General features: G+C 39.0%; 2 protein-coding genes and 1 pseudogene across 6 annotated transcripts; 1 reads left to right on the top strand and 2 right to left on the bottom strand.

The window, feature by feature from the left end:
• Positions 1-15,220: 15,220 nt before the first annotated feature.
• Positions 15,221-63,399, bottom strand: MTMR6 (myotubularin related protein 6). 3 transcript variants are annotated; one of them, XR_014794613.1, is made up of 15 exons: positions 63,175-63,399; positions 52,545-52,661; positions 44,446-44,608; positions 42,354-42,511; positions 42,063-42,191; positions 36,006-36,140; positions 32,921-33,053; positions 31,241-31,350; positions 29,940-30,065; positions 24,308-24,357; positions 23,680-23,880; positions 20,537-20,668; positions 20,327-20,453; positions 16,994-18,450; positions 15,221-15,329 (listed from the first exon to the last, which is right to left on the bottom strand). XR_014794613.1 is itself a non-coding variant. In XM_084878776.1 (15 exons), the coding sequence occupies exons 1-15, from the start codon at positions 63,196-63,198 to the stop codon at positions 18,190-18,192; spliced, it is 1,980 nt and encodes a 659-aa protein (XP_084734902.1). In that variant the 5' UTR covers positions 63,199-63,399; the 3' UTR covers positions 15,221-18,189. The 3 variants fall into 3 exon arrangements, 2 of the variants coding, with proteins under 2 accessions (XP_084734902.1, XP_084734901.1); XM_084878776.1 differs by adding an exon at positions 35,280-35,393 and having other exon boundaries at positions 15,221-18,450; XM_084878775.1 differs by having other exon boundaries at positions 15,221-18,450.
• Positions 63,400-65,243: 1,844 nt separating this feature from the next.
• On the bottom strand, positions 65,244-65,618 carry LOC311619624 (dolichyl-diphosphooligosaccharide--protein glycosyltransferase subunit TMEM258-like; annotated as a pseudogene). The gene has a single exon. The product of its transcript is annotated as a dolichyl-diphosphooligosaccharide--protein glycosyltransferase subunit TMEM258-like (transcript).
• Positions 65,619-67,893: 2,275 nt separating this feature from the next.
• Positions 67,894-115,975, top strand: NUP58 (nucleoporin 58). Of its 2 annotated transcripts, XM_084878781.1 has the most exons (15): positions 67,894-68,226; positions 74,391-74,533; positions 79,202-79,351; positions 79,973-80,110; positions 82,493-82,603; positions 88,672-88,696; positions 90,588-90,653; positions 90,968-91,142; positions 96,885-96,964; positions 100,529-100,647; positions 101,088-101,170; positions 104,772-104,973; positions 110,821-110,919; positions 112,628-112,723; positions 113,857-115,975. In XM_084878781.1, the coding sequence occupies exons 1-15, from the start codon at positions 68,120-68,122 to the stop codon at positions 114,024-114,026; spliced, it is 1,764 nt and encodes a 587-aa protein (XP_084734907.1). In that variant the 5' UTR covers positions 67,894-68,119; the 3' UTR covers positions 114,027-115,975. The 2 variants fall into 2 exon arrangements, with proteins under 2 accessions (XP_084734907.1, XP_084734908.1); XM_084878782.1 differs by lacking the exon at positions 110,821-110,919.
• The last annotated feature ends 28,204 nt before the right edge of the window (positions 115,976-144,179 follow it).

The raw sequence follows: 144,179 nt of genomic DNA, 5'->3' as shown, positions 1-144,179 counted from the left end.
GAAAATCTGACAACTTCATCTGTCAAGCTTTCAAAAATTAAATTGGGCAACAGGTCGGAACAAGCAAGATCCAATGGCTGCCCAATTAGTAGGCACATGTGGTCATTGAGCACATAAAAGGTAGCTAGTCCAAATTGATAAGTGCTGTAAGTGTAAAATGGACAAGATTTTGAAGATTTAACATGAAATGTTTTTCAAATAGTACATTAATAATTTTGTATCAATTACTTGTTTAAAATAATATTTTGAATTATTGGGTTAAATAAAATACATAATTTAAATTAATTTCACCTATTTCTTTTTTTTAAATATATTTTATTGGTTTTTTTACAGAGAGGAAGGGAGAGGGATAGAGAGTTAGAAACATCGATGAGAGAGAAGCATCCATCAGCTGCCTCCTGCAACCCCTCTTCCCCCTGGAGATGTGCCCACAACCTAGGTACATGCCCTTGACCGGAATCAAACCTGGGACCTTTCAGTCCACCAACCGACGCTTTATCCACTGAGCCAAACCAGCTTTGGCTTCACCTATTTCATTTTACTTTTTCAGTGTGACTTTGTCACTACTTTACCACAGGCTCAGCCTCTGATTATAACATCTGATTACCTGGTAATTTATTATTTTTTTTAAAATATATATTTTATTGATTTTGTACAGAGAGGAAGGGAGAGAGACAGAGAGCTAGAAACATCTATGAGAGAGTCATCGACCAGCTGCCTCTTGCACACTCCCTACCGGGGATATGCCCGCAACCAAGGTACATGCCCTTGACCGGAATCGAACCCGGGACCTTTCAGTCCCCAAGCCGACGCTCTATCCATTGAGCCAAACCGGTCTTGGCAGATTACCTGGTAATTTAAATAAGAGCTTCCATTTGCCCAATTTCACACTCATGTGTGCTATTCAACATATTTCCAACTTCATTTATTTTACGATATTTTGTGTTTGCTTTCAGATGGCTATAATGAGTCTAGAGTTTCTTTTATACTTTACATGAGCTTTCTAGCCATGTTTATTTTAATTTCCACATATTTGGCAATCATAACAAAAGAAAAATTTAAGATGAGTTGAAGGATGATGGGTCAGCTAATGAAGCTGATAAATGTTTTTTCTCCTCTCCCTGCTGAAGTGACAGTGTTGGGTGGTGGTCGTTCTTCCTCTGGTTTATTGATCTAATCATGCCAACAATAAAAAATAGCTGGGCCAAAACCAAAGGTACTCTAGGGGGAAAAAACTACAAACCAATATGTTTTGTGGACATTGATGGGGAAATTCTCAACAAAATAGTGGCAAACTGAGTTCAATAGCACATTAAAAAGATTATGGCCAAATGGGAGTGATTTCCAAAATTCAAAAATGATTAAACATGCAAAAATCAATCAATGTAATATGCTACAATAACAGAAAAAAAGGAAAAACCTACATGAGCACCTCAATTTATACAGAAAATTTGTTTGACAAAATTCAACACCAAAATGATGGAAAACTTGTATACTGAAAACTATAAAATGTTGCTTAAAGAATTTAAAAAGACACATGTAAATGAAAAGACATCCTTATATTCATAGATCAAAAGGCAATGTCATTAAGATGTCAACACTATCCAAAGCAATCTATAGATTCAATGCATTGCCTATCAAATTTCTACAGATGTGTGTGTGTGTGTGTGTGTGTTTTAAGAAATAGAAAAGCACATCTAAAAATTTATATGAAATCTCAAGGGATCATGAATAACCAAGACAGTCTTGAAAAAAGAAAATAAAGAAGAATCAAGTTAGAACATTCACATTTGCTAATTTCAAAACTTAACTACAGCACCTCAATAATCAAAACAGTGTGGTACTGGCATAAATACATAGATCAATGGAATAAGATAGTCCAGAAATAGAGAAATAAACCCTCACATATGTGGGCAATTAATTTTAAGTACTAGTGCCAAGACCATTCCATGGGGAAAGGACAGTTTTTTTAATAAATGATGCTGGAAAAACTGATTATCCACATATAGAAGAATAAAGTTGAACCCATATCTTACTATATACAAAAATTTAGTCAAAATTGATCAAAGATCTAAACATAAGAGCTAAAACTATAAAACTCTTTGAAGACACAGGAGGAAAGCTTCATACCAGATTTGGCAATAATTTCTTGAACTTGACAGCACATGCAAACAAGAAAAAAAAATTAGAACTTCATCAAAAGTAAATTTTTATGCATCAAAAAACACTATAAGCTGAAACTGATTTGGCTCAGTAGATAGAGTGTCGGTCTGCGGACTGAGGGGTCCCGGGTTCAATTCCGGTTGGAGGCATGTACATTGGTTGTGGGCACATCCCCAGTGGGGGGTGTGCAGGAGGCAGCTGATAGATGATTCTCATCGACGTTTCTAGCTCTCTATCCCTCACCCTTCCTCTCTGTGGAAAATCAGTGAAAATATATTAAAAAAAAAAAAGAACACTATAAGCAAAGTGAAGTGACAGCCTACAGAATGGGAGAAAATACTTGCAAATAATATATTTGAAAAGGGATTAAGATACAGAATATATAAAGTACTTCTGCAACTCAAAAAACAATCTGATTCATAAGTGAGTAGAGGAATTGAATAAACATTTCTCTAAAGAAGATATTCAGATGGCCAATTGGCACATAAAAAGATGATCAATGTTACTAATCATTAGGGAAATTGAATCAAAACCAATGAGATATTATTTTATACCCAGTAGGATGGCTATTATAAAAATAAAAAAAGAGTATAATAAGTGTTGCCAAGAATTTGGAGAATGGAACCCTCATGAATTCCCAGTGGGAATGTAAAATGGTGTGGCCACTGTGGAAATCAGTTTGGCTGTTTCTCAAAAAGTTAAACAGAGTTAACATGTGATTCAACAGTTCAACTTATGGATATTGATTCAAAAGAATTGAAAGCAGAGACTCAAACAGATAATTGTAGACCAATGTTCATAGCAGCACTATTCACAGTAGTCAGAGGATTAAAAACGACTCAAGTGTCCAGAGGCAGATGCATGGATAAACAAAATGTGGTATATACAACAATGGAATATTATTCAGCATAAAAAAGAATAAAAATTTGACATATGCTAAAATACGATGAACCTTGAAAACATGATAAATTAAATGTGACAGACACAAAAGGACATAAGCTGTATAGATTTGCTTATATGAGATAACTAGAATAGTCCAATTCATAGAGACTGAAAGTAGAAGGGTGTTGCCAGAGGCAGCCGGGCATTATTAATGGGACAGAGTTTCTGCTGGGATGATGAAAACGTGCTGCAAATGGATATGGGTGATGATTGTACAACACTGTAAATGTACTTAATACCACTGAATTTTATATTTTAAATGGTAAATTTTGCATTATGTACATTTTACCACAATAATAATAACATAAGAATAGCAACTAGGGTCTTTTGGGGTCCTACAGGATAATGTATTAGTACTAATTAAGGCTAATACCTGTATTAGTCAAAGTTCTATAGAGAAACAGAACCATATACAGAGATAAATTTATCATAAGGAATTGACTTGCATAATTACGGAAGCTGAGAAGTCCCATGATCTGCCATTGGCTGACTGGGGATCCAAGGAAAGCCAGAGGTACAATTCAGTCCAAGTTCAAAGGCCTGAGAACCAGTCTGAGGGCAGGAAAGACTTATGTCTCAGCTAAGAACTCAGACAAAAGAAAGGATGATTCTGTCTGTCTTCATTTTTTGTTCTGTTCAGACCCCAAATGGATTGGATGATGCCCTCCCTAATCTGCTTTACTGAGTCCACCAATCTCGGCTGAAAACATACTCAAAGACACATACAGAAATAATGCTTAGCCAAATATCTGGAAACCCATAACACAGTAAAATAGATATACAAAATTAAACACCACAAGTCTGCTCTTTGTCAACTTGGCATTCATACACACCTCCTAAACCATGTTTAATATCCAAATAAAGATAATTCTGTCTAACAAGATACAATTATCCTTCATACAACTAAAAAAGCACTAACCCTTTCCCCAAAAAAAGGAAATAAAATATTTAAGCGATGTTTACTTTTCTCCTTGATATCCCGTAACTTATGTTATGATGTGAAACTTAACAATACTTAAACATTATGATATAAAGTCAATACAGTGTATATACTACATGATAAGGATATAAGGGAGAAAAACACAAAAATATTTGTTTTGTATTAATAACAAAACATGGAGCAAGGACTCATGACAATTATAGTCATCATTCTATAACTAGTTATGTGGTCATTGCTGATATTTATAAATACTTTCTTTCATTATCCTGTACTCTTTTTGCTTTCAGGAAGTACCTCCACTGGTCATGGTTCTTTACCTGACGGAGTGACCCAAATCTATACCCTTGAAGGGTGAGGGCTATTAGCAATTTTGCCTGAATTAGATTGTTACAGTTTTTCATTGACCTTACTCACAGGGCATGGTAATGCTAAGAGATGCCCAAGGGGATCTCCTGTATTCCTTCCCTCCCATGTAGAATTGCAGTACAATTACCCCCTTGGTAGTCAGGATTAATCATGCCAGCCAGCACAGCAACTCCCTTCTTTGCCTATTGACCAAGAGGCATGAGGAGCGCAAAGTGGTCAGGTGGCACACTTAACTTCCAATTCAACTGAGTCATTGTTATATCTCCTGGTAAAAGCATTCCTCCCTCTGGAACTAAGACCTGTAGGCTAGCAGAGCATGACATTGTGGGAACAGGAAACAAAAATTTGCTAGTTGGCCACTAGGGGAAATAGTGGTGTTACTCCTGTTTCCAGCCCTTGATTCCTGGAGATGAATACTGATTCAGAGCATGCACAACCTTCCTGAGCACCCTGTCCCAGAAAGGTATTGTTACCTAACTAGCACTGTAACCGAGTCTTGTTCTTTCAAACCAGCCACTTCACAATGCTGCAGAAAATGGTAAGACCAATTACTTTTATGAGCATGGGCCCATTGCCACACTTCTATTGTGAAGTGAGTTCCTTGATCTGAAGCAATGGTGTGTGGAATACCATGATGGTGGATAAGATATTCTGTTAGTGCATAGGTGGTAATTTTAGTAGAAGTATTGCATGCAGGGAAAGCAAGCCCGCACCCAGAGTGTCTATTCCAGTAAGAACAAAATGCTTCCCCTACCATGATGGGTCAATGTAATCAGCCTTCTACCCGATAGCTGGCTGATTACCCTGCAGAATAGAGCCATATCAGGGATTGTGTTGATTTTTGCTGCTGACAGACTGGCCCTCAACAGTGGCTAAGGCCAGGCCAGCTTTAGTAAGTGGAAGTTCATATTGCTGAGTCCATGCATCACCTCCATTTCTACCACCATGTCACTTTGTTCATGAGCCCATTGGTGATGAAAGGGGTGTCTGGGGAAAGAGGCTGACTGGTATCCACAGAATGGGTCATCCTATCCTTTGCTGAGGTCACCCTTTGGTGGACATTCATATGGGATGCAAGTATCTTCACATTTTTTTGCCCACTCCTAGAGTTCTATTTACTTAGCTCTTCCCTAAATTTCCTTGCCACCAATTTTCCAATCATGTTCCTTCCAAGTTCCTGGCCATCCAGCCAAACCATTATCTATAGCCCATGAATTGGTATATAATTGCACATCTACTGGTAGTTATTTCTCCTTCCAAGCAAAGTGAACAACCAAAGTGCTGCTCAAAGTTCTGCCCACTGGGAAGACTTCCCTCCACCACTGCCCAGGGATGTCCCAGAGATGGGCTGTAGTGCTGTAGCTGTCTACTTTGCAGTGGTACCTGTGTATCATGCAGAAACATCTGTGAGCCAGACCTAAGTATGCTCCTTCTTTATCAGCTGGTGTAGGGAACTCTGAATAAAGCCATTCGTGCAGGCTGGAGGGAAGGGTGGGGATCGTGGGCATTGGGCCATTTCTTCATGTAACTTACCTGTGCCTCCAGGACTGCTCAGCACATACCTACCACTTGCATTTGATGATGGAGCGATGCTGTGCCCATCCAACTTTATGTCTTGCTGGGTCAGATAACCCCCGTTTAGATAGTCAACTCACGTTGCATGATGACTTGGTAGTCCATGGTTAAACATTCAGTCTCTACCAATGCCCACTAGCTACCCAAGAGTTATTTCTCAAAAGGAGAATACATATCTGCAAAGGATGGAAGGTCTTTTCTCAAAATTCCTAATGGCCTGTGTTGAGAATTGCCTTTTGAAGCCTAACAAAGACTCCAAGCAGCATCCCTAGCTGCTTCATCACATGGCCCAAATGGCAAAGCAGCTTGCATAGCAGTCTGGATCTGTTGCAGAGCCTTCTCTCACGATAGCCCCACTCAAAACCAGCATCTTTTTAAATCACTCAGTTAATGGACCAGTCTAACACACTCAAATGAGGAATATGTTGCTTCCAAAATCCAATGAGGACCACTAGGCATTGTGCCTGTTTGGCTATAGGAGGGGCCAAGATGCAACAACGTTTTCTTCACCTTTGAAGGGATATCTCTGCATGTGCCACTGGGCTCCTAGATATGTCACTGAGATGAAAGCCCCTGAATTTTTATCAAATTTATTTCCTGCCCTCTCATACCCAAATGCCCTACCATTAAGTCCAGAGTAGCTCCTACTCCTTGCTCAAATCAGCATAACATAGCAACTTCCATTCAGCATAATGTCATCAATGTAATGGACCAGCATGTCTTGTGAAAGGGAAAGGCAATCAAGATCCCAGTGAACAAACTATTAACATAGAGTTGGAGAGTTGATATACCGCTAGGGTAGGACAATGAAGATATGTTGCTGGCCTTGCCAGCTGAAAGCAAACTTCTGTGGTCCTTGCTAACAAGTATTGAGCGGGGGAAAGCATTTGACAGATACCAGCTGCATACCAGGTACCAGTCAATTAGCTCAAGCAGCATCCAGGCCCGGAGCATCCAGGCTCAGAGCAGCAGCAGCCAGGCCCAGAGCAGCCAGGCCTGGAGCAGCAGCAGCCAGGCCCAGAGCAGCCAGGCCCAGAGCAGCCAGGCCCGGAGCAGCAGCAGCCAGGCCCAGAGCAGCCAGGCCCGGAGCAGCAGCAGCCAGGCCCAGAGCAGCCAGGCCCGGAGCAGCAGCAGCCAGGCCCAGAGCAGCCAGGCCCGGAGCAGCAGCAGCCAGGCCCAGAGCAGCCAGGCCCGGAGCAGCAGCAGCCAGGCCCAGAGCAGCCAGGCCCGGAGCAGCAGCAGCCAGGCCCAGAGCAGCCAGGCCCCTAGCAACATCCAGACCCGAGGCAGCCAGGCCCGGAGTGTTGTGGGGTTGAACCCTGGGTTCAAAATGAAAGAAGGAGCAATGCAGCCAATTCGGGTACCAGAGTGTTATATCCGTCATTACAATGGACTCAGAGAAGCTCCTGTGTCCCTTCACCCAAAAGGACGGAGAGTTGCCCAGACGACAGCAAAGTGGGAGAAAACTGAAGGCTACACAAGGGACTTAGGTGCCAACATGGAGTCATCTGAAGAAATTAAAGACTGAAGTGGAAGCTACTTCTTTAATCATGTTCCTGCTCATGCTAGCATCTGTTAGCTTCCAGTCTTCTGCAAAGTCTTGTGCAGCAAGTCCAAGGACTTTGAGTAAATCTACACCAGCAACAAAAGAGACTCATTTAGTAGCTAAAAATATTAATATGTCCATAATTCTTATTTCTCATTTTGTTGTTTTGCATTGGCATTGTTGTTATTATTTAATAGCCAGAGTTTTGCTCTTGACATTAAAGTTTTGAAAATAATATGTATGTGGTTTAGTTTTTGCATTGGCATTGTTTGCAATTGTTTTTAATTTTAGAGCCCTATTATTGATGTTGAAATTTTATTTTATTTATTTATTTAAATATATTTTATTGATTTTTTACAGAGAGGAAGGGAGAGAGATAGAGTGCTAGAAACGTCGATGAGAGAGAAACATCGACCAGCTACCTCTTGCACACCCCCCACTGGGGATGTGCCCGCAACCAATGTACATGCCCTTGACCGGAATCGAACCTGGGACCTTTCAGTCCGCAGACCGACGCTCTACCACTGAGCCAAACCGGTTTCGGCTGAAATTTTATTTTAATTAGTAAAAAAGGGTGAGATATAGAGAGCCACCTGAGAAGGCACATGGACATTCTTTTAATTCTTATCAGCTGAGCCCGAGGGCATTGGCAGAATCCTCTTATCAGTACTGATTTCTTAATTCATGTGCTTGGAATGAGGAACAAATAGGACCTTGACTGACCCAGGTCTTGATATGCTAAATCTTATACCAAAAAATAAGGAGCTTGCCCAGATTTTGATGAATAGGATCTGGGCACACCCGAAACTCCTTTTGACCTTAAACTCTCCTTTGGAAGCCAATTAAACAAACAAACAAACAAACAAAAAACACAAAAAACAAACAAACAAAAACACCAAGGGAATTAAAAAACCTGATGAACAATATTAACTGTTGAATATAATAGAATCAGAAGTATGGAAGGGGAGTGAACTGATGATTCTCAGGGAAAAGAGGAGTGGGGGGTGTGGGAAGAGACTGAACATAAACTGTGCACCTATGGATGAGGACAATGGGGGGTGGGGAAAGGGCAGAGGGTGGGGTAGGAACCTGGTGGAGGGGAAAAAAATGAGGAACTTTTGTAATAATATGAACAATAAAGGTTTATTTTAAAAAAAATTAGCTCAAGCACTTAAATCACATTTGTTCCTAGCTGGTTTGGCTCAGTGGTAGAGCATTGGTCTGTGGATTGAAGTCTCAGGTTCCATCCCTGTTGAGAACACATACCTTGGTTACAGGCTCAATCCATGGCCTGATCCAGATGTGTGCAGGAGGCACTCAATTGATGTGTCTCTCTCACATCGATGTTTCTGTCTCTCTCCTTCCCTTATACTCTCTCTAAAAATCAATGACAAAATATCCTCTGGTGAGGGTTAACAAAAAATGAAAGGATAAAGAAAGGAAGAAATCACATCTGGTATTAACAGTTGTTATGATTGGATGGTGTTTTTCTTCCTTATATTTCAAATCTCTGATTTTACCCTCTGCTTCATTTACTCCACTGTTGATTCCCTGAAATGTATTTTTCATTTTCATTTAGTACATTTTTTTTTCATTTCTGATTGGTTCATTTTTGTTTCCTATTTCCATTTTTGTTTTCTATCTCTTTGTTGAAGTTTTCTCCAAGTTCATTGAGCATCCTTAAAACCAGTGTTTTGAACTCTGCATCTGGTAGATTGCTTGTCTCCATTTTGTTTAGTTTTTTCCTCTGGAGTTAGGGTGAGGGTTCTATTCTTTCCTTGGGGTGTGTTTGTTTCCTCATTTTGGCAGCCTCCCTATGTTTGTTTCTATGTATTAGGTAGAGCTGTATGTCTCCCATTCTTGTTGAGTGCCCTTATGTAGTAGGTGTCCTGTAGGGACCAGTGATAGCCTCCTGGTTCACCTAAGCTAGGCACTCCAAGTACAACATCCACCTACACACACACACACACACACACACGAACTGTGTACACCTTCCTGCTATAGTTGAGCCTTGATTGCTGTTGGGACCTCAATGGGAGGCATTTACTCCCAGGCCCGTTGGCTGTAAGGACTAGCTGTGACCACCAGCCACTGTGGAGGGTCAGCAGTGCCAGGGCCACCCCACAGAGCAGGACTTGCTTCAGCAGGATTCAGGTGCCCACTTGCTCCCCTTGAGTGTGTCACTTGTGGAAATGGTTGGGTGGTGTTTCAACATGGTCTGAAGCTGTCTACTACCCATGTTTCCCCGAAAATAAGACATCCTCCGAAAATAAGACCTAGCGCATGGAAAGATAAGACATCCCCTGAAAATAAGACCTAGCACAACTTTGGGAGAAAAAATTAATATAAGACACTGTCTTATTTTCAGGAAAACAGGGTAGGTGTGTTGGCTCTAGGGGGGCTCCTGGAATAGTGCAACACTGCCTGTGCTCTGCCAGAGTCACCCAGCATGAATTACAAAGCAATCTGAAAATGGCTGCTACTTGTGCTGAGTTTCAAGGTGCCCAGGACAGACGAAGTTGTGAACCAAGGTGGCCACTGCTGGTGCTAGGCCTGGGGCCACTTAGCAAGGTGTATGGGGCACACTGAAGCCAGATGCTGCTTGTTTGAGAGATTTTAGGAAAGTCTGAAGCATGTGCCAGGACAGGCCAGTTGTATGGAAAAGCCACTGGAAACAGCTTGAGTGGGTCCACTGTTTGGGTGGGGCGGGGTCTCCGGTGATCACCAGAGCAGGGCAAAGAGTTATGAGCCTATTTGATGGAAACTGAGATATGGTACCTACCTGTCAGCTCTGTGGAAGGGTGTCTTGGAAAAGGAGCAGTGGCATCTGCCAGCACTTTTGCCTGGCCGAAAGCTGCCCCCATCTCTTGCCCTGATGCCAGACTATTCAGTTCTTCCCAGTATGTCTCTGGTTCTCTTCAAGCTGCTGCCCGAGTGCTGGAACTCAGAGGGAGTGATCAGAAGAACTCTGAGCAGAGTCCCTTTAAAAGGAACTGCCTAGGATTCCAGTAGCCCTCCATCTCTCTCAGCACAATCTCTGCTGGTTTTTACAGACCAAAGTTATAGAAACTATTCTTCCTGGCACTGCAACCCTGGCCTAGAAGCAATAACACTCCAATAGCAATAAACACATTTAATGCCTAGAGATTAGTTTCTAAATATTATTTCTCCGTAACGGAAACAAAGGTTCCTCAGTAACAGAAGCAAAGGTTCCTTGAAGAAATGGCTAATTCTGAAAGTACAAGATGAGCCTATGGCATAAACTTGTGTCAGAGACCAAAACAGTTTGTTAAAAACTGAAAGGTATGTGTCAAAGAAAAGGAAAAAGAACTTAAAGCCTCCCCACCTCCCACTAGGTTAAGAACAGCTCAAGCAAAAGATCATTTACTGTAATTAATTATAAAAACTCCACATTTCTACAAAAAAGAGAGGTGACTATTTCACAACCCTTTGCTCTCAAAGTTAGCCATTAAGAGGGAAGAACTGAACATTTACCATGCCTTTTTTCCCCAGAAAAATTTTCCCAATTGATGAGTAAAAGCACTCTATAAAGAACACCAGCAAACAAATGTCAAAAGGAAGACAAAAAGAGAAATTCAGAACCACCAATGAAATAATTGATTCAGGCAAGTATCAGTGGATAGGTTGCCAGGGAATTGGATATTCATTTTGACACCAAAACATTATCCTGCAGATAATTTGCTAAGTGCAAAGGGGTGGGAAATATACCGTTAACTTGGAGAGATCAACCAAATGATCTAATCTGGCATCATAATACGGGAACAGCCTGACATGACACCCTCCTAAGTAATTCAACATTAAGTACTAGAACACATCTTTACCAAACTGCTTAATCTGAATCTCATGTAGTGCCTACTTTATAGGAGGTACAATAGAGCAGCGTTTTTCAACCGCTGTTCCGCGGCACACTAGTGTGCCGCGAGATGTTGCCTGGTGTGCCGTAGGTGCAGACAAGACAAGAATTTTATAATTTTTCACTATTTTGTTTACTTAATATTTCATAATAAAGTAATTATAAAATACTTTGTGTTTATTTGATTCCTATTCAAGAGAATTACTTTATATATAGTCAAGGCTTATTTCTCCCCTCACTTGTGTAACAATGTTTAAAAAGTATGCTCCCCAATCTATTGCTCTTAGTTGGAAAGTAATTGTTTCCTTTAAGAACAAGAGATATGCTTAATGATTAGAGTAGGTGGTTTACAGAAGGGTTTCTAAGTATGATTCCCCATTTTGCATCAAAACCTCCAAAAATATTGTTAAATGCAAACTTTATATCTGCAAATGCTTTTAACGCCAGTGTCCCAACCCATATGTGCTAAACCATGTATTAATTTCACATTCCACTATTTTATAGAAGTTGCTGTACAAAAGGATATTTTACTTGACTAGAAATAACAGCAAAAATGGTAGAAATTAGTGTGTTTGTTCTTACAAGATAGCAAGTACATATGATCTTTTTAAGATAATAAATCATTCTTGATTATAGGCTTTTTTTAATATATGGGTTCCTAAAGTTTAGTTATGTATTTTTATTTTACTTTTTAAATTAAATCTTTATTGTTGAAGAGACATATGAAAACATGCTCAAAGTCACTAATCATCTGAGAGATGGAAATCAAAAGAATGAGGTACCATTTCACACCTGTCAGAATGGTTATAATCAACAAACAAGTGTTGGCGAGGATGCAGAGAAAAAAAAAAAAAAAAAGGAACCCTCTTAAACTGCTGGTGGGAATGCAGACTGGTACAACCACTGTGGAAAATGTTGTGGGGTCGAACCCTGGGTTCAAAATAAGACCACCGGAGGCTGATGATTTATTTAAAAAAGCAGGCAAAGATTTATTGAAATATCTGGCCAGGACAGCTGCAAGAGCACCGCACGCAGGCGGACTCTACACGACTGCGCCCCTTTAGGGGCAGATAGTAATTTTTAAAGGTTCTGAGAAGGAAAACCCCTATTTTGCAACAAACTGTTGTTTGGAATTTTCTGCTGTTCTTCCTAGATAAAATGTTGCTTTCTAGTTTGCTTTAGCCCGTTTGAAGAATGATGAAGATAAACTTAGCTGTCTGACCTTGTAGGCCAGAGAACAGATATGCCCACAATCTCAATACCATGCCAGGTGCACTTTTTTTTTAATTGGATAGAACTGTATTCAAGGCCAGCATCGAGATAACCACTAAGTGCACATAGGGCTGGCTCTTTAATTAAAAAAAGGAAGTTCTGCCTGTTACCTTGCTTAGAATTTGAATTCATCCTCCCTAAGCCCATTGCGAGATGAACAAAGCAAGGAAGTGAAGGTCGAAGTCAGAATAGTAGGGTTAAAATTCAAACAGCAGTTTTACCCAAGTATGGTTGCTACTATATTTCAGAAAACAGTATGGCTTCCTCAAAATATTAAAAATGAAACTCCCATTTGAGCCAGTAATCCCACTTCAAGGACTATATCCCAAGAAACCAGAAGATCTTTATTTCATCATCTATTTTGGATAATAGCCTTTCTGGATATAGTAATCTTTGTTTCAAGTCCTTGATTTTCATTACCTTAAATATTTCATGCCATTCCCTTCTGGCCTGTAGTTTCAGATAAGAAATCAGATGACAGCCGAAACCGGTTTGGCTCAGTGGTAGAGCGTCGGTCTGTGGACTGAGGGGTCCGGGTTCGATTCGGTCAGGGGCATGTACATTGGTTGCGGGCACATCCCCGGTTAGGGGGTGTGCAAGAGGCAGGCAACTGGTCGATGTTTCTCTCTCATCAACGTTTCTAGCTCTCTCTCTCCCTTCCTCTCTGTAAAAAATCAATAAAACATATATTAAAAAAAAGAAGAAATCAGATGACAGATCTTATGGGAACTCCTTTTAGGTAACTTGCTTTTCTCCTGCTGCCTTTAAAATTCTTTATCTTTAATTTTCGGTATTTTAATTATGTGTCTGGGTGTGGGCCCGTATGGGTTCTTCTTGCGTGGGACTTTCTGTGCCTCCTGTACTTGTGTGTCTTTTTCTTTCACCAGGTTGATGTTTTCTGCCATTATTTCTTCATACATGTTCGCTATCCCTTGCTCACTTTCTTCTTGTTCTGGCACACCTATAATGCAAATATTAACTTTCCTGTTGTCCCACAGCTCCCTTAAGCTGTCCTCTTGCCTTAAAATATAAATAAATAAATAAATAAATAAATAAATAAATAAATAAATAAATAAAATAAAATAAAATAAAAATAAAAAAAAAATTATCCCTAGCCAGTTTGGCTCAGCAGGTAAGAGCACTGGTCTGTGGACTGAAGAATACTAGATTCAATTTCAGTCACAGAACATGCCCAGAGTACATCTTGATCCTTAGTATGGGGCATGCAGGCAGCAGCTGATCAATGATTCCCTCTCATCATTGCTGTTTCTATTGTTCTCTCCTACCCCCTCCCTTTCTGAAAGCAATTTTTGAAAGATGCTATTTGCCAGGAAGAGATGGCTGGGAATGTAGGAACTTTCTTAAAAGGGCCAAAGCAGATAGAAACATCTGCCCATTCAGCCCTTCCTTTCGGTCTCTATGTGTTCGTCACTTTCCATCCTTGGTTATCAGTGTTCTCTCTAGCTAGTCTTCAGTTGATTATTTAGGATGTTTTATTTCTAGTTAAGTATTTTTTAAAATAGGTTCTACATTTTATTTTAATCAATCGAGACATGATAATACCAACTGGGTTACTACACGGGAAAGCCAACAAAATAGCTATAACCTGGCTAATGAAAATGAATCAATGTCATTGATGAATCAATAGCTCTATATAATTTTGCAGATGATCAGCATTTCATCCAACTTAGAATGTTAAGTGGAAGTTTTTCAGTATTTTAAAGTAGGCCTGAAGAACAAAACTAAAAAATGGCCAGGCTAGCCAAAACCGGTTTGGCTCAGTGGATAGAGCCTCGGCTTGTGGACTGAGGGGTCTCAGGTTCGATTCCGGTCAAGGGCATGTACCTTGGTTGCAGGCACATCCCCAGTGGGGAGTGTGCAGGGGGCAACTGGTTGATGTTTCTCTCTCATGGATGTTTCTAACTCTTTTTCTTTTTAAAAAAAATATATTTTATTGATTTTTTACAGAGAGGAAGGGAGACAAATAGAAAGCTAGAAACGTTGATGAGAGAGAAACATCGACCAGCTGCCTCTTGCACACCCCCTACTGTGGATGTGCCCGCAACCAAGGTACATACCCTTGACCGGAATTGAACCCGGGACCTTTCAGTCCGCAGACCAACGCTCTACCACTGAGCCAAACTGGCTTTGGCTATTTCTAACTCTTTATCCCTCTCCCTTCCTCTCTGTAAAAAATCAATAAAATAAAAAAAATAAAAAAACTTAAAAAAAGCAGCAGCAGCAGCAAAGATAAACCTTAAAAAATAAATAAATAAATAAATGGCCAGGCTAGTTACACACCTATTAGACTGGTTAAAATCCATATCACTGACAATACCAAAAACTGGTGAGGATATGGAGCAATAGGAGCTCTATTCATTGCTAATAGTAATGCAAATTGTGCATGCAGCCACTTTGGAAGAAAATCAGGCAATTTCTTTCAAAATTGAACATACTATTACCATATAAATCAGCAATCATATTCCTTAGTATTTACCCAAAGGGGTTGAAAACTCTTGTCCAAACAAAACTTGCACATGGATATTTATAGAAGCTTTATTAAAAATTGCTAAAACTTGAAAACAACCAAGATGTCCTTTAGTGGATGGAGAAATAAACTCTGGTATATACAGACAATGGAGAATTCAGTGCTGAGAAAGGGGGAAAAAAAAAAAAAGAGCCATCAAGCCATGATAAAAAACATGAAGGAACCTTAAATGCATATTACTAGGTAAGAGAAACCAGTCTAAAAAACTACATACTGTATGATTCCAACTACATGACATTCTGCTAAAATTATGGAGACAGTAAAAAGATCAGTGGTTACCAGGAGTTGAGGGGAAGAAGAGGAATGAATAGGGAGAGCACGAAGGTTTTTTAGGGGAGTGAAAACACTCTGTATGGTACTATTAAAAGTCATTATACATTTTGTTCAAACCCACAGAATATATACTAAAAGAGAACTCTAAACTATGGACTTTGGGTGACTATGATGCATCAATGTAGGCTTATCAATTGTAACAAATGTACCACTCTGGTGGGGGATGCTCATAATGGAGAAAGCTATGAATGTGTGGGGCCAGGAGCACATGGGAAATATCTGGACTTTCCTCTCAATTTTGCTGGTAACTAAAACTACTCTAAATATCTGCTCTAAAACCTAATATTTTTTATTTTTAGTATCCTAATACTACTGCCCTGTCCTGCTATCCCACCAAATAAAGATAATTTGGTGGATAGGGAGGAAAGCTTCCCTTCATGTTGATTTAGTCAAGACTCGCTGAGCTATTTCTAGCCTAGCTAGCCTGTTCAAAACACCCACAAATAAAATGAATATTTTCCTCTGCCAATCATTTTTTTCCTCGTGTTTACATCCAGATCAGCCTTGGAAGAGACATTTAACCTTGAATGTACATACTCATTGGATATTGCCTTCCGTCAACAAGTTGGTAAGGGCAAGATAAAATCCTGATTATGACAACAAGAAGTGACAAAAGCACAAAAGGAAAATTTAATAACATTACCAGCTATATCTACTGGAAGTTTTAGCCCACTGTCAATATCTGTCTTTTGGAAAATGAAGTGCTCAAACCTGATACTGTTAGGATTAGTGTAAGGTGCAGGTCCATTTGCCCAGGAGAGGGAAAACAAACAACTATAACTTGATCCCACATTTTTTTTTTTTTTCCAAAAGCAAAACATTTAAAGTAAAACATGAACATTTAATTACCTTTAAATATATGAAGTAATTTACATACTATACATTCCCAATCACACTGAACATAAATCCAATGTTCTAAGACATACATATTCTGCCTTTTGCCAATATATTCCCTATATTGAATGTTAACTGATTTTTCAGTCCATGTGAGAACAGATAAATATATATATATATATCTATGCCTCAGGTTGAAGACTGTAAGATAATAAATCAGAGCTGACTATAGAAGACTTCCATGGAAGATTCTAAAACCACCATCAGTATTGAAACCAAACAAGGCATAAAAGCTTTCCCTTTGTCGTCACAAAGATTAAGTTTCCTGTCCTAGTGCTTAAATATCACAAATTATATTTTCTATACAGTGTTTCTGTTACTGCTTACAAAGGGATGTTTTTATTACATAACTTGATACAGAAAAGCATTGGAAAAATAAATGGGATTTGATAAGTTCTCATACAATAAAGCTTTGTTCCACTTGAAAAAGATATTTATGCTCAAAACTAATAATACAGGCATAATAAAGAGAAGCATGAAGGGCCCTTTGCAGATTTCTCAGAATCCTTGAATTACAGCTCGTGCCACCATGTTACTTACATTTTCTATTCTGAAGCCAGCTGCCTCCAGCAGTCCTGACCTCAGGCATCCAGGCCCTGTGCTTTTTTTAAAAACAAGGTAAAATAAAACTCTTCCTTATATATTAACAGAAAATATTATTCCATATAGAAATGACTGCTTTAAGATTCATATAACCAAGCAAAATATAATTATCTGTATTTCCCTTTTAATTTTATCCAAAATGTCTAGGTAAACGGAAAGTAAAATATTCTAGGAAGAGCAGTAACTCATTGAGAGGTAAAACAGTTTAAAAATACATATGTATTATTCATTGTTCTAAGAACAGTTTTAGAACTTTATATTTTTAAAATTACAAAGTTATCAAAAGAATAAAGCCAACCACAAAATAAGAATACAATGCAGTAATGCACATATGAAAGATCGTCAAATGTGCTTAGTACATATTTTAAAAAATCAACCTATGTTATAATTAATAAGTCATCACATGTAGTACTAAGCAAACTGCAAGTAGAATAAAAACTGTGGTTTCATTTTGACTATGGAAGTGGAATGAGCTACACATGAACTTAACAGAGTGCCTATACAACTTTCTATATAGGAGTACTGTAGCATGCAAGGCCTGCAGTAATGAGTATAGACTTCACAGATAAAACAAGGCTGGCAAAAAGAAAACCAAACACAAAATTCTGCTCTTGGCTATAAAACCTAAGAGTAAAGAAAAAACTGAGATTTTAAGGCTTTCTTAGAAATATTTTTCATGGCACAACATTAAACATCACTATAGGTAAAATATGTAAAAATTCAGTTACATGGTTGCATAATTGAAAGAACATGCCATGTCATTTATTAAGAGATTGCCTTGTCAAGCTGTTTTCTGGTAATTAAATTATAGTTAAGTAAGGTTATTCATGTTTGACTCTATCATATAAATCATACAGAAATGTCAATTTGCTAGTATACAATGCAAATTGTGTTTTGAATAAATGTCAATATCACTTGTTTCTTAAAGAAATAAAAGTCATTTACACTAATGTAACTAAAGCAGTTACACTAATTCCTCTCACAAGAGCAGTTATTTTCCTTCCTTAAACGATTAATCTACTATTAAACTCTAAGATCATTATTAGACAAATTCCATCTCGTCATGCACACAGATCATCCTCACAATAATCCATTTCTTGCACTACAGTCAGTCCAGAAAATACTCTAGGAACCTAACAAGTCATTCTTGCCACACCATACTCTAAGCTGACCACAGCAGGTTCGGATTTGGAAAACTCCTCTGCGTATTCACTGTAACGATTATCCGCTGGGCTGCTGCCCTCTATAGTTCGAAGAGTATCATTCACAGGTAATAGAGTCTGCTCCTTAAAACTTAGGGAGGTTTTGATGATAGGTGATTCAGGATGAACTGGATGTAACAATTCCTTGGTGAGAACTCCATCTATTTGCTCATTTTTGCGTTTATTAATTTTCTAGAACAAAAATAAATTTGAAAAAAATTACTAATTGCACATAGTATATGTTTAAAACAACTGTATATGAAACATATATATGAGACATTCACCCTGACATCACAATAATACAAAAATACACACTTATTTAGCTAAAGATTTTTTTAAAAATATATTTTATTGATTTTTTACAGAGAGGAAGAGAGAGGGATAGAGAGTTAGAAACATCGATGATGAAAGAGAATTATCGATCAGCTGCCTCCTGCACACCCCACACTGGGGATGTGCCCGCAACCAAGGTACATGCCCTTGACCGGAATCGAACCAGGGACCCTTCAGTCCGCAGGCTGACGCTCTATCCACTGAACCAAACCAGTTTCGGCATTTATTTAGCTAAAGATTTTATTGCCTAAAACCTCCATGTTTTTTCTATGTACAACATGCTTTAGAAACACAAAATTTTTTTAAAAAACTGAACATAAGATTTTAAAAGTAATTTTTAGCAAAGTATTGCACTCTCCAAATTGTTGGACTAGTCTGCAAACCGATCTTTCTGAATTACCTATATCTTGTGCCTGCCTCTTTTTAACACATCCTCTTACAGTTTACTCAAGCAGTCATTACTTGGATGACTAAGGAACACCCCCGTCTGAGAGACAGACAAGACCAATTTATAACAAATCCTGTCTAGGATTTTTAAAATATATACTTAGTAATAACTTTTGATTATATATGATGGCAAAGAAAAGATTATAGAAAAGTCTTAGGGTGGAGAGAAACTTCTTCATTGTTAATTTTTTTTCATTTTTTATTTTTAATATATTTTTATTGTTTTCAGAGCGAGAGAGAGATAGAAATGTCAATGATGACAGAGAATCATTGATCAGCTACTTCCTGCATACCCCATACTGGGGATTGAACCTGCAACCCAGGCATGTGCGCTTGACCGGAATTGAACCTGGGACTCTTCAGTCCACAGGCCGATGCTCTATCCACTGAGCAAACCAGCTAAGGTGAAATTTCTTAAGGTACAAAAAAAAAAAAGCAAAAACATAAAGATTGATAAACTTGACTACATTAAAATTCAAAGCATCTATACAAAATACACTGTAAATAAAATGGAAAGGACAAGCCATTTGTAATATATATAACTAAAAAAGAATCAGTGCCTGAGATATAAAAAACTCTTACAAATCAATAAGAAAAAGGCAGATAGGCAAACAGATAGAGTAATCACTAACAAAAGAAATGCATTCAAGCTACACATATCAACATGGATAAATTTCAAAGCAATATTGAGCAAAATGAAGTATGTCAGTCTCTATATATTTTTCAAACATGCAGCTTCTTAGCTGAGTGAAAGGTACATGGGCATTCATGTTGTTTGTTGCCCTTTATACTGCATACAAAAACTATATTCTTTTTTATTGTTTAATATATGATAAAAATAGTATTTAAAATCACCAAAACAGTAATATAAGTTGTGGATACAAACATACATAGAAGTATACAAATGTTCACAGGAATAATTAACACCAAGTTAACTGAAAGTACATGAGGGGAGCATGAAAAGGACTTTAAGGGTCTTCAAATATATCATGTTTCATTTCTTAAAACAAAAGAATGAAACAAATATGACAAACGTTACAATCTCACAAAGTTAGGTGGTACATACCCTGGTATTTATTACCTTATATCTCTACTTCTCTATATCTTAGGATATTTCAATTTATTTTAAAATTCAGGGAAAGTGATTCAAACTAACCTATTCAAAGCAGAGTTCTAACTTTGAAGCAACTATGTGCTCTGCTAAGGTTTCTATATATACTAATTTAAGAACACAAGTAATAATAGTAATACTCCAAATATATTATATTAGATAATTCAGAATACTTACAGATTCTAAGTCTTGAATGTCTTTCTCTAACTGTTTATTTTGTTCATTCATATTCATAATTATGTTACACACCGACTCCCTGGGATGCAATGTTCGATCAAACTGGTGGTACATGTTTCTCCAAAACCTTTATGACCAAAAAAGGAAAAATTTCAATAAATAAATGTATTTTTAAAAAAATATTTATAAATATTCAAAGTGCCAACTTACTTAAAATTGAAAGATGCTGTATTTGGCTCTAAAACAACACACTGCTGAGAGTTGGAACTGTAGAGTGGATTTAAGTACTTCTTTTGGTCATCCAGAAGAAATGGCCACAGGGAGTAAGTCTTCTCCTTTAACCTTATATAAAAAGAGAAACATAAAGGCCTTTCTCACAGATGCCAATACTCAGTTTTATAAAGCAGGCAATTTTTTCACAAGTAGATTTAAGTTTTAGTTTTTCCTTCTATTCACAGTCTAATGTCACCTTGTCTCTGAATTCTATACTCTTCTGCTTTTCTACTTATAATCATTTAATAAATGATTATGTTTATCAAACACAACACAGGTATATTGTTTTCTTTCAAACCACATACTTAAAGAGATTCCTCTCTTATTTCACAGAATTTCATAATCTTCGTCTGGTCTATGTTATACCTACTTCAAATCATCACACACATACAGCTGACCCTTGAATGACACAGGTTTGAACTGCACAGGTCCACTTATACATGGATTTTTTTTTTTAATAGAGAGAGTTGGCCCTGCGTATCCTTGGGTTTCACATCCACAGATTCAACCACTCATGATCAAAAATAGTACTTACACCCTAACCAGTTTGGCTCAGTGGATAGAGCGTTGGCCTGCAGACTCAAGGATCCCAAGTTTGATTCTGGTCAAGGGCATGTACCTTGGTTATGGGCACATCCCCAGTAGGGTGTGTGCAAGAGGCAGCTGATTGATGTTTCTCTCTCATCGATGTTTCTAACTCTCCCTCTCCTTTCCTCTCTGAAAAAAATCAATATATTACCACCAAGTTGTTCAAGGGTAAACAGTATACTATACAATAAAAGGCTAATATGCAAATTGTCCCCTCTGGAGTTCAACTGACTGGGAGTTCGATTGCTCACTACAACGTGCACTGACCACCAGGGGGCATCACAGAATGAAGGAAGGACCTGGCCAACAGGAAGAAGGAAGGCCCTGATCACCGGTCAGGCCTAAGGACCCTACCTGTGCATGAATTTTGTGCACTAGGCTTCTAGTATAGAGTAAGATGCGAATATATTTCTGTTTAGCCTCATTTGGACTGTAATGGCATGTATTAAAGGGCAAATGTAAGTGGATACAAAACAAAGAAATTAGGAAAATGCCGAGACCGGTTTGGCTCAATGGATAGAGCATCGGCTTGGGGACTGAAGGGTCCCAGGTTCGATTCTGGTCAAGGGCATGTACCTTGGTTGCGGGCATATCCCCAGTAGGGGGTGTGCAAGAGGCAGCTGATCGATGACTCTCTCTCATCGATGTTTCTAATTCTCTATCTCTCTCCCTTCCTCTCTGTACAAAATCAATAAAATATATTTTTTTAAAAATTAGGAAAAATCAGGACAGTATTCAAGAATTTAAAAATACCAATTATACTACAAATCTAAGAGTATGAAGGTGAAGTAGGTGAAAAAACGGTAGATTATTTTAGATAGTATATTTACCAAAGAAATATAAACCAGTGATACAGAGGAAACAGTGGAGAATCTGCTCATTTTTGCATAACCTCTAAGATAACTAATAGGTGTTCTTAAAGAAAGACTACTAAAAAAAAATGTAATTTTATTACCATTTTCCTATTTATAAGGATGTTTGCATATTCATATTCATAATTGACAATAGTTTTTCCTAAAATAGCTCTGTGCTCCAAGTCACCTCTCCTAATTATGAAAAAAAACACACAAAAAAACACTGTGAGATACTATAGCACAGAATTAAAGTCCTAATCGTCTGATTTGTTTATCTCCGTCATACTCTATTTCACTTATTTCCTTTACACATCTTTAGAATGTTCCACTTGCTCTCAATTCTGCCTTCAATTCTGTTGGGAGTGATAGTATGTGGCTGTCTTCAAACTACCACCATATTTAGCCTATCTAATATGTCACTCAGATCTTAAAAAAAATCTATAACTGCTCTTGATTGACTACTGTAAAAAATCTAATCTTAGAAATCCAACCTAACACACACACACACAGACACACACACTTCTAGCCAGAAGCCCCTAATCCCAAAGACCAGTTAGGGAAGAACAAGTGCAAGACCCAATCAGGGATAGACATACTGGAAGCCAACATAGGTAAACTTACTTCCCCAAAGAACAGCCTATTTAGAAATGTAAGGAGAGCTATAAGGCTTCATGTTACCTTAAATTATCCAACATTTTTACAATCTTTTACCACACTTTAAAACACAGTGACCAATACTTTATGGAAAATGAAATGTAAAGATTTTAAAATATGTATTTAAAATTACATATATACACACATACATATATACTAGAAGCCCAGCGCGTGAAACCGCGCGGCCCTGCCCACCCGCCCACCACCCCACCGCACTCACAGCCCCACCCACCCACGTGCACTGGTTGTTAAAGTGTTAGGGCCACAGGCCTTTTATAATATAGACTATAGGCCCGATGCACGAATTGATGCATGGGTGGGGTCCAGCCGGCCCTGCCCCCTGGTTGAACTCCTAGTTGAACTCCTGGTAGAGGGGAAAATTTGCATATTGGCCTTTTATTATATAGGATTCAGACTGGAAAGGAGCATAAGGTGTGTTTTGAGGGTGTTGGAAATATATATTTTTTTATAAATATATTTTATTGACTTTTTACAGAGAAGAAGGGAGAGAGAGAGAGAGCTAAAAATGTCGATGAAAGAGAAACATCGACCAGCTGCCTCTTGCACACCCCTTACTGGGGATGTGCCCACAACCAACGTCCATGCCCTTGACCGGAATCGAACCTGGGATCTTTCAGTCCGCAGACTGACGCTCTACCACTGAGCCAAACCGGTTTTAGCTGGAAATATTTCTTATTCTGAGTGCTGGTTACACAGGTGGATAAGTTTAACATTTATTTAGCTTCACACCTATAATACATGTGCTTTTCTGTATATATGCTACACTTTAAAACACACTTAAAAAATGCATTCTACTATTAACCAGAGGATATGAAAGATATTGAGAGTATACCTGGCTTCAGAACTAAAGACAATAAAATCTTAACAAAAAATTCAGTTCTATTTCATAATGTATTTTATTCAGTTCAACTAAAATTGATGGTAGTCCTCAGCTAAGAAGCCCATTTAATCAAACCATCTTACTTGAGTTCTTCTCTTTCCTTCTGACAATTTCCAAGGAAGTTTCCAAATTGGCATGAATGAATATGTTCATGAATCTGAAGAAGAAACGCTTCATTGAATTCAAAGTCTTGTGGAAACTGTTCAGTCAAATGCCACACACATTCCAAGAACTGAGTAAACACCGGTGAAACTTCCTTTGGGTCTCCATCCAAATGGCCACACCTAACCACCCCCAGAAAAGAAAAAGTTTTTAAAAATGCCCCTGAAAGAAATCAATTGTTCAGGTGTTGTTAAATTTAAACAAACATAAAGAAAAAAACCAAAAACCTTAAAATACTGTGCCATTGCAGAAAAATTTGTAATGTTTTTATTGAAACAATTTATACCTAAGTTTTTCAACCACAATTTTAAAGCATCTATTACCTTTTACCTACTACAATCAAGATAAACAGGAAGGTTAATAACTTGCCTGAAAATTAACAGAGATATGAGAATTGAAATAACAACAAAAATTAATCTTCATACAAAAAAAAAATCACACTCTCACCTCCTACTGGACATACAAGTTCATGAAAAACAGAAACATTTTGGCATTCTAAACTATTTTTTCTAATTTTAAAAAATATGTACATATATAACAGTGACTCACCTCTCTGAAAATTTATGTCCAAAGGAGATCCAATCCTTTTCTATTAAAACCTTAATGAAAAACAAAAACCTTAATGAAAAAAAGTAAAATCTACATTGTAACTACTTTCAAATATTTTTGTTTAGAATGAATTAAATCCTATTATCTTAAAAACTGCATTTACAGATTGCAAACAAAACAAATGTTTTAAGATTATAGGCAAAAGATAGCAAGAACCTAGATTAGAGGTTGATTTAACAGAGTGAAGATGATCCATAAAAAGAAACACAGGTGTCTTATAACAAATCATTTTTACTGTATTTATTACATTTCAAGTGAAAAATGTGTTATAAAGCACTGCTGCATTTACATTTTTGTATGCATAATGATTTTTGCCAAGAGAAAGGGCTAAGAAATGTAAATAAAAATGTTAACAGTGGTTAACTGTGGATAGTAGACTCCAGTTACGTTTTACTTCTACATTACTTGTACAAGTAACCGCTGGTTACCTGCCTGCCTGATTGCCCCTAACCACTCTACCTTTTCGTTTACTTGTACATTACTTATATAATAGTTAAAAAATGATAAAGAGCCCTGGCTGGTGTAGCTTAGTTGGTTGAGCATTGCCCCATGCACCAGAAGGTTGTTGGTCCTATTCCCTATTCGCACATGCCCAAATTGCGGATTCAGTCCTCAATGGGTGGCAACCGGTCAATGTTTCTCTTTCCCTCTCTCTCTAAAATAAATGAAAAAATCCATATATTTTAAAAAATGATAAAGAGAGCACCGAAAAATTTGTATTCAAGTTCAAATGTTAATATCTAACCTCTTGAATGGATTGTATCTGTTTTCTGTTTGAAATAACAGGACTATCTAACTAACCTAAACAACTTACCTTCTTAGTATTTAATATACCTCATAATTTAATTTATAATCACCAAGTATATTTTTTAAATTAAATTATTATCTGTGTACATATTTTAACTTTGCCCCCCCTTCCCATACATATCCTCCCCTCCCCAGAGTTTTGTGTCCATGGGTTGTACTTATATGCATGTATAAAAGTCCTTCGGTTGATCTATTATCCGCCCCCCCCCCCCCCCCCCCCCCGATCTCTCTACCCTACCTGCTGTAATTTGACAGTCTACTTGTTGCTTTACTGTCTCTATATCTATCTTTTGGTTCATCAGTTTATAATGTTCTTTATTATCCATAAATGAGTGAGGTCATGTGGTGTTTCTCTTTCATTGACTGGCTTATTTCACTCAGCATGATGTTCTACAATTTCATCCAGGTTGCTGCAAATGATGAAAATTCCTTCTTTTTTATGGCAGCATAGTATTCCATTATGTAGACGTACCAAAGTTTTTGGATCCAATCATCTGCTGATGGGCACCTAGGCTGTTTCCAAATTCTAGCTATTGTAGATTGTGCTGTTATGGACATAGGGGTGCATATATCCTTTCTGATTGGTGTTTCTAGTTTCTTGGGATATATTCCTAGGAGTGGGATTACTGGGTCAAATGGGAGTTCCATTTTCAGTTTTTTGAGGAAACTCCATACTGTTCTCCACAGTGGTTGCACCAGTCTGCACTCCCACCAGCAGTGCAAGAGGGTTCCTTTTTCTCCGCAACCTCGCCAACACTTGTCGTTTGTTGATTTGTTGATGTTGGCCATTCTGACAGGTGTGAGATGGTACCGCATTGTTGTTTTGATTTGCATCTCTCGGACAATTAGTGACTTTGAGCATGTTTTCATGTGCCTTTTGGCCTTCCTTCTGTCTTCCTTTGAAAATATTCTGTTTAGGTCCATTGCCCATTTTTTAATTGGATCATTCCTCTTCCTTTTATTTATCAATAGTTATATAAGCTGTTTGTAGATGTTAGAGATTAAACCTTTATCAGTGGTAACATTTGCAAATATGTTCTCCCACACAGTGGGCTTTCTTGTTTTGTTGATGGTTTCTTTTGCTGTAAAAAAGCTTTTTATTTTGATGTAGTCCCATTTGTTTATTTTCTCTTTAGCTTCCATTGCCCTAGGGGCAGTATCAGTGAAGAAGTTCTTTTGGCATGTCTGAGATTTTGCTGCCTGTGGATGCTTCTATTATAGTATTTTTATGGTTTCCCCTCTGATGTTTAAGTCCTGTATCCATTTTGAGTTTATTTTTGTGAATGGTGTAAGTTGGTGATCTAGTTTCATTCTTTTGCATGTATCTGTCCAATTTTCCCAACACCATTTATTGAAGAGACTGTCTTGACTCCATTGTATATTCGTGCCTCCTTTGTCAAATATTAATTGAGCATAGTGATTTGGGTTGATATACTAAGTATTTTCTTTTCAGTGTTTAAATTGCCACTTTTAACTTCTAATTTAATGTTAAATCTCTCAAAAGGCTATATAATGGGATGAGTGAAAATGCAGTTTCTGGGGTCAGAATGCATGCACTCAAGTGCTAACATCACCACTTTCTTACATGTGTGACCTCAGGTACATGACTTTCAGGCTATAACCTCAGATTTTACTATGAGCCTCCTGCCATTTTTCTACACACCAACATCTTAACACTTAAAATCTTTCTCACTAAACTTATTCCTCTGCTCTTCTCCTGGAAGGGTAGGAGAACAGCACCATCCATCCTAACAACTGAGTTCCTAGCCTGGAAATCATCCTAGAAGAGGACTCCTCTCATGTACCCCACATCTATCCATGAACAGCTTGAGTTATCACAATAGTTCCTACACTGGTCTCCTAGCCTCCATTCCCACTCCCCTCTTCCTTCAAGGCACCAAACCATTTTTTTAAAGCCCTCTACTGGTTCTCACTACCTACATTCTAGTTTTCTCTTCCTCAGGCACCCATCCCCCTATATTTTTCTGCACCCAAGTCCCTAGTCCCCAAAACTCATGCATGATTAATTCCATGCAGTCCCGGAGCTAATCTTTAACTCTCACTGCTCCTTTTGCCTGGGACACTCTCTCATTGTCCCTGGATCATGTATAATAATAAAAGCGTAATATGCTAATTAGACCCGCCAGCCGAACGACCTTCCAGACTTCATTCTGGAGGGCCTACTGGATGAAGCCACAGTGGCGGGGGCAAGGTAGAGGCTGTTAGGGGTGATCAGGCAGAGCGGTTAGGGGCCATCAGGTAGGCAGGCGAGTGGTTACGGATGATCAGGCAGGCAGGTGAGCAGTTAGGGGCAATCATGCAGGCAGAGGCAGAAGCAATTAGAGGTGACCAGGCACACAGGCAAGTGGTGAGGGGCGATCAGGCAGGCAGAGGTGTTTAGGGGCGATTAGGCACGCAGGCAGAAGAGGTTAGGGGTGATCAGGTAGGCAGTCAAGCGGTTAGGGGGAATCAGGTAGGCAGGCAAGTGGTTAGGTAGGGGTGATCAGGCAGGCGAGCAGTTAGGGGCCATCAGGCAGGCAAGTGAGTGGTTAGGGGTGATTAGGCAGGCAGGTAGAGTGGTTAGGGGCAATTAGGCAGGCAGGTAGAACAGCGATTAGGAGCCAGCAGTCCTGGATTGCAAAAGGGGGCAGGGCAGGCTGAGGGAGCCCCACCACCCCAGCCCCATGCACAAATTTCATGCACTGGGCCTCTAGTGTATTACATGATTTAATTTGAATGTGTAAGAAACACATTAAAAACAATCATGGCAAAGAAAATATTCCTTATCTTACACTCTCAAAGTAAGCAGAGCATTATTTTATTAACAGCACTTCCATTTACCCTATCCCAAATTCAATATGTTAGCACTGCCACATAATGTTACAGGGACCTAGTGATGTTAAATCTTCCCTTGCTTTAAGATGGCACTATATTTAATAATTCTAAACTAATGAAAACTTTCTCACATCTCTTTATTTACTTGCCATGAGTTAAGATATAAATTTTGAAAAGATGAGTTAATATTAAAAACAAACAAGCCCTGCCAAAACAGGTTTGGCTCAGTTGATAGAGCATCAGCCTGCAGACTGAAAGGTCCCAGGTTCGATTACGGTCAAGGGCGTGTACACTGGTTGCGGGCACATCCCCAGTAGGGGGTGTGCAGGAGGCAGCTGATCAATGTTTCTCTCTCATCGATGTTTCTAACTCTCTGTCCCTCTCCCTTCCTCTCTGTAAAAAATCAATAAAAAAAAATAAAAAATAAAATAAAAAAGCCCAGTCAGTGTTCCTCAGTGGATTATGTCCCATGCATCAAGAGGTTACTAGCTTCATTCCTGGTCGGGAAAATGCCTGGTTTGTACATTTTGTCCCCCAGTAGGGGAGTGTGCAGGAGACAGCTGATCAATGTGATGTTTCCCTCTTATCAATGTTTCTATCTCTCTTTCCCTTTCTCTCCTCTAAAAATCAATAAAAAACATTAAAAAAAAAACAAAAAAAAAAACAGAAGGCAGGGCTTTAGCTTCACAAAGCAAAAAATATGTTCAATTAGAAATTTAATCTTCAGATATAAAACATGCTTCGGAACATGTAACTACGGTTAACAAATGAAGCAGTATGAACAAAGTTTTTTCTAGAATATAATTTTTAAGTATCCCTATTTCCTTGTTTTACTATATTATTCAAATTTATTAGATAAATATAAGGGGGAAATACTGAATATTTCTATTGTAACATTTTAGAGAAAAAAAATTTAAATCTGAAACTTTTTGTCAAAAGGTGGCACAAATGAAAATCACTCTAACTCCAGATTTCTCAACATCAGCACATTGTGCTAGGTAACTTTGCCTTAGGGCTGTCCTGTACAATATGATATTTAGTAGCATCCTGGGGTCTACCAGCTAACCCTTTCTGTTGTAACAATCAAAATTGTCTCCTAACATTACCCAATGTCTCCTATGGGAGGACCACTGGTCTAGCCAAATACAGTAAAACATCAATTTAACAGGCTAATTCAAGTGAGGAAGTGTCTATTAAAACAGAAAGTCTGTTATATAATAAAAAAGGTTTTCTAAATGTATGTTAAAAAATTGACAAATTAGTTTACCTGTTTTTACTTATATAGACACATTTGTATAATTAAAATTAAGAAGATACGACAAGTTAAATTTCATAGAAAAGTCTCCTATGTGTATTACTATAATTTTAAGTTTATACTGAGCAGATTTAGTAAATGCATTCAGCAGTCACTGAGAGTAAACAAATGCACACGGCTGGGGTGTGGTTTAGCATACATGGGAACTTCAGCTGGCACATGTTAAAACTGCTGCAGAAAGTCATGTCACACAACAACAGAACCAAGTAACATGGGCAATGCTGTGAGATCACATGCTAATCATTTCCTGAACATTATTTATAAGCAGTGACTCTTGGAACTGAAATATGTAGACTATAGCTGTAGATATGTAATATTTACTAATGTTGACAAAATTACTACAGTGTTTTTTCCAACATATGGCATACTAAATTTGTTAAATTTTAGTAATAAATAACAGTGAATTAATAACAAAAAATTTTAGTAATAACAGTGAGTTAATAACAAAAAAATAACCTGTTAATTTGATTATAAGTAAATCTTGGTTAAAAGCATTTTTAAATTAGCAGGGTGTTAATTTTCACATATGACATTCAGACTGGAAATTTTGTCTGTTAAATCAGAAGTCCATTAAGTTGAGGTCAGCAAAATCCACGGTTTACTATAACTCCTTACCATGAATCCTTTGACTGTTCTGTAGTAGGAATCCAATAAAAGAGAGCCAAGAGAGCAAACCTGGGAAGTTCTATCCCAGCCATCAGAACAATGAACCAACACACTTGCATTTTCCACCATTATTGCCTGAAAAGAAAGATCACACACTTAGATTCTAACAGAATACATTTAAGTGAATCATTAAGTTCTACTTACTAAAAAACCATTAAGTATCTATACTAATAAAAGGGTAATATGCAAATTGGTCAGGATGCCCTCACAGTAACAACTAAACAGCAGGCTGCGTGGGGTGACCAGGCCAGAAGAGGGGGGCAGTAAGGAGTGACCAGGTCAGCAGGGGGGCAGTTAGTGGTGATAATGCAGGCAGCAGAGGGGGCCAGTGAGGGGCTATGAGGACAGCAGGGGAGGAAGTTGGGAATGACCAGGCCAGTGGGGGGGTCATAGTTGGGGGTAACTGGCTGGCGGGGGGGCGAGGGGAGAGGAGGGCAGTTGGGGGCAACCAGGCTGGCAGGGGGGGCAGTTGAAGGCAACCAGGCAGCCAGTTAGGGGTGATCAGGCAGACAGGTGAGCAGTTAGGAGCCAACAATCCCAGATTGTGAGAGGGATGTCTGACTGCTGATTCTAAACTGGCAGTTGAACATCCCCCTAAGGGGTCTCAGATTGGAGAGGGTGCAGGCTGGGCTGAGGGGATCTCCCCCATGCACAAATTTTGTGCACTGGGCCTCTAGTCCTATATAATAAAAGCCTAATATGCTAAGTGTCTGATCATTCATTTGACTGTTTCACTGGTTGCTATGTTGCGCACTGACCACCAGGAAGCAGATGCTCGACTGGTAGGTTAGCTTGCTGCTGGGGTTTGGCCAATCAGGACTGGGTGAGATGGGCCAGACACACCCTGGAGCCCTCCCTCGGTCCCTTCCCCAGCCTCCAAAATATTTCCTCCAATTAATTTCCTTTCAATGTGCACAAATCCATTCACCAGACCTCTAGTTGCATTATAAAGAAGAGCTAGTACTGTAATGATAATGCTATCTCAATACAATTTCTCAGAAATAAGATAAAACACAAAGCATATAAACAAAAATAAAAAGACAAACATGCTCTTTAAAGTGTTTGAAATGTTTTTAAGTCCATACATTTAGTGCTGGATGGTATTTTTAAAGCTCAAATTAAATGAACCTCATTAAAGAGGTAAAGCAAAATAAAAATTGTATGATTGGAAAAGGTACCAGCACTCAATAAATTCATTCCTTCCCAACCATTATAAACCCCAAGATCAAATATAAGCGACGAAGAGTTACTTTGGCTAAGAAGATTGCAGCATCCATGACAGCTTTGATATGGCGAAGCCATCCTGAGCTCTCCAAACCAGAGTAGAAATCATTGACAGAAAGCCCTTTGGTACCATTAACTAAAAAGAAGGGGAAAAAACATTTCAATTAGAATGGGCTAGCCTCCTTTCTCCTATTCAAGATTATCTCTAGATGAGTAAACTGGGGAAGAAGAAAACAAAATAAATAGGCAAGACTCTTTATAAATGAAAAGATGCTATTAGAAATTCAGTAACAGATTCTTTTGTTACATTTTGCTATCATTCCTTGTGGTTAAAAAAAGCACTCCTATTTCATTTTTTTAAAAAATTTGCAGTGTTTAATTAAAAAGTCTGATATTTTAATTTTTTAAATTCCATACCATGACTAGAAAAATATCTTAATATTTAAATGGAACATTATCATAAATTAGTCTAAATTGCATTGACACATCAAGAATATCTAACAATAGCCCTAACTGGTTTGGTTCAGTGGATAGAGCTTCGGCCTATGGACTGAAGGGTCCCAGTTTCAATTCCGGTCAAATGCATGTACCTCTCTTGCACGAACATCCCCAGTTGGGGTTGTGCAGGAGGCAGCTAATCATTGTTTCTCTCTCTTCGATGTTTCTGTCTATCCCTCTCCCTTCCTCTCTGTTAAAAAATCAATAAGATATATATATTTTTTAAAAGAGTAACAATAGTAATCTATACTAATAAAAGGGTAATATGCTAATTAGACCAGATGTCTTCTAGACCAAGACACAGTGGCAGGGGCCAAGGCAGAGGACATTAGGAGTTATCAGGCCAGCAGGGGGAGGCAATTAGGGGCAATCAGGTTGGCAGGGGAGAGCAGTGAGGGGAGATCAGGCTGGCAGAGGAGGGCAATTAGGGGTGATCAGGTAGGCAGGAGAGGGCAGTTAGGGGCAATCAGGCCAGCATGAAAGGGCAGTTAGGGGCAATCAGGCCAATAGGGGAGGGCAGTTAGGGGTTGATCAGGCCGGCAGGAAAGCAGTTAGGGGGCAATCAGACTGGCAGGGGAGCAGTTGCAGTTAGGGGGCAATCAGACTGGCAGGGGAGCAGTTAGAGGGCGATCAGGCCAGCAGGCAGAGGCAGTTTGAGGCAATCTGGCATGCAGGCAGGCTAGCGGTTAGGAGCCAGTGGTTCTGGATTGCACAGGGGATGTCCGACTGCTGATTTAGGCCTGATCCCAAACCGGCAGTCAGACATCCCCCAAGGGTTCCCAGATTGGAGAGGGTGCTGGCTGGGGTGAGGGACACTCTGTGCACGAATTTCGTGCATCAGGCCTCTAGTTTTTATAAAAACTATTAGCATTGTACTATCTAATACAGTAGCTACTACCCAAATATGGCTATTGAATACCTGAAATGTAGATAGTCCAAATTGAGATGTACTGAAAGTATAAATTGTCTAAGACTTAAAGGCAAAAATGTAAAGTAAATCATCACAATTTTTTTATACTGATTACATGTTTAACATGTTTTTAATATATTAGGTTAGATATATTATTAAAATTAATTTCAACTGTTTCTTATTACTTTTTTAAATGTGACTACTAGAAAATTTCAAAGTACATAATTTAATATTTTTAATGTTTGACTAGCATATTTCTATGGAATAAGGCTGACTAGAAGATAAGCAATAATCATACCTTCCAATAACTTCTGAAGGCTGGACCGCATGACATGAATATTTTCAATTCCAACAAATTGAAATCTAATATTAGAATAATTGTCTTCATTTTCATAACCTTTTCCAGCTGCTCTGTTGGCTATTGCATTCAGCTAAAAATTTAAATTTTAGAAATTTAGAGACAAATTGCTTTTATCCTATAACTTATCAAAATATCATGAAAACAATAAACTATATTTTAGCTAGCAGACAATTTAAAGGAATTTACCACAATTAAATATACTACCATTTTTTAATAAGCAAAAGTCTCGCCCTGGTCTGTGTGGCTCAGTTGGTTAAGCATCATCCTGTGCACCAAAAGGTTGCCGGTTCAATTCCCAGTCAAGGCACATGCCCATAATGAAGGTCTGATCCTGGGGCAGGCAATCAATCAATGTCTCTCTCACATTGATCTCTCTCTCTCTCCCTTCCTCTCTCCAATAAAAACATAAAAAATAAGTTAATAATAGCAATGAAGGATACTATAAAGAAACAATGTGACTGCTATATAATTGAAAGGTCAAACAAGAAGTTCCCCACAAATAATTCATGAAACTATTATATTAATTCACATAGGTCAATGGTCAGCAAGCTCATTAGTCAACAGAGCCAAATATCAACAGTACAACGATTAAAATTTCTTTTAAAAAAAATATATATTATTGATTTTTTACAGAGAGAAAGGGAGAAGGATAGAGAGCTAGAAACATCAATGAGAGAGAAACATCAACCAGCTGCCTCCTGCACACCCCCCACCGGGGATGTGCCTGCAACCAATGTCCATCCCCTTGACCAGAATCGAACCTGGGACCTTTCAGTCCTCAGACCGACACTCTATCCACTGAGCCAAACTGGTTTTGGCAAAATTTCTTTTGAGAGTCAAATTTTTTAAACTTAAACTTCTTCTAACGCTATTTCTTCAAAATAGACTTGCCTAGGCCATGGTATTTTGTGGGAGAACCACACTCAGGGGGCCAAAGAGCCGCATGTGGCTCGTGAGCCACAGTTTGCCAATCATGGTCTTTAGGTGTTCATAAATATTTCAAAATCTAAAACTAGAAAGATCTCCTATCTGAATCCTAAATGATTCAGAGAGAAGCAGAGCTGGGTAGTTTTTATTTTTCAGAATGAAACTATGAGATTCAATTCAGAATAAGCCTAGAGCACTTTATCATTCACAAAGCCACAGGGATCCTAAAATTCAGATCTGAAATATACATGAGATTATTTTAGGTCCTCCATATTAGAGACTGCTAGAGGCCCACACATTATATAAAATGCATATAATCCATTAACTTGATACAGCTCTAAGAAATGGTTCCAAAGAAATTGGAAAAACCACTTTATGGAAAAACAGACTGCCAGTAGCCCCATGACCTTTAATGTTTAGATCGATGCTATTAAGATTTGCCATGTTGCCGAAACTGGTTTGGCTCAGTGGATAGAGCGTCGGCCTACGGACTGAAAGGTCCCGGGTTCGATTCCGGTCAAGGGCATGTACCTTGGTTGCGGGCACATCCCCAGTGGGGGGTGTGCAAGAGGCAGCTGATCGATGACTCTCTCAACGATGTTTCTAACTCTCTATCCCTCTATCTTCCTCTCTGTAAAAAATTAATAAAATATATATATAAAAAAATTTTGCCATGTTTAATTCTTTGAAACTAGGATTTCATATAGCATATTATTACAATTTACTAAATATTCTTATGTACTTGGATAAAACAGAACCTAAATTTTAGGAAACAATAGTAGCTTATCATTCATTGGATTGAGGTTGGCAACAAGTACAGTTAAATTATATTTAATGACTCACTGGTTACTCAGCACCTATGATTACTAGGGTTAATGATTAAATATTTAAAATGTTCTACATTATTACTACTTGAGTTTAACTGGTAAAACAAAAAAATCAAAGAAAGATATATTTTTTCTGTAGAAGTCAGTTATACAATTAAGACATATTAGGTCCTAAGAAACAAATTGCCCTCAGATCTTATATTTAAAAAGTCTTTATTACAATCATCTTTTGTATCTAATAGCACCATAAAAATAGTTCTAACCAATTAATCATCCCAGATTATACAAGGAAGTAAAATTTTCCTTATAAGAGATAATACCAACACTCTTGAATTCTAAGAAAAGTCATTTCCTTTTAACAAATAAAATATTACCAAAGTATCAGCTTCTAATTTTTAATACTCCTTAATTTACTCAAATTAATCTTATCATATGTTTTCTCCATTATCTTTTGTAAAACTGAATGATGATGAGAATTACTTCTAAAACAACTATCATTCCTTTCAAAAAGGCTGTCTATAATTGTGATCTATATGGCTCACTCGCTTTTTCTCATCGCTTTCTCTTATTTTTTCATCATTCCAGATTTTTGAAGAAATCCTCACTATAATTCTGCCAATGTCCTTTTGTGTAGCCCACCAGCTCTGCTTGCGATGCTATAATAAAAATTAAGAGTAATGTTAGCTATGACCATTGCAGATTTTAATTATTGTAGTTTTAGGATCCTATATGAATTGGCTATTTAATTGTGTTTATAAAAAGAAAAAATGGATTGTGACATTTGATAAAAATTTAACCTTACACAATGGATGGCTAACAGAACAGTTATTTCCTGTTCATTGTTTATGATTCTTTAGTTCAATGTTTCCTAAATTAACTCACTATATATTTCACGTATTTTCTTGCATATTTCAAATTTAGGTCCATTAATACACAATGTATTGAAATTGAAATTATAATAGAATTGCTAACTTTTCACAATACACAAACTATTTAGTATTTTTTCACAGTAACATAATACTTTTATACCATCAATAGACATATATATATTTAGGAAAGCAGAAATAAGAAATCACCATCTGGGCTACTGGGAAATTAGTCTCCTAAGTTGGTATCCTTTAAAAAATTAATTTCCTTAGTATGATTACCCTGGGTTAATTTAAAACAAGGATTCAGTATGTTAAATGAGGACAAATTAATCAACTCTTATTAATTAAAGTAACAAAGATAATTGAAGTAACAAACTATACTGTATTCAAGGCACATACTTTAGGCCTGGTATCCACGACATACATATAGCGATTGGCTGGATTGGCTTTACTAATGGCTTGAAGCAAATGTTCATCTTCTAGACACCTGGCACTGAATCCTGACAGTGGTTGACTACATCGACAAATGGCAGCCTAATTTAAAAAAGACAGAAAACAGATTATGCAAAGATATCTAAAACATCCTACCTTATAAAATAATAATATGCAAATTAACCATCACTCTGCTCAAGCCACACCCACCAGTCAATCAGAACGTGTATATAAATTAACCCCAGCCAAGATGGCTGCAGCCACAGAGAGCAGTTGAGAGAGGCTTGGGTTTCCCCGGCAACAGAAGCCAAGCTTTCCACACACCCTGGCCGGCCTAGGCTTCCACTCAAGGCTACAAAGTTTCAATTATAGAAGATACATGAAACCAAACAGAAATGGCTAGGCCACAGAGTGAGCAGGGGGCTAGGCTCGCTCCAGGCTACAAAGTTTCAATTGTAGAAGGTAAATAAATTCCAGATACCAGGGCCTCTGCTTGGGTTGCCAGGGGGCGTGGCTGCCCTGCAAACTACCACAGGCCCCTTGCCCAGGCCGCCCCACACCCCAAGGGAACCCCCACCCTGATCTGGGAAACCCTTCAGGGCAAACCAACTGGCCCCCACCCATGCATCAGGCCTCTATCCTATCTAATAAAAGAGTAATATGCAGATTGACTATCACTCCAACACACAATATAGCTGCCCCCATGTGGTCAAAGAACCTGCCCCCATGTAGACACAAGATGGCCACCACAAGTTGGCCAGCAGGGGAGGGCAGTTGGGAGGCACCAGGCCTGCAAGGAAGGGCAGTTGAGAAGGATCAGGTATTCAAGGGAGGGCAGTTGGAGGTGATTAACCCTGCAGGGAAAGGCAGTTAGGGGTGACCAGGCCGGCAGAGGAGGGAAGTTGGGGGCAAACAGGCTGGTAGGGGAGCAGTTAGACATCAGTCAGGCTGGCATGGGAATGGTTAGAGGGTGATCAGGCTGGCAGGCAGAAGCAGTTAGGGGCAATCAGGAAGGCAGGCAGGCAGGCAAGCAGTCCTGGATTGTGAGAGGGATGTCCAACCACACTAGGATCGGGTCTAAACGGGCAGTTTAACATCCCTTGAGGTGTCCCAGATTGGAGATGGTGCAGGCTGGGCTGAAGGACACTCCCCTACCCGTTCACGAATTTCGTGCACCGGGCCTCTAGTGTCTTATAAAATGCTTAACAGAAAAAAAAAGTTAAAATCAAATGTATTATCTGTTTAAAAGTTGGCAGAACAATTACAAGGCATTAACACTGAAATCTTATTTGAACTAAATATTATTTCAATGTCTTGGTGTTACTTAATTTTTCCCAATATTCTAAGAAATCTAAATGCCTCCTTACCTAGTTGGGGGAAAAAATACCTTGGGTCCTTAGAAGCAACACCTGGTTGAATCTCTATCACCTATCTGAAGATAACTTGCTTTCTATGTGCTAGATCCAAGGTCGGCAAACTGCGGCTCACGAGCCATATTCGGCTCTTTGACCCCTTGAGTGTGGTTCTTCCACAAAATACCACAGCCTGGGAGAGTCTATTTTTAAGAAGTGGTGTTAGAAACAGTTTAAGTTTAAAAAAAATTTGGCTCTCCAAAAATTTCTATCATTGTACTGTTGATATTTGGCTCTGCTGACTAATGAGTTTGCCGACCACTGTCCTAGATTATAAGATACTTTCAACTCAATTTCAAGTAAGAGATCAGTCCGTAAGTTCAGAACAGGATTTTTTAAAATAGCAAGCAACATTCAAACTTTTACTTTCTAAAAGTTTGTGGGTCTTTAATTAGAAATCAGCAATCTACACTAATAAAATAAAATATGCAAATTAATCATACCTCTGCTAAGCCCACCAGCCAATCAGGAGTGAGTATTCAAATTAACCTAAGAAAGATGGCGGCAGTCCCAGCCCCCAGCTGCTCCAGGCCTGTAGGAGTTGGAGAAGTTGGGCCCCAGTGCCTAAGGCTGGCTGCGGCCAAGGAGATCAAGAAGCCACCTGCCCCATGATTCCAGGCTACAACCAGCAACAGAAGTCTCATGGCCACCCGTCCCACATCCTGGAGGAGACAGAGAAACCAGGCCCCAGCACCTGAGGCTGGCTGCAGCTCAGGAAACGAAGAAGCCACCTGCCCTGTGATCCCAGGCCGCAGCCAGCAGCAGAAGCCTCAAGCCTTCCCACCCCATGTCCTGGGGGAGACCCCATGTCCTGGGGGAGACCCCACTTTCTTGGGAAGATGGAAAAACTGGGTGCCAGCTCCTGAGGCTGGCTGCAGCCTGGGAGATGAAGAAACCGCCTGCCCTGTGATCCCAGGCCACAGCCAGCTGGAGAAGTGCCTGCTGTCCAGGCGCCAGCACCTGCGGCTGGCTGTGGCTGGGAGACGGAGAAGCCGCCCACCCTGCAGTCCCGAAACCAGTACCTGCGGCTGGCTGTGGCTCAGGAGACAAAGAAGCTGCCCACTCCGTGGTCCCAGGCACCAGCACTTGCGGCTGCAGCCCAGGCGAATCCACCTGCCCACCATCCCCTGAGGCTGCAGCCAACCTGGGGACCTATGGCTGACCAAAGGGAGAGAGGCCCAGATCCCAGGTGCCTGTGGTCAGCTAGAAGAGGGAATCCTGGGTTCCGGTGCGGGCTGAGGCAGAGGTAGTTAGGGGTAATCAAGCCAGCAGGAGAGCAAATAGGGACGATCGGGCTGGTAGGCAGAAGCAGTTAGGGACAATCAGGTAGGCAGGTGAGTGGCTAGGAGCCAGCAGTTCTGGATTGTGAGAGAGATGTCTGACTGCCAGTTATACCCCGAGGGGTCCCAGATTGGAGAGGGTGCAGGCTGGGCTGAGGGACACCCTTTCCTGCCCTCCCACCCCCATGCACGAATTTTATGCACCAGGCTTCTAGTCTCCATATAAAATGAGACATAAAATGAGTTTTAAATCAAATTTGGGTAAAAATACTCTCAATCTAAGAGGGCAAAAATATCTGTAAGAAATAGTGAATGTTGGATTAGGTATTTATTGTTGTTTAAAGTTAAAAAACACACACACACACAAAAAAAAAAAAACACAACCTCACAAAGGATTGTCTTATTTAATGTTTTCCAGACCTACTTCCTGATTTGTTAAGCTGGGCATTGAGTGTCTATTTTTAGCCCAGATTTCCAATTAAAAATGTATATACAAATATGGGTGTGTCAAACAAAAGCCATAACTAGTCCTAACTCCCTAATTTTGTTATGAAAAGTAAATTAGGAACTTTTGTGTAAAGTTTTACTTATTAAAAGAAAAAAAAAGAAAAGAAAAAAAAAGTTTTACTTATTATTATTGCTCCCTTCTAAAATCCACCTTGAATTTCTAATAAAGAAATTTAATATGTATAAAACCAAAAGGCCAAAGAAAATGGGAAAAGAAGCAAAGGTAGAGTAGAAATGTCAATAAAAATTGGGGAAATGAATGCAGATTGATTATAACTGATTTACCAGAGCAAAGAAATATGTTAAATCATTATGAGTCAATAAGAATCAGGTATTTTGAACAGCAAAATCCCAACAGGCTCAGGATTTGGTACCTCTGAAAGCCTGAGTACAGGAAAAATTGAAAACAACAGAACTGGCTAAACATCTATAGATGATCTAGTTAACACCAGATGTTCCCTCACCCTGAAGAAAAAGTTTGTTCTATGAAGAGGATTAACTGAAGACTCTGGGCTATAGGAACAGCTGTAGTTGGGGATGAAGTCCTGCATCCCCTAAAGACAGGAGGATTAAGTAAAGTCTACATAACAAAATGTGAGGTCTTCCCATCCCTCTTCCCATACTCTGATCCAGTCTAAACTACACACACATTGGGAAAAGCATGACAAGAGAAAGAAGAATCCAAAGATATCAATCAATACAAACTTCTAAATAGCTTTGTAGTACCTCACTCTTAAATATGAGAGGCAGGCCAAGAATCAGATATCTGAAAAATATGAAAAACAAACTAACAACAAAACACACAAAATAAACAGAAAGAAAAAAAAAAAAGAAACTAAACAAAAAGATAACTAATGTGAGGGCACAAGAATTCTTTTTTTTAAAAATCCTTAGCATCTTAAGAAAAGTAAGTTAATCACATCCACAAATAGAAAACCATCTAGAAAGTTCAGAAAACAAGAAACAGTTCTTGGATTTTTAAAACACAGCAACCGGGCCAGTGTGGCTCAGTTGCTGAGCATCGACCTATGAACCAGAAATCACAATTTGATTCCCAGTCAGGACACATGCCCAGGTTGAAGGCTCTATCCCCAGTGGGTGGGATGCAGGAGGCCAGCAGGTCAGTGATTCTCTCTCATCACTCATGTTTCTATCTCCCCCTCCCTCTTCCTCTCTGAAATCAATAAAAATATCTATATTTTAAAACACTATAGCAAAACAAAACAAAAAAAAAACAGACCTAAGCACTGAATTGGAGGTGAGTTTCAGGAAATCTTCCCCACTACCCTGAACCTTGTGGTGAGACTTACAGACATGTCCAAGCATAGAATATTGGAGAAAAAATGAAGAAAAATGAAGGTTTATGCTAGGAAACCCAATTGTCCAGTAATACTCCCAAAAGTATTAAGAAAATTAATAAAAGAGAAGTTACCAAAGAAATAAAGAAGCAACTTCCCAAAACTGAGACCTGAATTTCCAGGTAGAATTTAAAACAAGCCAAGGCACACTGTGAAATTTTAGAACACTGCAAAAAAAGAAGAGTTTAAAAGCTTCCTGAGGGGAAAAAATCAGGTCACAAAAAACTGAGAGTCAGAAATGGCTTCCAAATATTCAACTTACCAGCTGTGAGATTTAGGAAAAGTGATTATCTTTTCTGAACCAATTCCCCCATTTGAAAGTTATAGGTAATTAGCAGAACCTATTTTATCAAGTTACTAGGAGGATTTCATACATATAAAGTATTCAACATATAGTACCTCCTGGCTATTGTTACAGGATACAAAGGTTTTACTACATTGTCAATCCCTATCTCAGTATAAAGATGCCTCCTCCGCCTCTTCATATTGCAAAATCCTTCCAATTTGAAGAGCTTACTATTAAATGGGAGCCTGAAATATCCTTGATTCTCTCCCTTTTCTCAATAGTTGGCTTGTCAAAAATATTTGGTTTCCCCCAATACAAGCAGGATCAAAAGATAACCACAGGCAAGGAAGAGAATCTATCTAATCCCATTATTTTCAAGTCGCTACTAGAAGGAAGGAAAGAATAGAGATGGTGGAGGGGGAAGATAGATGACAAGTACAGAAGTTTCTGTGTTTCAGGATAATTTTGTTGTAAAATACAAAAAAAAAAAAATCATTGAGTGAAAAGCCAGCACTTCTCTATCAGCAATATTAAAATAATGACATCTTAATATGAAAATGAGCATTGTTTTGGATACTAAAACCTGAAAAGGATTATACTACATTAGAGACCCGGTGCACGAAAAGCCATGTACTGGGGGAGGGGGCGTCCCTCAGCCCGGCCTGCACCCTCTCGTATAAGGTCTCTAGTCCTGGCCTGAGATCAGGGCCTATTAGGGCTTTCCTTCCCTGGGCTGCAGGCAGCTGGCCCCACACCTGCCGCTGCCACTGCTTGCCATCTGTGCAGCGCTGCCCCACTCCCCTACCAATGGTGGCCTCCCTCTGTAGGCAACAGGCTGGGGTGCAATAGCTTGGTTGGCCTGGGCCTCCCTGTTTCTTTGCTAGGGGGTGAGTCCAGCCCCACTAGGGGCCGTCTGCCTACCTGATCTCCCCTAACCGCTGATCTGCCTACCTGATCACCCCTAACCACTCTGCCTGCTTGCCTGATTGCCCCTATCTGCTTGCTTGGGTGCGAGGGGCTGTCTGCCTACTTGATCACCCCTAAGCACTGGTCTGCCTACCTGATCACCCTTAACCCCTCTGCCTGTCTGCCTGGTTGGTCAGCCTCCGGTCATTACTGGTCATTACAACCCAGGGTTTTTATATATTAGGATTGATAAAATCAAAAGGAAAGCTGCCTACCTCCTTATTTTGATGATAGTAGGAAAGAACTGGAAATCTTCCCTTGCTCCGGAACTTAGAACTACCAACAATTATTGGTTTGCTTGCTATTCGGGGAACATAAAGTTCTCTTGGATAAGTTTCACAAATCTGTAAAAATCAAAACATAACCATGAGATTAAAAACCAACTTTATAAAACTTTAAAACTTAATAATGCAACAACAGCAATATAGAGACATTTTGCTATTACACTTTCTGGTACTAACTGTTATTAACATTTTCTGAATTTTCCCAGAGGGTTGCTAAGTTACCTTGTATTCTCGGTTGGCATCAGACAACTGCCAGTTTGAATTTGGCACACCCATTCTCTTATATTCCTCAGCAAGGTCAATAAGCTCCCAACCACGCAGTCGTTCAGAATCATTTTGTTTGGGGTTATAAGAGAACGCATAGAGATCTTCGTATTTTGCTAGAGTATACAAAATGAAAAATGTTAAAATGCAATTTATAGGACTTAATAAATGACAAATGAAAGTAATTTTCAGCTTTAACCCTCCATTTTTCTTTAAATTCTTCAAAAAGATGGCTAATTCCAGCCGAAACCGGTTTGGCTCAATGGATAGAGCGTCGGCTTGGGGACTGAAAGGTCCCGGGTTCGATTCCGGTCAAAGGCATATACCTTGGTTGCGGGCATATCCCCAGTAGGGGGTGTGCAAGAGGCAGCTGATCGATGACTCTCTCTCATCAATGTTTCTAACTCTCTCTCTCTCTCTCTCTTCCTCTCTGTACAAAATCAATAAAATATATATTAAAAAAAAAAAAAAAGATGGCTAATTCCAGAACATACTTGAAGTTAAATTTTCTTAGTTCTTTGATGCAAATGATTATATCTAAAGGCATAATTATATCAATCTGAGATTCAACTTATATCATCAGTAAAAGCTAGTAAATAATACAGTTAGACTTACACATTACTCTACTGCAAATGTTCCCTTTTCTTAAAAAGTAAAATTTTAAAGACACACATAAATTCCTATCCACCACTTTTCTCAAATGAGATATAAAGACTAATGTTATAATGAAAAATTAGAGATGCCACATAGAACATGAAATTGTCTATATATCCTATAGTATAGTTTGACCAAACATGGCAAAGGTTACACAGAGATCGAGAGAACACTTACTTCTAAACAATCATAAGCCCCTGAAGTCGTAAGATTTGACTTGGAACAACAGGATAAATGTTACAGGCTTTATGTGTCAGGATAAAAGAGTGAACAAAAATCTGCTCTTAGACCACTGCAAAGCAGGTGTCAAACAAAGTAACATCTAAAAATTAATGTGCTTTGTCTCCCTGGAGATTTCTATGTAATTCAAGTTATGCTGGGAAAGAAGCCTCCAGATCCCTAACACATAGTAGTGATAAGATTCCTCTTCAGGACCTAAATCTTCCTCATTCCTATCTCTATTAAAGTAGGATTTACCCTCTCTTTTCCTTTTGTTCATCTCCCTATATTCCACTCTAGTCAATTAGATATATTAGTCCATGCTATCAGAAGAGCATGACCTTCCTTAACTTTACCTTTAGTGATCAATTCCCAAGACACTCCCCTTGGCAATGGGATTCTTTAAGAAACAAATACAAAGACTATGCTACTGGCCATCAACAGACTTCTAAAACATTAATATAAATCTATAGTGTTTTAAGTATGTACTACAAATGCTTCATTTTGTCCTTACTATCATCCCTTCTTTGGAAACCATTATTACAACTCAGATCAGAAGTTTCTAATTGCCGAAACCGGTTTGGCTCAGTGGATAGAGCGTCAGCCTGCGGACTGAAAGGTCCTGGGTTCGATTCTGGTCAAGGGCATGTACCTTGATTGCGGGCACATCCCCAGTGGGGGCTGTGCAAGAGGCAGCTGATCGATGATTCTCTCATCGATGTTTCTAACTCTCTATCCCTCTCTCTTCCTCTCTGTAAAAAAAATCAATAAAATATATTTTTTAAAAAAGTTTCTAATTACTTTTAGGTCAAATATTTTAGAATAGAGTGCATAAGAATTCAACTCAAGAGCAACTTAGTAAGCCCAGCAGGTATAGCTCAGTGGTTGAGCATCAAACAAGGAGGTCATGGTTCAATTCCTGGTCATGACATAAGCCCAAGTTGCAGGCTCAATCCCCAGTAGGGGGCATATAGGAGGCAGCAGATTGATGATGTTTCTCTCTCATTGATATTTCCACTTCTCTATTCCTCTCCCTTCCTCTCAAAAAAATCAATAGCAAGATATTTTTAAAAAAAGAGTAACTTAAACTATAAAATGGCAATAATGAGATACTAAATAAAGTACCTTGGATAAACCATCTCAAAATTGAGCAAACTTTGGTCTCTAAGAACAGTACCTTGTTTTGACAGTTGTAGCAAAGAGTTGTAAATATCATGGCAATCTCTTTCTCTGGGAACAATGAAATGCACAATCCTGAAGTTCTTGCACTGAATGACAAGTGGGCATCCAGAAGTCGTCAAAGCCAGTTTCTCCACTGAGCCAATATGATGATGCAAAATCTACAGCATTAAAAAATAATTTGATCATCATTATAAAAAGCACTAAGTATCTTATTCTCTTCCACAGTGCAAAAATGTTAGAAATGTCCTGTCCAAAAAAGTCTCAAATGTTATAGTACACTACAAAGTCACACTTAAAAAAGTTTTAAGTGACAATGCCCAAGCCAGAAATGTGCCCTGATCACTCCACATATTCACACAGCATTAAATCCCAAGAATTGCATCCCCTAAATATCTCTATAACCTGTCTACTTCTCTCTATCTCTACTATAACTCTCCTAATTGCAATGTTTCCATTATTTCTCATCTAATTACTATAACTATTAACCTAAATGCTCTCTTCATATCCCACTCTTGAATCCCCCAATCCGTTTTTTACAAAGCAGACAATTAACCATTAAAAACTCAATTTAAAAAAAATGGCAAAGCTATCTAGTTATTTCTCACTTCTCCCACCCTGCTTAGCTTCTGAGATCAGACAAGAGTGGGCACATTCAGGGTGGTATGACTATAGACTTTACCACTGCTCTAGCCTCATTTCAAGTCCCTTCCCCAACATCGTTAAGTTCTAATGACAACAGCCTTCTTTGGCTCCTCAAATGAACCAAGGTCTTCTATATACACTCTTCAGTTGCTCCTACTAACTGCGAGATTGTAGCTCTCTACCTCTTCACCTACGAACTTCTAGTATTATTTCTGGTGTCCGCTTAAAACTCATCACCAAGCCCTAGCCAGTTTGACTCAGGAGTTACAGCATGGGCCATGGACTGAAGAGTCTGAGGTTCAATTCTGGTAAAAAAAACAAAACAAAACAAAACAAAACTTCACCACCGAGAAGTACGTATAGTCTCATAATCACCATGGCCCTTCCCTAGTAAGTTGGGTCCCCTCCATTTTCTTATCAAATATCAACCTAAGTTTTTCCTTTCATAGCACTTAGTACATTTGTAATTTGTTATGTAGTAATGTTTATTTCTCTACTTAAGATTTTAGAAACTTCACCTAAGAAGTAAAACTATAAGTTAAGCACCATTGTATTTCTAGCACCTAACACAGTACTTGGAACATTATAATGACCATCTTCAAACAAAAACAAAAAAAGCATTTCAAGTAATATATATTACACATTCATATTTAAATTTGACTGAGGTGGAAATATAGGTGTCATTGTTGGTAACTTCTCCATCACAAATACTCAATGAATGAATGAATGAATGAATGGAAAGTCCTACTAGAAAGTCAGAACTTGGTGGTATTTGAAACATAATTATTATATCTACCTATTACCTAACATATTCTGTGCTACTAAAAAAGATTTCCCTTTGCTCAATAGCATTCCTACTAATTTAAAATATATATAGAAAACTTTATGGAAAATAAAAGATCTTAAAATTGAAGCAGGTTTTTGGATGATAAAACTCAATCCTGGCAAGATATCAAATCATCCCAAATTAGTCTAAAAATGTAACAGAAATTCCAACCTGCTTTTTTGGGTAGTATGTATGTGGGAGGAAAGGTAGGGTGAGATATGGATGATTATATTATATATATGTATTATATAATTCACATGTGTCAAACACAAGGCCCGCGGGCCAAATCCAGCCCGCCAGGCCTTGCAATGTGGCCTGCACCGCGCTGTCATCACTGCACTCCGCTGTCAGTTTATGACATTGTCAGTTTATGACTGTTCAGTAAACCATTCGGCCCGCGATTTAGGCTGGATTTTAGATTTTGGCCCCTTCTCTGATTGAGTTCGACACCCCTAATATAATTAGTGCATGGAGGGGAGGGAGGTGTCCCTCTTCTCAGCTTGTACCCTCTCCAATCTGGGATCCTTCTCACAATCCGGGACTGCTGGCTCCTAACCACTAGCCTGCCTGCCTACCTGATTGACCCTAACTGATTCTGCCTACCAGCCTGATTGCCCCTAACTGCTCCCCTGTCAACCTGATTGACACCTAACTGCTCCCCTGCCGGCCTGATCACCCCAACTGCCCTCCCCTGCCAATCTGTTTGCCCCTAACTACCCTCCCCGGCTGGCCTGGTAGACCCCAACTGCCCTCTCAGCCTGCCTGATCACCCACAACTGTCCTCCCCTGCCGGCCATCTTGTGGCGGCCATTTTGTGACAATGTGGGGGCAGCCATCTTGTGATGACATGAGGGCGTCACACAAGGGTGCAAGGGCCACCTGGCTTTTATTAGTATAGATAATTTTATATGCTACTATTATTCATTTTTAAAACTTTAGATATTAAGTCTAAAGGTCACATGCAAGATTAAATGTATAAAATAAAATTTAAAAAAGCTTGAAGAAGAAGAAAAAAGAAAAGCTTCAAGGAGAACCAAGATTGTAGCATAGATAAACACAGTACTTACTGCCTCCCACAACCACATCAAAATTACAACTAAAATATAAAACAACCATCATTCAGAACTGCCTGAAATAATCCTGAATGGAAGTTCTACAACTAAGAAGTAAAGAAGAAAGCATATAAATACTGATAGGAGGGTGGAGGCACAGAACAAGTGGGCCCATGTTTGGCATTTTGTTTTGTGATTTTTAATTGGGATGGATATCTCAGTTGTGGAGGCCTGCTGTGAGATGTAAAGAGTTATAGCTCCATATCAGACATTTCAGCCCAGGCTTCCAGTGACAGGATGAGAAGTCCTCATAACTTTGGGCTATAAAACTAGCAGGGATTGTGGCTGGGTGACAAGGAGGCTGCAGGAGACCCAGGTCTGGCTGGCATATGGGCTTACTCAGACTCATTTCCTCTGAGCTCTAACGCTGGGGTGGCAGTTTGGAGAGATCCAGGGACATATGCAGAGGAACTGGAGTAAGTTCTCAGGGGTAGCTTTCTCCCAGACATAGTTGCTCAAAGGATTCATTATTCCTATGCTGAGACCTCCTTCACTGCAGAGCTGACTGGCAGCCATACCAGAGTCTGCATCAACCTGACTCACACTGTTTGATAGCCCTGGTAATTCCCTGAGACGCTGGCCCATCCAATTCGCAGTCCCACCCAAGCTGTTTGCAGCAGCTTTTCCATATGAATGGCCTGTCCTGGCTCAGGCTTCAGACTTTCCTAAAATCTCTCAAAGAAGCAGCAGCTGGTGTTAGCATGCCCCATACCAATCAGTAAGAGGCCCAAGACCTGGCACCAGCAGCTTGGTCTCATCTGAACACTTCCAAGCGCAACATGAGTAGCAGCACCTGAAGATCTCTCTGTAGCTCCTGCCAGGTGGCCTCAGGCAGTGGCTGACTTTGCATCTCCCAGGAGACCCCAGAGCCAGTTATACATGGTGGACAGCTTCAGACTATACCAGGTTTCAACTACACATCCATGAGCGACACACTCAAGGGACAGACTCAGTGAGCACCAGAGCCCCACTGAAGCAAGTCCTGCTCCATAGAGGTGTCTCCTGCACAGCAGCTCTCCCACCGCAGTTGCAGCTGGTCCTCACAGCCAACTGGCCTGGAGGTCACTTCCTCCCAGTGACATCAATAGCAATTAAGGCTCAACTACAACAAGACTGTGCACACAGGGGCACACTGAGAGTGCACTACTTAGGTGACTGGGAAGACTGAGCCACTGGGCCCTACAGGACACCTACTACACAAGGCCACTCTACCAATTCCAGAAGCCATAGCAGCTCTACCTAATACATAGAAACAAGTGCAGGGAAGCAGTCAAAATGCTGAGACAAAGAAACATATCACAAATGAAAGAACACACACACACACAAAAAAAAAAATCTCCAGAAAAAGGACTAAATGAAATGGAAGCAAACAAATGACTAGATACAGAGTTCAAAGCAATGTTAAAAGGATGCTCAAGATCTTAAGAAGAGCTTCAAGGAACGTAGTGAGAATTTCAAGGCTTTTAGTGAGATTCTCAAAGACCTGAAAAAAGACCAGTCAGAAAGTAAGCAAACATTAACTGAAATAAAGAATAATTTACAGGAATTTAACAGCAGAGTAGAGGATGCTGAGCATCAAAATCAGTAATTTGGAATATGAGTAAGCAAAAAAACACACCCAATCAGAAGTGCAAAAAGAAAATGAATCCAAAAAATATGAAGATAGTATACGGAGTCTCTGGGAAAACTTCAAGCATACCAACATTCACATTATGGGAGTGCCAGAATGAAAAAAGACAGAGCGAGATATTGAAAACCTACTTGAAGAAATAATGACAGAAAATTTTCCCTATCTGGATAAAAAAATAAATAAATAAATAAATAAAATAAAAAAAAATAGACTTATAAGTCCAGGAAGTGCAGGGAGTCCCAAACAAGAGAAATCCAAAGAGGCCCAGACCAAAATTAAAATGACATAGGTTAAAGACAAAGAGAGAATCTTAAAATTAGCAAGAGAAAAACAGCTAGTTACCTACAAGGAGTGCCCATAAGACTGTCAACTGACTTCTCAACAAAAACTTTGCAGGCCAGAAGGGAAAGACAAGAAATATTCAAAGAGATGAACAGCAAGGACCTACAACTAAGATTATTCTACCCAGCAAAGCTATCATTTAGAACCAAAGGTCAGATAAAGAGCTTCAGAGACAAGAAAAAGCTAAAGGAGTTCACCACCACCAAACCAGTATTACTTGAAATGTTGAAGAGTTTTCTTTAAGAAGAAGAAGAAGAAAAAAGATAAATAAATAGCCCTAACTGGTTTGGCTCAGTGGATAGAGCATCAGCCTGCGGTTCGATTCCGATCAAGGGCATGTACATTGGTTGCGGGCACATCCCCAATAGGGGGCATGCAGGAGGCAGTTGATCAATGTTTCTCTCTCATTGATGTTTCTAGCTCTCTAGCCCTGACCCTTCTTCCTCTTTGTAAAAAACAAACAAACAAACAGCCGGGACCAGTTTGGCTCAATGGATAGAGCGTCGGCTTGGGGACTGAAGGGTCCCGGGTTCGGTCAAGGGCATGTACCTTGGTTGCGGGCATATCACCAGTAGAGGGTGTGCAAGAGGCAGCTGGTCGATGACTCTCTCTCATCGATGTTTCTGGCTCTCTATCTCTCTCCCTTCCTCTCTGTACAAAATCAATAAAATGTATTTTTTTTTAAAAATCAGTAAAATATATTTTGGAAAATAAATAAATAAAAATAAAAAATAAAACAGCAATAAATATATATCAATAATTGAATCTAAAGATCAAAATAAACCAGTAATGTAATGAACAAAAACTGATGAATAAAATAGAATCAAATGCATGGAAACACGGAACAGACTGATGAATCTCAGAAGAAAGGAGGGAGGGGGGCAGGAAGAGATTAACTGAAGAACTTATATGCCTATATGCATTACCTACGGACACAGACAAAAGAGTGGTAATGGCCTGGGATGGAGTGGGAACTGGGTGAAGGGTGGCAGTGCAGGGGGAAAAAGGGAGACAGATATAATACTCTCAACAATAACGACTTTTTTTAAAAAAAGGGGAATAAATAAATGAGGGGGGAAAAACTTGAAAAAGAAGACTAATGTGAGCAAAAGTCCTATGGTAATTAAAAATTTATATAACAGATAACACATATAACAAATATGTAGCTCAAACTTGTTGCTGAGATTTAGCCCTATTAACATCTATATTATCATTTGGTCATATCGATCACTTAGGCTTTTATATTTACACTAATAAAAAAGTACCATGCTAATTGACCATACCTTTGCAACGCCCACCAGCCAATCAGGAATGAGCATGTAAATTAACCCAACAAAAATTAATTTGCATACACAGATGCTGAGCAGCTGGGGGCAGGGCGGGACACTTGCATTGTCGCTATGGTGATGACATAGGCTTTCCACACCACCCCAGCTACTCCGGGCCTCTCAGCAGTGTGGGAAGGCAGAAAAGCAGCTCCAGGCTGAAGCAAAAAGCCGGCTCCGGCCAGAGCAAAGGCGGTGCCAGCAGCCAGGGGAAGGAAGGCCCATTCTTGCATGAATCTTCATGAATCGGGCCTCTAGTATATGTATATAAGATTCCAATTAAGACCCAAAATTATGTGCAGCAAAAGAATGATGATGGGCCCTGGCTCTGCCACTAACTAGTTATGTGATCTTGAAAAACTAATCATCTGTAAAATGAAAATAAAATAAAAATTTAAAATAAGGCTCCTCCTAGATCTGTTCATTTCTATGGATCTGGTATACAAAATAGACTTCATTCAGGAGAGATTATGGAAATATACTGATAAGAAAGCATTTCAAAGACAACAACAGGAGCAAAGGGAACAATGTGGCTATCTTTTAGCTGCCCCAAAACTACATTCCCAACATTTGAAAGAAACTCTATGAGAAACTTCTATTTGTACTCTAGAAAATGAATAATATACAAAGAATATATTAAGGTAAGCACATAAATGAAGGGTAGACAGAATGGATGAGAATATGCCTAATGATTTTATAAGGCCTTGCTAGAGGAAACTCCTGGGCAAACACTGGATAGGCAAGAAATCCAGAGCCTCTAGGGCAGGGGTCTTCAAACTACGGCCCGCGGGCCACATGCAGCCCCCAGGGGAGTCTGATCCTGCCCGCCAGGTTTTTTGGGCAGTGAGCGCAGCCGAGGTGTTACAGTAGGAATTAGTAGTTCATATAGTTTGGCCCTCCAGCTCTCTGAGGGACCGTGATCTGGCCCCCACTTTAAAAAGTTTGAGGACCCCTGCTCTAGGGAATACAACTTCTCCAAGATCAACATCTCAGGTAAGTATCTTAACTTACTTATTGTAATCACTTATCAATTGAATAGCCTTCCTAGGGAAATCAAAAGAGTATAACCAAGGAGAGATATCAAGATATATTAAAAGCTACAGTCAATAAAGTGTGCTCTGGTTCAGTGTAATTAATATACCAAAAGAACAGAATAGACAGCTCAAAAGTAGGTCCTCTATTTATGACAGAGTTGATACTACACATTAATGGAATAAAACAATCAATAAATGATGCCAGCTATGTGTAAATAAAATAAAAATGAATCCCTATGTCATATCATCTAACAAAATATTTTTCAGATATATTAAAAAAATTATACTAAGAATACACAACATAAGGTTTTAGAAAATATAGGAGAATCTATAGAACCTTAACATAGGGAAGGATTACTTATCACAAAACAGCATAAACCATAAAATAAAAAATGAAAATTTATTGCACTAAAATTTTAAAGTTTAAAAGACATACAAATACATGCAAGACAAGCCAAACACTGGGAGAAGTTATCTGCAACATATATATGACAAAACATTAAAAACTGGAACTTTTGCAAAATAAATAACAAATAATCCAACAGAAAAAAATAAAAGGAAATCTAAAGACAAAATATCAGAAAGAGTAACTTCCTTGTAATCAACAAATTAAAATCACAATTGCACATCCACCAGTTAGGCAAAAATTTTAAATTTGACAGTATCAATTTTGCTGAGGATAGTGAACAATGAAACAACCATTTTGGAAAGGGGACATACTCAGGAAGGTTGAATATCCACTTATCTAAGTAATTTTACTCTCAGGCAATTTTCCAGAGAAACCCTGGCACAGTGTATACATTACCTCATTGTTTGTACTAGCAATAAATAAATAAATAAATAAATACCATAATTGCAATTTGTTATAAATATATTGTGGAACATGACATTTGATCTATTAACATGTACCTATATTATTTAGATTTTTTTAATTAAAGGGAATAGGTAGATCTTTTATATATTTATGTAGATAATAAGAGTCTTTCTGATATTCTACAAAAAAATTCCACATTCCATATTATATCAGTTTTATTAAGAGGGAGGGTAGAAGTGATTAGGTGACTGAAAATATTTTGGTTGAGATTGGTAACCAATGATTAGAATTTTTTGTACACATTCAAAATAAAGCACAGTAATAGACTAATACCATTATTACAATTATAGTAATTGAGGTCCTGCTTACCCAGGTTTCTTTCTGCTGAGAGTCTATAAATAATAGATGTGTGGCCGTAAGATACAGTGTTCCTGTTAATGACTTGTTGTTGGTACTGAATCTGTCAAGTAATTTCACTTGCTCAACCTAAAAAAGAAAAAAAAAATGTTACTTCTCATTTCAAAAGTAGTATAAATTCTTTTTCTGTTACCCCAGGATTTAAATGTACCATTTTCGAATTTTTCCCCCCCTTCTGTTAAAAAACATAAGTTTACTTAATATTGAATATTAAATTTCATATACCCCTAGAAATATATAAGCCACAAATAACATAGGTACTATTTACATTTATAAATATAACTGAAAGAAGAACCTTATGTAAAAGTATTAACACAGATATTAAGGAAAACAGAGAGGGGTGTTTTATAAATAAGCAAAACTGGTTTTTTTGTAGCCAAGAGTCAATATATTTTACTTAAAGTTAGCAGGTAAAGTAATAAATATAATAATGTTATTTTGTAGAATTATGGAAGTAAATTACCCCAGAAAAAATAAATTAGGAAACAATTAAATGGTTGCAAACTCCAACTTATTCTCCTCACCACTCACTGGGGACATTGTTTTGTGTTCAACTCAGTGCTTTTACTCATACTGTTCTCCCTGCCTACAATAGTCTCTTCTGCTTAACTAATAGTAAATACAAACAAAGCATTCTTCAAAGCTCACTGATGCTCTGTCTCCCAACAGGAATCCTTCTCAGAATGTTAATTACTTAATATCTTAGTTTTATATTTCTTTGTGGCTCTGAATTCCCTACCATAGATTATGTCACATTCTGCTTCTGTATCCTTTGGTAGCTGAGGCAGTGCAGTACACAGTACATCTTTATTAATAGTAGACACACATGCACAAGGTTGCCAGTGAAGAGTAGAATTAGAGTTGGCCAGGGATGTGCAGGAGACTACTGTTTTGAAAAAAACGTAGGTATTTCTTTCTATCTATTCCTATGTAGGTAACAAAGTTAAATAACCTTTACCAAGTTAAAAATTTTAATCCACAGCTTTCGCAGTAGGTTGAAGATAGTTTCTTAAATTGTTCAGGGCTTCAAAACCAGATAGCTAACCATTATCGCATTAATTCTATACTTTTTCCATATATATATACACACACACACACAGACACACACACATACACACACTCACACACACACACATATGTATAGTATTGTTAGTACATGAAACAGAGTTTATTCATTTTTTATTACTAGAGGCCCGGTGTACGGGGCCTGCACCCTCTCCAATCTGGGACACCTCAAGGGATGTTAAACTGTCCATTTAGACCTGATCCCACCGGGGCCCTCTCACAGTCCAGAACTGCTGGCTCCCAACTGCTCACCTGCCTGCCTTCCTCATTGCCCCTAACTGCTTCTGCCTGCCAGCCTGATCACCCCTAACCACTCCCATGCCAGCCTGATTGATGTCTAACTGTTCCCCTGCCAACCTGTTTGCCCCCAACTTCCCTCCTGCTGGCCTGGTCACCCCTAACTGCCTTCCCCTGCAGGGTTAATTGCTTCCAACTGCCCTCCCTTGCAGGCCTGGTCCCTCTCAACTGCCCCCCCTGCTGGCATCTTGTGGTGGCCATCTGTGTCCACAAAGGGGCAGGATCTTTGACCACATGGGGACAGCATATTGTGTTGGAGTGATGGTCAATCTGCATATTCCTCTTTTATTAAATAGGATAGAGGCCTGGTGCATGGGAGGGGGCCAGCTGGTTTGCCCTAAAGGGTGTCCTGGATCAGGGTGGGGGTTCCCTAGGGGCATGGGGCAGCCTGAGCGAGGGGCCTATGGTGTTTTGCAGGCCAGCCACACCCCCTGGCGACCCAAGAGGAGGCCCAGGTATCTGGAATTTATTTATCTTCTACAGTTGAAATTTTGTAGCCTGGAGCGGAGCCACGCCTCCTGCTTGCTCCATGGCTGGCAGCCATTTTTGTTGGATTCATGTATCTTTTATAATTAAAACTTTGTAGCCTGGAATGAAAGCCTGGGCCCACCAGGTTGTGCAGAAAGCTTTGTTTTTTCTATTGCCAGGGGCAACCCTAGCCTCCCGCTCTTTCCAGCTCCATGGCTGCCGACATTTCTGTTTGGATTTGTTTATCTTCTATAATTGAAGCTTTGTAGCCTTGAGTGGAGGCCTAGGCCAGCAAGGGCAGGCGGAAAGCTTGGCTTCCTCTATTGCCTAGGAAACCCAAGCCTCCCTCTTGATCTCTGTGGCTGTAGCCATCTTGGTTGGGTTTATTTGCATACTCGCTCTGGAGGGTGGGTGTGGCTTGTGGGTGTAGCAGAGTGATGGTTAATTTGCATGTTGCTCTTTTATTATGTAGGATTTATTAATTATTGTGCCATTTCCATACAAACAATTGTAAACTTACTTTTGACCCACCCTGTATTTTGATTCCCCTTACTAAAATTGAAGAAAAAAAAAGACTCCTCATTTTGAAATTATGATTTCTGAAATAATCAATAACTACCATTTAAAAGGCTATTAGTTCTCCCACAGGAAACTTAATTTCAGAGATTTTTAAAATATATATATTTTATTGATTTTTTACAGAGAGGAAGGGAGAGGGATAGAGAGTTAGAAACATCAATGAGAGAGAAACATTGATCAGCTGCCTCCTGCACACCCCGCAATGGGGCTGTGCCCACAACTAAGTTACATGCCCCTGACTGGAATCAAATCCGGGACCCTTGAGTCCACAGGCTGATGCAGTATCCACTGAGCCAAACCGGTTTCGGCCAGAGAAATATTTTTACTTAAAAAAGCACCTGTTCAAATAAATTTAAATTTAAATACTTATTTTTGTAGAAAAAGAGAGTCCATCCTGACCTTAATACCTTGTGTATTATTCATATCTTAGTAAATGCAAAATTATATTCAAATCAAGAAAACATAAAAAACCATTATATGACTGCTTCAATATGGAAATCTCTATATAGATGTGACATAATAAAATTAATCTGAAATTATCCCAAAACATTTAGTTAATATTTAAAGTTCTAGAGGGGGGAAAAAAAGATAATTTCTGAGAAAATATACTGATTATTTGGTTCTTTCCTGCAAATCCTAAAATACTTTTTTTAAATAAAAATAAAAAAATAGAATTTTTTTCTTTCTTAAGATCATCAGCATACAAATTTCATACTAAAGAGAGCCATTTTGTGAATATATACCTGCTGCTTCATGATACCTCTTCCACCCATGTCAAGGTGGCTCACTCCCTCACCACTTTCAGGTCTGTACTCAAGCATCACAATCTCTATAAGGATGTCTCTAACTACTATATTTACAACTGTCCTCCCCCACCCTATCTTGGCAGTCTCCACAGCATTTACCACCATTTTCCATATTACATGTATATTTGATTTATTAATTTTGTTTATTGTTCTATCTTCCCCAACTAGAAAATAAGGGCAGGGATTTTTGTCTGATTTATTCACCACCATTTCCCCAGTACCTAGAACAGTGCCTGCCCCAGGGAAGAGGAAAGAACCAGAGGAGGGAGCAGAAGAGAAGGGGGCAAGTAAGTGGAGAGCAGAGGAAGAAGCAAAGAAGGAAATTAGATAGGAAAGACTGTTCCCTGTTCTCTTCCCCTCGGTGATTCACCACTTCCCATTGTATCCCAAATACTCTGCCTGGTCCTTCTTTCAGTGATTACCCCATTTAAAGTATTCCCAGGGCTCTAGCCTTAACACTCATCACAATAGGAAATTTCATTGATTACCTAAACACTGACACCTTCCAAATCTTTTTATCTGGACCAGACCTTTTCCCTAACTCTAGACATTCATAATCAGCTACCTATTTAAAAAAAAAAAAAAAAAAATCCTACCATCCAAGTTGCTCTCATCTATCCTCTCCTTTCCCATTCTGACTCACACTGATCTACCTCACTATTCAAATCTCTTGAATACGGTAGATAATTACTCTCTGAGGCAGGAGAGTGTAATGTTTACAAAAACATGATTGGTATCATAAAGACCAAGACTTAAGTCCCCAGCTCCACCTTTTCTTTAATAGAGCTAGCTGTTGAATCAAGGGAAGTTATTTCATTTAATCTCTGCTAATTTATTTTCTCACCTGTACATTGGGATAATATTAGTAAGATTCAAAATGACACTATTTTATTTTAAAACACAATTATTATTTTGTGGGGAAAACATTCAGATGTTCCTCAAAATCTTTTGGCTCATATTTCAAAGACAAAACAATATAATGTTCTCCTTATTCTTCATACATTCTTAGTTTTACATTTCCTTCACTTTGTAACAGGTTATATATATTTGTGTACATACATGTATGATCTCATATTCTAATGACAAAAAGGGATAGCCATCTAAGACAAATCAGGCATAACTTTGGAATAACTTAATTTGACCCCTAATGGGGTCAGATTTTCATGGGGTATTCCATTCTTTAACAAACTCTAGGAAGTAATCTTACATACAGAAGTTAGGGGAAAAAAAAAAAAAAAAAAAAGAAGTTAGGAAAGCATTCTTCCTTTTCATTCTGTAAAGTTCCATTCACAAACAGCACAAATTTCAACATCAACACATGATGCTAGCCAAAGAACTGGAGCCTGGCAGGAAAAGAGGATTGCTTAAAAAATTGTGTCTGCATATTTGTCATTGTTTCTTGGCAAAACTATCTCATTATAGCAAAATTAGCACTCAAAGTGACAGGCAGTAGCTACAATGTTCATAAGTATAGACTGGAAATGCTCTTTTAGAATTTCAAATTTGGACTTGACATCTTTACTGATGCCATTCAGTTAAACCAAATGTGACCAAAACAGAATGATATATTTCTGAATTTCAGAACTAGAAAGCCATTTAATTAATAGTCACCTAAAACACTTTATCTGATAAATTTCTGGTTAGTATCGATAAGCAAAAACAAAACAAAATGATGACCATAAGCAATACAACAAACAGTACCATAAAAATATTATTTACTTAATAGAGGGCCGGTGCATGAATTTGTGCACGGGTGGGGTCCCTGGGCCTGGCTGGTGATCAGGGCCAATGGGGGGGCCAACTGGCAGGGAGGATGGACCGCGGGATATCAGTCAGCCGGCCAGGGGTAGGGGCCATGGGAGGTTGGCTGTGGGAGCGCACTGACCACCAGGGGGCAGCTCTATGTTGAGTGTCTGCCCCCTGGTGGTCAGTGCACATCATAGTGACTGGTCGACCAGTGGTTTGGTTGTTCAGTCGTTAATGGTTGCTTAGGCTTTTATATAGATGATAGATAGATAGATGTCAAGTAATCAATTCAGCTCTTATAATTATTCTTAGGATTTATTTCTGAATTAATATGAATACATTTTGCTTGTTTTTACCTTTAGGTAATCCAGCAATGACTGTTATAGTGCCTTAAATCCTAGCTAGGATTTGGAAGTTTATTCAAGAGATAATGTCAGCCAAAACCAATTTAGCTCAGTGGATAGAGCGTCAGTCTGCGGACGGAAGAGTCCCAGGTTCGATTCCGGTCAAGGGCATGTACATTGGTTGCAGGCACATCCCCAGTAGGTGGTGTGCAGGAGGCAGCTGGTCGATGTTTCTAACTCTCTATCTCTCTCCCTTCCTCTCTGTAAAAAAATCAATAAAATGTATTTAAAAAAAAAAAAAAAAAAAGAACTAGGTAAACAACTATATATCTGACACCTGAGCTCATGACCACCTTAATTTCATTTTTTGCTTAAACATGAAGTAAAACCCTCACAAATGACTTTTATACTTAATAGGAGGCCACACTCTTTATCATTCTGTTCATAAGAGAATAATAGTTTTTGATTGAAAAAAATCTATCAGATTTCTTTTGACAGAATAGAGGTATAAGTTAGGAAAGCTTCTTTATATCTTGCATAAAGGAGTGGGGAAAATGACTTAAAATTTTTGTTATGACTCCATTGCCTGTGTGTATTGAACTGTAACTTTCTCTACATTTTAAAGAGACACTAGAAAAACATTACAACAAAAACCAAATAAAATTTGGGTAGCAGTCATTGTATTTGTACATGACAGAACACTTTTCAAAACCAGTTTAACCATGGAATAGCTATTTTAAATAATGTATTGATAATATAAAAAAGTATTAATCCTTAAAGTAAAATGCTTTTACAGATTACTTGCTATTAGAAATGATCAAATTTTTATTAACCAGCTTAATATGCAATAAAAATTAAATAATAGTTCAAAAATATATTAATTCATTTTTACAACTAGATTAAGACTAGAGGCAATGGAAAAGACACTACATAGTCTTTGAAGTTAGACAAACCTTGGTTTAAATCTTCACTCTACACCTCCTGAGCTAATTGGGCAGATTATTTCCACTCTGTAAACCTATTTCGTCATTTGTATTGATAAATGGAAATAATGTACCAAATTGGTGGTGTTATTTTTAAGAGATTAGTAATTTTTTGTTTTGTTTTGTTGTTAATCCTCACCCAAGGATATTTCTCCATTGATTTTTAGGGGGAGTAAAAGAGAGAGAGAGAAAGACAGAGAGAACCAGGGTCCAGGCCAGAAAGAAACTTGGGACCCTTTGGCCCATAGGCCAACACTCTATCCAATAAGCCAAACTGATTAGGGCAAGATTAGTGATAATTTTGTATAGATTACCTTATTTGCGATATTGTACATATTGTGACATGATAGTGTATAATTGGCTATAACGGCATATAATTACTACTTTTTTAATACAGTTGCCTCTTCAACAACATGGGTTTGAACTGTGTGGGTCCACTTTTACATGGATTTTTAAAAATATTTTTTTATTGATTTCAGAGAGGAAGAGATAGAAATATCATTGATTGGCTACCTCCTGCATGCCCCACATGGGGGATCGAGTCTGCAACGCGGGCATGTGCTCTGACCTGGAATCAAACTGTGACCTCCTAGTTCATAGGTTGATGCTCAACCACTGAGCCACACCAGCTGGGAATGGATTTTATTTTTTTCTTTCAATAAACACATGCACTGTTTTCAATCCATGGTTTGGGAGGTCACATATGCAGAAAGCCAACTGTATGCACTGATTTATGCCATTTTATATTCACAGATTGTTATATCTTAGGGGTGCAATGTGGGAAGGTGCCTAGAATCAATTCCCCTTGGATACTGAGGATAGTTAAGTTTTGGAGGAGTCAAAAATTATAAACAGATTTTCAACTGCACAGGGGTCAGCACCCTTAACCCCTGCCTTGTTCAAGAGTCAGCTTAAAGCTGTCTGAATAACATAGAATCACTTGCCAAAACTGATTTGGCTCAGTGGTAGAGCATTGCCTGTGGACTGAAAGGTCCCAGGTTCAATTCCGGTCAAGGGCATGTACCTTGGTTGCAGGCATCCTCAGTAGGGGGTGTGCCAGAGGCAGCTGATCAATGATTCTCTCTCATCAATGTTTCTAACTCTATCCCTCTCTCTTTCTCTCTATAAAAAAAATCAATAATATATATATTTAAAAATCACTAGTTATATAGTAATATTCCATAGTCAATTCTTGATCATACTCATACTGATTAAACTTCATTGAGTTCAAAACAGCAAAATAAACCTAAAGCAATTCATTTTTAGCTTGAAATACAATTATTTCTGCAGCAAATTAACTATGTGAAGGCTATGCATAATAGAAACAAAAAGTTGGCTATGGTCAAATCTATCTTTATAACTTATAAAGTTATTCTTATAATTCTTATAATTATAATTTAAAAAACTATAATACTCCCTCCAACAATGATCAGAATGCATGATGAGGTCCATGTCTTTTCTGCTCACTCTTTTTTTTTTTTTTAAATATATTTTATTGATTTTTCACAGAGAAGAAGAGAGAGGGATAGAGAGTTAGAAACACCAATGAGAGAGAATCATCGATCAGCTGCCTCTTGCACACCCCCTACTGGTGATATGCCCGCAACCAAGGTACATGCCCTTGACCGGAATCGAACCCGAGACCTTTTAGTCCGCAGGCCGACGCTCTATCCATTGAGCCAAACCAGTCCCGGCTCTGCTCACTCTTGTATACCTAGTGTCTGTACAGTGCCTGGCACAAAACAAGTACCTAGCAAATATCTGTTTAATTGCAGCCCACATACAGCCACTTAAGATTACTAGATGGTACTTAGTACTTGCCCAATGCTAGAAAAATAACCCAAAGTAATAAAGGAGCACACTTGAGAAGTAATTTTAATAGAAAATTAGTCAGAAACCTTTCAGTCCTTAAAAAAGTCATAAAAGGACCTTAACTAAACCACCAGCATGGACCCATTGTGAAAATGTAAGACCAAATCAGAAAATTAAAGACCATCAACTGGTAAAGAGGAACACTACACCAAGTGAAAGTCACCAGCAATAAACAACAAAGTTACAACTATACAAATAAAAACTAAAATATACATTCATCATTAATTTAAAGCAGAAGGTCTTAAAATCAGCAATTTAATTTAAAGCAAATGTCTTAAAAGGGGTCTTAGATTTTCCAACTTTCTGATCACTCTTACAAATCACCTATTGTTGCCGAAACCAGTTTGGCTCAGTGGTAGAGCGTAGGTCTGCAGACTGAAGGGTCCCAGGTTTGATTCCGGTTAAGGGCATGTGCGTTGGTTGCGGGCACATCCCCAGTAGGGGGTGTGCAAGAGGCAGCTGGTGGGTGTTTCTCTCTCATCGACGTTTCTAGCTCTCTATCTCTTTCCCTTCCTCTCTGTAAAAAATCAATAAAAATATATTTAAAACAAAACAAATCACCTATTGTTTTGTTTTGTTTTTTTAAGTATATTTTATTGATTTTTTTTTAATTTTTTTTTTTTTACAGAGAGGAAGGAAGAGGGATAGAGAGTTAGAAACATCGACTAGCTGCCTCCTGCATACCCCCTACTGGGAATGTGCCCGCAATCAAGGTACATGCCCTTGACCAGAATCGAACCAGGGATCTTTCAGTCCGCAGGATGACACTATCCACTGAACCAAACCGGTTTTGGCACCTATTGTTTTGTTATTGTGTGCTGTAGCAAGCCTTATGAAAGATGCAAAGATGAGGTTCAACCTGGTACAGAAGGAAGTTATGTGCACACAGATACATCTAATAAATGTCTGGAACCCTGAAACCCGGGCAAGAACCTGATCTGATGCACCATCTCCTAGTTTGGTTATACTTACTCTTCTATTTTCAAATTTTAAGTGCCAGCCACTTGAATTCTAGTGCTTAGTTCGTTTAGTTCCTTTATCTTTGGTCTCTTAAAAAAATATATATTTAAAGGGAGTTAGTTTTTAGATTTTCAATTTTATTAGATACTAGAGGCCAGTGTATGAATTCGTGCACAGATGGGATCCAGCCAGCAGCTCCAAACAGGCCAGGGGATTTAGCAGGAGGTTGGCTGGCTGGCCCCGTTCCCCCCCGGAGTGGGGGGAGCCGCCGGGAGGGTGGGGCCACCAGTCCCTAATAGGGTGGAGGGGCTGCCGTCTGCCCCCTGATAAACTCAGTAGAGGGGACAATTTGCAGATTAGCGTTTTATTGTATAGGAGGATGGTATAGGCAATGTTAAAGTCAAGTTCTAATAAAAGTCCTTGTACACCTTTAAAAGGTTTGTCAAACATTTTAATGACATCTCAAATTCTCCAGTGAACAAAGGAAGAGGATGCATTTCTGCCAAAAGGATGCGCAGCAGTTAACTGGTTTCAGCAAAATGGGGACAGTTACGTTTCACAGTAAGTCGTCCTCTTCCCCGAGATCTTAAAATCAAGTTGTTCAGTTCTTCTGATCTCTATATTTTCTCCCTCCCAAAGTTAAGTCTAAGTAAGATAATTTGGTACTGTTTTTATGTCATTTCCTTCTGTTTTAACATTTGTAACGGAATCAGAAGAATACGTGTTTGTGAAAGGCCCCCAAAATGCCATTTACACACGAAAATTAAGCATGGGGTTTAACAAACTATGCTGCATAACAATTCCATCAGACACTTTAAAATATGGAGTAATATTTTCCCCTTCTCCGTAACTCCTCCGTGGAGCTATTGACTCTGAAGACACTGAAGTTGGGACAGAGACGGAAACACCAAGTTTAAATGACAGGACACGGAGACCAGAGAGCGGGGCGGGGCCCAGTGCTGACCTCAGCCGCTTCTCCAAAACTGGCATCGGGGATCTGGGAGACACGAGACCCTCGCCCGTGAACGAGGAAGAGCTCACACACCAAAATGTTCCTTTTAGACCCACCGGCTTCCGGGGCTCGGCGGCGAGAGCCTCGCCGCTAACACAGCCCCAATTTTGCCAAGAAAGTGCTGAGAGAGCGGCGACCAATTTCAGGGGACCGAACCCCAAATCATCGCACCTCAACTGGACTGACAAGCGAGACTGTGCCCCCGCGGGTGCAGGAGGCCTCCACCCAGGACCCCGGGCCCAGACTTCCCCCGCCCCTCCCCGACAGGCCGGCCGGGACCCAGGGGCGGGGGGCCAGGCCCACCCGGCCCCGCCCGCCCGGCCCTCAGCCCGCGTCAGGCCAACCGAGCTCCCCACCTCCTCCGCCTCCTCCCCTCCGCACGCCCCTCCGTCCTCCCGCGTCCCCCCGTCAGACCCGGCCGGTGGCCAACGGCCCTCCCGCGCCCACTACCTTGGTCGTACGGATGTGCTCCATGCCGGGGAGACGTGGGCCTGTGGGCCGCCTCACAGGCGCACCATGAGGCGAGAGAAGCTGGGCGGCGGCGGCGACCCAGACCCAGCGGGAACCAGTTCAGCTGGGGAGCGCCGAGGCCCGCAGCCCGCCCCCGCCGCGCCCGCCCGCCCGCCGCGCAGGCGCAGCCGGCCAGCCCGTCTCCTAGAAACACTTCCCCAAACCGCGGCCGGGGGCGTGGGCGGGGCTAACGGAGCGCCTGCGGAGGAGAGCGTCCTCCGGGCCGCCGCACGTGCCACAGCGCCCCCTGCCGGTGGAGGGCTCAGCCGCATGATGGAAGGCGGCCCTCTGCTGGGAAGCTGGCAGAGAAACCACAGAGCTGGCTGTGGAGGGGGTCCCGAGAGGACTCTGCTCTTAAGAAGGAATCCTTTATTTTTTTAAATAAAAGAAATAAAAAATAAGAAGAAATCCTGAGGACATGCTGTGAAAAGAGAATTCGGTGGGCTAGTAGGGCAGCTGTCCCTGAAGTCCATCACCCTACCAGCGGACAGCACCAAATGTCAATGCCTTCTCTTCACTTGGAGCTGTAATTCTACTCATAAGAATCTAATCTAAGGAAATAATAAGATATATTTAGTTTAGCCTTATTTGAAACATCAATCCCCGCCCCCCCCCCCCCATACTCTGAAATAACATAAATATAAACAGCCAAAGTGAGAGGCGACAAATATTTACTTGAGGTCTGAAAAGGAATAGCTATCCAGGAAGCACTGATTCAGGGAGAAACCTGAATTAGTGTAATAATTAGGAGACAAAGGCAAGGGATATTTATGAGAAAGATAAAGGAAACAATTATATTAATGGAAGGAAGGCACATCTATTAGTGCAATAAGCTAATACAATGTTTTCAATTTTCAGTCTGGTAGCCATCAGTCAGTAGACATAACATTTGCTTTCTTGTTTGAGATGCAATGTTGCATTATGCCCAGTCACAAAGTTAGTTTGCCCTGTTTTAACATTCCAAAGCTTTGAGGCATAAGATTTGCATTCATTTCTTCCTAATATTTAATATTTATTTTTACACTATTTAAAAAACCATGGGGAGAGGGCATGAGTGTGGCGAGGGCAATGGGGGATAAGGACACATACGAAATACTTTTATCAATAAAGAAAAAAAGCAATAGGGGTATTGAGAAATAAATACCTTTTCTCTTAAAAAAACAACAACACTTAGGCCCTGTCCCTGTAACTCAATTGGTTAGACTGCAGTGTTTCCCAACCTTCTCTCATGATGAGAATCACCTGGTGGAGTTGTTAAAACACAGATTCCTGAATCCCAACTAAGAAGTGCTAAACTAGAATTTTTGGGAACATATAGGTAAAATTGTATACTTAACTAGTGCTGTAAGACAGATTTTATATACAGAGCACTAAGTTAGGTATGCAATTTTACCTATATGTTCTCAAAAATTCTAGTTTAGCACTTCTTAGTTGGGATTCAGGAATCTGTGTTTTAACAACTCCACCAGGTGATTCTCATCATGAGAGAAGGTTGGGAAACACTGGAGAGCATTGTCCCCATGTGCCATGGTTGCGGGTTCTATCTCCAGTCAAGGCACATAAAGGAAGCAACCAATGAATACATAAATAAATGAAACAACAAATAGATGTTTCTCTTTCTCAATCAATACAAAAAAAATTTTAAATCTACTTAATTTCCCTACAAAATGCACGAGATGTTTAATGCCATGATTGTCGTGTGAGAAAACATTTTATATTCTAAATGTTGATGCTTTTAGAATTATGTTTACCAGCTAATGGAATATTATAAAAGCAATCACATTTCCTAATCTGGGTGCTTCTCAAATATATAAATCATTAAAAGATCAAGGACATTTCACTTGATTATATTTCTCAACCTTTATTTTTAGGTATATTATTGCAGAAGATGAAGACTATAATCAGAATTATTTATTTTTGGAATCAAAACTATCTGAAGTCAAATCTCATTTCTGTCACTTACTAGCTGTATGAATTTAGTACAGTTACTTAATTTCTCTAACTGTTGGTTTTCTTCTTTCTTTTTTTTTTTTTTTTTTTTTTTGTTACACATCATCCTTTATTGTGAACAGCAGGAGGGACACCTCCAGCAACAGTAAAAAAAATTAATTTACAAAAGCAGGGATTCAGTGCAGCTGCCTGGTTGGAGCCTGTGGAAGCTCATACGTAGGTGCCAACACTGAGCAGCAGAAAGAAGACCCCAAAGCCCATGGAGAGTGAGGCCACCAAGGAGATGAGGAGCTCCTTGTAGATGTCCCGAGTGTACTTGGTGGACGTGACCTCATACACGAAGAACCAGGCGGTGAAGAACATGCCAATGGCCAACAGCACCACGGTCAGGTAGAGGAAGATGCTGGGTTCACGGGGCTGGTGTACCTGCTCATGGACTGCGCTCCTAGGGGCACACAGGAGATCAGAGATGGGAAAGAATCCAATGACTTCAACCTGGGGGCCGGGAGGAGCTGTCAAGGAGCCTCATGCTGCTGTGACTGCTTACCGCCTGTCTCAGCCTGGGGAATGTGGCAATCCTTCACCAACAAGGATGTGACAGCAATGCATCTGAAACTACGGTGGCACTTTGTCATTTCACATTTTGCTGGGCACTGGGTAATCTGCCACTCCTAACTGTTGGTTTTCTTATCTGTAAATACCGGTGGTAGTAGTATTTCTTATCTCCTCCATTGAGTTATTTGTGTTGGTTAAATGAAATAACGGAACAGAAATACTTAGGCATAATGGCTGGCCTCAATAAATTCTCAATAAATAATGGTTGTGTACAACATGTGTGTGTTAAGCAGAATGCATTCTAGTATCCCCAGAGATGTCTGGATACCTGCTGATACTCATTCTAATTCTGCAGGACTGATCATCCCAGTAAATTTATCCAAATCAGGCTGTGTTCATTTGGGGAGGCTGAGTGAAGGACAAAATATTTGTTCTTAACTGAATGCACTGTATAATGTACTAAAGTGATCATGTTATGTGCTTCATGGTTTTGCCTGGTTGGATAGGTTTTAGGCATAAAGATTGATTATTTTACTGTCAAGTTTTTTTTTTAAAATATATATTTTATTGATTTTGTACAGAGAGGGAGGGAGATTGAGAGAAATATCGATGAGAGAGAGTCATCGATCAGCTGCCTATTGCACACCCCCTACTGGAGATATGCCCTCAACCAAGGTACATGCCCTTGACCGGAATCGAACCCGGGACCCTTCAGTCCCCAAGCCAAGACTCTATCCATTGAGCCAAACCGGTTTCGGCACGTTTTAAAATTTAATAACCAAAAAACTGGGCTTTCATAGAAACTGCTTTCATTGGAGTTTTATTTCTGTAAAACATAAGATGTAAAGTGTTTTCTTTTCTTTTTGTTAATAAGACAAACAGAAGCTATCTGGGAACGGTTCTCTGAGGTCCAGTTTTAAACTTGGTGCATTTAGAGGTATGTGGCAGATTGTAATACCGTTCACCAAACATTCCAGTTGCCATCTCTGCAGTGCTCCACTCTGTGGAATTTTTGGAGTTACTGCGGCATAATTTAAAGTACTCTGAAATGAATGAATTTTGGAGGGACACAATTCAGTCCACAGCAGGTGGCAATGTCCAAGCTCAGTGCAGGAGAAAGTACTGCATTAAGGGGAGTTATGAGATATAAGGTTAGCAAGAGCCAGAATAGAATCAGAGTTTTTTTTTATTAAGGCAATGTCGTGGTGAGAATTGTTTTAGGAGAGCAAATCTGGTGGTTGCTTATGGATAAATTTTATTGCAAGGAAAAAAAATCGCATTTACGGGAGGAGTACTGCAACAATTCCCAACAGAAAAATAAAGACCCGTGTTATGATGGCAGTACCTAAAAGGCCCTGCCGCCAGGAACCCTTTCATGATCCTTTCTCTAGAGGGGATCTCTTCCTTACATCCCATTTTTTTCTTATGTTTCAGGGCTGCTCACCGAACACCTAAGTCTCATATTATATACTGTTTTTCTGTAATTTTTTAAATGCCTTTCTTTTGCAGTTCCTCTAGTGATAACAGTGGCACCGGAGAGCCGCAAAGCTGTGAGGTCGCCGTCCGGGAGGGAGGGAACCCGCGCTCTGCACCAGGTCCCGCACTCTGAGCAGGAAATGCGGATACTGTTTACAGACTTCACAGGCCCGTCCAGTTCCGTTTGCTCAGCACCACGCACGGGGCCAGCCACCCCGCCTACAAAGGACGCTCTTCGGATTTTCTACGGGGCCGCAGCCTCGGGCCCCGAGCGCCCTGGAGCACAAAGGTGGTGCTCACGTCGTTGAACCGATGAGTGAATTATTATTGATTAATTGCCAAACTGTTAGGAAGCACATACCTCCCCTTTTTTCAAAGGGTGGCAGGCAGCAAAAGACTAAAATCACTTTCTTTCCTGTAAGGGAGAGGATAGACATGATCAATAGGGCCCTCCCAACTCTGGGATTCTGCGCTTCCTTTTAGGATGTAAGCAAGGACATAGCATTAACGGAGATACCACTGCGCAGGAATACAGATAACGTCAGCGTGGTGGCCGAAATGGAACCGGAAGAGAAATCGCGTGGATTTGTTTGGACTCTGGGAGTAGGAGGGGACCTAACCTCAGGCCCAGGGTGCTTTGCGCGGCACACCGCCCCCGCCCCACCCAGAGTTCCCTGCGCGCCGCGCTGGCTTCCGGCGGGCTGTGTGCGCGCCGCGGGCTGGGACGGCTCTTGCGTGCTGGTTCCGCCCGCCTCCGCCTCGCTTCCCCGCCGCTGGAGTGTGAGGTTCCCGCCAGGTTCCGGCCGAGGCGGGAAGCTATGCTCCCCGGCCCGCTTCGGCTTTGATGCGAGAGGAGCAGCCGAGACCCCTTTCCGCGTCCTGAAGGCGCTGAGCCGGGGCAGCCATGTCTACGGGGTTCTCCTTCGGGACCGGCACGCTGGGTTCCACCACCGTGGCCGCCGGCGGGACTGGCACCGGCGGCGGGTTCTCCTTCGGAACTGGGGCGTCCAGGTAACCGCGCTTCCTCACCTTCCTGGCCAGGTTTTCCCAGGACGTTCCCGTGGGGTTATCCCGCCCGTCTTGACTCCCGCCGGCTTTCTCGGTCGTCGGCCTGGAGAGAAACAACTGCCCCGCGCCGGCATCGTGGGCTCCCCGCTCCCCACTCGCCGCCCTGGCCGAGCACTCCGTGCGGGGAGGGTGGACGGCTTCTGTGTCGTGGGGGCCCAGCATCCACGATGGTTCGGACATTGTTCCTACTAGTGAGGTCTGGCTGGCTGCAAGGCCCTAGCAGTTTGTCAATCGTAGGCACAGAGTGAATGTTGTACGAATGAATGAAATATAGCTTATTGTGGAGTTTTAGAAAAATATAAGGACAAAAGTTGCTCCCTGGTGATGAATTTGTTTCGGGATATGCGGTTTTAGACATCGTAGAGCTTTGATGAGTTCGTAGTTAACGAGTTTTCAAGTCTTGGTGCCTCATGGGACTCTTGCTGTCCTGTTGTTTTTGTTTTACTGCTTACAGCATAACTTTGAGCAGTATGCAAATGAGCATAAGTGAGGATGTTGTGTTTTAATGACTCGCATTGTCTTAATTAAATTGTAAAATGTAGGTAATGTATTCATCCATTTCTGTGCAACCTGCTACACCGGTGACAAAAATTTTACTAGCAGAAGTCCCGAAAGAGGCAATTAAAATCTTTAAAAATCATTTTATTGGTGACAGACTTAATCTTTAGAACTCAATCTTTTGAAGATAAAGGTGGAGTTTATTAAATCCAGTCGTGTGCATAGAAGCTTAAAGAATATTGCTGTAGATTAAAGAGGCAAAAGTACCTTCAGCATTGTAGTCACAAAGGGAGAAGGATCACAGGCTACACATCAAGTCAGAAATCTGGGGGTTTTCCTAATGCCTCCTTTTCTCTCACTCTATACACTTGGTAATTTTAATTATTTTCTATTAGCTTCATTTTCAGTGCTGCAAGCTGTTGTCATTCCTTGAACAAATATTTATTGGACACACTTCTATGTTTTAGGTGGTAAATAAGAGTACTGCTCTCCTGAAGCTTACATCCTTATGAAAATATTTAAATTTCCTCCCTGATTTTCAACCAGTCACCTTTCCCTTGTTAAATGAGAACTGTGCCCATCATTCCCTGATTACTAGTTCAATGAAATCTCAAAAATCTACTTTTATGTCCATCTTTTTACTATATTGTATCCAGGTTGATATATTTTTTTAAATTCACACTGCCTCCCTTCAAGGTTTTTCACTATTATTGGAATGAAGTAAAAATAAACCTTGTGATGGTCCTCAAGTAATTTGGAACTTCTTCAAAAGGCTTATCCTGAGCCCATCTTTCCTTATTTTAGTTTGCTGCAATTCAGTGGTCCAGACCCATTAAATCGCATTTATATTATCACCCAGTTTAGGAACACAAGTAATTGAAAGTTTCAAGAAAGATACTTTTACTTCATATGATGCACTGATATGAAGTAAGGGTATCTTATTCTGATGCATTTCATTTTTTAAAAATGCATATTATCGACTAAATTGATTTCATACCCTCTAATGGGTCCTGAAATTAGTTCCAAAAACATTGCTCTAGCAACCTGGGTCCTTTCTCAGTTTCTTGGCCAAACCTTACCCGTTTTAAGGCAGATCCCTCTGTTTTTAATTCCTTTACTACCTCATACCCCACGTGCCAAGCTAATGCCTACTTTTGGTTTTTTCTGACCCATCAGTCTGTAGGAAGTGTATATCCTCATAGTACCCGGTACCAAAGCACTTATCACAGTTGTAACAGTTCATTATGTATTTTTGTTGACTTATTTATTGTCTGATCCAAGCATTAGAATGGATGCTCCATGAGGGTGAAGACCTTTTCATACTGTTTTTTTCCAGTAGACACAGTGAAGCTCAATACATATTTGTTGAAGGAATGATTGATTAATCTCTTTCTCTCTGAAAATTTTTGAAGCATAGGGTCTTATTTACCATTTCATCCTTAGTCCTTAGTCCTCAGCCCCTATAACAGTGCCTGGGATATAATAAGGACTTTAATAAATACTGTTGAATGATCAAGTATTATTATTGGTAATAAATGCTCCTGCTGCCGTTTGGTGATTTGGTAACACTCCGGGAAAGTTCCTCTCCCAGCCTCAGTTCCCGCGTTTGGAAAAGGAATACAATTACCTCAGAGTTGTTGAATGAGATAAAGCATGTAGAAAATGTAGCATATTTGCCATTTGCTAAGTGCTCAGTAAATGTTAACTATTATGTTATTAAGTCCTCATTAAGGCAAGCTGGGGAAGTTAAAATCACATTACTGATCTGCTGGAGTCAACTTGGCTCACATCCTGTTGAGTCAGTGGCAGATAATGGGTTGAGGTCAGGTCTGGGGTAGCTTTTTGTTTTTCTTCAAGTAAGTAAATTTCTCTGCCACAGAGACATTTCTGTTTTGCTTCATTGATAAAGTAATACCATTTCACTTTGATGTATTTCGTTGGTAATGTTTTCAACTTTAATTATGAAGCACTTCATTGTGTCTTCAAGAAATTTTAAATATTTTAATTGTCTAAAATGCATATTTACATTGTACATCTTTTGCATATTTATGAGGTAGTAAAGAAAGGATCATTGGCCCTAGCTTTTTGGGCTCAGTGGAGAGAGTGTTGGCCTGGGGACTGAAGAGTCCCGGGTTCAATTCCAGTCAAGAGTACCTGCTCAGGCAGTGGGCTCAAGCCCCAGTGCGGGGCATGCAGGAGGCAGCCGGTCTGTGGATCTCTGTCATCGTTGATGTTTCCATCTCTCCCTCTCCCCTTCAGTCTGAAATCAGTAAAAATATATTTTGAAAAATATTACTGACTTGTGAGGAAGGGGAGCATAATAATTTTTTAAATTAAAATATGCCAATAATGTTTCTCTTAAGCTCAGTTTAAGTGTTTACAGATCTGTGCTTTATCAGTGAGGCCCTGCAGCCCTGCCCTGACAACCCCACCCGGGCCTGCTATCATTTTTAAGATCAGTGGTAAACTAAGACACAATTAGTGTATGTCCTCTTCTTTTCCTATTCAGAGTTAAAGACTTATTTCTACTCTTTAGTTAAGCTCCTCCCTCTCTATAGCCCTCCAGTGATTTGCTGGTATTGTATGTGTTTAGTAGAATTTATACTTTTTCCTAATGATAGCTATAATAGCAACGTGTATCGAGTGAAGTTAATTTGTCCTGCTTGATCTCTTAATTTTACAAAAAATCCTAAGGGTACTATTACTCCCACTTTGCAGATGAAATAGATGCTCAAAAGGATTAAGTAGTATCACCTACATGTCAGCACAATGGGGAACCAGTACTGGATCCCAGCCATAACACTACTGCCTTCCCCTTAAATTGAAATTTCCCAGGCTTGTAAGCTTTTTAAAACTGACATTCAGTCCTCATGGTAATTAATGTCTGTTTGGAAAGGCCTGGATTACATATGTAGGATGAGTGGGATTTCATAATTGTTATAATCTCTGTTAACTCTCCTACATATTTTTTGAAATATCAAGTGGTCAAGTTTTGGGGTTTTCCTTTTCCTTTTTTTTTGCTTGCTTTCATAATTTGTTCTAACTATAGAGAGCCTCATCTGTGGCTTGATGAGAACAGTTGAAAAGCTGTGAACTTCGTTCACATCACTTGTTATTGGCTGCTCTTTCAAAAATTCTGAAGAGAATTTCTGCTGATGAACACAATTTAAATATATATATATATATATATATATATATATATATATATATATAATTGATTTCAGAGGGGGAGAGGGAGAAACATCAAAGATGAGAGAGAATCATTGATAGGCTGCCTCCTTAATGCCTGGTGCTGAGGATCTAGCAACCTGGGCATGTACCCTTGACTGCAATTGAAACTGGGACCCTTCAGACTGCAGGCCGACACTATCCACTGAGCCAAACCAGCTAGGGCCACAATCTTGATAGGGGTAACTTTGCTTTGCATTTTACTCTTTTTTAAAAATATATTTTTATTGATTTCAGAGAGGAAGGTAGAGGGAGAGAGAGATGGAAACATCAATGATGAGAGAGAATCATTGATTGGCTGCCTCCTGAATGCCCTCTTCTGGCCATGTGGCCTGCAATCCTGACGTGCCCTTGACCAGAATCAAACCCAGGACCCTTTAGTCCACAGGCTGACACTCTGTCCACTGAGCCAAACCAGCCAGAGTTGCATTTTACTCTTGCCAGGATAGGTTCATTCTTATCTGTCACCCTACTTCCCCTACCCCCAATTCTTACTAATTTTTTTTTTTTTATGTGGCAAGATACCTACACTCCCACCTCATAAATATGGTAATGTTACAATAGAAAGATGGTAAAAACAACTTAGATAATCTTTTCCATTTCTGGGTATGTTGGGAAAGGACAAATGAGTTTAGTAATGTGAATTGTAAAGGAGTAGTTCAAAAGGAAAATTATCAACATTCAAGGAATTTCCTTGTGGTCATTTTTATTTATTTTTTAAAAATATTTTTATTGATTTAAGAGGGGAAGGGAGAGGGAGAGAGATAGAAACATCAGTGATGGGAGAGAATCATTGATTGGCTGCCTCCTGCATGCCCCACACTGGGGATTGAGCCTGCAACCCAGGCATGTGCCCTTGAACAACTCTTCGGTTTGCAGGCTGATGCTCTAGCCACTGAACCAAACCGGCTAGGGAATTATGGCCATTTTAAAATAGCTCACTTTCAAACAAAAACTAGTGAAAGTAGAATAAGAATGTGGGGTTCTTTTACGATTACTTGGGATCTGAAGTCTTAATTGCTCTAGATTATGCTTATCTTTATAATTGGTACTATATTTTTTAAAGATTAATTTTATGTGTGGATTTATTTTTAAAGATAACTGAAAAATAAATTTGGTTAAACTTATTGGTTCCTTATGTATGGAGATGCATTAGATATTTATAATAATAAAAGCATAATATGCAAATCGACCTAACAGCAGAACAACTGTCCGGACCACCTTCTGGATGACCACACTATGACATGCACTGGCGCCAGGCCAGCCAATTTGGGTGCGATGCGATTGGTCGGTGGGGCCCCGCCATCGCCCTGCAGGGAGAGGCCTAGGCCAGCAGTGGCGGAGGCTGGGCCAGCTGCTGGCAGCCGGGGGAGGAAAGCCCTGATAGGCCCTGATTGCTGGCCAGGCTCAGGGATGCTACCTGTGGGGTCCCAGATTGCAAGAGAGCACTGGCTGGGCTGAGGGACACCCCTCTCCCCCACCTTGTGCACGGATTTTGTGCACCGGGCCTCTAGTCCTATATAATAAACTAGATGCCGGTGCCTGAAATTTGTGCACTGGGGTGGGGGAGGGGAAGTCCCCTCAGCCTGGCCTGCGCCCTCTCAAAGTCCGGAGCCCTTGGGGGGTGCCCATAGGGAGCGGGCCTAAGCCAGCAGTCAGACATCCTTAGCGCTGCCGTGGAGGCGGGAGAGGCTGCTGCTGCTGGGCCCACCAACCGTGAGCCCAGCTTCTGGCTGAATGGCGCTCCCCCTGTGGGAGCACACTGATCACCAAGGGGCTGCTTCTGAATTGAATGTCTGCCCCCTGGTAGTCAGTACATGTCATGGAGACCGGTCGTTCCGCCATTGGTCGATTTGCATATTAGCCTTTTATTATATAGGAGGCCTAATATGTTAAGTGTCCAGTCATGTGTTCAACCAATCAAACCATAATGTGCTAATGATATGCTAAGGCGGCTCAACTGCTCACTATCATGTGCACTAACCACCAGGGGACAGATCTTCCGACTGGTAGGTTAGCTTGCTGCTGGGGTTTGGCTGATCGGGACTGAGCCAGAGGGGCCAGACACGCACTGGAGCCCTCCCTCCATCCTTCCCTGGCTGGCCAATCTCCCATGTCCCTCCCTGGCTCCAATCGTGCCAGGGGTTCCTCAGCCTGGCCTGCGTTCTCTCGCAATCCGGGACCCCTCCCCTCCAGGGGGTGTCGGAGAGCTGGTTTTGGCCCGCAGGCCAGGCCCAGGGACCCCACTGGTACACGAATTTGTATACCAGGACACTAGTGTTAAATGCAAGAAATTAACCTTGAAGAGTTAATTTTCATTTCTCTTAAGTCAGTATTGGCTCTAGTGGACCTTATTTTGTGTTTGTTGGTTTTTTAATAAGCAACCCTTCTGTGGGCCTCAATTTTGGAACTCTTGGAAGTACCTCGACTCCAGCAACTACATCTGCTCCTTCAGGTGGTTTTGGAACTGGGCTCTTTGGATCGAAGCCTGCCACTGGATTCACTTTAGGAGGAACAAATACAGGTAAGGAGGATTGTCACATTTTTCAGAGAGTAGGTTTGGGATTTTATCGTTTTTCAAGTCTACTGAATCTCCATTTATAAGTATTGTCATTGATGGTAGACTTAAAAAATGGTAAATACTAAGATGAAAGGAAACATAGGGATGTGGAATTAAGGGCCAATGACAGGCCCAGTCATTAGCTATGATCTACTTTTCCATAAGGAAGGATTAAAGAAGTTATATCTCTTTAAATATAGCAAATAAAAGTAATTAAAATTTTTATATTAGATTATTATAGAATGCATTGTTTTACCTTAATGAAGATTAAGACAAGTTTACCAATTTGGCCATTAATTACCATATATGGGGCAGTCAGCATCCTATTTTGCTATAACATTATGGTTTACATTTTTTTTTCTTCTTTTTTTAAAAATATATTTTATTGATTTTTTACAGAAAGAAAGAGAGAGGGATAGAGAGTTAGAAACATCGATGAGAGAGAATCATCTATCAGCTGCCTCTTGCACACCCCCTACTGGAATGTGCCCGCAACCAAGGTACATGCCCTTGACCGGAATTGAACCCGGGACCTTTCAGTCCGCAGGCCGACGCTCTATCCATTGAGCCAAACCGGTTTCGGCTACATTCTTTTTTTCCCCTAATATATTTTGTTGATATTTTTACGGAGAGGAAGGGAGAGAGATAAAGAGATAGAAATATCGATGAGAGAGAAACATCAATCAGCTGCATCAATCCCTTGACCGGAATTGAACCCGGGACCCTTCAGTCCACGGGCTGACGCTCTATCCACTGGGCCAAACCGGTTTCGGCATACTTTACATTCTTTTAAAAAAAATTTTAAAAATCCTCACATGAGGTTATACTTACTGATCTTTTTTTAGAGAGAGAGAGGGAGAGAGAGAGCCATTGATGTGAGAGAGAGCATAGATTAGTTGCCTTCTACACCTCTCCAAACTGGGATTGAACCTGTAACCTTTAGGTATATGGAGGACCCTCCAACTGAGTGATACCAGCCAGAGCTATAATTTACATTTTTAAGAAATATTTTAAATTATTTATTAAATAATTTAATAGTTTAAGTGGTAAAAGGGCAAGAGGTTAAGATTTCTGGTGAACATTACAATAATAAAAAGTGTGTTTAATACTATAGGTATTTTATTATTATAAGCTAAAAATACGTTTCACTGAAATTGTTTCCTTATTTATCCTTTATTCTCTATTCTCAGAGCCTCTTGGTCCGTTACCACCTTTTGCATAGGCCTTCCAGCATTAATTACAACACTTTCACAGCCACACATAAAAAATGAAAGAACTGCAGGAGTAAATATGAGACAAGCCAGTGAGCTTTAGCTCCGTTTGTCAGGGTGTTTTTGTTTTTGTTTCTTAGAGCTTTTTTTTATTCCTTGCTTAATTTTGTTATAAGCAATAATTTTTTTTTCATTTTATAAATCTTATTTGCTAATTAATCAAATTATTTACAGCTTGTAATATGAAAATCAGTGCTATAGGAAGTGTGTTTATATCAGTTAACTAGAGCCCAGTGAACGAATTCATGCACAGGTGGGGTCCGGCCAGCCTGGCCCCATTCGGGGTGGGTTGAGGCAGGGCCTGTCAGGAGAAGGAGTTGGCAGGAGATTGGCCACTTGACCTGCCCCTATTGGGGCCCGATCTGGCCAGGTCGGCTGGGGGTAGGGGCTGCAGGTGATTGGCTGGTCAGGGGGGCAGGGGGCAATCAGGCATCGGTGGGGGGAAGAGCCATGAAAGGTTGGCTTGCGGGCCCCACTCCCTATTGGGCCAGCTCACTGGCTGCAGTGGATGTCATAGTGACCAGTTGTTCCACTCCCTGGCTTTTTATATACACTGAGTGGCCAGATTATTGTGCGTTCAGAGATCATAATAATCTGGCCACTCAGTGTATATAGATGCTTATGGTGGAAGAAGAAATTGTGATACGTTTGGTCATTAGCAGTGTTCTTACTCCCTGAAGGCGATTTTGAGTCTTGCCTTTGTAAAAAACCAAAAGAATGCCATCTTCCACTGATGATTACGTTTTATTTCTCTTTTTGTCTCCAGGAATAGCATCAGTTATAACTACAGGATTAACTCTGGGTAAGAACTTTTGAGGAAAGATTCTAGATCTGTGGTTTCTTACTCTTCTCTTTCCTTATATCCTACAGAACTGGGGTATAGAGGAAAGCGTGTGAGGAACTGAATACAGATCACAGATGCTGGCTTATCAAAGAATCTTTCAGTATTTGAGTATTTTAAAAATACCTTTTTATCAAAATATTTTTAATTCAGATTTAGTTTTTCTTTCAAAATTTATTTCACAATACATTTTTCAGTCTTTTGAGTCATTTGAGTGGAAAAATCACCAAAGTATAGGCCAGAAGTCTTGGAGTTAAGCCCTGGTTGTACCACTAATTAGTTGTGAGCCCATTTTTGGTCGTTGAAATATCTGGCAGCTTTTAGTTATTTATAAAATTAGATAATTGGACTATAACAAGTTTTTGGATTCCCTTCCAGCTAAAAAAAAACCCTTAGTTTTCTATAGTTATCTGTTGAAGGGAATGTGAATAACTAGGATTATAGCCTGCCTTGAATCTGTATGGCAATAAATAATGGAAAGGTAATGGAAGAATGAAAGAATATCGAGGAACCTCAATTAAAAATTGAAATGAATGAAAGATTAGTGGACTTCCTTCACTTGGCTGCTACTTAACCTATTGTCAACAGAAATATATGTTTACCATCAAATTTTGGACAATTGGCTACAAGGGCAAGCAATTGGGTCCTCATATTTTCTGAGATTATAGAACTCACACGATTTCAAAACACTGTACTCTGGCAGGAACTTCCAGTTGTGGTAAGGTCAATCCAGAAAGATAATTTTTGGCTTTTTTTCTTCTTAGTGCTTTTAGGAGAAGCCAAAATGTAGGCCATTCATACTTTTCTTCATTTAAATTTTTGAGCAGCTACTACTTCCTAACTCTGTGGCATTATGCGTAATGCCTTGAACATTTAGCATTAGCTATTGATGTCAGGAACTGCTGAGTGTGTTAGCAAGACATGCAACCTGTTGTGAAGTGAAGGGAATAGGCAAGTATAAACTGTGCCCGTAGGTATTCTGACAAATGCTCTAATAGGTGTATGGAAGGCATCAAGGGAGGCAGAGGAGAAAGAGAGTAGGAGTTCATTTTAAGGACAGGAAACATTCTAGATGGAGGAAAAATACTTCGTTCTTGAGGGTTTAGGTTTCAGAGGTAGGGGGAGATTTCGGGAGCAAGAGGGCCAGTTTTAGGAAATGTGATTTATCAGTTAAGAAAGGTGATTTATTATATGCCAACACTTTAGACTATTTTAGAGACAGTGGAAAGCTAATGGGAATGGAACCTTATGTCAGGGGGAATGAGAGGGTATTTTGTTGTTTGCCCCTCACTCCCTCCATCCCTCTTTAAAAAAAATAAAAGAGTAACAGGTAATTAATTCCAAGAAAAGATTATAGGCTAGAGGAGACTGATAACAGATAAACAAATTAAGAAGTTATTGTATAATACTACCCTGTTTCCCCGAAAATAAGACAGTGTCTTAAATTAATTTTTTCTCCCAAAGTTACGATAGGTCTTATTTTCAGGGGATGTCTTATCTTTCCATGCGTTAGGTCTTATTTTCGGGGAAACACGGTAGTTACTGAGAGAGAGGTGACCTGAATTAAAGTTTTAGAGTATGCTTGTATTGCTGAGATATCTCTGAAGTAGACTTGACAGGATTTGTGGCTAATAGAATGAAGGGAGAGAAGGGATGTCAAAAGGGATTGTGATTTCTGCTGTGAGTAACTGAATTAACCATGGGGGTTTAGGAAAGTTTTTTTTAATAGGGAGAAATATAGGGACATAAGGGTAGGGCTAGCCAATGCAGACTCAGGTAAGTGTAGATTTAGACCGTGTACCTATAGTTGAGATTCTGAAAGTGGGTGAGATCTTTTAGGAAGTAAGGGAGCAGGAAGTAAACCATAAGGAGTATCAGTTAAGTGAACAGATGAAATGGAGATGGACAAAAGTGGGGTAGGAAGAATTCTGGGTGCTGGCAAACACAGGAACCAGAAGAAAGAGATCTTAAGCAGTAGAGAATTATCATGTATATAATTTTGAGAAGATGGGTCATTTTTCTGCTAGGATATTAAGAAAAGAAAGGTTAAATTCTGTGCAGTGTTTCCCAAACTTTTGACATAGGTGTACCCCTTCTATAATTTTTGTAACGCTGAGTACCCCTCGTACTCATGAGAATGTAGAATTAGGCGCAGCTAAGCACGGTGCAGTGCATATCTCCACCAAACTCCGGTGCAATGCGAACCCACACCAAACTCTTCCCGTACCCCTGGGGGTACGCGTACCACACTTGGGGAAACACTGGTCTAGGGGTACAACTAAAATTGAATTTCAGTATTATCTCATTGATTCAATTTTCTTTTGCTTTTCTTAACTCAATAGGACCATTCACTATTATTTGGTGTCAAATTTTATATTTTTCTCTTATACATACAGAAGTACATCCTGGTTCTATCTATAAAAAGTAGGATCACTAACTTGTAAGGATCCTGATTGGTGTATGGTATATAATACATATAAATTATAGTAAAATAAGGATTTTTTTTTTTTTTTTAAACAGGAACTCCAGCCACTACATCTGCATCTACAACAGGTTTCAGTTTAGGATTCAATAAACCTGCAGCATCTGCCACACCATTTGCTTTGCCTATTACTTCTACCTCAGCTAGTGGTCTTACCCTTTCATCTGCTCTGACATCAACTCCAGCAGGTGAGGCAGAATGGAAAAAAGGTCACATTTTATGGTTAAATCTTAACTTTATTTGGTGAGTGTACATAGGTAGCCACCTTTATTAAATATAACTTCAGATTGGGGAATTTTTTACTTAAGTCGTTCAGCAACTTTGACCTATTAAATTACTGATTTGTGTAAAAGATCAACATTGGGCATTAAAGCAGCAGAGACCAACTTTCAAGTGTTTATAGAGAGCAGAACAGGGAAGAGGATAAGAGAAATAAAATGTAAAATCACTAATATATATTTTGTTTTCGAAGAGTATTTTGGTGACAGGGAAGAATAAAAAGTTTGCATAAACCTTGCCTGGCTTAAATTCATTCAGATTTGAAGGTAGAGTTGATGGCCTGGCTGAAAACTTTATTACTGTGTGAAATCAGTTACCTGATACCATTTTTTTATTACCCAAAGTTTTTTTTCTGTCACTCATTTTTTCCTTTATTCATAAGTATATATAATTTTATCTTTATTGAGTAGTTTTTTGCAAGAGTCAATTTTATTGTGGACATCGGTTTTTTAAAGAAGGTGTTTTGTATTTGTTATGATGTTCTAGAAACAGTGTTTCCTCTTGAAGGTTTACAGTCTCACTTTTTATAGCATCCACAGGATTTACTCTTAATAATTTGGGTGGAACGACAGCCACAACGACGACTGCATCAACAGGCCTTTCCTTAGGGGGAGCCTTAGCTGGTTTGGGAGGTTCGCTTTTCCAGAGCACAAACACAGCAACGTCAGGTAATCGACGGCACTCATTCTCTAGAAATGATGTTTGTTTTAAAGTTTATTTTGAGCAGATTGCTTTGTCTTATTAAATTTATGTTTTTCTTTCCATATGAAAACAATTGTAATGCTTTTCATGCCTAATCGGACCTCTTAGCAGTATTTTTAGAAATACATTTTTTCGTTTCTCAATATTGACTGGCTAGATAAAGAAATGAAGAGGCACCTGTTTGAGGAGTCAAAGTTTCTAAAGAAACTTATCTTTTTAATAAATAGCAGTTGAATAGTCTAGCATCATTTAGTATCTACAGTCATTGTAAGACATCTTAACTTTTTAAGCTCTAATTCTAGGAGTAGCTTTCTATTACAGGTGTCAGGAAGGGTATTAGATGCTTTGAAGCAGGGGTCCTCAAACTTTTTAAAGTGGGGGCCAGATCACGGTCCCTCAGAGAGCTGGAGGGCCGGACTATATGAACTACTAATTCCTACTGTAACACCTCGGCTGCGCTCACTGCCCAAAAAACCTGGCGGGCCGGATCAGACTCCTCTGCGGGCCGCATGTGGCCCGCGGGCCGTAGTTTGAAGACCCCTGCTTTGAAGGCAAGAGTGTAAAATACAATATTGAGTAATTTTATTACTCAGGTAATACTTAAGTATCAGTTCACCTGCCAAAGACTACTGAATGAATATTTATATTTCGGGTTGATTTCTCATTTCATGCTTATTTTGAAATTAGCCTTATGTCAAGGATTCTACAGATGTTTTGAATTTTGGCTATAGCTAATGCCAATATAGGAAAGCCAGTGGGGTTTTGTGGGAGTGAGAAACACTTCCCTTTTATTTGAAGAAGTTGTATAATTATTTAATAATGTAACATCAAGAATTTCTGTTTAACAATTTACATATTAGGAATAGTTGATACATGTTGAAATCACAGAATTTCTGAAAATACTTGGATTTATTTATAATGGCTAGTTCAGTAGTTTCACTAAGTACCTGGTTGTGTGGGAGAGATAAAGGGATGTGACTTGATTTCTGTTAAAGCTATAATTCTTTTGTGTCTTCTATTCAAGTACTAAATTTAATGCAGTAATTCCAAGTCAGTGGAAGGGGGAAAAGGGAACTGGGCAAGATAACCTGTAAGAATTTGTAGTATTCAAATTTCATTGATCTTTCAAATATTTTGTCATTGTCTAACTTTGTAGGTATTAAAAATATTTTCTAATAATAAAATCACTAGATGACTATAACATACATTTCTTTGCATGATAAATATTTAAATACCTCTCCCAAAGATTTCTATCAAAGACACAAAAATAATAGGGAAGGTAGGGGGTTGTTTTTGTGTCTTGTTGAATTTTTTAGGTATGTCCTGATTTTTTTTAGGCTCTTAACACAGTATTAAATGTTTAATTTATGGTTATATTAACCTAAAAGTGCCATTGGTGTGTTTTTTTTAAACTGAAGAAGTTATTTATTTAGCTTTGTTTTTTTCCCATACATTGTCAGGATTTAAATCCAATTTTCCGTTACCCCATGCTCTTAACAGTACATTCCACTGTTTTTAAAGTAAATAGCATCTTGTCTTAAAAACAAAACAAAACAAAACAAAAAAACCACCCACAATTGTGACAGCTTGGGAATGTATGGATTAACAAGTATATATTGATTTAAAATTAACTATAGTCTAACTCTTCTAATTTCTTTTGTCAGTAAGGTAGGATTTAAATAAATGAAGTCTACTTTAAAAAAAAAATTATGCAAAGAATCTGGGAATATAAAGAACCAAGTATTAGTTCTTTAAGTTTCATTGATAATAAAATGGTTCGTTTTATATTATACTAAACTCTTATACATTCATACTAGATACTTATTTACCCCAAGGTTTACTGAGGTATAATTGACAAATAAAATAGTAAGATTTTTAAAAAATGTACATGATTTGATAGATGTACTTTGTTGTAAAATTATTCCTTAATTAACTCCACCTATCAAGTTAATTGATACATTCAACACTGGAGTATTTTAAAAGTATATAATTCTAAATCATTATTGTAAGTCAAGATGTATTCACCTGAAAACATACTAAAACTGCTTTTGTAGAGAGGGTTAACAAACATAAAATTGAGTGTCCACATGTATTGAATTAACATGTATTCTGACCCTTTTTAATAAAGAAAAAAGTCATATTCAAACTACATATACTGTTGAATGCAAGCAAGACTGTCGGTCTTTGTTTAGAGCTTGCTCTAGACTTGTTTCTTGTTATTTTCCTAAATCAAGTATAAAGAAAATCTGGAATCCAACTTAAAAGCTTTGGAGTGCTTTGGTCAGAAGAGTAATCATTATGAAGACTTTTTCAGTGAATTTTATAAATGACATTTAGCTTATTTGTAGGTCTTGGACAGAATGCTTTAAGCTTGGCTTTGGGAACCACAGCAGCTACTTCAACTACAGGCAATGAAGGCCTTGGTGGTATAGATTTTAGCAGTTCATCAGATAAAAAGAGTAAGTAATGTTATTATAATTTTATGTTCTAACAGTCTTGTAAGGGAACTTAAATCCCTATGTCTGGAAGATTGTTAGTTATATATAATATATTCAGTAGTAAAGTTTTTACTTTAAAGTTTGTTTGCATTGTATATTTATCAATTTTGTGTACTGTGCATTTAAGGTTTTATTTTTCTAGAAAATTGAGATTTGTATGTGCCTATGTCTAAACGTATTAATATATATTTTTTATTTTTTAAAAAGTATATTTTATTGATTTTTTACAGAGAGGAAGGGAGAGGGATAGAGAGTTAGAAACATCAATGAGAGAGAAACATCGATTCAGCTGCCTCTTGCACACTCCCTACTGGGGATGTGCCCGCAACCAAGGTACATGCTCTTGACTGGAATCGAACCTGGGACTTTTGAGTCCACAGGCCGATGCTCTATCCACTGAGCCATACCAATTAGGGCTAATATATATTTTTTATTTGAGAGCATGACACATATTATTTGAAACCTGTTCTTATGTAATAATATATCACAAGTATTTGTTAATGTCAGTAATTTTAAAATATTTTAATGCTGCTTAATATTAATCCTATGAATGGACATATCAATTTAGTCAGCCATCATCTAATTGATAGTGTTTATTTTCAGTTATTTTACTCTGGAAAGTATCACTGCATTTGGGCATCTTTATAGAGAGAGTCAGGGTAGTATTGTAATTTAAAGAGTGTCAATTCTGGTGCTAACTTGCCTGGGTTCAAATTATGGTTCAATTATTTCCAAGCTTTCTGACCTTATTCAAGTTATTTATTCTCTCTGTGCTTTAGTTATTTTTGTATCTATGAGTGGGAGAAACTAACAATACCTACTTGTAGGTTTAGTTTGAGGATTACTGTTTGTAAAACTTTGGCAGGGCAAGGCACATAGTAAATACTGTCTAAGCATTTGCTTTTATTTAAATTTTGTTCATATTTTTTAACATATTTTGGTTATTTCTTTAGGGCAAACACCTAGAAATTGAATCACTGGTTTAAAGACAGGGACATTTTGGAGACTCTTGGAATATGTTGTGAAATTGTTTTCCAGGAAGGTTTTTATCAATTTATGTACTCAGCAGTGAGTAGGAAAATGCTCTTCTTGCTGTACTCTTGCTATGCTGAATATTCTTTTTAAAAGTTAGCCAAATTCATTTTGAAAAGTTTTTTATTGTTGTTGGTTCTGTATATGATTTTAAAAATATATATATTTCTATTGATATTGGAAAGGGAGGAGGGGGAGGGAGAGAGATAGAAATTTCAATGATGAGAGAAAATCGTCAATCAGCTGCCTCCCGCATGCCCCCATTGGGGGTCGGGCCCACAACCCAGGCATGTGCCCTTGACTGGAATCAAACCTGGGCTGGGCCCCTTCAGTCCAAAGCTGATGCTCTCTACACCGAGCCAAACCAGCTAGGACCTGTGTATGACTTTTGTTTTACAACATCCTTTCTGATTCTGATGAAAGCATGTCTTATTAGAATATAGACATATATATTGCCTTGATCCTCTCAGAACTTAGAATGAAGTAGTGGTTGAAGGTGTATAGTAGTCAGTGCCCATCCTGTATAGTAGAAGAGTAATATGCAAATTGACCATACCTCTGCTATACCCACAAGCCACGCCCACCAGCCAGTCAGGAGTTAGTGTGCAAATTAACCCAACCAAGATGGCTACAGCCAAGGAGCTAGCAGGAGGCTTGGGTTTCCCTGGCAATGGAGGAAGCCAAGCTTCCCACACACCCTGGCCGACCGTGGACTCCACTCAAGGATACAAAGTTTCAATTATAGAAGATAAATAAATCCCAAAAAAATGGCTGTAGTCATTGAGCAAGCAGGAGGCTTAGGTTTCCCTGGTGATTGAGGAAGCCAAGCTTTCTGCCTGCTCTGGCCAGCCCTGGCCTCTGCTCAAGGCTACAAAGTTTTAATTATAGAAGATAAGTAAATCCCAACAAAAATTACTGCAGCCACGGAACTGGAGAGGGCAAAAGGCTTAGGTTTCCCCAGTGATGGAGGAAGCCAAGCTTTCTGCCCATCCTGGCCTATTGGGATCGGGCCTAAACGGGCAGTGGGACATCCCTTGAGAAGTCCCAGATTGGAGAGGGTACAGGCTGGGCTGAGGAACACACACACACATCCCTCCGCACAAATTTTGTGTACCGGACCTCTAGTATCCTATATAATCCTATATAATAAAGAGGTAATATGCAAACTGACCATCACTCCAACACAAGTTGGCTGCCCCCATGTGGTTAAAGCTGCCAGCCCCAAGATAGCCAGCAGGGGAGAACAGTTAAGGGAGCGATCAGGTTTGAAGGGGAGGGCAGTTTGTGAGGACCAGGCCTACATGGGAGGACTGTTAGGAGCGACCAGGCTTATACGGAAGGGCTGCCAGGCTGGCAAGGAAGGGCATTTAGGGGTGACCAAGCCAGCAGGGGAGGGCAGTTGGGCAACCAGCTGGCAGTTGGGGAGGGCAGTTGGGGGTGACTGGACCAGCAGGGCAGGGCAGTTGGGGCCAATTGGGCTGGCAGGGGAGCAGTTAGCCGTTGATCAGGCTGGCAGACAGGCAAGTGGTGGGAACCAGCAGTCCCAGATTGTGAGAGGGATCTCAGATTGGAGAGGGTGCAGGTTGGGCTAAAGGACACACACACACACACACACACACACACACACAGTGCACTAATTTTGTGCACCGGCCTCTAGTAGAATAATAAAGGCACATGACTACAGGTATCAGATCCCCCTTTCCTTCATCTGTTATATGTGTCAAGGCAGTCAAGAGATTTCTTTTTCCAGTAGCGATATTAGGTAAACCTATAGTATTAGTGGGATTTAATCAGATGAAGTGTAGTAGGGAACAGCATTCCGTGAAGAGTGAGCAGCATGGAATGAGGCCTAGAGATGAGACTGATGGAAGGCCAGTATACCTTCAGAACAGAAAGATTTAGATCCTAGAGATCATGAAAGGCCTTGTATTCCATAATAGGATTTTGTAATTAGCCCTGGTCAGTGTCCTCACTTGGTTGAACATCATTCCATGCACTAAGAGTTTGCCATTTCGATTCCCGATCAGGGCAGATGCTCGGGTTGTGAGCTTGATGCCCAGATTGATGTTTCTCTTTCACATCAGTGTTTCTTTCCCTCTCCCTTCCTTCCTCTTTTTGAGGAACATTTTTTTTTTTAATTTCATAATTACACTGATCAACTAAAGGGTTTTGATCTGGATAATGTGACATGATGAGATCTGTATTTTAAGAAGGCATCTGACAACCATGTGGAGAATAATGTGTAGGAAGCCAAGAGTACATGTGGAGAACTGTTAAGAAGCCTTTATAGTAGGCCACGGATATTACTGAAGTGCACGCTAGGGAGACTACTCAGGAGTCCACAAGTAGTCTCAAAACATATGCAAGTTTTATATACTCATGTTTGTGTGTTTATTAATTTTTTAATAAAATACTAGGGTCCCTAGGCCTTGCCGGTGATCAGGGCCAATCAAGGCCTTCCTGCTGCTGGCAGGAACCTTGGTGGTCAGCACACATCATAGCAAGTGATCAAACTCCCAGTCTCCTCAGGGGACACTTTACATATTAGCCTTTTATATATATAGAGGATAGCAAAATGGAATATCAAAGAAATAACAAAATAATAACTAGTCAATAAAATAGTCGAACTACTTGAAAACAAATGAAATCCTTACCTTATATTACTGTCTGACCAGATCTAAGACAGTATTTATAGAACAAGGATGTCAAACTAAGGAAAAAAATATCATACAATCAATGAGATACAAAATATGAAAAACTTAATTGGATTAAAGAGTTAAACAAACAAAAAAACCCTATGTCCAGAGATAAAAGGTAAATGACAAATTTCAGGTAAAATACTTGATTTCTAGATGTTGCTTTTTCCACATTTTACATTTCTGAAATCAAGATGTATCTTGCTATTATAAGGATATAGTTTTAAAAATAGACATGAAAATCTCTCTCCCAAATATATTTTTAGGAGGCTACCAAAATATTTGGTGGCCTTGTTTCGGCAAGAATTAGGAAAAAAGAAATAGACGTGAAATACGATATATATATATATATATATATATATATATATATATATAGATAGATATATATATATGTGAAAGAATTAATTTGCTTAATGTTGAAATAGCTCTTAGAAGTCAATAAGGGAAATATCATAAAAATATAGCATAAATAGGTAGTTCACAAAAGAAAAAATGCATTTGTCTAATTATCATTTTAAATAAATGTTTTACTTAGTGCTATCAGGAATATGAATTAAGATTATAATGAAGTGGTATTTTTCTTCTACATACTAGCAATCATTTTTTTTTTTACTGTGTTTATTGATGTTGAGAGTGTGATGGAAAAGATACTCTTATCTTATTCCTAGTACATGGGAAGGTAAATTGGGTCAGTTGTTATAAGGGATCATTTTGGTAATATGTCAAAGGCCTGCCCTGGCATACTCTTTGACCAATAAATTCCTCTTCTTGGAATGCAAATCAAGTAGGGCACACGTAGATACAGACATTTGTTGCTAAAAAAAAAGGCGGGGGGGGGGGGGAGGGTTGGGTATAAAGGTTATGATACAGCTACATCTTCTATGCACTCTGTTATCTTTTAAAGTCATTTTAATTGACATGGAAAATATTCACAGCATGCTAAGATAATTCTGATTGCTTTTAAAAGTGTATGTGTAAGGTTCTGACCAGTGTGCTCAGTTGTTGGGTGCAGTTCTATGCACCAAAGGTCACCGGTTCAGTTCCCTGTCAGAGCACATGCCTGGGTCACAGGCTCAGTCTCCAATGGGGAGCATGTAGGAGGCAGCTGATCAGTGTTTCTCTCTCTCTCTCTCTCTTCCCCTCTCCCTCTCCTTTTCTCTTTCTCTCCTCTTCCTCCCCCCTCTCCCTCTTCTTCCTCTCACTCTAAAATCAATAAAAACATACATACATGTATATTTAAAAAACAACATGATTAAAATGTGTATGTGCAGAAAAAGGCTGGAAGGAACCATTGAGTTTTTGTGTGTTTCTGTATTTTCTGTACGTTCTTTAACAAAGTACAGGTCACTGCTTGCTTTGCTGAAGGAGCACTTTCACTTTTTTCTATTTTTAGTTATTACTGTGAGAACTTTTGTTTGCTCTGCAGATACAAAATCGTTTTTATTTTAAAATTTGTTACTTTTATTAAATATTTAGAGAAGTTCAGGTAATCTGACATATTTTAGTATTTTCATACTGATTAGGCATTAAAAAGTATCAAGTAAAGCTCTTAGGAATTAAACTGCCAGGCAGGGACATTTTTTATGTAAGGTAGTTTTAAAAACAAATCTTTTTTTTTTTTTTTTTTTTTTTTTTCAGTTACAGTTTACATTCAGTATTATTCTATATTTTTGGATGTGCCACAAACTGGTTAGAAAATCATGTACTTTAGAATGGTCCTCTCATTGTTTCAGGTACCCACTTGGCCCCATATGTATTGTCAATAGTTATCACAATATATTGACTGTATTTCCAATGCTGTAATCTACATCTCTGTGACTATTCTGTAACCATCAATTTGTACTACTTAATCACTTCACCTTTTTCACCTCGTCTGCAGCCCCCTTCCCTGTGACAGCTGTCAGTCTTTTCTCTATGATTCTGTTTCTATATTGTGTACTTTATTCTTTAGATTTCTCATATATATGAAATCATAATGGTATTTGTCTTTCTCTCACTATCTTATTAAAGAAAATTCTTATCCTTGAAAGAAAAAAATGCAAATCAAATACATAACTCTTTATATATATATATATATATATATATATATAATATATATATATAATATATATATTATATATATATAATCTTCATAACTTGGTATGTTTGGGGTTTGTGACAAGTCATGATATTTAAGGGGCAGTCTAAGAAATGCGTAACAGTTTTTGTCTAAACCTTAGTTTGCGTTAACTTAAAACTCGTATTCGTAGTAGTATATTGTTAAATTACCTATTTTTACACAAACTTTCTTGAATTTTTTAGGTGATAAAACAGGAACAAGACCAGAGTAAGTTTACAATTTAACTTTTAAAATATTGTAATTAAAAAGTTTTACTTATTAAATTGTAAGTAAATGGTATTGTTGGAAATACATGGAACTATGTAGGCATTTAGAAGAAAAGGTTTTTAACCATTCTTTGTCAAAAATAAAATAATACACATATTCCCTAGAAGATTACAAAAAGTCAAAATTTTAATCTTTAAGAAAACTTATAGCCAGTTCTTTCTAGGGAGTGGTTGGCTTTCCCACAAATAATGCAAATATATGTATGTATTTTTTTATTATAACTTATTAAAATTTGAACAATTCATGGAACTTTACTTTGGAACACCTTTTATATATATAAACGAAAATATACATGTGTGATTTTGTGTGTGTGTGTACCTTTTATATATAAATTAGATGCTTTGATGCACAAAATTCGTGTAAGGGGCTCAGCCCTTGCAGCCGTGGCAGCTTGCCTCGGCCCTCACAGCACAGCCTCGTCCAGAAGGTCATCCAGAAGATTGTTTGGCTGTCTGGTCTAATTAGCATATTATACTTTTATTATTATAGAAGATTACTGTGCCGGTACCATTTATTTCCTGAGGTTGAAGAGGAATAATAATAGCCTCCATCTACATCATATATGTATTTGAAGATTGTTATTTTTATTAGAGGCCGGATGCATGAAATTTGTGCAAGAGTAGGCCTTTCTTCCCCCGGCTGCTGGCACTGGCTTCCCTCTGGCCACCGGCAGGCACCCGGGACCCAGGCTTCCCTCTGGCTGCCAGCAAGCATCTGGGACCCTTACAGCCCTGGCTTCGTCCAGGAGGTTGTCTAGGAGTGCGCTTTTATTATTATAGACTAGAGGCCTGTATTTGTGCAAGGAGCTCTGCCCTCTCAGTCCCAGCTTCGTCCAGGTCATTCAACTATCCAATCTAATTAGCATATTACAATTTTATTATTATTTTTATATATTTTATTTTCTCACTTAAGCTGAATTATGTTAAAGCATTTTTTAAAAAAATATATTTTATTGATTTTGTACAGAGAGGAAGGGAGAGAGATAGCAAGTCAGAAACATCGATGAGAGAGAGTCATTGATCAGCTGCCTCTTGCACACCCCCTACTGGGGATGTGCCCGCACCCAAGGTACATGCCCTTGACCCGAATCGAACCCGGGACCCTTCGGTCCCCAAGCCGACGCTCTATCCACTGAGCTAAACCGGTTTCGGCAAAGAAAGCATTTTTAAAGGTAATCAAGTTCACTCTTCCCAAATATTTTTTGTGTATTTTAGTCCTGTGATATAAACTAGGAAGCTGACAGATTGAGATTTGCCTAAGCTTATTCAGGAAGTAGTAATGGGTCTGCACCTGAAGTCTAACTTATGATTCCATTACAGCCTATCAAATTCACTTATTCCTGCCTTCATTAAATATTTGATTCTCTTAAGCTATTCCTAGGTCTACTTTCTGAAGAATAAACTGAAGTTTAAAAATAATAAGGTAAAATGTTGTGAGCATCTCATTATGAGAAGTTGAGACTTTCTTTAAAGAATGCTCTCATATTTTTGAACTGAATAAAATATCAATCATAATTTTTGAGCCAGGGAAAACTTAGTTCAGTATATCATGCAGTCTGTAGTATTTTCTCATTCTCTCCCCCCCCCCTCAAATGTTTAGTCAAGTGCCAGTCTTTCACTAAACATTTACATAGATGTCAGTCTTTTTAGTAAAGGAATATTCACATGATTTGTTAGCTATTTTATAGATCAGGAAATTTAAAGAACTTTAAAATCACCCAAGAAAGCTATAAATGGGGAATATTTGCTTTATTTTCTTGTATCAACACATTCTAGTAAAGCTGAGTTATCAACTTTTTATGACTTTAATACATCTGTGGCATCTTTCTTAGGGACAGTAAAGCCCTGAAGGATGAAAATCTACCTCCTGTCATCTGCCAGGATGTTGAAAATCTCCAGTAAGTGTGTCGAGCATAACTACATAAATCACCTTGGAATGGGAGAATATATTTTAGGGGGAACATCTCTTCCTCCTAAATATTTTTATTTTGGTTAAAATTTAAATGCATTTAGAAATTAGAGTAAAAATAGAACAATAGATATTAAAATTATGTAGCTGCAATTTTATGAAAAAAGCATGTGAGCTGTAGATGAATTTTTAGTTTTTGCTGCTTAATAGACTCTGACCAACCTATTGTAAATGTACTTTTTTTTTTTTGTGGGGGAAACCAAAAGTGTATTTTTAAAAAACTCAGTTTTCTATCTTTTAAAGGAAATTTGTGAAGGAACAAAAACAGGTCCAAGAAGAAATTAGTAGAATGTCTTCAAAAGCAATGCTTAAAGTACAAGAAGATATTAAAGCCCTAAAGCAGCTTCTGTCATTGGCTGCCAGTGGATTACAACGAAACACTCTCAATATTGACAAATTGAAAATAGAAACTGCTCAGGTAAACTAATTTGAAGTTATTTTATCATAATGTTTTTTATTTTGGGTTTTTTTATTTTATTTTATTTTATTATTATTTTTTTTTAAATCAATCTTTATTGTTCATATTATTACAAAGGTTCCTCATTTCTTCCCCCCTCCACCAGGTTCCCACCCCACCCTCTGCCCCCTCCCCATCCCCCATTGTCCTCATCCATAGGTGCACAGTTTATGTTCAGTCTCTTCCTCCCTCCCTTTCCCCGATAGTAAATCCCTTTTCAGATAGTAAATCTGTTACTTAGCATTTTCTCATATCAATAATACCTCCACATGCCCAATGATACACTTCACACAAAAGACATTTTCAAATAGGTCAACCAGCCTCATCCAGGCCCCACCCAAGGCACTCACAGATCAACACCCCAGCGCTATACTAACTCAACACATCCAGATCTAAGCCTTCATCACTTGATTCAGCAGACCCTCAAGTTCCTGCAAAAGTTTCCAGCCATGTCTGAGAGGCAGCCGTGGGCAGGTACAGGCGAGAAGCGAGCTGTTTCGGGCCTGGTTGCTCCAGGCCTGGCCTCTGTTGCTCTGGTTCGTTCCACAACCAGCTGCTCCGGGTCTGGTCACTGCCGCTCCCGACCTAGTTGCTCTGGACTTGGCTGTTGCTGCTACAGGCCTGGCCGCACCCGACCCGGCTGCTCTGGGCCCGGTTGCTCCGGTCCCGGCCGCTCCGGGCCTGGCCGCTCCCAGCCTGTCAGCCGCTGCTCCGGGCCTGGCCGCACCAGACCCGGCTGCTCCGGGCCTGGCCGCTCCCAGCCTGGCAGCCGCTGCTCCGGGCCTGGCCGCACCAAACCCGGCTGCTCCGGGTTTGGTTTTTTTTAATGGAAATAGTTCTTTTTTAAAATGATAAAGTTTATTACAACATTTATAATAATGAAAGTGTAATATGCTAATTAAACCAGACATCCTTCTGGACAAAGCCTGGGCTGTGAGAGAAGCCTGGCTTCTGGGTGCCCGATGGCAGCCAGAGGGAAGCCCAGGTCCCAGGTGCCAGAGGAAGACCGGTGCTGGCAGCCCGGGGAAGGAAGGCCTACTCTTGCATGAATTTTGTGCATCAGGCCTCTAGTGCTATACGAAAACTGTATAGCTCATATACTTTTAAATTTCTATAATAATAGTTACTAGTTTTTATCTGGTGCATACTATGGAGGAGGCAGTATTCTGAGCAATTTATGCATATTAACCCTAAACTGGGCTTTTTGCTGCAGCCCTAAGTCATATCTACTGTTGTTAACTTTCATTATATAAATAAGAAAACAGGCAACGAGCTTTGTTAATAAGTGGGAGGAGAGCTTGGACTCAGATCTTGTTACTCTAATTCTAAAGCTTATTCTATTTTATAGAAATGTCTGTGGGTATAATTGTTATACAGGAGGAAAATAGCTGGGCAGAAAATGTCTTTTTAAAACCTATCCGTTATTAAATAAAATTACATGCATTATAGGTATTAAGTTCTGATGACTTGCTAGTCTTAGTTCTTAGTTAATAAGTATGGTATTGCCAAAACCGGTTTGGCTCAGTGGATAGAGCGTTGGCCTGAGGACTGAAAGGTCCCGGGTTTGATTCTGGTCAAGGGCATGTACCTTGGTTGCGGGCACATCCCTAGTAGGAGGTGTGCAAGAGGCAGCTGAATCGATGATTCTCTCTCATCGATGTTTCTAACTCTCTATCCCTCTCTCTTCCTCTCTGTAAAAAAATCAATAAAATATATTTAAAAAAAAAAAAGTATGGTATTGAGGCTAATCTTATCTAATAAAAGAGAAATATGCAAATTGACTCACTCCAGGACACAAGATGGTCACCACAAGATGGCTGGCAGGGGAGGGCAGCTGTGGGCATTCAGGCCAGCAGGGGAGTGCAGTTGGGGGGAACCAGGCCAGCAGGAGAAGGCAGTTAGGGGAGACCAGGCCGGCAGGGGAGGGCACTTGATAGGGACCAGGCCAGCAAGGGAGGACAGTTGGGGGGGGGGGGGGGGGAGGACCCAGGCCTGCAGGGGAGGGCAGTTGGCCAGCCTAAGACACATAAGCACCTTAAAAATTTTTAATCCTAACCTGAGGACAAGCTTAAAGAGGAAGGGAGAGAGAGAAAAGAATCAGTGTGAGAGAGAAACATGAATTGATTACCTTCCATATGTACCCCAACTGGGAATCAAACTGGTAACCTTTCGGTGCACAGGATAATGCTCAACCAACTGAGCCACTAAGGCTGGGCATTGTAGTTCTTTTTTAATGTGGGCTTATCAGAGAGCTATTCTGTTCATAAGTGAAGTGATAATTTAAGTGAAAAATTTTTAAGGTGCTTATGTGTCTTTATTTTAAATGGAGTCCCCAGTGCACGAATTCGTGCACTGGTGGGGTCCCTCAGCCTGGCCTGAGTCCTCTTGCAATCCGGGACCCTTCAAGGGGATCGGCCCCAAACTGGCAATCCAACATCCCCTGAGGGATGTAGTGTGCGAGGCAGCAGGCAGCCAGGGAGGAGCCCAAGCCTGGGCAGGGTGCTGCGCCGCTCCTGCTCATCCCGGCGCCCTCTGCGCCTGCCGCCACCGCAGCTCCACAGCACTGCCACAGAGGCCGAGAGGATCATGCCCCGGCAGCTGCCTCACGTTGGTCAGCTGAGCAGCAATCCCACTATAGGAGCACATTGACCACCAGGGGACAGCTCCTACATTGAGCATCTGCTCCCTGGTGGTCAGTGTGCATCATAGTGACCAAATAGTCGACCAGTCATCACTTAGGGTTTTATATTTATAGATTCAAATATAATTGATATAACACTTGTTTCAGGTATATATTGCAAATCATCACCACTGTAAGTCTAGTCAACACCTATCATAACAAATATAATAGTTTAAAATGTTTTAACTATTTGTGATGAGAACTTTTAACATATACTCTCTTAGCAACTTTCAGATAGGTGGTATAGTATTATTACCTATAGTCATTGTGCTATATAGTTCATTTCTAGGACTTTTAACTGGAAGTTTGTACCAGCTTATATGTATTCAAGTCAACTATTGGAAAATACTTTGTGATGTTTTTAATAAAAATGTGTTTCTAAAATAGATATTCTAACCTATGATACTAAAGGAAATTCAAAGGCTTTATTGTTTACTTTCAAATTTCCTACTCACAAATTCTTTGGTTAAATGTGAAAAGAATTCCCCATGTTTTTTTCCCCATTCTTTTTTTTTTTTTAATATATCTTCAGATATGTTTTTTTTCTAGGAGGAAAACGTGCTTTTAGATTGGCGAATGATTATACTCTGATTAAACATTACATGAAATTGTGGATTTCATATAGGAAAAATGAAATTATATGAAAAAGGTCATTAACAAAGTAATAGAGGAGGCAAAATTAAGATAAATGAATACTATAATGGGGTTCTTATACTGTTAACACTGGATGATTCCATTTATAAATATTTGTCTAAAACCTATTACATACCATACTTGTTAGTAAATGTCTTTTAGAGATAAAATGACAACTCTAAAGTTTCTAAGTCTAGTGGGGTGAATAAAATAATAAAAGATTGGGTAGAGCCATGGTCGGCAAACTGCAGTTCCCAAGCCACATGTGGCTCTTTGGCCCCTTGAGTGTGTTTCTTCCACAAAATACCATGGCCTGGGCGAGTCTATTTAGGTGTTAGAAGAAGTTAAGTTTAAAAAATTGGCTCTCAAAAGAAATTTCAATCGTTGTACTGTTGATATTTGGCTCTGTTGACTAATGAGTTTGCCAACCACTGGGGTAGAGTATAAAGGTGGCAAACGAAGATATGAGTCAAATAAAATTTTCCTAAGGGGAAAGAAAACAATCTGAATTGAGTTTAGAAAATTTTATAGGAGCTATCAAAAAAATGTGATCTAAGATTATTCTTATTTTTTCATATACAGGAATTAGTGTTTTACCTGTAGTCTAGTGAATTACCAATTGAAAAAAAAATGTTTTGACTCCCTTAGTGAAGTAGTTATTGATCTTATTATACCAAAACCTTTTCTCCAGATAAAGCTTTTCTGGGAAATATAAGCAATCCTGAGGTGAGGAGCAGTGTTGTGAATATGTAAACCAGCACCTTATGGAAGCAAAATCTTACATACATCATTTTGGGAGGGTATATAACTCAAGTTTTAAATAAGTAAGGTGGTTAAAATTTTGGGATAGGGCAAGTGACAAGTGGTTTGTTGAAGACATTGCTGAGGCCATGCATTCAATGGACACTTTTAAAAAATATATATTTTATTGATTTTGTACAGAAAGGAAGGGAGAGAGATAGAGAGTTAGAAACATAGATGAGAGAGTCATCGATCAGCTGCCTCTTGCACACCCCCTCCTGGGGATATGCCCGCAACCAAGGTACACGCCCTTGACCAGAATCGAACCCGGGACCTTTCAGTCCCCAAGCCGACGTTCTATCCATTGAGCCAAACCGGTTTCAGCTCAATGGACATTTTTAAGTATCTGTTATATACAGCACTTCAACAGGCATTTGAGATCAAAACACAATATTTTAGGGGAGGGAGTTAAATCTGTCAGGTAGTATGTTTCAGTACAAGGTGATGAGGCACAAAGGGTTCAAGGGGGTACTTACATCATCTGTCCAGAGTAGGATACCTTTGTGTTGGTTCTTGAAACATACTTAGGTGTTTCTGAGGCTGGCAGGAAGGAAGGATAACAAGCAAAAGCATGGAGGCATGAAATAGGCATGTTAGAGGATCTGCTAGTAGGAGCACTGAGTGTGAGTCTGGGCCTGGTAAGAGTAATTGCTTAGAGAAGTAGGCAGGGGTCAGAGTTTTGAATAGTCTAGACCTCTCCAAGACATTTGTACTGAGTCAGATAGGATGGAAGAATGAAAATGAAGTAGGAAGAACAGAGACTTAACAGTTTGGCAATAAAATGAGGACAAGAGGTTGCTGCAGGGAATATAAAGGTTAAGGTAATATCCTTTAAACAAAAAATAAGAGAAACAAGTAGAAGTTGAAAAGTCAGTAAAATGATAAGAACGGGAGGTGTAAGGGTTAAAACAGAATATTAACCTTGAATAACAGTTAACTAGAAAATAGAAATGGCATTGAGGACCAGTCTAAGGCAGTTTAAGAATGGTTGAGTGTAAATGTCAGTTTTTAAAAAATTAGGCTGCCTAGGTTCAGTTCTCAGGTCTTCCAACTACATGGCCTTGGGCAAATTACTTAATGTCTCTAACTCCATTATTTACATCTGTAAATAGGGTAATATCTACCTTGTAGGGTTACTGAAGATTAACCATGATAAGTAAAGCCTTCAACAAAGTACCTGATATATAGTAAGTACCCAGAACAGTAACTGCTGCCATCATCAGCCTCAACATTATTAACTACTACCTTGCCTTTTTCACAGAAGTGTTTTCTACATTGAAAGATTTTTAAATAGTGGCATAGTCTTTTGCTGTGGATGAATAAACTTCATGACTCCTACAGAAATTCATTGTTTTTAAAGTAAATCAGCAGCTCTTTATAAGTTTATCATGAAGTTTGTTAAAAGTATAGTTTGTACTCTTTGGAAAGAGGTTTTTAACAACTTGAAAATGAGCTTTATCCATATTATGTTCTCACAGCATGAACTTCCAAGAATGACATTGTTTGAAGTTTCAAACCAGAGATAGTTGGTATTTTTAGCCTAACTTTTAACTGGTCCTTTGTTTTCTTTTAAACCTCTGGTATATTAGGAGTTAAAGAATGCTGAAATAGCTTTAAGAACCCAGAAAACACCGCCTGGACTCCAACATGAAAATGCAGCTCCTGCTGAGTAAGTTATTGGAATTTTTAAAAGAAATGTTCCTTTACACTTTAAAAAGGCAGACCAATATAAACAATATACAGGCTAAGAATTTTTAGTTTACTTAGTAGCAAGCCTGAGTTAATAGGCACTTGACATGGATTTTTCCATTTAATTCTCATGATAACCCTATGAGGGTAGTTTATTATCCTCATTTTATTGAAGGGTAAGTGAAAGCTGGGAACTGAGCTTTTAACTATTATATCGTTACACTTCAATTACATGTTACTTTGGGGTTTATTTTTTTATTTTTTAGTAGAAATTTATGTTTTACTCATTAGGTCTTTTAATATATATATAAAAGGCTATATATATATATATACAATATATATATATATGGCTATATATATATATAAGTAAAACATATATATATAAAAAGCTAAGTGTCCATCCAATGTGTGATTGGATGGACAGACACTTAGCCTTTTATGACACACATTGACCACCAGGAAGCATCTGCTCAGCGCAGGAGTTGCCATGACACGCATTGGCCATTTAAAAATAAACAGCACCACAGACCTGGCACCCACAAACCAACACTTGTCTTCCCCCAAGTGGGACACAGGTCTCACCACTGCCCTGAAGTGACACCCCACCAAATGGCAGCCAACGCTGCCAAGACCCCATTTCGCAAAATACAGCCTACAACCCAGCCCAGCCCAGCCTGGAAACGGTCACTGTGGGCACCAGGTAATGATGTCACGTAGCAACGCCCGGCTTCTTCTCCCTAGAGACTAGCCTCGGAGTTTCTTCAGCCCAGGAACCCAAATTGCTTTATAGCGAGGTACAAACATTTTATGGTTTAACCAAATGTTCGTGAAGTGTTTTCCCGTAACTCAAACGCACTCATTTGATCCTCACAGAAGTACTTTAGTAGGAAAATAGGAGACTTGGTAGATTCCTATTTTCTTTTCATTAGCAAGACATGAATAGCAATATTAAAATGTTTTTTCTAATTTCCTTTCAATATATATGAATCTGTGCACTGGGACACTAGTTTAAAAGTAATTTTATGATAGTTTCTTAAACAGTGTATATAAGTGCAGTTTAACTCTCTTAGTTGTTTGCATAGTTTAGAAAGAAAAATTAGAAAAATGTAGATAAGTAAAATTAAAATTTTAAAAAATCCACCTGGCCCAACTGGTGTAACTCAATAGTTGAATGTCGACCTATGAACCAGGAGGTCAGGGGTTCAATTCCCAGTCAGGGCTCATGCTTGGGTTGTAGGCCCCATCCCCAGTGGGGGATGTGTAGGATATAGCCAGTTAATGATTCTCATCATTGATATTTCTATCTCTCCCTTCCCCTCTCCCTTCCTTTCTGAAATAAATTAAAAAAAATCTTTTAAAAAAATCCACCTGTGCCGAAACCGGTTTGGCTCAGTGGTAGAGCATCGGTCTGCGAACTGAAAGGTCCCGGGTTCGATTCCGGTCAAGGGCATGTATCTTGGTTTCGGGCACATCCCCGGTAGGGGGTGTGCAAGAGGCAGCTGGTCGATGTTTCTCTCTCATCGACGTTTCTAGCTCTCTCCCTTTCTCTCTGTAAAATATCAATAAAATATATATTTTTTTAAAAAAAATCCACCTGTAATTTCATCACTCAACTTCTGTATATTCATGTAGTAACCATACATGTGATAAATATCATATCTTCTATTTATATCCTTTCATGTTGCTAGAGATAATACTAGCTAATATTTTTCAAATGCTTGTCATATGCCAAGCAATGTGAGATGCTTTATCTCATTTCCCACAAAACCTCTATAGCTGGTATTATTGTTAGGCCTGAGGCATGATGAGATGAAGTCCTGTGCTTGTAAGTGGTAGAGGTCTGTTTGGCGTCTCTAACTTTTAAAAAAAAAATTTTATTATGATTTAAAACTTAAAAGATTTAAGAACAAGACAAAAATTCCCATATATCTTCCTTCTAAATTCCCTACATGTTAACATTTTTATTACTTTTGTTCTTTGCTTTCTAAGTATATATACATTTTTCCCTCTGAACAGCTTGAATTATTTGCAGACATGATGCTTTTATGCCTAAGTACTTTAATATGTATTTCTTAGACATAAGGATATTATGGTCAAAATCAGGAAATTAAGAATGACAACGATTTCTTTTGTGTTGTTTAGATTAGCATGGGCTGTGCTTCCTCGCTGCACTTCCTCTAATATTTCATTCTTGTGTTTTTTCTGCCATCAGAGCTAATTTTGAAATGGGTTGAATCATATCATTTTGCACTGCAAAAAGCTTTCACAGTTCTCAATTTCATATAGAATAATGTTCAGATTGATTTGCATGCTATTCACGGTCCCTTTCTATTTTTTCAGCATTCTCTGGTTAAATTTATCGTAACAGTATAGTAATTGCATACTCTTTGTATTCTATACTTTAGTGTTTTCAGATTATAGATATAGGAACTGTAAGTATTTGGTTATAAATTCTGATTAACAAATTTTTTTTTTAATATATTTTATTGATTTTACACAGAGAGGAATTGAGAGGGATAGAGAGTTAGAAATGTCGATGAAAGAGAAAACATTGACCAGCTGCCTCTTGCACACCCCCACTGGGGATGTGCCCGCAACCAAGATACATGCCCTTGACCGGAATCGAACCTGGGACCTTTCGGTCCGCAGTCCGACGCTCTATCCACTGAGCCAAACCGGTTTTGGCTAACAAACTTTTAAAAAACTTTTTATTTTAAACTAATTTTAGATTTAGCAAAATAACATGCAAAAATGGTAATAAGAATTTTTTCCCTTACTCTGCTCCTCTTAATATTAACATATTGCATAATCATAGTGTAATTATAAGAACACGAAATTAACATTGGCACAAATAATTTAACCAAACTACAGAACTTACTTGAATTTTACTGTGCTTTTTTTGTTCTATATAACTATTTTCTATTAACGTACTGTTTCTACTGAGATTCTATTCATATTGCATTTAGGCCAAGACCGGTTTGGCTCAATGGATGAGCAACCGCTTGGGGACTGAAGGATCCCGGGTTCGATTCCGGTCAAGGGCATGTACCTTGGTTTCGTGCATATCCTCAGTAAGGGGTGTGCAAGAGGCAGCTGATTGATGACTCTCATCGATGTTCTAACTCTCTATCTCTCTCCCTTCCTCTCTGTACAAAATCAATAAAAATATTTAATAAAAAGAATCATATTGCATTTAGTTGTTACTGCTACTTAATCTCTTCCAATCTATAACAGTTACTCAATCTTTCTTTGTTTTTGATGACCTTGATACTTTTGGAGAGTATTCAATTGCTTTTTAGCTTATTCCTTGTTTTTTTGTGTGGTTTTTTTAATGATTGGAGTAAAAGGATATACATCTATTTTTGATACCTTATGAGTTTGGATTTTTGTTTCAGTAATATTTGCACCACTTAAAGATACATTATATCTCAGACTAACTCAAAGGGCCCTACATCAATGGGCACTTGTATTTATTTGGTATTTTGAATATAAAGAAAATTATGTTTTTAAACCTTTTGATCTGATTTTATATGATTTTATATAGCTACTTCAGAATCTTGGTTCAGCAGTTTGAAGTACAGCTTCAGCAATACAGACAGCAGATTGAAGAACTAGAAAACCATCTTGCCACTCAAGCAAATAATTCACATATAGCTCCTCAAGGTAAGATACTTTCCGTGGTAATTTTTTTATACTCTTTTTTTATTGTTTGTTTTTTTTGTAGGAGAGAGGTTAAGCTGTTATTAAACAGTAAATACTCTAAATAGCTGCTGGCAGTTGTCTTAAGCTGCCATAGGAAAATTTTCTTAGAAGTCCTTGATTAGATCTTCATTACCTATAAGTATAAAATGCATCATTATGAATTATTATAAGGCTAACAAGGACAAGAGTCTTAGGAACTCCTCCCTTCCCCCAGATTTCTGATACAGACATCCTTCTCTTAGTCTTCTCTCTGCTATTTTCTTTTATCCATGGAAATACTGATGTAGTTTTTTGTTTTTTTTTTTCCTTCTACACATTAACTATACCAAAAATTCGACTCAAAAATAGAAAACTAATACTGATCGTATATATTTGTGTGGTAATAAAATTTTCTCTTACAGATTTGTCAATGGCTATGCAGAAAATTTATCAGACATTTGTAGCTTTAGCTGCACAACTTCAATCTATTCATGAAAATGTAAAGGTAAGTTTTTATTGCCAGTTTATCTTTCTGGATATCTAGACTCAAGTGGATTATTTGTTCACTTCTGGGACAAAAGAATGTTTGTTTTTTTTATAAATATGTTTTTGTTGATTTCAGAGAGAGAGAGAAACATCATTGCTGAGAGAGAAACTTTTATCTGCTGCCTCCTTTACGCCCCACAAGCAATTAATCTCCTGGTTCATGGATCAGTGCTCACCACTGAGCCACACCGGCTGGGCTGAAAACTCCCTTACATGAAATTTTGAGCACTCTTTTTTTAAAAATATATATTCTCAAAAACCAAAGGATTTTCCATGATCAGATTTGCTGTTTGCCATTTATTTTCAGCTGCATTAGATTTCTGGACTTCTTATAGAAACCTCACAAGAGGTGTTTTTAAAAATATTTTCATGAGACAATTTGTTGAAACAGCCTTAAATTACCTGATCCAGTGAGGCTCAATGACGTTTAACAAAATTATACATTAATTATGAATTATATAAAATCATGACTGATATCAGGTTATTTTGCGTATTTTTTAAAAATTTTTTAAAATAAATCTTTATTCAGATTACAATTGTTCCTCTTTTCCCCCCCCATTGCTCCCCTCCACCCAGTTCCCACCCCACACTCTGCCCTTACCCCCCACCCCTGTACTCATCCATAGATATACTGTTTTTGTCCAATCTCTTCCGCACCCCTCATACCCATTTCCCCCCTGAGAATTGTCAGTCCACTCTCTATGCACCTGATTCTATTTTATTCACCAGTTTATTCTGTTCATCAGATTTTTTATTCACTTGGTTTTTATATTCACTTGTTGATAGATATGTATTTGTTGTTCATAATTTTATCTTTACCTTTTTCTTCTTCCTCTTCTTAAAGAATACCTTTCACATTTGATGGTAGTGAATTCCTTTAGCCATTTCTTATCTCTGAAGCTCTTTATCTGACTTTAAATTCTGAATGATAGCTTTGCTGGGTAAAGTAATCTTGGCTGTAGGTTCTTATTGTTCATCACTTTGTTGTTGTTTTTTTGTTTTTGTTTTTTTAAATCAATCTTTATTGTTCATATTATTACAATTGATCCTCATTTTTTCTCCCCTCCATTGCTCCTCTCCACCAGGTTCCCACTCCACCCTCTGCCCTTTCCCCACCCCCCATTGTCCTCATCCATAGGTGCACAGTTTATGTTCAGTCTCTTCCCGCATCCACCACTTCCCTTTTCCTCGAGAATTGTCAGTCCACTCCCCTCCCGTATCTCTGATTCTATTATAATCAACAGTTAATATTGTTCATCAGGTTTTTTATTTTTATTATTTATTTATTTTTAAAATATATTTTATTGAATTTTTACAGAGAGGTAGTGAGAGCGATAGAGAGCTAGAAACATCAATGAGAGAAAACATCGACCAGCTGCCTCTTGCACAACCCATACTGGGGATGTGCCCGCAACCAACGTACATGCCCTAGACTGGAATGGAACCCAGGACCTTTCAGTTCGCAAACCAACGCTCTACCCACTGAGCCAAACTGGTTTCGGCTCATCAGGTTTTTTAATTTCCTTGTTTTGTTTTTTTTTTTGTTGTTGTTGTTGTTTTTAAATTAATAAACTTCTATATTTTTTAGAATAAATTTTGAAATCTAATAATTTTAAATCTTGTTTTTTCTGCCCTGGGAACTGAGAAGCAAACTTGTTTACATTTAAACTTGCCCTTTGGCTATCAAAAGGCATAGCCATTCAAATGTAAATGAACACATTGTTTAAAGATAGCTGCTGGCCAGGACCAGTTTGGCTCAATAGATAGAGCTTGGCTTGGGGACTGAAGGGTCCCGGGTTCGATTCCGGTCAAGGGCATGTACCTTGGTTGCGGGCATATCCCCAGTAGAGGGTGTGCAAGAGGCAGCTAATCATTGACTCTCTCATCGATGTTTCTAACTCTATCTCTCTCTCTTCCTATCTGTACAAAATCAATAAAATATATATTTTAAAAAAAAAAAAGATAGCTGCTGGCTGGAATTGGATTACCTGTTCTGGTTGGGAAGGGCTTGTCCTCCCCTTTCTCCATTAAAATTAAGGTGTTAGCTTTAAAACCTCTTTTTGGCAAGAGACCTTAAACTTTCAGAACTTTAAATTTTTCAGGTAGTAAATCAATATCATAGCATTTTCTCAAATCAATAATAACTCCACATGCCCAAGGATACATTTCACACAAAAGACACTTCCAAATAGATCAACCAACCTCATCCAGACCCCACACAAGGCACTCACAGATCAACACCCCAGCGCTACAACAACTCAACTCTTCCAGATCTAAGCCTTCATCACTTGATTCAGCAGACCCTCAAGTTCCCCCAAAAGTTTCCAGCCATGTCTGAGAGGCAGCCTTGGGGCGGGGGCAGGCGAGGAGTGAGCTGTTCCGGGCCCGGCTGCTTCAGGCCTGGCCTCTGTTGCTCCGGGCCACTCCACAACCAGCTGCTCCGGGTCTTGCCGCTGCTACTTGGGGCCTGGATGCTGCTGCTCTGGGCCTGGCTGCTTCCGACCCGGCTGTTTCGGGCCCGGCTGCTCCGGGCCTGGCCACTCCCGGCCTGCCTGCTCCCAACCCGGCTGCTCTGGGCCTGGCTGCTCCGGGCCTGGTGTTCATCACTTTGAATATTTCTTGCCACTCCCTTCTGGCCTGCATAGTTTCTCTTGAGAAATCTGCTGACAATCATATGGGTGCTCTCTTGTTGGTAACTGTTTTTCTCTTGCTGCTTTTAATATTCTCTCTTTGTCTTTTGCCCTTGGCATTTTTTAATTTTTTAATTTTATTGATTTTCCACAGAGAGGAAGGGGGAGGGATAGAGAGCTAGAAATGTCGATGAGAGAGAAATATCGACCAGCTTCTCCTGCACAGCCCCCACCGGGGATGTGCCTGCAACCAATGTACATGCCCTTGACCGGAATCGAACCTGGGACCTTTCAGTCCACAGACCGACACTCTATCCACTGAGCCAAACCGGTTTCGGCTGCCCTTGGCATTTTTATTATGATGTGTCTTGGTGTGATCCTCTTTGGATACTTTTGTTTGGGGTTCTCTGCGCTTCCTGGACCTCACAAAATGACGGCACCCACAGCCACAAGATTGGCGGTGCCTAGCCTCCTTAGCCCTTTTTCTTCCAGCTGGAGTCCCCTAGCTGAGTGTTCCTCAGCCCCACAGGGGAAGGCAGTTAAGGGTGATTGGGCCAGCAGGGGAGGGCAGTTGGAGGTGATCGGACTGGCAGAGGAGGGCAGTTGGGAACAATCATACCGGCAGGGGAGCAGTTAGGCGTCAATCAGGCCAGCAGGGGAGCAGTTAGGGGGCTATCAAGCTGGAAGGCAGAATGGTTAGGAGCCAGCAGTCCCAGATTGTGAAAGGGATGTCTGACTGCTGGTTTACGCCAGGTCCCCCGAGTGGTCCCAGATTGCAGAGGGTGCAGGCTGGGCTCAGGGACACACACCGCCCCCCTCCCCCCTCGTGCACGAATTTCGTGCACCAGGTCTCTAGTTTCATATATTCATTCACATATTACCAAAATCAACACAAAGCTTCATTAACCTTTTCTTTATTCATTCTTGTAGGTGCTCAAGGAACAGTACCTTGGCTACAGAAAGATGTTCTTGGGAGATGCTGTAGATGTGTTTGAAGCCAGGCGAGCAGAAGTCAAGAAGTGGCAGAATGCCCCCAGAGTTACTACTGGACCCACCCCTTTCAGCACCATTCCAAATGCAGCAGCCGTAGCCATGGCTGCAACACTTACACAGCAGCAACAGCCTGCTACAGGTCTGAATGCATTCAAGTTATAGCTTCTTACTGTTAAAATGCAGAATATTTATGTGCATTTTTATAAGTCTTCCTTGTGTTAGCACTGAAGAAATTTCTATGAATACAATACAATCTAAAAATTGTGATGGACACAATTATAAACATACCTGATAAACGCAGGGTAGTCTTAGCAATAATTATATAGCAATGAGATATTGAATATTGTGAATTTACTTAATGTTATTTGCTGTATTGCTATAAATACCCTTTAGAACATGGTGTTTCACTACTGAATTACATTTAGAAGTAATAGATTCTAAAATTGTGATTGTATCATTTATTTAAAGTCAGATAATCCAGCCATACATTGCAGTTTTCATGTATGATACTGATATATGGTGCATTCTTATTTCTTCATACATAGTGATTACAGAATACTAATATTCAGGATGAAGTCTGTTTTTATTGACTTAAGGTGTGTTGAAGGCCAATACTTTTGTTTATATGTATAATAACAAGAAAGAATACAGGCCCTCTAAATCAAATTTGGAAGAAAGTATATGCTAAACTTGTTTATGCATTTTCAAAATGAACAAAGCAAGAGCAGAAAAAAGATGTTTTGAGATGCTCTGTATTGCACATTAATAAATGTGAATAGAAAGTTGAGCAGATATAAGTCATTTGTGAGATACTGGAATGTAGATTATTTTAGTCCTTGGTATAATTCCACTTTTAGAGAGAATCGTATTTGTGGTCAGTTCTGCAGTGTTTAGTTTGGTCCTGAGTCTTTCGGAGATTGCTACTTGTCTTTTACTACTGAAGTTCCTTTCTTGTTAAGCTTGAAAACTTAGTATAGAAAAATACAGTCTTAATGGATATTGAGTTGTTTTTTTTTTATTCATTCATACATTTTTTTTTTTTTAGTAAAGCCTACTATTCTGTAGCATGTATCCTACTGAGAGTTCCATATATTCCAGTAGTAAATTATAGTACAAAATAAGTAAAAAGAAAAAGTTATGTAGATTGCATTCAGGCTGCCTCTACAGGGAAGCATTCCCTGTTTCTCATTATTGGCAGTTTAAAAAATTGTTCTTCACATTTGGAGATGACAGAATTGACTTCCCATCAGTAAAAGGCTGCCGGTGGATTTTTGCCTCTCACATCCCTCCACATTCCATGGCTGGACCCATGTGAATAGTGGCTCACAGAAGCACTGTATAGTATTCCCTCTCTGACTGGAAGGTAGGGTTGCATCTTCAAGTTATGGAGGAAAAAATCATTTTGGGATTGAATCCCTCTCAACCCCATAATTATGATCCTCAGTTCTCATGATTCTTTAACCAATTAATCAGACCAACCATAGCCCTAATTTACTTTTTAGAGCCAATATCAGTCCTAAAGTAGATCAGATAAGCATAGGTTTGGATAAGTGTTTCTTACACATAAAGAATTTCCATTCTAAGTTAGGTTTGTAGGTTTTCATTAATACATTTTGGGCTTATGGATATATGAAGATACATGTTCATTTCTCTAAATATGATTGCCTATTATGTGCTAGGTTCTGGGGATACAAAGATAAACAGTATTATAGGTATGGTCTTTGCTCTCTGTGGTGATGGGGAATGTAGCTTAATTTAGAGCACATGTGTCAAACACAAGGCCCGCGGGCCAAATCCAGCCTGCCAGGCCTTGCAATGTGGCCCACACCGCGCTGTCATCACTGCACTCCGCTGTCAGTTTATGACATTGTCAGTTTATGACTGTTCAGTAAACCATTCGGCCCGCGATTTAGGCTGGATTTTAGATTTTGGCCCCTTCTCTGATTGAGTTCGACACCCCTAATTTAGAGTAATCATGTTGAGGAGCCATCCTATCTAATAAAAGGATAATATGCATATTGACCATCACTCCAACACACAAGATGGCTGCCCCCATGTGGACACAGATGGCCAGCAGGGGAGGGCAGTTGGGGGTGACTAGGCCTATGGGGGAGCAGTTAGGCATCAATTAGGCTGGAAGGGGAGTGGTTAGGGGGTGATCAGGCTGGCAGGCAGAAGTGGTTAGGGGCAATCAGGAAGGCAGGCAGGCAGGCAAGCAGTTGGGAGCCAGCAGTCCTGGATTGTAATGAGAGGGATGTCCAACTGCCTGTTTAGGCCCGATTCCGGTAGGCAGTTGGACATTCCTTGAGGGGTCCCAGATTGGAGAGGGTACAGGACAGGTTGGGCTGAAAGACACCCTCCTCCCCCTGCACAAATTTTGTGTACTGGGCCTCTAGTTGTCTCATATGCTTTAATTTTGTCTGTGACTTTTGTCAGACTTTGGGGGAACTGACTGTTTTCTCTGTTCCCTGCAGTTTTGAAACCCACAAGGATTTTTTAATCAGATGGTAGGAATTGTAATTTATCAACCTAAAAAGTCTTACAGTGTTTTCATTTTGAGTTGTATGAATTTTTAGAACTGAGAAGCTGAACAATCATAACAACAGTTTTTCATTTTTTCTTTTTCCCTTTTGTTTTTCTAAAGGTCTACCAGGCTCCATAGTCCATTCTTTAAGGCTTTCTCCCCATTAAGATATTAGTTATTTTAGTCATGCTACCACTGTAGCAAGATTTATGAAGTCTGTTAGATAATGTTTTTATTTTACACCCTGTTTAGAAACACCTCTATTAATTGCATTATGCAAACTACTATTTCTCGGTCCTGTGACTCTGACGAATTCTTTTTAAATACCAGTAACAGGTTTTTAAAAACCATCTAGATGAAGCCAGATAAAGCTTGTGTGCTATTTTTATATATCACTGTTGATCTGTACAGAATTTGAGTTGTTAGAGGCATTTTGCTCTTATTTGCATATGGAATCTTGACTTCATTAATGTAAAAAAGCAGAGAGCTTCTTGGGCTACTACCTTGTGAAGGTGGTTTTTGTGTTGTCTGTCTTTGATGTGAAGGTATGCACTTAAGTGACTTCTTGATCATTCTTCGATGCTTTTTAATTAAAATGTAACAGGATTTAGATTTGTGTGATTTATGCTTAATTGCTTCTGAAGGCTGAAGAGAATTGAGGAAAAACCAGCAGGCTATTTATGTATGAAATAAGCATGAATACATGGGTAAATTACAAGCTAGTAGAGTTTGAGTACACTTTTCTACCCACCGGTATTTCTGAAGCCTCTTTAAAAGCTTAAGATTTACATTAGGCTTTTTTCAGTATAATTTTAATTTAGGGTAGATTGTTTTAAGCTAATGTGCTGGGATTAAGTTTTGCTGTTGTGTTTTGACACTTTTGAAAGTTCTTGATGTTTACATAAATAAGACTTTTCTCGTGTGACTTAGCTGCTGTTTTCAAGGAGTGCTGAGATGTTTTGGTAGGAATTCCTACTTTCTAGCTGTTAGTGTAGGTTTGGACATTTAAGATGTAGTATTAAATAGGAGACTAAGTATTTTGTTTTAGTTTCCTGTGGTTTTATGATTTTTGTTGTATTTTATAACCAAAGGAACATTCCCTATTAAATCAGTAAGGGAAAATTTTCAAATTGGGGAAAGGCATTTTTGTGGTTTTTTTTAGAAATATTATTATTTTAAGATATGACTTATTTTAGAATATGACCAAATTACATTAGGTGTTTTTGAGTGGTCAGTGAAAATTATTAAAAATTTTAGCACTTTAGTCCTTTTCCTATGAATGCAATTTTACTTTTTAAAAGGTAGAACTTATTCTGGAAAATATGAATTAACAGTATTAAACTTGATTTTGTTGTGTGTGAGTATATTATACCATAACTTTTGTAAAATGTTACTCTACATGAAGATTTCACTTTGGGCAATCATTGGAATATATTACTACTAACTTGGTTTTGTTTATGGCACTAAGAGCCTCTCATTGAATGAGTATTCAGATTTCAAAACAAACTTCTTGAATTGTTTACGTAACTTTTGCCTGAGGGATTTAGATTCTGCTTGCTAATAATGAAACTAATTTATATGCTGGCCAAAGTATAATATATATGCTAATACTTTGGCATGGGAGATATTTATTATGAGTCTTAAACTATTAAAAATGTTATACATTTGCCTACTAGTTTTATAAATAATGTTGCCTTCAGAATTTGTGTGAAGGTACAAAACTCAAAATATCATGTACCTGTTGTGCAATGGAAAGTCTTGTCATCTTTAGAGTTCTTTGTTACCTACATCCTGAATATCAATGATTAGAGTTGCTCTTAAAAATAGACCTTCTCTCAATAAAAAGCATGCTATTTGAGTAACTCTTATGACTTGTAGGGCTGAGGGCTGTGGTGTGCATTATTCTTTAGGGTCTTCCACCAGCAGTGCCTCCTATTAATATGTGACACTTAAGTCTCTCAATGTTAAAGAAACTGGACATGTGATTTCTACATAGTATTTTTGTTATAAATAAGAGTTAATATGCTTAGTTTCTTTTTCCTATAGTAACATTTTACAAAAGAGCTGCTCATCAGTATTTTATTCTCAAATTGATCTCAAACTGGGTGTAAATTTTTAAAAGTTTTTTTTAATTTATTTTTTAATAGTAGTATGAGAATTCTGGCTGCTGTTAGTTCTTATTTTTTATTTTCTGGGTGGAAACTATTTGAAAAGTCCAGTTTTTGTCCCAGAGTGGCAAAATGTAGTTCTTCAGTTTTCTTTTTAATGCTTTATTAATTTACACTACCTTTTGAATATACAAACCTCATTCATTGAACAACTTGAAGGCTTTGAATTCTTTGAAAATTTTAAATTTTAATCTGTATATTACTTTGGCAGATCCCTCAACTTTGAGATGCACTGATCACTGTGCTTGAAAAAGACAAGACTGAAGATTGTACTATGAAATTTATTGAATAGTTTCATAAATTATTTATCAAATGAGAGATTTTTAGATTTTTGTAGTCTGCTTAGTTTTAAAAGGATATAGTTAAAAATGAGAGGCAAGTTTAATGCTATTCTTGCCAAACAAACTCAGCTAAAGTCTTTCAAGTAACAAATGGGAAAAGGATGACTAATCTGCATCTGAGTACATTTTCCAAAATGTTGCAAAGAAATTCTGAATTGAAATCTTGAATGTATTGAATCTGTCAAGGTACACAGCAGTGCCTTTGTAAATGTTCATTATCTATCTTATTTAATCAGGTGATAAGTGGTGTAATGTAGCACAGAGCTTAACAATAGGACTTAATTATCACTTTTTGTGAACAATTTGGAATTGTCATGTTACTGTGTAATTGATTTGCTTTAAAATGAACAATAAATTTAATAAAATAAAACACTGTCTTGTTTTTTATCTACTTACTGTATATATATGATTTATATTTCATTAAAAAGATCATGCCTAGTTTTTTGGGTACTTACTCTTATGAAGTAACATGATAGTTTTGCCATGTTAGCCTCAGTCTCTTTTCATCAATTGAGACTTGACTCTAATGAAAGGAGCTTGTTTTCAAAAGAAAAAAAGTAAAAAACCTTTACTGATTACACCAACTAATTTTATCAGAAAGCAAGTGGGGAGATCTAAAATAATTCTAAAAACTATGAAAGAACTGTAATTTACAATACATTAAAGATTTCAAATTATTTAACAGGTTAAACTAACATTCATCTTTCAGTGCAGTAACCTCTTAATTGTCTAGTGTGAACTAGTTAATTTAAAAAAAAATTGGGGGATAAGTAAATCAGTTGAGACAAATAAATTAGGCTGGGGAGACATCCTGAAAACTAAGTTTAGCAAATAGAATTTGTTTCAAGTTATTACTGTTCATTTTAAAAACAATTTCTTAAAACTTTAATCTTGAAAGAGTAAGGCAAATTTGTTTTTCCCCCTCCCATTTTTTTTATTTTTTTTTATACCAGGGCCACAGCCATCTCTGGGAGTTAGTTTTGGAACGCCATTCGGCTCAGGTATTGGCACTGGCTTGCAATCAAGTGGCTTAGGTTCTTCAAACCTTGGAGGTACACTTTAACTTTTCTAATAATTGCATTACACTATTATACATTTGAATTGATACTAGCCTGTAAAAAATTTCTAAGAGGATCTACTATTTTGGAAGTTAAGTTTCCATATACCAAAAACCATTCTCCAAACATAATCTGTGCTGTCTAATATTATACTTACAACCTAAGAAATCATTTTATCTGTGAATAGTGAATATTAAAAAGTATTAAAATTAAATGGCAGGGATGGTCTTATATTCAACGCGATATGCTAAAATGTGAACTTGAAAATTATTTAGTTTCAATAAATTTAACTTAAAAAAATTAATAGTCTTAACATAATTTGGAGTCCAAACTACTTCTGTCACCTAATCATACAGTCACCTAATCATTACCTTTTTCTGAAAACGGACATTTTAAATGGGGAAATAATTTAATTGTATATTTGAACAGCTCAACTTCTTTTGGTATATTTGCCTATGCACATATTTGTATACATAGCAATTGCATTTATTTTAATAGTTTCATAAGTTAATTCTAATTAGTAAGGTAAGTCTGCAAAAACATGCTAAATACAAATGCATTCATAATTACCTGATCTGGATGATTGAAAATTGATTGTGTTTTATGGAGCACATTGTCATATAATGAATAAGGTTTCATTATTTCCACTAAACTGTACATCTATAATAATAAAAAGGTAATAAGCTAATTAGACCAAACTTCTTCCATACGTCCTCTGGACAACCTGAATGAAGCGGGGCTGTGAGGGCAGCCCAGGTCCCGGGTGCCAGAGGGAAGCTGGTGCCGCAGCCGGAGAAGGAAGGCCGCCTCTTGCATGAATTTCATGCATCGGGCCTCTAGTATCATCATAAGAGGGGACGTTTATAAGCTATTATGACTTTATTTAGTAGACCTTATTAGGAATTACTAGAATTATAATAGCATAATTCTTACTGTCTATAATCCAATTTGCCATCATATTTCTTAGAGTTAGAGGCAGTAAGACTATCAAACTCAATATTTTAGATTATAAAGTAGCCTAAAAAGAATTTGAAAATTTTTTTAAGCACTTGGCTTTTAGCAGAATGAAAATGAGTCTTCTAGCAAAATCTCTTGGGATTTATATAATGAAAAATATTTTTTAAATTGTGAGTATCCTATTACTAAGACAAAACATGATGGTTCCCCTCCCATTTTCTCATTACATTCGTTGATGCTATGGTAACAGCCTATTATTATTATGTAGTTACGCACTTTTTCAATGGCAAAGTGAAAATGTTTGGGTAAAAAAGCAGAGTAAAATCACCTTGCAGTACTCTGTGTTTAAATTACTATGAATGTCATGCTTATTATAAATGTAACCTTTTTTTCCTTCATAATGAAATATCCCCAAGTAGATCTGTTTATTTCTGTTTGACTAAAATCATGCTTGAATGATTACTAAAATTTCTAGTTCATTGGAAAGGATCTTAAAAAAAAAAAAAAATTACTAATAGGTCATAAACTTAGTCTAAATACATATAAATGTTTTATTTCAGAATTCATCTGGTTCTTTCCCAAGAAGTCTTAGGCAAAGGTGTAAATAGCAGATATCCTTCATAAGGCTATATGTTTTCAACACTGTATTTATTAGACCTTTTGATAATTTGGGGTTTTACTTTTTAGTATCCTTTAACCTGTGTTTTACATGCCATTGTATATTTCTCTATTGCCCTTCCACTAGGATTTGGAACTAGCTCTGGTTTTGGATGCAGCACCACAGGGGCCTCCACATTTGGATTTGGAACAACAAATAAACCCTCAGGAAGTCTTAGTGCAGGTTTGTGTGTTTCAGTCTGAATTTCAGACAAATTTTATGGTACAAAGTATTTCATTTAAAAGCATAAGTATTGTTATTTCCAATACCCAAAAAAGATCCCTGGCTTAGATTCTGTTCTCTGGAAGATGTATGCAAGCCTAATCATACAGCTTTATCTCATAAGCTAAATGTCGGGTTTATAAAATATTTCTAACAACACTTAACTAGTTTGATAAAATCAATAATTATGTCCTTTCTTAACTAAGAGATTCTTTGAACCCAAAGACTAGTTTTATGATTAAACAGTTTTCTTCATTATTATAAAAATGAACCCATTTGGGTTTTAAGTTTTAATTAAGATCTTTAGTTATTACATTCCATCTTACAATTGGCTTCCTTGTTCGTTTTTTGAAATAGATATAATCTTCTAACTCTTCCAGTAAAAAATTCCAAAAACTCTCTACTTTGCATTTTCTGTATATTTGTAAATAATGACTTATTTTTTATGTGCAACATTCAGTGATAAAAAGTAGGTCTAATTAATGATGTAATGTCAGTTAAATTGTGTTGAAATTGAGGAAATTTGAAGCGAATTCTATTTAATATTAAATAGCGTCTAAAATATACAGTTTCAACAGAGTAAGATAGTAGAATTCAGTGGTATCAGAATTATAAATATGTTAACTAGACAGTAATAGTATTTGCTCTTAATTACACAGGGTTCTTACAAAATCAAAACAATAGGTATTACTTGGTGGTGTATTGTGCTAAAAATTGTGGGTTGTTGTTTTCTCAAGCGTGGGTCCAAATGTTGTGAAAGTATCTTTAACATGTTGATAAAATGTTTCTGGAGGAGCTGAGAAGGAAGGCACCTTGGCATATTGAATTCCCAGGAAAGTGGCAATTTTAGTTATTTGTACTAACACTTCTCTTTTGACCTGGGTGACTAACTGCTGTCCCTATTGGTGCCACTTAGCTATTTTTAAAATTGTTTTCTTATAAAATTTTGTGTTAGAAATTTAGGGCCATATGATAGGTACTATTTCTATAGATTATATATTCTTGTAGCTAGAACTTTGCCTCTCATCCGCACTTTTTATATTTGTTTTTGTGACTTAACTTCTGATATGAATATTCTTTTCCCTAACCATAAGGCTTTGGCAGCTCAAGTACATCTGGGTTTAACTTCAGCAATCCTGGCATCACGGCATCAGCTGGTTTGACATTTGGGGTGTCCAATCCTGCCTCTGCAGGTTTTGGAACCGGAGGACAACTTCTTCAGTTGAAGAAACCTCCAGCTGGAAACAAAAGAGGAAAAAGATAAACATATGGGTAGAAGTGTTGAGAGAATCCATTGCACCGTCATTTATTCTGAGTCTATTTTTCTAAAATTGATGCAGTAATTTAATTGCATACCAAGATATTTCTAAAAGTTTTGATATTTTTCCCTACTCTGGAATTTTAACTTTGTTCTGATTTGCCCTGTTAACTTCTTTTTTCTTGTGAATTTGAAAGCAGTTGTATATTTTTCTTTATTTTGATTCTCAGTATACGAAATGTTCTGATTACATCGTTGGTTGGTAACACCTCTTGAACCTTGTGTTAATAGCAATGTTTTTGTTGATACAGTTTACATTATGTGAATATATGCACCTGTGTTTCTTATATAGGTGGTATGAACTCTAGGACCGAATCAGTTGGTTTCTTGATAAAGGTCTTTTAAACTACACTGCAGGGCATCTTGTGAATATGTATATAAATATATACAGAATACACACAATTGTGTGTGCATATAAAATATATATTTACAGACCTACAACTTTTGCCTCAGACTGTTCCCCTTTTCTAAGGGTATTCCATTTTTCACCTTTGCAGCTTCAAATTCTCAGTGCTTGTAGGATGATGAGCTAGAGGTATCAGGTCATTGCAGTTATTTGCTTAAAGACTTAATGAAATGGTTATTGTTGTAAATATTTGACCTACTCAAAGCCCCTAGACTTTTCCATACTCATTTCCCACCTTAACCTTTAGCAGCTACTCTAGCTGAGGGATGCTGTAAGATTTGTTGAACAGATTTTAACAGGTTTTATTATCCTATATGTCCTCATATTGCTATATGAGATGTTTTTTTCATATCTGAGATGAAACTTCAAGAGCATATTTGAACTCCAGACTGGTGTTCTGGGAGCAAAGAGCTATTAAGCCAAATTGATTCTATGCAGGTGAAGGATGCACTATAATTTTAGTGGCAACTTTTCTAGCTATTCCAATACAGAGTTCTTTCCTATAGGGCTATTGATATTGACACCAAATGGAGCGGCTCATCAGCCTCTTAATGTCTTAAGTAAGTGCTTAATTTGGAATAGAGAAACAATATATTTTAAGGGAAAAAAAAGTATTCTTTGTAGCAACTATAAACTATTCCCCTGTTTTAACAGCTCCAGGTAATAATACATAGGCGTGTCAGGTTGCATCTGTGTAATATTTGTCTTTATTAGTACTAGTGACATAGAGTGGGTGAAAAGAGAGCCCTTGGAAAGAGAATGGCCTTGGCCATGATTTCAGACAGAAACCATTAGGTAGACCTATGTATCTTTCAATTACAGTTTTCAGGCGGGATGTTTTAATGAACATGGAATTTCATTAAAAATAATTTAATTTTTATATAGACGGTTTTGTACATACTGTGCATTAAGCGAATATTTTCAGAAGCATTTCACCAAGGTACCTTTTTTCTAAAATAAATACATAAATATGTGTGTGTATACACACATGCATGCACACACAAACACATACTTGTAGTAGAATGTTGGGTTTGATTATAAAAGTATTGTCAAATCTGTTTTATTTATCTGCATATAGCAATTGAACTGAATGTGGCTTTTTAGAACTGAAATTTTTGCACCTTGATGCATTAAAATAAGGAAAATGCTAAGCTCTGAAGCTGTTTTTATTTTGCACTCTTCTCTAATACTGCAATCTCCAGAGCCAGATTTTAAGGAAGGTTAGGAAAATGTGATTTTGTGTTTTGAATTACTGTCAGAATTAAATACACAATTAGAACAAACTTTTTTTTTTTTTTTTTACTGCAAAAATCTAAATATTTACATTTTTTGTTTTTTTCTTTATATATTTTACATTTTAATGTGCTGGAAATTTGTAATAGATCAGTTTCAGATAGGAGTTTTAACATGTCATTGTCTCCATTGTCTTCACTTTGTCCAGAGCCTTTCATCAAGTAAACAATAAAATTTATTGTGTCAGTTGCTTTAAATCTTTGTAGGTGTTAGTTGTTCCTAACATGTAACTTTCTCATTGTTGCTCTTTTATTCTCTTTGGTCGGTTTTTAGTGTTTTCACAGACTTGTACATCTTGCCTTAAAAATGTACTAATAAAGACTGAATACAGAAAGTAAGTTTGAGTAAAAAATAAAAGTCCCCTTCAACCCCAAGGTCCTAATTCCACTTTCTTTCCCAGAGTATTCACTCCTTAATGGTTTGGTATATATTCTTTCATTTTTATTTATTTATTTTTTATTTTTGGTATATATTCTTTTAGACTCTTTAAAAAACAAACAAACAAACAAAAAAAAACACCAAGAACTTTTTTTCAACATGTTATTCTATTTCTCTTTTTTTTCATCTCTCATTTTCTCATTCTCTTAGATTCTTTGTCTTTTTTAACAAATGGGTTAAAAATTTATGTATTCTGTGACTTGCTTTCCCCCCCTTTTAATGCTATATCATAAACTTTTTCCTGTCAGTCCTTGCAGATTTATTTTTTATGTACTATTCTGTAGCATGGATGTAGAATAATTTATTCCAACTAATACCTGTTGGTAGGCAGTTAGGTTCTTTCCAGTATCCTATATAATAAAAAGCTAATATGCAAATAGACCGAATGACAGAACAACTGGTTGCAATGATGTGCACTGACCACTAGGAGCAAACACTCAACACAGGTGCTGCCCCCTCGTGGTTAGTGCGCCAAAAACCGGGCTAACAAGTGCAGTGGTGGTGGTGGGAGCCTCCCACCTCCGGGGCAGTTGGACATCCCCGAGGGCTTCTAGACTGCAAGAGGGCGCAGGACAGGCTGAGGGGACACTCCCCTCACCCCAGTGCTCAAATTCTGTGCACAATAAAATAGAAAAGGCCGCAGTGAATATCCTTGTACACGGTTCTTGATGCTTATGCTTAAGTATTTCTTTGCGGTTGATTCCAGAAGAGGAATTGCTGAGAGCGCATACAAGTTATATGTCTTAATGTCAGATTGCCTTCCAAAAATGCTGTAAATATATACCCCTGTAGTTTGTCTGAACACCCATTTTCCAGCAAACTCTAAACTATATTATTAATCTTAAGTACTTGTGAGGTTGAACTTTTTAATACATAAATATTTTTCACTTGCATGTTAATATCCTTTGTCCATTTAAAAAAATATATATTTTATTGATTTTTTACAGAGAGGAAGGGAGAGAGAGAGCTAGAAACGTCGATGAGAGAAACATCGACCAGCTGCCTCTTGCACACCCCCTACTGGGGATGCACCCGCAACCAAGATACATGCCCTTGACTGGAATCGAACCTGGGACCTTTCAGTCTGCAGACCAACGCTCTACCACTGAGCCAAACCGGTTTCGGCCCTTTGTCCATTTTTATACAAGGTTATTTAGGAAGTTGTTTTTTGTTTTTTGTTTTTTAAATGATTTGTAGGATATCTGCAGATAATGGATATTTTTTTGTGAGAAAGGTTGGACTCCTGAAATCATTAAGGTTCAGATTCCTGTTGTACCTTATAAAATCTTGGGGAAGTTACTTAACTTTTCTAGACCTCAGCTTTATCGTCTGCAAAAGGGCTAATAGAGATGGATGGTTATATTAATAACTAGAGGCCTGGTGCACGAATTTGTGCACGGGTGGGGTCCAGTTGACCTGCCCTGATTGGGGCCCGATAAGGAGAGGATATACGAGGCCAATTGGTGGGGGCAGGGTTGGCTGGAGGGAGGGGCTGCGGGTGGTTGGCCCTGCCCCACCCCGTTGGTTAAACTCCTGGTCTAGGGGACAATTTGCATATTACCCTCTTATTATATAGGATAGGATATCATCTATTTGAAGCATTTGCATAGCATAAGCCTTAGACACTTTGTAAGTGATTACTATTCCTGCAACAATACTCCACAGCTTTAATTATTGAGGCTGATGCTTTATTTTGGTACCTGATAAGAAAGGCCACCATATCTTAATTATTTTGGTATGTGTGTACAGGGTAGGGTAGGGTGCATGTCTATTTTAGGACACTTACTCTTAAAATAACCTGTTTATCAAGTTTTTTTTCTTAAGATTCTATTGGGATTTTGACTGGATTTACATAAATAAAATGTTATACTCTGGGGAGAACTGCAGCATGCTATATGCATTATTGGATCTTATTATTTCAGCAAAGTTTTACAAAATTTATTAGATTCTTGGTTAATTGTTTTTCCTATTAGCATCTTATTTAATTTCAATGTGGTTGGTACAAGGTTGTTTGCATTATTATGAATGAAGATTAACTTACTTTTTGATAATATAGTGAGGTCATGTTATGTCCTACTGGTTTCAAACAGTAATTTTTGCAACAAGGGAAATTGAGTAGTGCCTTTAGAAGTGTAGTAGTGGGTTTTTTTGTTGTTGTTTTTGTTTTGTGTGTGTGTGTGTGTGTGTGTGTGTGTGTGTGTGTGTGTGTGATAGGAAGTGGGCCTCTGTGATCCATCTCCAGCATGGTCTGCTTTTGATGAAAATGGCTGCTGAATTTCCCCAGGGCAAACAGAATGTAGGGAGGAGGGAAGGGATCTAAGAGGAAAGAACTGTGGATGTGGGCCAGCATCGTGGTGGGAACACCTGAGGCACCTGCCCCAACTAGCCGGAGAGGTGGAGGCAACTAGAAAAGGCCTCAGCCCAATTTTTTTTTTTTTTTTTTTTTGAATGGCCAAAGGGTGATAAGACCTCGGCAACATATGAGGAAACAGGTGACCCCATAGAACTCGGCCAATGAGGAACTGGAGGAGGGAGTGAATAAATGGCCTCTGATTGCTGCCCCAGGTTTGCCTGTACATTTGGATGGGCACTCGTTTTTTGTTTGTTTGTTTGTTTGTTTTTGTTTGTTTTTATACATTCTATTAGTTTTTTACAGAGAGGAAGAGAGAGGGATAGAGAGAAACATCGATGAGAGAGAATCATTGATCAGCTGCCTCTTGCACACCTCCTACTGGGGATGTGTCCGCAACCAAGTTACATGCCCTTGACTGGAACTGAAACCCACCTTTCAGTCCGCAGGCTGACGCTCTATCCACTGAGCCAAACCGGTTTCGGCGGCACTCGCTCTTGAGAGTGTATTAAAAGTCTCGTTTTTGCTATAGTTCTTTCTCCGAGTCCGTTATTTGAATTTGGATAGATGAGCATTTCTTACATGTAGGAAATATTTGGGTTTGAATGGTGTATCACAAGATCTGCTTTAGCATCCCTTCCCCCACACCTTGCTTCAGTCTCTCACTCTGAATAGCCTGGCTGCACTGCACTTCTTGGAGCACACATCACAAGGTTATTAATAAGGGGACACAACTCTGGGCCTCACTGTTATGGGCCAGTGTCGTGCAAAATCTAAGTTGGAGTGTCTAATTTAAATCTAATTTACAAAGTCATCTCTGCCTATCAGTGTATTTCCCATTTATTGAGTATAGTCTGTTCTGGGCACCATGCTCAGAACTTGATAAGTATATAATGGAATATAGATTGAGGCAAGATAAAGTAGAAAGAGCCATGGGACTCTAGGGAGAATAATACCTAGGATGTAAAGTGAAGAAGCAAAGACCAGACTGATGTAGCCTTTGACTTTTTCCCACTGAAGAGATTCATAGAGAAAAGCTAGTCATCCCAGCATGGAGGGTGGTCTGCCCACTTTGGAAAGGGGAAGGGGAGCAATTCTAGCAATTTGAATCTTAGGAACTGAGAAGTTTAATGAGAAAGCCTTTTCAGCCTGACTGCTATAACACATATACTCAGACTAAATAAGACTAGATGTACAGACATGAACCTCAACTGGCCTTGGCAAACCATGGAAACAGAAGCAAACACTTAACGGTGTTACCAGACAGCAACAGATAGAAGAAAGGAGGGATTACTGGGGAAAATGGTCATGGCCCAGAATGTTTTTTGCTTTTCCTGCTCAATCTAATGTACTTCTTTTCTACACAACCTATCAATAATTAAAAAGGAAAAGACCTACCAGCCTCGCAAAAGTTACAATGCTGAAAAGTGAACTATTTCTTGTTCAGTTTCCTTTCCTTGTGGTACCTCTATTATGTGGTGGTTGTTTTGTTTTGTGTTGTCTCAAAGTTCTCCCTGCTTTTTAATTTCTTTTTTTTTTTTTTTTTTTTTTTTTTTTTAGAAGCTACTCTGCTTGGGTATTTTTTCCTACCTTGTCTTCTAGCTCATAGATATGGTCCTCTGCTTCTTCTAGTCTACTGTTGATGCTTTCTATTGAGTTCTTTATAGCAGCAATGTCGTTTTCCATCTCTTCTTGGTTCATTTCCTCTTGGTTCTTACACATATTGTTGAATTGTATTCCATTCTTTCAGCCTCCTTAGGACCATTTCTCTGAATTCTTTCTCTGACAGATTTCTTACCTCCATTTCGTTTACTTCCTTTTCTGGTGATACCTCCTTTTCTTTCATATGTGGGCTGTTTTTTTGTCTGCCCATGATCTCTCTTCTCTGGGTGTCTGGTTATGTAGTTCTCTCCCTCCTGCGTTGATTTAAAGGCACAAAATATAACACATCAAGGCAGAACACACAAGGCACTGAACACAAATGTATTCGCGATACTAACCCTAAATAAAGGTGACCATCAGAGAAAAGGGAATTATGGGATATTGAAAGAAGAGAAAGGGGAACAAAGGAGCAAAAATGAAATTGGGAAAAGGGAAAAAAAAGTAAGAGAAAAGAAAGAGAATAAAAAAGGGGGGGGGGGAGAGCTATTTATATGGGGAGAAAACTCCCATTGACCAGCCACTAATTCCAACAAATGCCAGCAGCAAATACCTAGAGATGAATGCAAACTACAAACAATATCAAGTGAGGCGATGGAAAACAGAAGCAAAAAACAAAATACACAAAAAGAAAAACAATCTCACAAGTATAAAAAGCCAAAATAATCAACAACCAAGCAAACAACATCAAAAGGACAGAATGAAAAAAATTTGGATAATGAAGGAAGAGAAGAGAGCGGTCTGTATGGACTTGGAGCAGGGGATTGGAAATTAGATATATAAGTAGGATGAAATTTTAACAGGGTGTGAGAAGAAGGAATAGGGAATATCTGAAGCAGGAATAGGGTAAGATAAATAGGACAACGAAATGAGAAAAGAAGAGTGTTGGCATAAAGGTAAAGTTGAGATAGAGTAAAATGATGCTAAAGGAAAGATGAAAATAGAATGTAGAACACTGATCCGAAAATAAATTACACTTAAAAGGTAAAATAGTATTAGTAATAATACTGATTAAAAAGATAAAATCAAGTGAGGAAAAAAGAAAAAAAGCCGAAACCGGTTTGGCTCAATGGATAGAGCATCGGGTTCGATTCCGGTCAAGGGCATGTACCTTGCTTGCAGGCATATCCCCAGTAGGGGGTGTGCAGGAGGCAGCAGATCGATGACTCTCTCTCATCGATGTTTCTAACTATCTCCCTTCCTCTCTGTACAAAATCAATAAAATATATTTAAGAAAAAAGAAAAAAAAATAGTTTCTTAAGTAAAAGATGGAAGAAATGTGCAGTAGTAAAGGTCATTCACTTTAGGCATGCCTGTTTCCTAGTCAGGACAGTATAGAAGATCTCTGTGTTCCACTGCTCCTCAGTGTTGTAGGCCACAGGCTTGATTTTCAAGCCGGCAGTATTTCTTTGATTTTTGTACTCCTTTGTGTTTACACAAGAGTCAATTTGTGACTCGTGTTTCTGGATTGACCTCCGGGTCTATAGGTCCTCTCTGGCTAGTGTTTAGATTTTATTTTCCCTGTGGCACTTAATACCAGTTTGGGGGAATGGGCAGCCCCAGAGCTGGTTCTCTGATCATTAGTCCCCACTCTGATCCCCAGGTTCCAGAAAAACAACTTTCCCCTGCAGTCTCTTATGTATTGGGCTTAGCAATCAAAACCACTAATTTAAAGGGGATAAAAAATAAGAGAGAAAAAAGAGCCAAAGTAAATGTGTGAACTCGTGTGGTGCAAGTCTGTGCAGTCTTTTTTTCCCCTTGGGTCTAAGCAGCCAGCACACTCTAAAATTATTAGGCTGCCCTTTTGTGCCCAGTTCAGCTATAGGTTGCTTTTTAGAGTTCCTTTCTGTTAGCAGCTCTGTGGATCCACATTCCTGGATCACGCCAGCCCCACTGGCCTCGGACTTTTCTGGGCAGGTACTCCCCCATATCCTCCTGCTCCCACAGTGCATATTTCTCCTGCCGGGGCCACAGACCTCACCTTATCCAGGCGAAATCCGCCTTTCCTGAGGAGGCGCAGAGCTCTTGAATCCGCATGCTCACGCCACGTGGGGACCCGTGCTCCCAGGTTTGCAGCTGTTTGCTGGGTGCTGTTGTAAATTCCCGGGATTTTCAGGCTTCCCAGCAGCAGTGGAGGCTGCCCAGTCAGGGGAACCCCGTCTGGCAAACTTCCCACAGTCCCTTGGAGTATAGCTGTCCCTCAAATCACCAACAAACTCCCCGTTTGACAACACACCCTCCCTTCGTTCTCTCACTTATGCACTATCTTGCAGTCTGCCTTCCCATCAGGAGCCATCTTCCTTCTGCTTCATTAGGATTCTTTATTCAAAGATACCAACTCTTAACATGAACAAGTTATATATATACATATGTATATTATATGCCACTTTGAAAACTAAAATAAACTCTCCTAACTGGACCTTCTAAACTGAGTCTTTGTTAGAAGTAATGATTTTTATCTTTTAAAATAACCAATTGAATTTCAACAATAAAGATTTAATAATCCTATATAACAAAAGCCATAATGGCAGAACCACAGCTCAACCAGCCACTATGAGGCGCACTGACCACCTCTTGGTCCCTTTCCCCGGCCAGCAGGCTCCCATTGCCCGAAGGTGAACGGCCTGGGGGTTTGTGGCAGGTAATGTGAGGGGGGCACCAGACCAAGGCCCCAGCCTGCTAGTTGCCCCACCCACAGGGCAACCTGTGTTAGTGGTGCAGCCAGCAAGCAGGCAGGAACAGCTGACCTCTGGGTCCCTCTCCCTGGCTGGAAGGCTCCCATAGCCCATTGGCAAACAGGGAACCCGGGTGCGTGGTAGTGGGGGAGCAGGTCTGGAGAGCAGGTGGAATGGCCAACCTTTTGGTTCCTCCCCTGTAGTCAGGCTCTGATTGCCCAATGGCTAATGAGGAACCTGGGTAGATGGGTGGCAGGGGATGCGGGTGGTGCCAGGCCAAGGCCCCTGTCCCACTGGTCCAGGGGTGGGGTCAGCGAACAGGCTGAAACCGCTGACCTCTCGGTCCCTCCCCCTGGCCATCAGGCTCCCATCACCCAATGGCAAACAGAACCTAGGTGGGTGGCAGTGGGGGACGGGGTGGCTGCTGGCAGCTGGGGAAGATGGCCCTGGTCACAGGCGAGACCTAGGGAGTGTACCCATGCATGATTTCATGCACCAGGCCTCTCGTAAATAAATACCTATTGAGAAGTTTCTAAAATATTGATACCATTGTAATAACCTGGTTATTATTTATTAGGAAAGGAATGGAAGGGTATAATTAAAACCAAATAGTATAGGCATGCCATTTTCACAGCTTTGCCTAAAAGCTGCATTTAACACTTGCCAAGTCTGTTCCTGCCTATTGATGGGAAAGGGCCTAGACCCATGGTTGGCAAACTGCGGCTCACGAGCCACATGCGGCTCTTTGGCCCAGTAAGTGTGACTCTTCCACAAAATACCATGGCCTGGGCGAATCTATTTTGAATAAGTGGCTTTAGAAGTTTAAGTTTTAAAAAAATGGCTCTCAAAAGAAATTTCAATCATTGTCCTGTTCATATTTGCTCTCTGTTGACTAATGAGTTTGCCGACCACTGGCCTAGACAAAGGCAGTTTAGACACATACTCAGTAAGGTCTGAGTGACTTAGGCTAATTGCCAGTCAGTCACACCTGGAAACAGGTAATTGGCCAGGATGGGCATGACAACTTGAGAAACTTAAATAAAAAGTTTCTGTACAGCAAAAGAAACCTTCAACAAAACAAGAAATCCCACTGCATGGAAAAACATATTTGTAAATGTTATCTGTGATAAGAGTTTAATCTCCAAAATTTATAGGGGACTCATACAACTTAGCAAAAGGAAGATAAACAATCCAATAATAAAATAAAATAAATGGGCAGCCAAAACCGGTTTGGCTCAGCGGTAGAGCATCGGTCTGCGGACTGAAAGGTCCCAGGTTCGATTCCGGTCAAGGGCATGTACATTGGTTGCGGACACATCCCCGGTAGGGGGTGTGCAAGAAGCAGCTGGTCGATGTTTCTCTCTCATCGACATTTCTAGCTCTCTATCTCTCTCCCTTCCTCTCTGTAAAAAATCAATAAAATATATATTTTTTTAAAATGGGCAAAGAGCCTAGACACTTTTTGAAAGTGGACATGCAGAAGGCTAAGAGACATATGAAAACATGTTCAAAGTCACTAATCATCCAAGTGATACAAATCAAAATGACAGTGAAGTACCACTTCACACCTGTCAGATGGCTATCATCAACAAATCAACAAAGGACGAGTGCTGGCAAGGATGTGGAGGAAAAGGAACCCTCCTGCACTGCTGCTGGGAATGCAGACTGATGCAGCCACTGTGGAAAATAGTATGGATTTTTCTCAAAAAATTAAAAATGAAATTTCCATTTGACCTAGTAATCCCACTTCTAGGAATATATCCCAAGAAGACAGAAACACCAGTCAGAAAGGATATATGCACCCCTATGTTTATAGTAGCACAATTTACAATTGTTAAGATTTGGAGACAACCTAAGTGCCCATCAGCAGATGAGTGGATTTAAAATCTATGGTATGTCTATAAGTGGAATTCTATGCTGCTATAAAAAAGAAGGAACTCTTACATTTGCAAAAGCATGGATGGAACTGGAGAGCATTATGATAAGTGAAATAAGCCAGTTAGAGAAATATAAATATCACATGATCTCACTCATATGTGTGGAATATAATGAAAAACATAAACTGGTGAACAAAAATAGAACCAGAGACATACCGTGTTTCCCTGAAAATAAGACCTACTTACAGGTTTCCTTCTGAGTGAAATATAAGGCATCCCCTGAAAATCAGGCCCCCCTAGGCTAAACATGAGAGATTTGGTCCACTGATTCTGAAAGAAATGGAGTCACAAGAAATTCACCAGGAAATTCAGGAATTGGATTGTTATGATGATGTTCCAAAAGATGATGACATGATTGTCATTGAATAAATGAGTAAATTCTTGATACTGTAGGATTCATAGTTTGTCTGGTTTGTGTTGACAACTACCGTACTACTATACCGTATACAGGTAATAAATTTCCTTTATTTTCATTTAACAATAAATGTGAACCGTATTCTTCATGGAAAAATAAGATATCCCCTGAAAATAAGACCTAGCGCATCTTTGGGAGCAAAAATTAATATAAGACACTGTCTTATTTTCAGGGAAACAGGGTAGAAGTATTGAACAGACCAAGCATGTCAAATTCACGGCCTGTGGGCACATGTGTCCCACAATGAATATTTTTGCAGCTCAACCAATATAATGGTATGTAAGAAAAAGATTTTGTTTTTTTTTTAAATATATTTTATTGATTTTGTACAGAGAGGAAGGGAGAGAGATAGAGAGTTAGAAACATTGATGAGAGAGAGTCATCGATCAGCTGCCTCTTGCACACCCCCTACTGGGAATGTGCCCGTAACCAAGGTACATGCCCTTGACCGGAATCGAACCTGGGACCCTTCAGTCCCCAAGCCGATGCTCATCCATTGAGCCAAACTGGTCCCGGCTGGTATGTAAGAAAAGTTTTAATAAAAATTTTGTAACTTAAATTTTTACAATATCCTGTTATACATAATGTACACACAAAAAAAGAGAAACATGCAAATTGACAGTCCCTCCGCTACACCCACCAGCCAATCAGGAGCATGTATGCAAATTAACAAAGATAGCGGCGGCCATGGAGCTGGGGTGAGCAGGAGGCTTGGGTTGCCCCTGGCTTCAGTGTAAGCCAAGCTTCCAGCTTTCCCTGGCCTCTGCTAAAGGAGGGGCTGGAAAATAAAAAGGGGCTGGGAACCTGAGTTGCCAGGGGCATGGCCAGCCTGAAAATGGCCCTCAGCCCCTCACCCTGGCTGGCCATGCCCCCTATGGGTACCCTCACCCCATGGGGGCATGGCTGTCTTGCAAATCACCAAAGGCCCCTCACTCAGGCTGCCCCACACCCCAAGGGAATCCCCACTCTGATCCAGGACATCTTTCAGGGCAAACCAGCTGGCTCCCACCCATGCACCAGACCTCTATCTATACTAATAAAAGGGAAATATGCTAATTAGACTGGCAGACCTTCCCGGAGACCTTCTGGATGTTCTTTTGGACAAAGCTATGGTGGAATGGCCAAGGTAGAGGTGGTTAGAGGCCAAGAGGGGAGGGCAGTTGTGGGTGATCAAGCCAGGATGGGATGGCAGTTGTCAGTCAGACAATGTGTGGGGGGCCAGTGAGGGGGGCGCCAATAGGGGTGATCAGGCCAGTGGGGGGTGGGAGGGTGGAGGCAGTTGGGAGTGTGCAGACCAGCAAGGAGGCCAGTTGGAGTGAGCAGGCCATCAGTGGGGGTCAGTTGGGAGTGGTCAAGACAATGTGTGGGGGGGCAGTTTGTAGTGAGCAGGCCAGAACAGGGGGAATTGGGGGTGAGTAGGCCAGTGAGGAAGTAAAGTGGGGGGCTGTCACAAGATCAGGCTTAATTAGGCTGAGGGCTGTGCCCTCTAAGCTGGGACTTGTTTGTGGCTTTGCCAGCAGGTCAGTCTGAGGCTTAACACTATAACTGCTCCCTACAGGTTTATTTGCATTGTGCTTATTAATTTGTGCAGTTATTCAGTGTTTGGTAAGTTAATGTTCAAGAAAAAATATTAATTTTTATTAAAAAGTTCTATTATTTTGCTTGACTGGTGTTGCTCAGTGGTTGAGCATCGACTTAAGAACCAGGAGGTCACAGTTCGATTCCTGGTCAGGACACAAGCCTGGGTTGCAGCTTGATCCCTAGTGTGGGGTGTGTAGGAGGCAGCCAATCAATGATTCTCTCATTGATGTTTCTATCTCCTTCTCTCTCTCCCTTCCTCTCTCAAATCAATAAAAACATATTTTTAAAAAAGTTCTTTTATGTTAACAATTACTCATTTATTTCAGCCCTTTGTATTCAGCATGTCTCTATTGAAATAAACCTACATTTTGCCGAAACCGGTTTGGTTCAATGGATAGAGCGTCGGCTTGGGGACTGAAGGGACCCGGGTTCGATTCCGGTCAAGGGCATGTACCTTGGTTGCGGGCATATCCCCGGTGGGGGGTGTGCAAGAGGCAACTGATCGATGACTCTCTCTCGTCGATGTTTCTAGCTCTCTATCTCTCTCCCTTCCTCTCTGTACAAAATCAATAAAATATATTAAAAAAAGAAAGAAAGAAAGAAAGAAAGAAAGAAAGAAAGAAAGAAAGAAAGAAAGAAACCTACATTTCTATGAAAATTGAAGCTTTTGGGTTGTTGTTTTTTTTTTGTGGCCCACATAAACTTAAACCTTGTTTGTTTGGCCTGGGTTCACCTTTGAGTTTGACATGCTTGGAATTGAGGGAAGGTGGTGGGGTGAGGGGGTAAGAGATCAACCAAAGGACTTGTATGCATTCATATGAGCAAAACCAATGGACACAGACAGTAAGGGGGTGAGGGCATGTGTTGGGGGGAGAAGGAGAGGTGGGAGCAGCTGGGAAGAGGTCAATGGGGGAAATGAGACTTATGTAATACTTTAAACAATAAAGAATTTAAATTAAAAAACAAAACAAAACAAAAACAAACAAACAAAAAACTTCCAAACAAAGGAAGTTTGGTCCTTCTCTCTCTCTCTCATGTGCCAGTCCCCTGGGGACTCCTGCCACGGGGGGCTGCTCTCCCTTGTGCCCGCATGAAGCAGGGACAGATGGACTTTAATGTGGCCTGAATGCCAAACCACACCAGGCTGCAGCAGGAAACAGAAACTCTGGACACTGGTCCTGTTTCTGAATGCCGAACGCCCAGCAGCCCCGTTTCCAGGACTGGCTTAAGGGGCAGAGTACTTTGGAACCCAGGAAATGCGGCTTTAAGTAAAGCCTGCTTCCACATCCTGTCCTCCCACGTGAATCTCAAAAAATCCATTCTCTGAGAATATCGTAAGAGCCTCTTTCCCACTTGCATGTGGGAAGTTTGGCTCATTAGTTTCTCCAGCATCACTACCACTTTCAGATTCCTGATACAGGTTGTGCCTGTGTGATGTGTTGTACAGATATAATTAAAATCACATTTACATATAAATAAAATTAAAAATACGTCATTGAAAGTCACCCCTATTTTTAAGGACATATAAATATTTAAAGGTATATTTTATATATTTTTGTCTGTTGATGTTTGCCAGCTAATTTCTTAATTTTGTCCATAATTTATTACTCTTGAAAATAGCAGAATTTTTTTCTGAATTCTTAAAAAAAAAAAAAATATATATATATATATATATATATATATATATATATATATATATTCAATATATATATATATTATTGATTTTTTACAGAGAGAAAGGGAGAAAGATAGAGTTAGAAACATCAATGAGAGAAAAACATTGATTAGCTGTGCCTGCAACCAAGGTACATGTCCTTGACCGGAATTGAACCTGGGACCTTTCAGTCCGCAGGCTGACGCTCCATCCACTGAGCCAAACCGGTTTCAACTTCTTAATTCTTATTTTTGTTAAAAATAAGAGCTTAAAGACTTGAATGTTTTTATAAATTTTGTTACGAAAGCAGCAGTCTTCCTATTTTCTCCATTTTAAAGTGACAGTTGTCACCTGTTTATGCTTTGGACAATTCTGTTCTCAGTTCCACTTTCACCCCTACTTGCAGAAATACAAATAGTTTTCTTCTCAGTTTTTCCCACTATACCTTTAAATTTTGCTTTCTTTTTTTAAAAAATAATATTTTTATTGATTTTGAAGAGGAAGGGAGAGGGAGAGAGACAGAAACATCAACAATGAGAGAGAATCATTGATTGGCTACCACCTGCATGCCCCCTGTCGGGGATTGAGCCCACAACCAGGGCATGTGCCCTTGACAGGAATTGAACCTGGAATACTTCAGTCTGTAGGCCAGCGCTCTATCCACTGAGCAAAACTGGGTAGGGTAAAATTTTGCTTTCTTGATGGGTCAAGTCAGCTATTTCTTTATTCTAATTTCTTTCTTTTTTTTTTTTTTTTAAATATATTTTATTGATTTTGTACAGAGAAGAAGGGAGAGAGATAGAGAGTTAGAAACATCGATGAGAGAGAGAGTCATCGATCAGCTGCCTCTTGCACACCCCCTACTGGGGATATGCCCGCAGCCAAGGTACATGCCCTTGACCAGAATCGAACCCGGGACCCTTCAGTCCCCAAGCCGACTCTCTATCCATTGAGCCAAACCGGTCTCAGCTCTTTATTCTAATTTCTAAAATTTCATTAGTATTACCTCTTTTCCTATCCTCATTGTCATTGTGGTTTTAGGTCATCTTTTAAATTTTAAATCTTTTTATGGCAATTTTTAAAAAAATTCTTTTATTTTTTTCTTTTTCAGAAGTTTTAATTCGGCCTTTAAAGATTATGCCTGGTCATTTTTTTAAATAATCTCTTATTCCTTACTTATACTTCTCTCTTTTTAAAACATTATTTAATATATTTTATATTTGTCACTGATAAATCCAACACCTAAAGTCAAGAGGGGCTGATTGTGTTAGTTGATTTTTCTGTTGACTTTTGCTCAATGTGACTTGTCTTTCTTCTTGTGTGTTTTGTGATTTTTATTTGTGAGCTCATCTTGGGAGGAATTTATCTTTGGATATTCTATGTGGCTGAAGATACATTGTTCTATCAGGCACCTGAGAGCACATAACATTGCACTCTGAAGAATTTTTAGAACTCATATGTAGGGTGAATTGAAACCATAATTCCTTCTGTGAGTCAGCTCTAAATAATGAATTCTCAGAGTAGAATTTTCTTCCATTTCAGAGAGCCAAGGCTACAACAGGCAAGTTTTCTTTATCAGACTCCTTTCTCTCTTACTTTCTTTCTATCCTTCCTTCTTTCCTCCCTCCCTCCCTCCCTTCCTTCCTTCCTTCCTTCCTTCCTTCCTTCCTTCCTTCCTTCCTTCCTTCCTTCCTTCCTTCCTTCCTTCCTTCCCTTTTTTATGGTAAAAGGGGTTGCCAAACTATGACCTGTGGGCCAAATCCAGCCTACTCTCTGTTTTTATAAATAAAGTTTTATTGGAACACAGCCATGCCCATTTGTTTACTTAGTGTAGATGTCTACTTCTATTCTACAATGCAGAGTTAAGTAGTTGGGACAGAGACCTATAAAGCCTAAAATAATCACTATCTTATGGCTCTTTAGAGAAAAAAATTGCTGAATCCTAGTGTAGACCTTTGGTATCCCTGTTCTCTAGGAGGTTCTCTGATCCTCTTACCTTGAATGGCTTATAGAGATAAGATACAGCAATGTTTTTCAACCTTTTTTGGGCAAAGGCACACTTGTTTCATGAAAAAAATCACGAGGCACACCACCATTAGAAAATGTTAAAAAATTTAACTCTGTGCCTATATTGACTATATATAAAGTAATTCTCTTGAATAGGAATCAAATAAACACAAAGAAAGTATTTTATAATTACTTTATTATGAAATATTAAGTAAACAAAATAGTGAAAGATTATAAAATTCTTGTCTTGTCTGCACCTACGGCACACCAGGCAACATCTCGCGGCACACTAGTGTGCCGCGGAACAGCAGTTGAAAAACGCTGAGATACAGGACAAAGCTATTCCTTTATTAAAAGACCTCAAAATACAGTGGTTTAAGCACGATAATTTATTTATCTTTCACATCATGGTTCAAATAGTATAGTGGGCCCAGAGGCCTGGAATCCTCTAATAGCGTTCTGCCATTCTGAGAGGAATGTCAATGTCTACATGATGGAATATACAGTGTGGGCAAAGTAGTTATGAGTACATGAAACACAGAGTTTATTATTGTATTACTAGAGGGGTCCCCCCATCTGGCCTGTGGGATGGGGCCGAAACTGGCTCTCCAACATCCCCTGAGGGATCCCAGATTTCGAGAGGGCACAGGCCAGGCCAAGGGACCCCACTGGTTCACAATTGATCAGGGCTGGGGAGGGACACAGGAGGGCTTCAGGGTGTGTCCAGCCCAGATTGCTCAGTCCCAATCTGCTGAACCCCAGCAGCAAGCTAACCTACCTGTCAGAGCATCTGCCCCCTGGTGGTCAGTGCATGTCACAGGGAGCAGTTGAGTGTTCTTAGGATATCATTAGCATATTACACTTGGATTGTTTGAATAGCTGACCAGACGACTAGACACTTAGCATATTAGGCTTTTATTATATAGGATTTATTGTACTATTTTCCATACGAACAACTATAAACCTACTTTTGTCCCACCCTGTATTTGCATACTAGCTCATGGAAAAAAGAAGAGTGAAGAGAAAACACCTCTTTTCCTGTTAAGTTATTACATACTAGATGCCCAATGCACAAAATTCATGCAAGAATAGGTCTTCCTTCCTCCAACTGCTGGCACTGGCTTCCCTCTGGCACCCGAACCCGGGCTTCCCTCACAAACTCAGCTTTGTCAGAAAATCAGATTTACATGAAATTCCAAATCTCTTACTTCTGAAGGTCGTCCTGGTTTAATTAGCATATTATGATTTTACTATTATAGATGTTACTTCTGCTACATCACATTGGCCAAAATCTAGTCATATAGCTGCAGTGGAGGCTGAGAAAGGTCTTTTGTTAGGTGGTCAGACACTCAACTAGGTAAAGAAGGGGAGAATGTTTTATGGGGTACTGCTGGAAGAGTGCCACAGGCTCCTGGGCATTGGCTGGCTTCCCAAAAAGCTGCTGACACCTACATCATTGGCAGCTACTCATATCAGTGCTTCCCTTTCCTCAAGCTTTCATTTCATTTTTGCCTTCTAGGAATTTACCTTACTGTCTTGATAGCTCAGCTATGAGTTTAAAAAGCATTTGAAAAAAAAATTGCACCCATCATTTTTCAGGTGTTTTGTAGAGGCAGTGTATTTTAGGAGGTTTAATCCAAATATGGTTTTAAATAGAGGGACTTTACTTAATTGTTATTGGTACATAGCCCATTGATTCTATCTTATTCCTGATGTGGATATAAACTGACCTAGATTGAATCTGATCCCAGCAGTGATTTTGCTCTTTTTTGTCCCTGATCTAGCTCATATTATCTTTTCTTTAAAATCAGTATGCTCACCTAGCTTTTATTTTAACTTTAGCTTTCACTTTAACTCTATTTCTGGTGTTGCTCTGTAACTTTACAATCAGAGGTTGCAAACTAGAGGTCTGCAACTTGATCTGTTTAGTTCACAGAATGTTTGCTGATTTTTGAAAATCAGATTTACATGAAATTCCAAATCTCTTACTTCTGAAACGTCAGTGGATAGGTCTGGTGGCGATACATCGGTTTCCCCCATCTACTCTGCCCCTTTCAGAGATGTCATTTACCCTCCAGTCTACCCCATCCCCCTCCACTGCCTAGCCTCTCTCCCACTCCCATAATATTACTTGTGTAATTACCCGTCACACCAATGTAATCACCTCCTGCATTTCACATCGGCTTTGTCAATTCCCTTTCCCCCTTTAGCTATCACAGGACTCCTCTGTGCTCACTGGTGTTGTGACTAGTCTAATAAAGAGGAGAAGATATTTTTTTCAGTTGGTAAAACCAACTCACATAGAGCCAGGCCTCTCCTGTTCACACAACTGGTACGATGGTTTATCTGCTTGCAATTAAGTTTAGGAAGGAAAACATGTAGTGAATTCTTCAATGCTGCAGAAAGCCTCTGGTGATCAATCATCTTTCTAAATGCAAGGACTCCCAGATTGGAGCTCTGCAGTGCAGGGCCACTGACAGCAGGGGTCAGGGGAGATTATTTTCCTCCTTTTTGTGGACTAGTTATCAATTTCTTGCATTGTTATTCAAGTATGTTTCCAGACCTGTTATTTATTTATTTATTTATTTATTTATTTATTTATTTATTTTTTTATGGCTTAAAGTTCTATAATGGGGCTTGTTTGTGTGTGTGTTTTATTATTATTATTTTTTTATGTACAGTCATATTAAGAATGATTCTTTCTAATCATTGTTTACATCTTCTATATTAGCTGAACAAAAGATTGGTCTAAAGAACAATGTTCTCTTATATATACCATTTTATGTGTCATTGGTTTTGAATTAGTGATTCTCCACTTTTAAAATCCAATGCTCTCTGATAATAACAAACATATTTAGTATGCATCTATTTTAAGCAAAGCAGGAGTGTTTGGTAAGTGTTTCTGCCTTGGTTCAGAATTAGTGCTTTAATTTGTGTTGTCCAAAATTGTAACCCCCAGCCATATGTAGCTAGTGAGCACTTGCAAAATGGCTCGTGTGATTGAGAAACTGAACTATTTAATTTAATTTTTAAATTTTTATACAATAAATTTTTATTGTTCAGATTATTACAGGTGTTCATATTCCCCCCCCCCAATAACTCCCCTCCACCTCATTCCCCACCCTACCCCATCCCCTTATCCCCTGCCACTGTCTTCATATATAGGTGTAAGATTTTTTGTCCTATCTCTTCCCGCACCCCTCAAGCACCTCTCCCCCTGAGAATTGTCAGTCCACTCCCTTTCTATGTCCCTGATTCTATTATATTTACCAGTCCATTCTGTTCTTCAGATTTTTTTATTTACTTGATTTTTAGATTCACTTGTTGGTAGGTATGTATTTGATGTCCTTTTGTTGTTCAAAGTTTTTACCTTTACCTTTTTCTTCTTCCTCTTCTTAAAGAATACCCTTCAGCATTTTATGTAATCCTGGTTTGGTGATGATGAACTCCTTTAGCTTTTTCTTGTCTGTGAAGCTTTTTATCTCACCTTCAATTCTGAATGATAGCTTTGCTGGGTAGAGTAATCTTGGTTGTAGGTTCTTGCTGTTCATCACTTTGGATATTTCTTGCCACTCCCTTCTGGCCTGCATAATTTCTGTTGAGAAATCAGCTGACAGTCGTATGGGTACTCACTTGTAGGTAACTAACTGTTTTTCTCTTGCTGGTTTTAATATTCTCTCTTTGTCTTTTGCCCTTGACATTTTAATTATGATGTGTCTTGGTGTGGTCCTTTTTAGATTACTCTTGTTTGGGGTTCTGTGCGCTTCCTGGACTTGTAAGTCTATTTCTTTCACCAGGCAGGGAAAGTTTTCTGTCATTAGTTCTTTCAATAGGCCTTCAATATCCTGCTCTCTCTCTTCTTCTGGCATCCCAAAAATCTGGATGTTGGTACACTTAAAGCCATCCCAGAGGCTCCTTACACTATCCTCATACTTTTGGATTCTTCTTTCTTTCTGCCTCTCTGGTTGGGTGCTTTTTGTTTCCTCATATTCCAGATATTTGGTTTGACTCTTGTGGTACAGTTGATCTACAGTTGAGTTTCTGTATATTCTTTGTGTATGCTTAATCCCTTTTGAATTCTTTTGGTATTCTCATTAAGGTTCTTGAAGGTCTCTTCAAGTTTCTCAGTGGTTTTTAGAAGATTCTTGAGTAACCTTATAAATGTGATTCTGAACTCTGTGTTGTCCAGTAGTTTACTTTCCTCCATCTCTCCCATTCGTGACATGCTTCTGTGTCTTTGCATTTTTGTTGCCTCCCTGTGTTCATGGAGTAGCTTTGTGTGGTAGGTTTGTGTGAGCTATAGGGTCCAATAGCTCAGCTTTCCCAATCACCCGAGGTAGCTGCTCTTGGTACACCCCTTTGTGGTCTGAGTGCAAAGTCTTGGTTTACTTGAGCCTTGATTGCTTTTGGTACACTGGGAGGAACTGATCTTTAGGCCAATTGGCTGTGTCTATAATCGAAGAACTGCTGCACTGGAGAGACGCTTATGGTGCAGGCCTTGTTTCAGTGCGGCTTTGGTGCTCACTGAGTCTGCCTCCTGAATGTGTCATTTATGGATGTGAGGAGTTGAAATCTGATGTTTCACACTGATGACTAGGTACACTGGCTTCTGGATCTCCAATGGGGTGAAGTTCAGCTGCTGTCTGAGGCCACCATGCAGGAGCTACAATGAGAACCACAGTCCTCTCCTCCCTGTTTGGAGCTTGGAAGCTTTGGAGCTGTCTACACCAGGTAGCAAGTTTGCTACGTTAAACTGCAATAGAGAAGGCCATTCATATGCAAACGCCTCTGCTTGGAGCTTGGGTGTGTTTGTAGATTGTGCAGAGCGGAGTCTCAGGGCGTCATTAGGTTGGGGCGTGGCCAACAGCAATGGCTGCCCATCACGTATTTTCCGGCGTATAAGACGACCCCCTAATTTTACAGTTAAAACATAGGTTTACACCTATATTTGCTGTATAAGACTACCCCCCACTTCAAAGAAAAGACTTACTTTGCCGTCAAGATCTGCAGGTAATTTTTGTGCAATTTTGGTCTTTTGCCCCCGATTTTCGGTTGACTTTTTTTCGTTTCAAAAGTCATCTTATACGCCGGAAAATACGTTATCTCTGCCTTTCTGACCCAGTCCCTGCATCTTGGGCCCCCCACAGCAAACAATTATTCTTGCACGCAGCTCTGCAAGCAAGCCACCCTCACTTTCCAACCTGATGGCAGACAGTCTAGCTTTTCCCCAGGAACTGGATTGCAGAGAGATTGGGAGATTGTCTCTCTTCAGATTGAAGAAAGCCACGCCCTCCGCCAGTCGGGATCCGCCGCCAGCCCGCATTGCACCTGCGTGCGCCCCTGTACCGCAGTTCTTCAGCTCTTATGCCCTGAATGCTCTTTTCTCTTTCAGTCTAGTTGTAGAGCTTCCACTCAGCCAGATTTCCTGTGGTTCTGGGCGATAGGCGTTTTATCTTTTAGTTGTAGTTTTGAAATTGTTGTGCATGGCAGCAGTTTAGGTGTGTTTACCTACACCACCATCTTGGATCCTTGAGAAACTGAACTTTTATTATTAATTATTTTTGTTGTTAATTCTCACCCAAGGATGTTTTTTCATTGGTTTTTAGAGAGAGGGGAAGGCAGAAAGAAACATCAATGTGAGAGAAACACATTGAGTGGTTGCCTCCTGCAGGAGCTCTGACAAGGGTCCAGGGAGGAGCCTGCAACTAAGGTACATGCCTTTGTCTGGATCAAACCCGGACTCTTTGGTCTCAGGCCAAAGATCTATCCACTGAGCCAAACTGGCTAGGGCGAGAAACTAAACTTCTTAAATTTCATTTGAATCATTTTAAAAACTGACATTTGATTTAAATATTGGGCAACATTTAAGTGTGTTTGGAACAACTTGAATATATTTGTTTACTTTTTCAATTGTAAATTTTATGAAATTCAAATTCAGGTCAAGTAATTCTAAGGTAAATTTAGTATCCAAATTGAAAAGCATTTAGGTACAAAATTCATTCAGGATTTTGAAGACTTAGTATAAAAAAAAATGTAAAATATTTCATTAATATTTTTATATTGATTACATGTTGAAATAATAAGATTTTGGGTTAAATAAAACCTTGCCAAAATTAATTTTATGTCCTACTTGTTTTAATGTGGCTAGTTAAAATATAAAATACATATGTGACTTGCTTTATATTTGATGGACATTGTTACTTTAGATGGTACTAACCATGGTCCTGGGACCACATATGACTTATATACCTAAGAGAGAAATAAATTGCAGATATTTAATTTACTTCTTTATTAAAATCTCTATATCAATTGTTCCAGCAGCTGCCCCTGGTATCCTTGTTTTCATTGTCTCTACTCTTATCCATAATCAGAATTCTTACACTTATGGGCTCAAAACGCAAATATGATTATGTAAAGCCTATACTTTTTGGTGTTCTTTATTCAAAACTCTTTAGCATAATATAAAAGGTCCCTTGTAGGGCCTAACAGTTTTTAAATTGATTCAAATGAAATTTAAAAGTTCAGTCTCTCTACCGCCTCGTCTTCTGGTACTCGCACATGCTAAAACCATTCAACAACACTGTGTTTTTTCCTACCACTTTGCTTTTGCACATGCTATGTCTTATTTAGACAAAATGTTGGCCTTTCAACACCACCTTTCCTCATCCTTCCCCATTTCCTCAAGCAAGTCTTCAGCTGCATCTTTCCACCTCTTCACTCTGGTTAGACTTTGGGCCTATGATACAGGCTTGCCATGTTAAATTTTTGTTACTTGGCGATATGTTGACATATTCATCTCCCACATTAGATTGTGTATTCCCTGAATAGGAGCCATGTTTTGTTTTTGTTTGCTTGTTTTTTGTCCTCAATACTTAGTATCTAATTTGACTCCATAAATATCTCAGAATTAAGTAATTCGTTCAGTGAGAAAAGGTTAATTCAGAGATTCATTGTTAATTTTCTCTGTAGTTGTTAGAACTAGGGTGCTAGGGTTAGAATCTTCACTCCACCACTTGGGTGCATGATCTTGGCCAAATTATTTAACATATTTGTGCCTCATTACAATAGAAATAATAACACCTATATTATAGGTTGGTTGTGAAGATTAAAATGGGTTAACATCTGTAAAGTGTCTATGTATCTGCTTGGTGTAAGCTAAGCATGCAATAAATATTAACTACTATAATTGTTATAATACAGTCTCAACTATTTTTCTTTTTCTCTCAGGAAACAAGTCACAGGTTTTAACAGGATTTCGAAAACCCAGCGTTACAGAAACCAATGAAGTAGGAAGAAAAATCCAGTTCTGAGCAGTCATTGAATCAACAAATACTCCTAGACAAGGAACTTCTGATTTTGTGAATCTCATTATTTAAGAACAGACTATCTGTCTTAGAGTTAATTTGGTCAAGGTTTTTAGAATTCAGGAAAGACAACTTGTCCTTGATGTTTAAAGGTAATCTACTGGATCATATATTAGATACTGAGAGTGTTTAAAGAAATTGGGGAGTAGGCCACTAATTTGGTGTATACTGTATAAGGAATTGTGGGAAATTCACAGATGAAATAGAAAAAGCTGATACAAAATAAAATTGACCAAGTATAGTGAATTAAATATTTGTTAACTTTAATTATGCAACTCATTCTTTTTGAAGAAAAGATGCTTTATTGAGATATAATTTATATATTATATAGTTTACCCATTTGAAGTGTGCATTTAATGATTTTTAGTGTACCACACAGTTATGTAATATTACAATCTAATTTTAGAACATTTTGTCACCCCCAAAAGAAATTCATACACATTAGCAGTCACTTCCCATTCCCTACCACCACCTCAAGTCCTAGGTAACCATTAATCTATTTTGTTTCTACATATTTGCCTCTTCTGGACATTTCATAGAAATGACTGACTTCTTTCACTTAACATAATGTTTTCAAGGGTATCCATATTGTAGGATATATCAGTACTTCATTCCTCTTTATCACTGAATAATATTCAATTGTGTGGCTATGATACATTTATTTACCCATTTATCAGTTGATGGACATTTAGGCTGTTTTCACTTTTTAGCTATTATGAATAATGCTGTGCGAACATTTGTAGAGAGGTGTTTGTGTTGATATATGTTTTCATTTGTCTTGAGTTTATACCTAGTAGAGGAATTGCTAGGTTACATAGTAACGCTAATCATTTTTAAAAGATTTTTTTATATTGATATTTAGAGAGAAAGGAAGAGAGAAGGAGAGAGAAACAATGATGTGAGAATGAAACAGCAATATGCTGCCTCCTGCATGCCCCCAAACAGGGACTGAGCCCACAACCCGGGGAATGGAACTGGTAACTTTTGGGTGCACTGGAAGAGGCCTAACCAACTGGGCCACACTGACCAGGGGTCTATATTTATCATTTTGAGAAACTACCAGACTTTTCCAAAGTAGCTGCCCCATTTTACATTTCACCAGCAAAGTGCCTTCATATCTAGTACCCTTATGTCTTTTTTTTATTATAGCCATCCTAGCGGTTGTGAAGTGGTAGTTCAGTGTGGTTTTGATTTGCATTTCCCTAATGACTAATGTTGAATATCTTTTCTTATTCTTATTGGCCATTTGTATATTATGCAATTCATTCTTTTTGTTTGCTAATCCTCACCAGAGGACTTCTTTTGTCTTTTTAAAATTATTTATTGTTTAAAGTATTACATATGTCTCCTTTTCCTCCCATTGACTTCTCCGTGGCCACCCCAACACCCAGCACATGCCCTCCTCCACCTAGTGTCTGTGCCCATTGGTTATACTCATATGCATGCATACAAGTCCTTTGGTTGATCTCTTACTCCCTTGCTCTCAACCTTCCCTCATAGGATGGACAGTCTGTCAATACTTCTATGACTCTGGTTCTATTTTTGTTCATCAGTTTATGTTGTTCATTATATTCCACAAATGAGTGAGATCATGTGATATTTATCTTTCTCTGAGTGGCTTATTTTGCTTAGCATAATGCTCTCCAAGTCCGTCCATGCCATTGCAAATGGCAGTTCCTTCTTTTTTACTGCAACACAGTATTCCATTGTGTAGATATACCACAATTTTCTAATCCACTCATCTGCTGATGGGCACTTAGGCTGTTTCCAAATCTTAGCTATTGTAAATTATGCTACTCTGAACATAGGGTTGCATATATCCTTTCTGATTGGTGTTTCTGATTTCTTGGGATATATTTCTGAGGAAACTACATAGTGTTCTCCACAGTGGCTGCACCGGTCTGCATTTCCCACCAGCAGAGCAGGAGGGTTCCTTTTTCTCCACATCCTTGCCAGCACTTGTCTTTTGTTGATTTGTTGATGATAGCCATTCTGACAGATATGAGATGGTACCTCATTGTTGTTTTGATTTGCATCTCTTGGATGATTAGTGACTTTGAGCATGTTTTCATATGTTAGAGGACATTTTTTTTTCCATTGATTTTTCAGAGCAAGTGGAAGGAGGGGGAGAGAGACAGAGAGAGAAGCATCAATATGAAAGAGACACATCGATTGGCTGCCTCTGGCACATGCCCTGACCATGCCAGGACCTGAGCTAACAACTGAGATATGAGACTGCCCTTGACTGGAATTGAACCTGTGATCGTTTAGTACACAGGCCACCCATGCTCTAATCAGCTAGAGTGCAATTCCTTCTAATGATGCATACACCATTCCCATGTTTTTCTACTAACAAATATTTGTCGAACAACTATTATGTGTCAGACACCTTTGTAAAAGTCTGAGTAGGTAAGTGAACACAGCAAACAAAAATTTCAGCTCTCATGCAACATATTCTAGTTTGGGGACATAGGCAATATAGAAAATAAGTTAAACATGTAAACATGTTAGGTGGTGATAGGTGCTGTGGAAAGAAAGTAGGAAAGGAATAAAGACTGCTGGGCGGGGGGTAAGGCTGGCAATTTTAAATAAAGAAGCTAGAGGAAGCCTCACCAAGATGATGCTTAAGTAAGGAGAGAAGGTGGAGATAACAGAAGGAGCTCTGCAGAGACACGGGCAAAGCAGGCTGAAGAAATAGCATAAGTCTTAAGGCAGGAGGATTAATTGGCCCATTCAAAGAGCTTCAGTGCAGCTGCAAAGAGGAAATGAGAATATCAGAGTTGTAAGGAGATCAGATTATGTAGGGCGTTACAGGCCGTTAAAAGGACGTTAGCTTTCCCTGTGAATGAGATGCTAAATCTTTGAAGAATTTGTGTAGAGGAGTGATGTGATCTGAGGCAAGGTCAATTTGCATGTTACTATTTTATTATTGATAGATAGTATATGCACTGAGTGGCCAGATTATTATGCTTTCAGAGATCATAATAATCTGGCCACTCAGGGTATATTGAAGTTTGAGTTGACAGGACTTGTTGACAGATGGGATTTTGGGCATGAATAAAAGAAGAATCAAGGATGACTTCAAAGAATGTGGTCTGAGCATTGGGAAAAATAGAGTTGGCATTAATTGGGAAGTGTAAGACTGAGGAAGAAGAAGTGGGGAAAAGGTGGGGTAACATGGGTGTAGTCAGATATTTTAAGTTTGGAATACCTTTAGACATACAAGTGGGCCCGTTAAGTAGGCAGTTGCAAACACAAGTCTGCATTTGAAAACACAGGCCTGAGTGGTGCTATAAATTTGGGAGTATTCTCAGGCCGGATGATTAACAAAGTAAAGAATAAGAAAAGGGGCAAGCTCTGGGGCTTTCCATAATAAAATCAGGGCGATGAATAGGAACCAGCCAAGGAGACTTGGAAAGAATATTCAGTAAGATACTCTGTTTCCCCGAAAATAAGACAGTGTCTTATATTAATTTTTTCTCCCAAAGTTGCACTACGTCTTATTTTCAGAGGATGTCTTGTAGAAGGTGAGAGTTAACTGATTAGAGGAAATCTCTGTCACCTTGAGGAGCGCAGTTGGGTGGTGATGAGGAGGAAAACCTGACTGGGGTGAGGGAGATGTCAAAGAGAATGGGGAGATTCCCAACACAGCTATTATGTTTTGTTCCCTTGATAACTCAGCCTTCCTGCTGATTACAAATATACTCTGGACAAAACACTAAATAACTACTCGAAGATTTTTGAAGAGTCCACAATAGAAGGCAAATTATGGAACAGTTTCCATTTTCTTAAAATTTTTTTTTTTTTTTTCTCAATGGTTTGGTCCAGGAAGCTAGAGAATAGGCACCAATGGCTTATTAGTACATTTCCAGTAGCGACTTCTCAGTCTTTCTAGCCAGTTAAGGGAGTCCCTGCGGACTGCAGAGAGACAGTTTGTTTGTGGCCTTGAGTTGGGGTGGGAGAGGAACAACAGAAAGAAAAAATACAGAGAAGATTCCCTAAGTCTGAAGTAGAACCTGTATAAATCTCAGACTAACCCTGAACCACACATGTGCAGGGCAGACCCAAGCCAGGCAGCAAACAGTGAAAGAACTGAACTGAGACTCAAACTGAAGGCAAAATGGAGCTTATGGTCTGGACTTAAGCAGGACATGTTAAAACAAAACACCAACATTCTCCAGAGGATTAGAGCAGAACCCATGGTATATATGAAATAAACTGACCATGTTCAAGAAATAATACCACAGAGTTGGGCATATTTCTTTTCCATATTCAGATGTTCTGATTTTGGCATGTAGAAGGCAGAGACTTGGGACTAAATCAGGTTTTCTGTTTGCCAAGCAGATAAAATGAAGTTAGAGAATGAAAAGGGTTTGGGGATTATAGAATTTAAACTGGGGAAAGAGGGAATTGAGAGACAATGAGATAATTGCAGAACCAGTGGGTTTTAGTTCCTTGGAGGTGGAAGGATTAATACATTTGATATTCAAGTGAATGTGCTAGAAAAATAGATGGTAGAAAAATATGATGATTGAAATTCAAGTCAAGGAGGATTTTTCAGTTACTGACAATGATAGTTTAGAGCTGTGCTTTCCAATATTATACCCACTACCCTTGAGTGGCTATTTAAATTTAAATTAATTACAATTGTATAAAATTAAAATATTTAGTTCTTCAGACACACTAGGCACACTTGACAAATCACATGTGACAAATTACCACCATATTGAACTGCACAGACACAGGACATTTCCATCATCACAGACACTTCTATTAGACGGGGCTGAGCGACCATGAGAGTGGAAGCTAAGTAGGGTGAAAATAAAAGTCACTGGAGGGAAGGAAGTTCAGGAACCCTGAGGCCAGGGGGCTGGATGCATCAACATGGATATTGGAGTCACCAAGAAATACAGCAGGAGCAGTATTGGAAAGAGTGGGAATAAATCAGGAACCAAAGTCTTTAATGAATGAGGTGAGGAGAGATGGGGTGGGGTGGCCATTGGTGTAGTCTGATGGTCTGAGCTTCAGAACTCAGGGATTTTTTTTCTTTTTAATATATTTTATTGATTTTTTACAGAGAGGAAGAGAGAGGGACAGAGAGAAACATCGATGAGAGAGAATCATCGATCAGCTGCCTCTTGCACACCCCCTACTGGGGATGTGCCCGCAACCAATGTACATGCCCCTGACCAAAATCGAACCTGGGACCTTTCAGTCTGCAGGCTGAAGCTCTATCAACTGAGCCAAACCGGTTTCGGCAGAAATCAGGGATTTTTGAAGAAGGGAGAATGGCCTGGAAGCAGTAATGAAAGCAAGGACACTCACATGCTTTCCTCGCCAGCTAAATGAGGGGTGTGAGAGAGCAGCAACACAATAAGAAGGCTGCATGGAAGCATTGCCCACAGGAAAGGGGCAGGCATCCATCATAGCAAGAATGGAAGGGAGTACAGTATTCAGAGTTGGAGACTTTCAGAGACTTTGCTGACAGCTGACTTTGCATTGCAGATTCAAGAATTGAGGACGGGTGAGAGATGAGATTAGGTCAATGTGCAAAGACTAGTTTGAGTGTGGAAACTAAGGGGGTAAAGCGGTTGTCCCGGGTTTAGTGGGTTTAGTGTAAATGTAAAGGGCACCATGGTTTGATGGTGTCAAAGCTGTGGAAATGAGTGGAAGTGGATTAGGAATGTTGCCCTGGAGCATGCAGAATTCCAGTGCCGCCTCTTAGGAAATGCCATTGGAGATGTGGGACCTGGGGAAAGTTGTTTTTACTCTGAGCTTATGGACCTCTCTCTTGATACTTGTACATGGGAACTTTTTTTTACTTAAACAGATACTAATAGCCCTGTAGCCCTGGCCAGGTGGCTCAATTAGTTGGAGAGTTGTCCTGTACACCAAAAGTTTTGGGGTTTGATTCCAGGTCAGAGCACATACCTAGGTTTCGGGTTTGACACACAGCCCCCTGCAAGCCTCCCCCATGTCAGGGATTGTACAGGTGGCACCCAATTTATGTTTTTCTCTCACATTGATGTTTCTCTCTTTCTCTAAAAATCAATAAACATGTTGAGGATATTTTTATATATTTTTAAAATTTAAAATAAATAAATCAGAAAGATATTATATATATCTGATACATACAAAAAGAGAAAGTATAGGTTATGTGAGTCAATATAAATACAGGTATAATATAATAATTCTATAATAACAAGCATATAATATATATTAACCACAAAATAAACATAGTAAGTTATACATAATACTAAGTATAACACTAAAGAAAATATAAATTATAAGTAATAATAATAAATCCTCATGAAATCACC

Source organism: Pipistrellus hanaki, assembly GCF_964339955.1.
Source record: "Pipistrellus hanaki genome assembly, chromosome: 3".
Taxonomy (NCBI): domain Eukaryota; kingdom Metazoa; phylum Chordata; class Mammalia; order Chiroptera; family Vespertilionidae; genus Pipistrellus; species Pipistrellus hanaki.
The sequence above is the reverse complement of the archived record's forward strand: the minus strand, read 5'-3'. Positions and strand labels throughout refer to the sequence as shown.

What these genes read in the sequence shown, in the direction of transcription:
- NUP58 (XM_084878781.1), top strand. Translation starts at nt 68,120, where the DNA reads ATGTCTACGGGGTTCTCCTTCGGGACCGGCACGCTGGGTTCCACCACC. An exon ending in CAGGATGTTGAAAATCTCCA is followed by an intron (nt 90,654 to 90,967) that starts GTAAGTGTGTCG and finishes TATCTTTTAAAG; the next exon opens with GAAATTTGTGAAGGAACAAA. An exon ending in CTATTCATGAAAATGTAAAG is followed by an intron (nt 101,171 to 104,771) that starts GTAAGTTTTTAT and finishes TCATTCTTGTAG; the next exon opens with GTGCTCAAGGAACAGTACCT.
- MTMR6 (XM_084878776.1), bottom strand. Translation starts at nt 63,198, where the DNA reads ATGGAGCACATCCGTACGACCAAG. An exon ending in ACTATCATCAAAATAAGGAG is followed by an intron (nt 36,141 to 42,062) that starts GTAGGCAGCTTT and finishes TTTTTAAATTAG; the next exon opens with GCTGCCATTTGTCGATGTAG. An exon ending in CCTTCAGAAGTTATTGGAAG is followed by an intron (nt 31,351 to 32,920) that starts GTATGATTATTG and finishes CCTTCTTTTTAG; the next exon opens with TTAATGGTACCAAAGGGCTT.